The sequence below is a fragment of the Centruroides vittatus genome, unplaced genomic scaffold, assembly GCF_030686945.1.
Source record: "Centruroides vittatus isolate TY-2023 unplaced genomic scaffold, ASM3068694v2 contig_357, whole genome shotgun sequence".
In the NCBI taxonomy this organism is placed as follows: domain Eukaryota; kingdom Metazoa; phylum Arthropoda; class Arachnida; order Scorpiones; family Buthidae; genus Centruroides; species Centruroides vittatus.
Window position 1 is genome coordinate 202,746 of NW_027122180.1, and position 144,179 is coordinate 346,924.

General features: G+C 28.1%; 2 protein-coding genes across 7 annotated transcripts in view; both read right to left on the reverse strand.

Moving 5' to 3' along the window:
- Positions 1-527: 527 nt before the first annotated feature.
- On the reverse strand, positions 528-83,444 carry Cul5 (cullin 5). Its single transcript, XM_067269746.1, has 18 exons — positions 83,318-83,444; positions 73,951-74,060; positions 62,596-62,695; positions 46,568-46,747; positions 41,921-42,062; positions 37,725-37,945; positions 32,869-32,962; positions 32,384-32,514; positions 26,827-26,934; positions 25,467-25,531; positions 24,073-24,205; positions 23,245-23,376; positions 19,863-19,986; positions 13,585-13,757; positions 8,418-8,579; positions 8,131-8,249; positions 3,338-3,461; positions 528-1,194 (listed from the first exon to the last, which is right to left on the reverse strand). The coding sequence occupies exons 1-18, from the start codon at positions 83,333-83,335 to the stop codon at positions 1,000-1,002; spliced, it is 2,331 nt and encodes a 776-aa protein (XP_067125847.1). The 5' UTR covers positions 83,336-83,444; the 3' UTR covers positions 528-999.
- Positions 83,445-90,976: 7,532 nt separating this feature from the next.
- Positions 90,977-144,179, reverse strand: part of LOC136974805 (sodium-dependent transporter bedraggled-like) — a 69,120-nt gene continuing 15,917 nt past the window's right edge. For 3 of the 6 annotated variants that reach the window (XM_067269750.1, XM_067269747.1, XM_067269748.1), the window contains exons 2-15: positions 130,362-130,809; positions 128,892-129,023; positions 119,805-119,957; positions 119,559-119,625; positions 112,939-113,071; positions 110,425-110,556; positions 107,118-107,221; positions 104,264-104,382; positions 101,493-101,752; positions 98,465-98,596; positions 97,042-97,144; positions 94,329-94,447; positions 94,042-94,248; positions 90,977-91,848 (exon numbers count right to left, since the gene is read on the reverse strand). In XM_067269750.1, coding sequence (XP_067125851.1) covers positions 91,576-91,848; positions 94,042-94,248; positions 94,329-94,447; positions 97,042-97,144; positions 98,465-98,596; positions 101,493-101,752; positions 104,264-104,382; positions 107,118-107,221; positions 110,425-110,556; positions 112,939-113,071; positions 119,559-119,625; positions 119,805-119,957; positions 128,892-129,023; positions 130,362-130,743 — 2,316 coding nt within the window. In that variant the 5' untranslated portion in view covers positions 130,744-130,809 and the 3' untranslated portion in view covers positions 90,977-91,575. Of the gene's footprint in view, positions 91,849-94,041; positions 94,249-94,328; positions 94,448-97,041; positions 97,145-98,464; positions 98,597-101,492; positions 101,753-104,263; positions 104,383-107,117; positions 107,222-110,424; positions 110,557-112,938; positions 113,072-119,558; positions 119,626-119,804; positions 119,958-128,891; positions 129,024-130,361; positions 130,810-135,054; positions 135,075-135,885; positions 136,167-137,121; positions 137,143-144,179 lie in introns of those variants that run through there. The other 3 variants (XM_067269751.1, XM_067269749.1, XM_067269752.1) reach the window with 3 other exon arrangements.

A 144,179-nucleotide genomic window follows, 5' to 3' on the forward strand; every position in this document is an offset into this window, starting at 1 on the left:
AAAAAAATAATAACAAAAGACAGTAGTAATTATAGGGAATTTAGTAAAAGTAAGACAATAAATAGTGGCATATTTAATTATCTGTGCATTTTCAATTTTACAAACAATAATTTTGTTATTTATTTTTTAAATGAAAGCTGCCTAATACTTTTGTCTTTTTTACATGAATTAGCAAATCTAAATGTAATTATTTCATAGAAAATTAATATTTATCTTTTTCAATATTACATAAATTTAGACAATTTCTTGAAAATAATAAAAGGAAGTAACTATTATGAATTTCAAAAGATAAAGCTAATTTCTTATCTTTACCAACATATTTAACATTGTAAAAAAATTGAAATATGTAAGGATGATAAACATATCATTTATATTCAAAATGATTGATAAAATATTTTCATATTGTATATACATATTTAATAATTTATTGCCTATGTCCATTCAATTAAATGAAAATAACGAAATTATGTATATATATTTTTGAGAATATGTTGTTTTGTTTTCTATAGCACATATAATAAGAAAAATTAATTTTAAAATGTTATATTTTCATTTTTATCTACAGATGAAGGCATAATATGGTGATGATAAAAGTAAAGTTTTGGACAGATGACGATGATGATGTACAATTCTCCAATAACTTCGTCTACCGTGGCATTTATGCGATCTTTCGGCCGATAACGTTTTTGTTGCGTCCGCAACTAAACAGTCAATCCATTTTATTTTGGCATTTTAAACAAACTGAAGATTTTTGATTTCTGTATTATCTCTTGCAAATTAATCTTATATTGATGACTGCATAAATCAGGAACAATATGTCATCATTAAATAAAAAGTACATATATTTTTAAGTGTACATATTATATCATATTTATACTTCTAAATGAAATAATTCTTGTTGAAAATTACATAGTCTGAATGTAGGAAACTGCCAATTTGAGTCCAGCATTTTGAAATTGATTGGAGAATAATTTTCAACAAATCACCAATATATTTAAATCATGCCATATAAATAAAAACATTAATATTATCTTCTGCACGTTTCATATATTTATGTTCTATTAGCCATTCTATTTGTTCTTTTATCATCTTTTTGGATGGTAAAAACATATTTTTAAGTATTTCTACTAATTCTGTTTGTAGCTGAGCATTTGTAATTCTTTTCCTCATTTTCATTATTTTAACTATTGCCTCCTAGAATTAAAAATTATTTGTATTATCTTTATGATTTTAAAATATATAAATATAAATTATTTATTGTAATAATTAATTAAATATTAGACTATAATTATTGTAATTTGTACAGTAACTATATAGACCACAAAACTTATTGAAGAAAAAGATGATTGAAGCTAAACTTGCTATATATTCATATCTATTCATCCTATGTAACGAAGAATATTCCCTAACAGAATTTTATATTCTTGAATTTCCGTCAGAAGACGGAAATACAAGAATATAAAATTTAAATCTATTTTTTAAAATACCAAGTGACTGTAATTAAAGTACCTCTATTCAATACTGTCTAGAAAGAGACTTAACAGTCCAAATTCAAACGAACTTGGTATGGTAATATTTAAGGGCATGTAGAAGACATCTGTAAAAACAAATTAGTACCAAAAACTCACTATTACAGTAGTTTTGATGCTGAAAATAATGAAAACTTTGCATGAACAGATATTGCAGTGAGTTCTTGATGTAAAGGTGATCATATCTGTTAAATATCATTTTTGTTAGCTGCAATGGCCATCATCTTTCTGGAACATGTGTATCTTGTTTAGTTGTTTTACAAAAACAATGTCAATGCTATGAATGTACTTTGGATATTCCATCATTGTAACAATTTACACTAAGGCCATTGACTTTACAAGTTTTCAGGAAATGATCATTTGATTCAAGAAAACTGGATGTGTGGGAGGACAACCTGGTTGAGGGCACAAACTTATAACTTCACAAATTGCTGAAGATCTTACCACAGCCATTGTTGAAAAATCAAAAGCTGATGTTACAGATTCCCATAGTGCACATGCAGTGTCATGGCAGTTAAGTGTATCCAATGGTCATAGTGTGGAAACTACTGAGGAAGTTGTTGTTGTTATCAGTCACACCAGCAACTGTTTGTTGTCAACAGGGAACTAGACTGATCTTTTTCTGCATTAAACTTTCTTGCCAGAATAAAATGTATGTGTCATGGCCAAGAAGAAGATTCTGTGGAGCAGCAATGCACATTTTCACCTCAGTGGAACAGTGAACACATACAACTGTTGCATCTGACTCATGAAAATCCATGTGTCTTCCAGCTAGATACCACTGCACTTGCTTAAAGTTACTCTCTAGTGAAGATTCACAATCACATTTATCCCTTAAATGATTTTTCTTCAAAGAAGATAGTCCCAGTGAGCTTGTAGCAGGCTCTGTGATGGCCCAGATATACTAAGAGATGCTTACCACCCAAAGGTAAAAGACTGTATCTTTGAAAAATTGATAATCAAATTGTGCAGTTGTCATCACACCACATTAATATCCTTTATTGATATGTCCAATATTCTTCATGAAAAACATTTTGTAATTATCACAGAACATTTTTCACACAGCAACATATCATGAATCAATCACTTTCCTGCAAAAATTGAGCACCTCCAAATGCATCAGATGCTGCATACAGCTATTTCTGAGACAACATTACACCAATATCAAGTAATCAGTTGTATATTTCCTACTATCTGGCACCACCTGGATCTTAATCCATGCAATTTTTAGTTATGAGGACACTGATTTATTGAGGACATGTTGCAAATTTTGCAGCCTTGAAAGGCAGTATCACAGTGCATATGAGAAGCATCATAAAGGATCAATTACAGTAAACAATTGAACACACCATTTATCACTTTCAGGTTTTTATACTTTCAGAATAGCAGATCTATGTATCTTGTCTATCAGTCAGGTTTCTCTATAACAAGAGTGTTTTGTAAAAATAAAATGCTTTTGCTTGTAGTGCCAAAAAATGTTATATGATGAGCTTTGGTACTAATTTTTGTTTTCAAGAACATGCAGAAGCCAGAAGTTTCTGCTTGTCCTGATTAGTCATCATATAAGATTTGGTTGCATTTGAACTGTTAAATCTTTCTCTAACCAGTATTGAAAATAGGTACTTTAATTATGATCACTCAATATTCTCAATTTCTGAATGTGGCTAAAAAATACTAATCTTTTTCTTTTCTTTTATTATCTTTCTCACTGAAATTACTGACTCCATCATCATAAGACAAACTATAGATTATTACTGAAAAGATATATGATAAATATGATAAATTAATAAGTATCATTGATATTTTACCTGTGTACGCAATATCCGCAACTGAACAATACTCTCATTGTCTTCTTCTTTACTCTTTTCTGTTGATAATTGTAAACGACCAATTAAATTGACTTTACCACGCTTCTGCAATTTGCCATTTTTTCTAGCAATTAAAAAAACAATTATTTTAAAAAATTCTTCATCCTATAAAAATTTTAAATAAACATACAATTTAAATTACTAGCTATATATGTTTAATTTTAATGATTGATATTTTGATAATTTTTTTAATTTTAAAAAACCCAAGTTTTACAGCAAAAAATGTAAGTTTAAAGCTAATAAAGTTAAATATAAAATGTGATAAGTTGATAAGTAGTTAAAAACTTATATATCTGTTGACCTCTCTATTCATAATTTACCGTATTTTACGGACTATAAGACGCTAGGGACTATAAGACGCACCTTAATTTTTAAGCAATTTTTTAAAAAAATAATATTTTTACCATTTTTATTATTAGATTGCAAGGCCAGACTAAAAAAAATTCTTAGTTTATAAAACCGAACTGACCTTTAAAATCCCTGATAATCGTTATCTGAACTTTCTTCTTCTTCCTCTTCGTCGTCATCGTTGTCCTCTTCATATATAAGATGGTCCTCACTGCCATCGAGAGCGTTACTTATGCCACACTTCTTAAAAGATTTAACAATAATGTCTTCTCTCACTCTAGACCACGACTGTTTTATCCACTGACACACTTGTTTGATTGTAGGTCGTTTTAAAGCTCCCTTCAGCGTGAATTCATGTTGAGTTTTATCCATCATCCATTTGTTCCATTCTTCTCTCATATACACTTTAAATGATTTATTTATCGAGACATCAAAAGGTTGCAATTGTGAAGTAAGTCCTCCAGGAATAACAGCAAGCTCTGTATTTCCCTGTCTGAATTTCTCTTTCACAGAATTTTTCAAATGACTACTAAACTGATCTAGTACAAGAAGAGAACTCTTCTTCAATAAAGCACCTTTCCTTCTCTCCCACACACTGTTAATCCATAATTTCATACCAGCCTCATCCATCCAACCCTTGTCATGTACGTGAACAACACCTGGCGGTATTTCAGAAGGTTTTGGCATTGTTTTGCACTTGAAAACGATCATTGGATTAAGTTTAGTACCGTCAGCACAACATGAAAGGACAACAGTGTAGTGCATTTTTTCATGTCCACTTGTTTTTATATTTACAGTTTTAGCACCTTTCATGGCAACAGTTCTGTTACTCGGCACATCAAATGTCAGAGGAGTTTCGTCCATATTCGCTATTTGGCTTAGTTCCACACTGGTTTTCTTTCAATGTTGAATAATAAAGCGATGGAATGATAATATTTTCTCTTCATACTCTTGTGGCATCTTCTGAGATATTTTGGTTTTGGTTCGCATGCTAAGTCAATGACGCTTCATAAACCTGTAGCACCAACCAATTCCACCCTTAAAGTCTGTTAAGTCCCACTGTAGTGCTAGCTTACGAGCGTATATTTGAATCATTTTTGTATTAATTCCAATGCCATTTTGACGGTGTCTTTGAATCCAGTTCAATACGTCATCTTCTAGTTTTGACCATTTTGCATTCAATCCTCTATTTGCATATTTAGTCTTCCTCATTTTTTTCAGTTCTTCTTTACTAGCCTGCCAATTGCGAATGGTTTTTTCTGTTGGTGGAGGGCCAAAATGCCATTCAGCTGCTCTGTTTCCATGTTCTTCTGCATATGCTATTACTTTCAATTTATAGCCCGCATTATATGAACACCAGTACCTTTTATTTTTTTCCATTACGAAACTAGCTACTAACAAAAATATTGTACTGTTACCGATAACACAAATCACTTTCAATTCAAGTTCACTGGCGGGAGCCTCACATTTTCCAGGCTTTTCAAAAGGGAATCTTTCTCCCGCCGAAACTTGCTCCTTTTATACTGGTTGGAGTCCACGACCGTCCTCCAATCAGCGCTACGAAGTCTCCGGCCCAACGTACGCTTTCGTCGACCAATCGCCGCTCTTTGATTTAAACCCAATGGCCGTTATCCTAACCGTCGTTCTATCGGTCGCTCTCCAACGGCTATCGATTTGAATTTACAGAAATACGTTACAAATAAAAAGGCAGGAATCGCCCAGTCTTACGATTCCGGACCACGACACTGCTACTGCCAGTTGAATTCAATGTTACCAGATAAAGATAGGTTTCCCAAGCATCAAATATATGGCCATTTTTAAGACTGGCAGGAATTTTAAATCAAACACTGGACATTTTTATATTAATTTCGAGTATAAGACACACATGAATTTTAGAGGCAATTTTTTGAAGAAAAAAATGCATCTTATAGTCCGTAAAATACGGTATTAGATAATGATAATGATGTTAATTTTTTATTTCAAATTTCAATATATATAATCAATTTTAATTTTTGGAATTTCTAATATTTCATTTTTCTCTAATTTTTCTAAAGTGTAAATTTAAAAAAAAAGGAAATCTATTTTTTTAACATTCTTTTCTATCTTCATTTTTGACATCAACTGTTTAGTGATTAGAAAGTAATGTATAAAGCAATTTATATCCTAATATGATATATAGTAACTCATATAGATGCTATATTACATTTTCTTAATTTGATGGAAAAAGTACACCTATCCCTCGATTCAGGAAGATAGGTTCCTGAGAAAAACGTGTAAATCGAATTTGTATCTTTTTGAATGTAAAACCGTGTAAATCGAAAAGTATGCAAAAAACGCATAATTTCGTTGTTTATTAATTATGAATTTTTTTTTCAATTTTTAAAGATACATAAATTAAACAGAAATATTGAAAGGCAAAAAAAAATATATTCTTTTATTAATTAAATTACAAAGTACAAAGGAACAAAAAATAAAATCTGAAAGATTCATAAAAATGTAATGTAATTGTGTAATGTAATGTTTAATGTAAAAAATGTAATTAAAAATAATGTAATCGTTTTTACTTATGAATATGAAAAATTAAAATTTTCTGGTTTAAAACTATGTGCAATGAATGCAACTTCGTGCATATGGGGGAGTACCCTATATCGGTTTATCGGTTACTATTTGACGGATTGAAATAAAACTGTCACCTAGTATCAACTATAACAGTATAATTAAGGTGGATTGGAATATAGATGTAGATTAGAGTTAAAAATTGTTCCTTTTGATCATAGCCAGTTTATTTTCTACATTTATTTTTTAAACCGTGTAAAAGCAAAAACGTGTAAAAGAAGTACCGTGTAAAACGAGGGATAGGTGTACATCAACAGGAGAAGATATTGGATGAGTAGAAGTACTATAGTAATCTCAATCTTCAAAGGAAAAATATGCAAAACAGCAAAAACTATAGAAGCATAAAACTTCTATCATACATAATAAAAATTGGAAAAAATCCTAGACAGAAATATAGCTATACAGAAAAGACAGTTTGATTTCATACTAGGAATATCAACTGTAGCTGTTATTTTTGACCTAAACAGACAATGCAAAAGTTTAGGATAAAGCAACAGAAACTGTATTTGACTTCCATCAATATAGTGAAGACTTATAACGATGTCCAGAAATGTAATCTGGTACAGCATGAAAAACAAGAATGTGTCCAAGAAATTTGTAAAATTAAGATAATATGCAATGATATGTCTGCAAGAGTAGAGTTGTTTTATGCTTTGAAATGAAGATAGCACTCCACCAACATTTGGCTTTAAAAGTTCCTTTCTTTTTAACATTGTGCTGGATGTAGCAACAGAAAAGATGAAGATAGAAACATCATGGAGTATTATCATCTTTGCTCATAAACAAGAAATAGAGCACAAGAGAAACTGGAAAATTGGAACAAAGCACTGAAAGAAAAAGATCTGACAGTTAACAAGAACAAGAAAGAATAAATATGCTGTACTAGGAGAGAAGAAAATGATAAGAACCTAACTCTAGAAAGAAAGAGTTAAGTGTATTCCAACATTTTTTACTAAGGTGAAAAGAGTTTCATGATAAAAGTAAGTTGAGAACCACCTAGTTTGGAGTATTGTATGATAGGAAAATACCAAGTAAGTTGAAGGAGAAGTACAATTACATGTGCAACCATCCATAACCTAAGATACAGAGAACTTAATCCTGAAAAAGCTAACATAAAAAAAAACAAATGACAGTAATCATGATATTTAGAAGAATGTGGGAGTAACAAAAGCTGATTAAATAAAAAATGAATATATCTGAGGTGAGGTTATTAGTATGTGATATTGCTAACAAAATACAAGATGAAAAACTATGATATGTCATGAGAAGAAATGAAGGCTAATAAACATGGGGATTGGAAGAAATCAAAATAGAGGGAGACCAAGGATGCAGTGAATACACATAACTGAAGTACACAGGAAAGAAAAGAAATTGAGGAAAGATGTCATTATAAATTAGATAAAGTAGAGAAAACTCATCAAAAACAGCAAAGTTCTTGATTGAATTTTGCGTTAAATGTTGTAATGAAACAAGACTATTAAGCTGGCTGAAAACATTTGTATATCAAATAAAGTGTTGCTGCAATTTATCTTATGGTTTCTTATCATCATATATTTAACATTGCAATGCATTATAATTTATCTCCTGTAAAATATTGAGAAATAGGCTCCCAATTAATGTTTCCCCCATCAAATATCTGCATTTTGGGAATGGATTACTGATATTAAATGAAGAATGTTGTATTTAAATTGTTTTTTTTTTAACTACTTTTATATATTTCATTATGTATTCTTAAATTTAATTTATTATTATAAATAAAATATACATACATGACAGCAAATTCTTGATTTACCCAAAACTGAGTACTATCATCAAAATCCTTTGGTGTTTTAGCATCTGGAGAACATATAAGTACCTGCCGCTTTAATTTAGGAAATGCTACTAAAGACTGAAAGTAAACAAAATATTGATTTTATTATAAAGATAAAAATGTTTTCTTAGAATTTCATCAGTTAACATTTTTCTATAAAATTCTTTATTTTTTTTCTGTAATATTTCAGCAAAATTTAAAATAATTTAAGTTTTAAACTGTTAATATTTAGTTATGTAAACTTACCCATAGAGTTCTTCTAAGTTCTGCATCTGGCAATTCAGTTGCTAATCTTAAATTTTCAAATGATATTCTATCATTTGGTCTTTGATTCCAAGCAAATAATACAGCCATTTGGAATGTAGTAACATCCAAGTCAAATTTTCCAGCTATATTACTAAATGCAATCTATTAAAATAAAAAATAATATTAAATGATAAAAATTTATAAATAAAAAAAATAAAACAATCCTAATTATTACATATTTTTACTATTAAATATGCAATATTCAATTAAATAAAATATAGTTTAGTCTTTGTAATCTTTTTTATTTATATTAGATATCAAACTACCATAACTATCTTATAGGAAACAATAGTTTGTCGTTTCTTTTTAGACATTTAGAATATATTTAAAAAGGGATATAAATTTGTGACAATTAAAACAAACAAAACTTGGTATTTCTCCTACTTGCAAAAAAAAGAAAAAATTAAATTTAGATATAAATTATATATAAGATAATCTATTTAATGAATGTTCAATTTTTCATCTAAAGAATTATATATAGAAAAATAAGCTACTGTATGAAAAATGGATATTATGTCTATTTCAATAAGCAGGCTATTTTAGTTTAAATCCTTTTTTGAAAATTTAAGTAACATATTCATGATATATTTAAAATATGAACAAGTTGAGAAAATTATAAATGTAGACAAGGTACAAATATTCCATTCCATTTTGCAATTCAAACTAATGTAATATATCAAATCTATTGTAAAATATGAAATTTAAAGATGGTAAGTTGTCCAGTTGCTTTTCAATCTAACTTAAACCAAATATTGAAATATCAAACTGAATACATTCTTTCCATTTCCTAAGATATCTATCTATCTAATGAGGCATTTTTATGGAAGTGGCTACGACATTCTACTTTTACAGAGTATTTGTATATTTTTGTGTTTGCAGCCCTAGATGAAAAATTAATTGTAATAAACAGGGTATAATAGAAATTCACAAATTCAAAATCTTGTATAAATTTAATTTCATTGTTTCTGTGAATGTTTTATTTTTAAAGTTGTTATTAAGTCAACTCTAGCAGCTTAATATCAATTGATTTTAATTTTAATATTGTTTAAATGACTTATTTTTGTAATTAGTAGATGATTAGTCCTCTATATTTATAATCTATTTATGTTTATCAGAATCAAAAACTTTTAAAAAAAATATACCAAAGTAATGCTCATCATCAGGATCTAAGTTCTTTCAAAAAAAGGCTGACAAATTTACACATTAAAAAATATGTAGAAAAGACTAAATCTCTATTTTTTAGTCTCTTTATGTTGTTTACTTTATAAATTTTTGTGAACAAATTGAAAATAACTTTAAAATCCTTGCATTACAATCTATCTATCATCTGTCATCATCAAATATATATAACAAGCAGATGAGCCTGACATTGCTTGGGCAAAAAAATAACAACAGCAAAGATTAAGATTGATTATTTCATACTTCTAACCCTTCTATTATATTATATTATTTGATTTATATAACTACAACAGTTTATCTTAAGCAAGAATTTATCACACCAATCTAACACATTTTAAAAATTCTTTAAGTTGTGTACAGAAGAGAAATAAAGAATTTTTAAAATGTGTCAGATTGGCCACTTGGTATGATAAACCCTTACATAAAATAGCTTTTGTAGTTATATAAATCAAATACTATAATATAACAAACATTGAAACAATAACCATATAAAGAGTTTGGTTAATTCAGCCTACCATTATCATGTTTATTGCAATACACAGATGGTACGAAATTGGTTTTCAGTTTTATTGGTGAAGTAGACATCAATTGAAAATATGATATCTTAAAAATTTAAGATATACTTTTTCTTAATGTTAGCTCTAAGAAACTGTACCATCCACAGCTAAATATTAAATGGTAATATGTCAATGAATCAAATTTCACAAAAAATGAGCCAAATATTTAAACTTGACACCCTCAAAACTACTTAAAACATATTTTGTGCAGGCTGGTAATCTCTTATTAAGTAATTTTCCTATTCAAATGATACCATACCGCTGGTCCAATAAAAAGAAAAGGCTGTTGCAGAAGGGGGTTGAAGTAATTCAACCAAAAGTAGTTGTTGATCTCCTGGAAGAGAGGATAATCAACGACTACTAATTAATACTGGTCTACTATTAATTAATATTTGAAAAGTGATCCATGTTAAATAGGTTGGAATGGCCCTGCATATGATCAAAGTTGCTAACCTTAACATCCAAAAGACTTTATATGATTTGTTTAAATAAAAAAAAAATCTTGTAAAAATGTGAGGATAATTGCTTTTGTATGATGATAAAGTTTTTATATTTTTTCAACAGGTTGTAAAAACTATGTGAGAAGTATGTTCTCATAAATTTCACATTTATAGAAAAATTATTGGGCTACAATTTTTAAAAATTGTAGACCTATAAATTCCAACTGTTGCCCATCTTCCTGTCTCTCCTTCCTCAATCTCAAGAAAGGAGTTAGATAGATGAAAGTCAAGACCAGATATGTAAAGTATAGGGGCAGGAGAATGCCCAGATTAACTATATACAAATTTCTGGTTTGGACTGGAAGTCATGTTACTTCAATTCAAAATTTTCTCCTGAACAAAGTTAAATAGATAACTGGCATGATCTATTGCTAACATGAAAAGTATGATGTACAGGAACAAGACATCACTAAAAGAATTGAGAACCTTGTGATGAAAAATTGCAGCCCAGCATTGTGACAATGTCACTATAAATAATCACTCATTAGAATTAATTTGATTTATTTGGTTATGGCAATGTGACAGGTGAGTGATCTGCCAAGGGGGATACATCTCAGGAAGACTTTTATGGGAAGCTGGACCCTATTTAGGTGTTACTAATGTAAAGAAAATCTGAAAAACCGAGTTGGAGTTTTCTGCATTGGAACAAATCACCAACATAAAGTTTTCCATGTTAGTGATGCCTGAACCCACAACTAACTAACTACCAGTGTTTGGTGATTTTATCCACTTGGCTACTGGAAAGCTCTTATTAGAATTAAAAAAGTACCAATCAGAAATGAAAAAAATCTGAGTTGTTAGATGTGGAAAATTAAATACTTATAGACTTTTCATAGGAAAACACTTTCAATTCCATGCAAGCAAGTGCTATACGATAACTGTTGCAGTAATTAAGTGAATATAATATACCGTATTTACTCACATATAAGATGAGGTTTTTATTCATTTTTCACTGCTTCAAAAGCCTAGGTCATCCTATACACGAGTGAAGGATTCTTTGCATTTTTGCAATAATTTTTGTGAACCATGTATTCAAATTTTTTACCGAATGCTAATCCTATAGTGTTTAAAAACAAAAGTTCTTTATCTGGGTCGTTTGAATCGTTCTTGTGTATTGTCAAGATTAAAGATGAATAGCAATAGGAAAAGCAAAGCTTTTGAATTGAATTCCAAAATCAAATGGGAGCCCGATATAAGTTTAAATTTATTCCCAGGTGAAAACAGATGTTTATTTGGAAATCAGAATTTGGAGAAGCTCGTAAGTGTAATTGACAGAGAGTGGATTTGACTATTAAGAATAGGCAAAAAAGATTCCAGATTGTTCAGCTTTACATGAACAAATTATGTTGTCGATTTTATGAGATGTCCTTAAAGTTTAAAATGCCAATAATTTTTGTGGGACAATGTGTGCATTTACATGCATTTCATATAAAAGTAGAATTGTATTAATAAATCTAATTTTCTTTATTTTGATCTTTAAAGTCACACCTCGTCCTGTATGCAAGATTGTCTTATATGCAAGTAAATACAGTATATTTTTAAAAATTATATCCTTTTTGTAAGAATTATATTTAGTTTATTATTTTCTTAAATTTTTTGCCAATAGATGGCACTGTGTGTAAAGGCAGCAAGTTGAATGTAGATAGAAATTTATTGATTTATAGAAATTGAATCAATATTTTGAGTGGGATATATGACATTATTTAAATTAGAAATATGTGAACATAACTGCCAAGTTTCATAGCAATTGGTTGAATGGCCTAGGACTATATAGCATACACACAAAAATCCTCATTTATATAGATGATGTTTATAGAAAAATTATTCCGACTGCTGTCCATCTGTCTGTCTGTCCTTCCTTAATCTCAAGAAAGGAGTTAGATAGATGAAAGTCAAGACCAGATATGATGACGAACAATAACAGTGATGAAGAAATTACTTTAATTGTGGTATGTTTTTTCTGCATTTGTTCTCTTTAATTTTTTGCATTGCTACTTTTAATTTTCAGTCAATATAATGTTTGTCAGTCATTTTCACTTTATATATAAATATATTATTCATATTAATTACCATATATTTCCGCACATAAGACGATAGTCGAATCATAAAAAAAGGCCCCCAAAATCCGGGGTCATCTTATAGAACAGATACAAAAAAATTAGATTGAAATTTATATAAATTAAAACCATTATAAAAAAACAGACACACCATAATTATTTACTAGTAGAGAGTAGGGCATGCCCACAAAATAGAATAGCCCATACAATGTTTTTGTGAATACTCAAGGTCATTACCCAAATGCCCGAATCAGTGCGAACATTTGCAACAATAGCAAGGCAGAAAATAAAATTTGTTCATTCGAAAAATTACGAATAGGACATAATTCCGTGTATGCTATATAGTATTATTATCCAGATGATGATTGCTGATCTAAACTAAATTCATAGGCCATTGATAGTTTGAGGGTCATCTTATAGGACAGATATATGCTAAAACTATAAAACTTTGACAAAAATTTATACCTTGTCTTATCTGAAGGTCGTCTTATCCGTGGAAATATACAGTATATGCTAAATACTGAACCTGTTACCGGTGTAATTTGTGTGAAAAAAACGTGAAAAAAGCGTGAATATTTGGAAAGCTCGAAAACGTTTGTGGAAAGAGGATTTTTTCACGCAAATTACACCGGTAACAGGTTCAGTATTTAGTATTTCATCCCCGGTGTCAGAGTGAAGTGTAATTTTACTTATACAGTATATGTTTTTTTGAAAATATAATAATTATTAAAGATAAAAAGGTTTACAAATACTTTCAAATTTCTAATCTAAGCTAACAATTACATAATTACATATAGTTATAAATATCTCTTACTGTTCCATTTGACATGTGATGATACCACTGTAGTTTTCGACCATTGTGCTTATGTCTATAAAATTCCTCTACTTCAGGAATAAAATCCTCTAGTTCTAATGGTAAAGATACCTGTACACGCTCACTACCTCTTGCCCAAGCACCAGCATTTAAAATCTTAATATTTATAGAATCTAATAAAAGAAATAGAAAAATTATATTTTAACAAATAATTAAACACAAAATTGATTAATAATCAGAGATTTAAAAAAAATTCTTTAACTATTTTTTTTCTATCACTCAATTATATAAATAAATTTTAAAAATAAATAAATTTAGTAAAATAAATTTTGTAAACATTTTTATTTTGAATATAGTATACAAATTAATCTAAAATTATAAATTTTAAAAATTAATTGTTAAAGCCTAAACAATCTAAAATTTGGGAAAGATCCATTAACCTAATGCAAATTATACAGGCAAACTGTCATAAATATAAGAAATGGAAATTGTTAAATATCACACAAACTGTCAAACTTCATGATATTGATTCAGTATTCTGTCAATTAATCTGATCAATCATTTCTCACAAGTTTGAATATTTAGGGAAGGCTGGGGAATCCTGGACAAGCAGACAAAATAATCTAAAACATAAAAGATTGGCAGCACATTGTATCCTGATTCCTCTCATCCATGTAGTAGTGACATTGTTACGTTTGTGTATTTTCATCCATATTCTGTGCAGCTGAAAATCTGCTGTTTTTGAAAGATTTTACTCTTCACTTAAGTATTTATGTTAATAATATTATGTTAATTTTTTAGATATCTCTCTGAATTTGAATAATAATGTGCTTTGTGCTATTTATTTACCATATATCAAACTGTAGATAGGGTAATGTCTCTCTTTCCAAAACTGATTAGAGTTAAGCATGATGATTTAGGGCAACTGCAGACAGCTTTATAATGCATGGATTTGGCTCAGGGTTCAAATTCACTTTATATTTACTTGGTATTTTTTAAATACTTTACAATTTTAGGTTCAGGATCTGCTCCTGCACATGGCATCTAAGATTACAGTAATTTAATATTTGAGATGTTAATTTCCCTTTTTTATAAACTGACAAACTTATTGTATTTCAATTTCTGATGAATATGTATAAATAAGTTATATTTCATTTCTTTATTTCCTTTGTCTGAAAAATTTTGGGCACTTTATAGCTGTCTGTTATTGCCCCACATATCAAATTACCAGTTCAGAGATTTTAATTACTGTTTTTTCGTATATATAACTGTTTCATGTATAATCACCATCAGTATCTATGCTAAAGGACAATTTGAAAGGGTTGTGGGTTATATATCAATTTTAAATTGCATTTTCAAACTCACACTTATGAAACCATTGCTACTTGTCAATATGGAGAAAACTATACTGACAAATACTCCAAATTTATTGACATTTGTTGAATTAAATTAACTCAAATAATAAGATACTGGTTTGATTTCCAAGATCCTGTACTCATATTTATATTTTTATCATATTTTTCATTTATTTATTCTTCTTTATAAAAATCAATAATTGCTAAAAGATGACCACCATTTAAATAAACAAATACTTAACAAAACAAAACAGAAAAAAAATTGTAAAGTTATTATGTATTTTATTTAACCTTCTGATACATTGAATATTTTTAAATGTTACTATTTCAGAATTCCCAAAGTAGAAAATGTTTTAAAATGAGGAATATATTAGATATCACTGAAAGTTATAAAGAAATTATACAAGCACAAAGTTATATTTCAAGTTAAATTATTAAAAATGAGTCAAAATAAATACATTATTATTATTATTATTATTATCTGTTAATAAAATATTTTATTGCCACAACATTTCACATAATAAGAAAAATATGAGTTTAAAACATCAAAAAATTTGTAGGAAGAATGTTTAACAAAACATAATGATAAGATAGTGTTAAAAATGAGCAAAAAAAACTATGATAATTCTATTCATTATGATTTAGAATTTGCTTTTTAAAACTTAAAAACTTTAATTCAAACATTTTATAAATAAATTTTAAATTACAAAAATATTTTATGATTGAAATAACTAAATAAAAGTAACAATCATCAACATGAAATGCTGATGATAGGAAAATTCTATAATTGGAATATAATAGGATTTTTAACAAAGATGATTGATCTTTAGAGTATCTTCTAATGCATTTCTAGTCATGTTACTAGTAGCAAATATAAATTATTTTAATTCCAATTTTTTTCTGCATACATATAAATGAATAAGCATTGAAAAACATCACACTTAGCTAATCAGAATCAAAGTTTTATCTATGGCACCATTATCTGCTTCTGCCATACATACACATCTAACTTCACACTCCAGAAAACTGGAAGAGGACCATTATTTCTCTCTTGCTTTGAATTTAATTGATGATTCTAAATACTTATAAATCATTTTGATTTAAAAGTTTGTTAAAGTCTGTTTATATTTTGATAGTAGTTATAGATTTATTAAATATTAAACATATATCAGTTTCATGTTTATAGTTGTTTCAGATGAAAATGATTCGTATTCCAGACAGTAATGGCAACAGGGCATCCAGTTCTGTTAAAATGAATTCCTATTTTACCTTTTAAAATTTACTTTAATTTTTTAAAGTAATTTCTTAATTGAAATTTCTTCTTAAATATATGTCTCATGAATAGCCAATCAACACTAATAATGTAAAATAATTATGTTTTATTAACAAATATACATTTATAAGAAACTAGGTAGCCAATAGTTCAATCAATATTAACTCGTTTATAATTAAAATTTTAAAAAAACATGCAAATTTATAAAACAAAAATTAATGAAATTACTAAAAAATTAAAATAAATTTAAATTTGATTATCTTTTCTGTAAAAGGGATCAAAACAGGCAAAATTTAAATAAATAATAATAAATTAATAACTATTTAAAATAATTATAAAACTAAAGACTAAATTAATACTAAAAATAATAATTAAATTTAAAAATAAAACATAATTAAAACTCTGGCTTTTACACCAAAACCAAAACAGGATTAAAAACTATTATTATATTGATTCAATTTCAATCGTACAAAAAGGGGAAAACAGATAACAAGTTAATGAATTTGGATGTTACACAAATAAATAGCATAAAAAAAAATAAATAAATATATTACATAAATAGATAACATTAATTACAAATATGTCAATGATTGTAAAAAAAAGGGGGGGAGTATACATTATAAAGGGTCATTTTTGATAAATTATCGCTTTTAACGTGAACTGATTTAAATTCTTTACCTAGAATCCTATTTTTTAACTGAAATAACAGTGCATGAAGCAAAGATATAAGTTCTTACTGAATCAACAGTACTTTTACAATAAGGACAAAATCTATTATTAGAAATTTCCAAACGATGGCCCTTTATCATAATACAAAATTTATTCAGACACAACAGCATAATTAAACTTTTAACAAGATGGCTTAAATCATAATTTAGATAATACCTGTTTGTCACTGAATGCTCAATCATAAACATAGCCTTGATACATTGATAAATAAGACAGGTCTTGGTTCCACAGTTGATCAAATTTAACTCGTTCAGTGGGTTCTCAATAAGGAATGAGATTGGTTCAAAAAAATAATGGAATAACCCAAGTCATTAAATATTTTATGAATTGAAACAGCCCAATTTCTTCTAGCAGATTTCTTTATCTTTAATAATAGATTATAAACATTGTAACACAAATCTTGAAGAGACAAAGTAATTATTTTTGCCCAAAATATCAAAGTAATTCATGTGATCTTAATTTCCATTCGAGGTCTGCCCAATTCAGACTTAAGAATCTGTCCAGGGTCTGATCATTCTAATTTAAAAAGGCATTTAAAATACTGAAGCTGAATTTTCTCCAATTCCATCAAAAGATTGAGACTCCAAATTGTGATCAAATATGTTAATTTTGATTTCAAAAAGCATCAAAAAGTTTAAAATTATTTTTTCTTTCAATTCAGTTTTATTTTCTTTTGTGGTGTCAGCAATTGGTTAGATTGTAAACACAAATTTTGGGCTAAGTATTTTAAATAAAAGTTAAAAATTCCTGAAGACCAATAATAAAAACCTAAATATTTTGGGTGAGAAACAAACTCTATTTATTTATTTTTAAGAAAGAATTAAAAATAAAATCAAAACTGATTAAAATCAAATTAATTTTTAAATTTACATTATTTGTGTGTGTGGTGTCAGAACATTTTGCTTTTAATATATATTGTATACAGATAAAAATTATTAAAAAAATAATATAAAAACTAAAAATAAATCTGTATTCTATATATAACCAAAGGTTATTATTCAAAAATCAAACTTACGGAAGAAAACAAGAAGACTTACAGAAGCCTTGTTACGGAAGAAAACAAATAGATGTCTCTGCAACTCCAAATCTGAGTCAAAAGTGAAGAATTTTTTTGTCTCTTAACCCTACACAAATATCTTCCTTCCCCTTTCTTAACCCTTTCCACAAATTCATGCAGAGTTCACATTAACAGATGGTCCTTTTGAGTGAAGAATTGTAGACCCACCTGCAACCGGGTGTGAACTAACGAGGGCTGTTCGAAAAGTTAGTGGCCTCAAATAGAACAACAAACAAAATAATGTTAAAACGTTTTTTATTTTTCAATGTAGTTTCCTTTGTTAGCAATGCACTTATTCCAGTGATGTTCTAGCTTTTTTATGCTATCACTTCAGGTCAATTTGTCAAGGTGTGCAAAATACTTGTTCACTTCAGAAATGACTTCATCATTTGAGTGGAAACTCTTTCCAGCCAAGAACTTTTTTAGGTTCAGAAAAAGGTGGAAGTCACTGGGGGCAAATCAGGTGAGTACAGTGGATGTGGAACTAATTGGAAGCGAATTTCGTTTACCTTTTGTTCAGTGATTCTGGCGGAATGTGCAGGTGCATTATCGTGGTGGAACAGAACCTTTCTCTTCTTCAAGTGTGGCCTCTTTTCTTCGATTTCTTTCTTCAGTTTTTCCAAAAGTTCATAAGTAATAGACAGCATTGATGGTCTTTCCTCTTTCTAGGTAGTCAATATAGATGATTCTTTTAGCATCCCAAAAAACCAAGGCCATCACTTTCCCCGCTGATGGAACAGTCTTTGCCTTCTTTAGTGGTGACGAACTGTGATGTTTCCATTGTTTTGACTGTCCTTTTGTTTCAGGAGTGTATAGTCGATCCACGTTTCATCAGTAGTCACAAACCGACGCAAGAAATCCTGTGGGTTTTTCTGACAGAAGTCCAAACACTCCTTTGACATCAAAGTGCGAACACGTTTTTGCTCGGTGGTCAGCGGATGCGGCACCCACCTTGCCGAGACCTTCTTCATACCCAAATTTTTGGTTAGGATGTGGTGCACCCGGTCAACAGAGATGCGTGTTGTCTCAGCTATCCCACGCGTTTTCAAATGGCGATCTGCTAACACCAAATCGTGAACTTTTCCGATATTTTCTTCAGTGATAGCAGTTGACGGTCGCCCGCTGTGAGGTTCATCTTCCACACTCTCTTTGCCAGACTTAAAAAAGGCTGTCCATTTTTTCACAGTGGTGAACGAAGGAGCAGACTCTCCCAAAACTTCATCCATGTCAGCTTTGATTTGAGATGAGGTCAACCTTTTTTTCATCAGGTATTTTATGACCGCACGAGTCTCTGTCTTCTCCATTTTTGACAAAGCATGTGCACACTGACTATCTGCTAAGCTGTTGTGGCAAAACTTAACAACAAATCAAGCGGAAATTGGTATCACATCTTTAGCAAAGCTGGCTGAATTATTCCCACCAAAAATTAAATTGATTGCAGTGCCACATATAGGCAAGGCCGCAAACTTTCCGAACAGCCCTCGTACTTACACACTGTTTCTTTGTAGTGTTGGTTTCAGTTTCAGTGGAGACAGAACATTTTGTTTTTAATATATATACAGATTCAGGAATCAGAAGCAATAACGAAAATAAGTACAATTCATATTTCAATATAAAAGGAATTTAATACAGAATATATTTATCATGTATACATACACACACACACCTACTAGTTTGAATATATATCCTTAAAAATTTCAGTTTAATAATGTTTAATTAGATAAAAAGTTTCTATTAACATTTGTAATTTATTGGAAAAATAGATAATTAGATAATTTAAAGATTTTAATATTTTATTAAATTAATATACTAAAAATGTTTTAATAGTCTATTTGAAACTGTAAATTAATTCACATTTACTTACCAGCAATACTTCCTTTATTATTTCTATGAACATCTTTAAATTGCTGATTCAAATCTTCACTGACTTTAATATCTTGAAACATTCTTGCTAATTTATTGACATAATCTGCAGGCATGCCAACATCCTATTTATTAAATGATTAAATTATATTTAAGAAAATGTAAAATAGATAATAAAATAACAATGATTTTTCAATATAATTAAAATATATCTAATTCTTGATGATTAAGATATTAATAACTAAATAGCTGGATAATAAGTGTTATATTTTTAAGATAAATTTCATGTAATGTGTTAATAGTTTCAAAATTTCATTAAAACTATTTACTTCGTGATATATTTCATTACTATATATTCACTGGACAGATATAATTAAGTTTTTCTATTCAACGTTATTTAGAGTGGAATTTAATGAACAGATTACAGTAAAATTTGGAAAATGCATGGGCATCCACAGCCAGAAAAAATTCTTTAATGATTTGACTAATTAGTTATGAAAATGAGACATCAAATTTAGAAAATTTTAGCACTGCTCTATATTCTCAAAATATGATAAATACAAAAAGAAATCTCAATATTTTACTGTGACATAAAAGTCCTGTTAAACTATGCTGCTTTAAAAAGCAGCACAACTACAAAAATTTATCATTTTTAATTATGCAATTTTAATGTTTTGTTAATAATTATTTTTTATTATAAATTAAATGAAAAGTTTTGCTATTTCTTAAAATTATAAAATTCTTCAAAGTATCACTAACAATTATGAGAAAAATGTCATCACTTATCAATGAAACATATTACATTATTATTATTTCAAATTACATTAGGATATTTTAAATTCAGTATGTTAGAGTGGGCTTAATTTTATAATCTCAATGAATCACATGAGATTAAGTGATGCAATTAAAGAAAATTAATTCCATGATGGGATTGCACATGCATTCCATAGCCATATTGCTTTGTTTAGTTGAAATAGAAAATTTTTTCTTTAATATTTAGTTTTATTAAGTAAGCTGAAATATTTTTTTACTTTAAAATATGCATCTGTTACAATAAATATTTCAGAACTGAAGGAAAATCTTTATTATTAAAAAAAAATGACGACTAAATTATTTACAGATATATATAATTCATTAGAACTTTTCTGAATATTGAATATTAAGATCAAAATTAGTTTTGTAATAAAAATTGCAAAAAATAATAATTTATCAAAACAACTTTTTACAGTTTAAGTGATAACAGATCCAAAACTTAACAAAAGGAATGGAGAATAACTGAGGGAGATCAGAAATAGTTTTTGAAAAAATGATGTGAATTCAAAAGTTTCAGATCATAAAATTGTAATTTCTTAAATAATTATTCTCTTTTGAATGCAAATTAATTTGACTAAATTATGAGAATGTTTGAATAAGTGAAAGTTTAATTATTTTTTGTAGTTATAATTGTAAGAAAAGCCTTCTTTTTTTTAAATTTTTGCCAAAGCAGAAAACTTTAAAATCAGAAATTTTCAGTGTTAAGCCTGGACTCCACATCACCTAAATCCACAATGGAATTATAAAATTGACAAAATTTCAGTTTTGGAATGTTCAGTTTGACAGAAACAAGACTGAAAGCAGAGTTTAAAATAATTTAACTTTTCCATTTTCATTCCGCTTTTCTGTTGTACTGCAACCAATAAAAATACATAGATTTGTGACGCACAGTCACATGTAATTTGATTGTCATAATGGTGGAAAGTATAGCAAAGAGAATGAGAATCAATTTAGAACTATTTATCAAAGAAGTTAGAAAATATATAGGTCTACATTACAAAAAATGTAAAGAATTTAAAGATACATCATTAAATGGACAGCAATTAGCATTAAATTTGGAATGAATGATAGGAAAGTTTTGATATACTGTACTAAGATCCTAAAGTGGAATCGTTTAGTTATTAAATATTTTATGTAGGAAACAAAGCAGAGCAGAAATGGAAAGTGCAGGGGATTTCAGAATTGATCAATAAGTAGCACATTTCCACATAATGTTCATTTCAGGCAAGTTAAAACATAAACATAACTGAAATAAAAACTTTGTATGTTTCAGTTCTGTTTCTGAGTTTCTGTTTTCAGGTATAGTGGAATCCAGGCTTTACAATCTTTAACTGATATCATTTAAGACCACTTTAAATGCATTAAGTCAGATTTAAGTTCTTGCATGTAGCATCTAGCACTTGTTGTGTCAAAATGATATCATTATGCCACATTCTCATATGTTGGAGTTATGTGAACAGAAGCTACTAAATATATTAGTTTTCACAATACAATATTATATTTATTGTTGTGTTCTTTTTGGTTAGTTGGTAGAAACAACAAGTGTTAAACCTTTTCTTTTTTGCTTGAATAGTTACAAATCTAAACTGCTTCAACATTAGCAGGTCTAAAACTTAACAACAAATACTGTAGATAACCATCTACATCATTTACTAACAAAGCACTGATCATATGAAATGATATATTGGTAAGACACAAATTATAGTTTATGCCTTACCAATGAGGAAAAAATGCCAAGCTTACAGAAAACAAGAATGGATGGTCATTAGCACAGAGATAGTGTGTTTGAATTACTACCAGAAAATTGTGATTCGAACCTAATGAAAAACTATAGTAGGTCCTTTTAAAATTTGACACATGTATGCAAGATTTTGTTAGTCAGACAGATAGATTTATTCACAAAAACAATTTGACAATGGCAAGTGGGAGTCAATCCTGAAATATGTGCTCCAAGAATATGTTGAAGATAATCTTATGTAAAACTATGTTCAATTTTGGTCATCAGTAAAAAAGTGATTGAATACAACAAAAGATATTGATTTTAGTTGAATACATTAGTATTCTTAGACAGCTGTGTCTCCTATTATTTTTATTCTTAATTAAAAGTCTACTAATAGGGAAAACTGAAATTTAAGTACACTTTCAGTATATTTTAGGTATTTATCAAAAAATTTTGAGTATCATTAGAGCCAATTCACAAATCCTTATAGTAAAAATTTTGTTTAAACTTTGTAGATTAGCAATATATAAAATGTTATATGTTGGTTGTAATATTTTAATCCAAATAACTGGTTCAAAAAAAAATTAAACAACTATATTTTGTGAATAAGATTCATAATCCTTTCTTTAAACAAATAGTTATGATTAAATTATTCAAACATATAATATATAAGTTAAGGTATTAACCATAAGTTTCCAGCCATTCATAATAAATATTCTATTTATTTATTCAAAAATATTGATAGTGTTAAAAATTTTCTGAATTTTTTGAACTGGAACTTTCAGTAGATAAGAAAATTATAGAAAATTTTAGATTAAATTTTCACAAATTTATATTTAGAAGAACTTACTCTTAACCATTCTACCATATTTTCTTCTTTTTCACTATCAGCTGATGAATCTAGAATCAGACGTCTTGTTAAGTGTGCTTTATGATACCTCATAAAAACATCTTTATTCTGTACATATTTGAGTACAAGCAACTAGAAAAAAACACATGATTTACTTCAAAATCATAACATATATATATTTATTTATTTATTTATTAAATAAATGTATTAGTAGTAGTATCAAATCAATGAATGGTATCTATCATCTTTTTAACAACAGAATTACAGTATACATTGAAAATCGAATATTTTCAGCAACAAAACTTTCTTTCTTCAGAAACAAATTAAGAGAATTCAAAGCTTAAAATTATCATAAAAACATTTATAATAACTACATAAATTAACTAGTATCAGTTTCGTATACAATTAAATAAAAAATAACTTGTATTTATTGTGTACTTGTTCAGTTCCTCCTCAATCTACTTACTGTGTTATTCTATACACTTACATTGTAAAAATGAATAAACTGCATTATGAAAACTAAGTATTTTTAAACCCCACACTTTTAAAAATCCTGCACTGTACATGTAATGACAACCATAAATTAAACACACATTTTTAAAAACTTTGTCATAATAAGTATTCAATAATCACTTTTTTTTGACAATTTTTGATAATCAGTTTACAGTTTAAAGTAATTTCATTGTTCAGGGTGTCCTTCAGAGAAAAATAAATTATTTATACTTTATTATGTGAAACATATTAAAATTTAACAATAACTAAAAAATTACTTTAAATTAATTAATAAAAATAAACTTATTATAAGATTACTTTCACTTTTAAACTTACAACTTCTTTTAATTTTCCTTCGATTTCATCTGATGTAAGTTTTCTACTTAAAGGTGTCTTCCTGAGTAACATATCACAATAATTTGCCAATAATTCTGGACATCGAGATTCTGGTTGAGTTTTGTTTCCAACTCTGTGAAATAAAATATAATTGCAAATATAAAATACTAATATTAGAAAATGTATTTCATAGATTTATTTACAAAAACTATTCAGTTATTTAATGAAGTTATTCTATTTTAACCTAATGTACAGTATATGCTTTAAATAATAGAAAATTTATATACAGTCAAACACCAATTTAGTACCACCACTATTCATCATTAAATATGACACTAAATCAAGTGTGGCACTAAATTGAGGCATATCATCCCATCTTCAGATCACAATAAAAATGTTACATTATTCACATAAGTAAAATGTTCAATGTTATTTTTAGTTTATGTAATATTCAATATTAACAAGTAACGATTGTTAATCTTCTGTTAATGTTTTAAACTGTTTTGATTTTTCACCCAATTTTCATAATATGAATTTTAAATCCATTTGAATGATTTATTCTAGTTTGAACATGAATCTAAAAATGCTTTAAATACTAAAAGAAAACCCTTTTATACTTTATATAGCAATTTGATGTAAAATAACTAGTGAGTTGTACTTTTGAGAAAAAAACAATGATAAAGTGGCTACTACAAATATAACTGTGGCAGAGTCTATCACAACATAATACTCACAAGGCATTGTAAATGACAAAGTAGATAATAGATTTGATGATTTGTAAAAGAACACTCTTAAAATATAAATTTTTAATGCTAATATTTTTAAAATTACTAATGTTATATTTAAATTAAAAGAAAAATGGTGGTGAATTCATCCAGCTTAATATTATTCAAAAAATTAATAATTTTGCTACTTATTTTGCTTCTTATGACTTATTTGATGAGTGATACATAAATACATAAAATGATTAATTCCAATTAATATTTTAATAAGAGAAATAATCAGTTTCCTATCCCATTTCATTATTCTTGTTTCCATTCATAATATTTATTCCAATAATGTATCTTTATATCTGGAATAAATTTTTGTCAAAGAGGATACCATTGAAATACTTTACTTAACTTGTTCTTGTTTTTGGCTGATTTATATTTAATAACTAAATTTGCATAATAATTTGAACAGCCAATTGAATGCTATCAAGATCAATTCTTCTCTCTAAATGTAGACAATGTTATACTTTAAGTACTTGTCACTGCAATTATATCCAGTATTGATACAAGCAAAATTGAGTTAGTAGGACAATTTTTTGTTTTTTCACCAATGTCACCAAAAGTTGCAAAAGTTTTTAATAGAGAATACAATTAAATTAATAAAATTTATTTGAGAAACAGTACCCTTTTTGTTTGGATGGTAATTCTAATCTAAATACTGAAGTATCATTTACAACTTTCTTGAAAGCCTAAATAGAATAAATAAAAAATAAATTTTCATATAAATAGTCATTTAAACAGCCACATTCAATAATATATATATATATTAAACAATGTGTAATATAACATTAAAAATATAATTGACAAAAATTTTAAATCATGTAAAAAAAAAAACAAAAGTGATTTCTGTAATAGTAACTATATTTTTTTAAAATTTTTTTAAAGTTAGAAAGAAAAATATAAAATACAAAAGTTTTTAATTAATTCATGTTAATATAACAATAATAAATATTTGTGGTAACTAATATTTTTAATAAAAATAATCAATTAAAGGATAGGATAAATTTTTAATTTTCATCTTAGAATGTAGACTTTGATAAATGATAAAATGCAAAATTGTAAACATGGATCTTTACACTCTTTCTAATATAAATTTTTTCATTTTTGTATGTACAAATCATGAAAACTGATACATATCTTATCAATTTTATCAATCAGATTTTAAAAAAAAGGCAAAATAAAACTGAAAGAACTAAAAAAAATGTTACTTTTTGGGAGAAAATATTCTAAAATATAAATTTTAAATTATAATGGTTAAAATATCTATCTTTTAAAATTGGGACTTTTACAAGAAACAGTAAATAATATCAAATATACTGTATTAAGCCAAAACAAATATCATGATAAAATTAATATTCTAATATATGATAATAAGCTATCAAATTTTACATTAAAAAATTGTTTCTATAATTATTTATTAACTCTTTGTTAATGAAAAACATGAAAAGTGCTGAAGAAAATTAGTGATAATAAGATTATAAAAAAGAATATTCTAATATTGGTCAATGAATAGATTATTGGTTAATGAATAGACAATTGCTTATCTATTATTTGAATACCACTATTAACAAGCTTAATTTTAGTAAAATTTACTGTTATATTAATTTCACATTTATTGTATCATAAATATGCTTCAAAATAATGTTTAAATTTTAGTGAATTTCTTCTAAATATTACAATCTTTCAACTGTACCATTTTTTGGTAAAAAGTCTACTTACACTCTAAAATTTTGTGTCAGTTAATCAATGAATGAGTCAGTGAATCAGCAAATAAGCCAATGTAGCTTTATTATATTAGATAAAACTGGTTAAATTATTCAAAAGTAATATATATTTTTGTATAATTAATTCTTTGTTAACAGAAAAAAATTTTTTTGGACTCAACAGTCTTTTTTATATTAAGTTCTATTAAGAATCTTCTAATCTTTTGATTAAAGTACCAATAAGTTAAGCAGCAGAAATTTTATATAAAATAAAATCAAACCTTATCTCGTGCTGTTAAAAACCTTGGATCATCATTAAATGCTTCTTTGACTAGCTTGCTAAATCGTATAAAAAGTTCTAATAGTTGCTCAACATATTTTTCAGAGTCCTAGATAAAAAAAAATATATGTATATAATATACATATATAGCATTTGTTCAACAAAGATTAAAATTAATAATACAAAATACCTATATTATATTGTAAAAGTACTTATTGTGCAAAAGTTACAATAATAAAAAAAATATTTAAAGAAAAATATAATTATTTAGAAATTTATTGTAACACACAATAATTTAATATTATGGTAATTGTTATGAGTAAAAGTTATTTTTAATATAAAGAATGATTTTAACTGGTGTAAAAGACACTAAATTATTTATAATTTAGTGTGTAAATTATTTATAAAGAATGATTTTAACTGGTGTCTTTCACACCAGTTAAAATCATTCTTTATATTATTCAGTTAAAATCTTATTGTCAGTCAGCACTATGTGACAGCTTTAATGAATGAAAACTGTAACTTTGTATATTACAAGTTTCTTTGAAATTATTTTAATAAAGTTTAATAAAAACTTTTAAAATACTTAATTAAAAATTGCTTATGGTGTTTATTGTTCAAGGTTTAAAAGACAATGGCTCCAATGCACTTTGAAGTGCTCATTGAAGATATATCTTAATTCATAAAATACTTTAAACAGAATAATAAATGCTTTTCAGAGATTTAAGAAAAAAAGCAAGTAAAAAACATTACAAATCAATAAAAAAAATTAAGAAAGATAACCCAAAATATTTTTTTTGTATTTTATGTCAAGTTCTAAATTAATTTTTATTCAAATTTTAAATCTTTTCATTATCATCTTTATATATTCATTTTAATAATGAATGTATAAAAGTGTCAAATATTTGTTTTATCAGTGTCCTCAATTACTAATGTAAAAAATTTTGGTATACAGTAAAAACTGCTAGGGCAGACAGCCATATTTGATGGGCACTTGTCAAAATGGGCAAAAATTTCTGGCACAGAATACTTTATACATATAGTCTTCGTATAAGTTACCTGTATTAAACGATCACCTGTGTAACGCAACTGCAGGCATCGATTTTTTGGTTGGAAACAACATACAATGACAGTAATAAATGACCACTTCCACTAATATATCTAGTCTAAACTATTGTTTGAACCGATCTCAATGTTTCTCCCTCCTAATATAATGAATTTGTCTAAACTTTTGTTTGAACCCACCTTGGGCACTTCTCCCATTCTTAAAATTAGGTGTGGGTATTAATGAATTAGTCTAGCTACAAAAGAAATTCATTTCAGTTTGTTCAAAAATGTCCAAAAATGAAAGAAACACAAAGTGCTGTCATTAGAAGATCATGTTAAAGTTGTCAGAGAAAATGAAAATGGTTTATCACAATGGCAATTAGTGGCAAAGTTTAACTGTGGGAAAACACAAATTCTCAAAATTTTGCAACAGATGAAGTCGATACTGGAGGAATGGGAAACCAATGGAAACAAGGATAGCAAATGAAAAAGAAAGCAGCCAAACAGATAAACAAATTGGTATGGGAGTGGTTTCAAAAGGCAAGTGCTAAGTAGATTCCTTTGAGTGGACCAATCATTCAGGCAAAAGGACATGAATTTGCAGAAAAATTCAGCATTTCATCGTTTTGCACCAGCAATGGATGGCTGGAAAGTTTCTGGAAGCATCATAAAATTGTTTATCGTACCTTGTGTGGTGAAAGTGGTGACATAGATTGAGTTAATGTGAAAGATTGGAAACAGCGTATTCTTTTGATATAAAATAGATGGATATGATTTTTGTGATGTCTATAACACAGACAAAACCAGACTTTTTTCCCATGCCATTCCAGATAAAACTTTAATAAAAAAGGGAAAAAAGTGTTCAGGAGGCAAGATGGCAAAACAATGCCTGACTTGTTATGTTTCGCTGTAATGCATTAGGAGAGAAAGAACCAGCATTGGTTATTTCAGTCATTTCAACCTAGATGCTTTAAAGGTATTGACATCACAACTTTGGGCGATGTCAATAGGTTTAAAGACTGACCTGAAAAGCCAACTCCAGAGCTTGGATGACAGTAAACATTTTTGTTTCTAACATTGTGTGTTAGAAACAATAGAAATACAACACAGTTTCAAGTTATCAAAGTAAACATTTTTCAAGAATGGTTAGAAAAATTAAATGAAAAAATGAGAAACCAAAACAGGAAAATTTTACTTTTCCTGGACAATGCCATCTGCCATCCCCCAAGATTTCACATTCAAATGTTGACTGAAATTTCTTCCTCCTAACACTACAAGCCACCCTCAATCATCAGATCAGGGCATAATCCAGAAGTTTAAGATACTATACAGAAAAAACTTGTAAAATTTTTGCTTGTTCAAATGGAAAGTGCTGAAATTGTAACAACTTGCTAAACAACTGACTGTTTTGGATGCAGTTAAATAAATTAAAAATGCCTGGAAGGAAATAAATTCTGAAACAATCAGCAAATGTTTTAGAACATGTGGCTTTTTTCATGATGCTGCAGATGCTCCCAATGCTGAAAATATTTTAGAAGCGGAACTTCAAGAGCTTTGTACTGCTGCACAAATTAACGACATTGTAGCTACTGAAAATGTTCAATGCTTTGAAGATCTGGATGATGACTATGAGGATCAACTTATGGTTAGGGAAAAGACTAATCAATGACTATCACAAACAACAAAAGACAATGACAACAATAATGACAATGGAAAGCCAAATGATGTTCGAACTTTTTCCACTATCAGAGACGCTTTCCACAATTTCAAGATTGAAAGCAACATTAAGACCACAACTTTTGGAAAGCATAGATTTAATTGAAAACAAGCTTGAGGAAGTCATCATAAAGCAAAAGTTAAAACAGGTTAGACAGACTAAGGTAATGGAATTTTTTAATAAGCACATGTAGATATTGTCTAGCCTGTACATGTAAATTTAGTTTATTAAATTCTATGTTCTAAATTGCTTTAAAACTATGTTGTATTTTACACAATTTTAAATACAGGTACAGTACAGCACCTACATACAAGTGTACTGTACATACTGTATCCTTACTGTCAATTTATTGTACTATAGACCCATGGTTCTCAATCTTTTTGAAGTCAGGAAACACTAAACTTTGACATTTTCTTCCATGGAACACTTAAAATACATCAGCTTTAAAGCAAAGGTGGCAAACCTTTTTGAAATCAAGAGTGCACTTGGTCTACTATTTTATGTCATTGGCATTTGCTGATTACATTTCCATACAAAAATTATTTTACATTGTATTGATTTTTCTTTCGCAACAATTTTTAATTGTATATTTGGTTTATTCACAGAACAGTTAAAGTGGCTCCGCAAACCACAAATTGAGAACCACGGGAGCTACAGTATTTTCCTTAGGGGAATAAAATATTGTACACGATACAATTAATTGGCTGATCTCATAGGTTGATAAAATTTATTTTATTTATTTATTTTTATTTTTTGAAGCTCATATACAGTGTATGTGTGATAAATAGTTTCTGTATCAACCTACCTTATTTCTGCAATATTTTTAGAAAAATAATATCCAAGTAATTTTCACACACAAAATATTCAAAAAACAATAAATGCATTAATGCAAAAATCAGTTTTACAGTCAACCTTCCTTTTTCGATTCTGAAATGTCATTGATGTAATGAAATCATATTATGAGAAAAAATAATAAAATTGTTTTATTATTAATTAATAATTTTTCTTATTGTACTTAAGAAAATATTAAATATTTAATTGACAAGACTATGTCTTGTTCATAAAATCGTACTGCCTGCTGTGTTACCAGCTTAGAGGTATGAAGGAGTACATGTCAGGAATTGAAATTTGGCACAGAATATTAGGTGCCCAAATCATGCACACACAAAAAACCCAGACTTGTAGGTAGTCAGGGGACCAAGAACAAAAACAAAATAAAATACAAAATGGCGACACTTTCTACAAACAGGCAGTAGTGCAAGATTTGTGCATGCGTTGCTCATTGGTAAGTTGTAAATACGAATATTGTGAAATCAAATTTTGACAAACACGTGCATTGGGAAGTTTGAAAAGCAAATGTTGCTAAATTGAATTTTGACAAATGAGTCTTTGAAATAAACCCATTTACCTGTCCCATGTTATTCTCCACATATTTCTAGTTGCCACATGCTAACTTTGACCGATTGACCAGAGATATCTCGTTTCATCATCAGAACTTTTTGAAACTAGATGGCATGTTGTTATAATTTTATATTAAAACTAACTTCTGAAATATAATTATTTTTTCTTTTTACATTTACTAATATATATATTTCGTTTGTGCAAAATAAAAAATAATTTCAAATAATACAATAACCACCACTATTTTTTCAAAAATGGGAAATTTTCACATTGACAAAATTCAACCTGGGGTGTCATGCAACGGAGAGAAATTTCAACATTTGGTAAGTTAATTTCACTGAAAATGCATCGTGGATGACCTTGTGGTCGGTGAAGTTTGAATGATTGCGCTCAAAACCAGTGATACCAAAGATAATTGGAGAATGAGAATGAGACCCGCTGTGAGTGTCGAAGTGATCCCGCTTAGTAGTGAGTCTCCGAGACATAGTCTTGTCCCAAATATGACCTTGCCGTTTTACTTGTTTTATTTTAACTTTAAAAATACTGTATTTTTTTTTTAAACTAACAAAAACCAGAGTGGTAGAGAGAGACAATGCACTTCTATATCGATGACATAATACATGTAACTGAGGAGCAAACGAAGATAATCAAGTTGAATTAATTAAGTCGGAAAGAAGAAAGTGTGCATTATAATCAAGAAAATGCAAATACTGTATTAATCTTTAAAATATTGATATTAAATTTGTCTTAAAAATCATGACAAATCCTGTTAATGAAGTTATCTGATAAGAATAAAATATCAATATAGCTCTATCGTTGAAAAATTCACTTATTTTTGTTCACTTGAGTTTTGCTTAGTAGAAATGGCTAAAAAGTGTGCAAAATATGTGCAGAAATATATTACAGCACCACCTGTTTTGGACAAACACTTGTCTAAAAGACCACTTTTTGAAAGGAACTGTGTGTGGTCACCATAGATAGGTTTTACTGTATATGAAAAGGTAGATATTCTTTAAAGCCAAAGTTAGCAATTGCTTAAGTGCTTATGAAAGTCATAGTTCTGAATCAGACAACACTGATGATCTATTCATTTTTTTTTAGACAGAAACTTAATGTTTATGAGACTGATAATGTAAAATTCTTTCCAGAAAAATCTTGGAACTTTTAGAGAAGTTGATTTCCCAGTTTGAAAGGTCAATCGGCTTATCAAGCAATTGACCTTTTAAGAAAGAATATCCTTTCAATTTTCAAAATAAAGCAAAATATTCTGAAAACTTAATTATATTAATTTCTCAATTTTATTCTTTACAATCAATTTTATTCTCTTTTACAATCTTAGTATATCATTAATAAAAAAAAAATATTTTAAAAGAAACTGAATTTATTAACTTACCTGAGTAATAATATCAGCAGAAGCAAACATATCTGCTAATCCTTGGTCAACAATATGTAGTTCTAAATCACGAAGCATAGGAGTTATTCCATCAGGAACACGATCCATCAGTTTGAACATCAGTTGTAACCCTAAATATTTGTTACTGTTATTAATAGTTACATTAATAACAATAAGTGTATAAACTAAATTTAAATTTTTTTTATTTAATGACAGAAAAATTTTTCTTAAACATTTTAAAATATTTGTAGATTTTAAATACACATTTGTGACACTTTTCATTAAATACATCCAATATTGAAGTGTGGTTTATGTATGATATTTTCATGTCAACATTATATTTGCATTAATATGTTACAATTTTTAAAAATTAATAAAAAGTTTAACACATTTAAAATAACCATAAGCAATTTCTAAAATCATTTTAATGCAGCATTTATACAAATTGAATTTGCTATTTAAATATTAAAGACATTTAAACTTACTTTCAGTTTCATTATATTTAATCATATTAGGACATTCAGCAAGTGTAATCTCTTTAAAGGCTGTTACCAAAACATTTACACAACATTCTGTTAGCTATAAAAAAAATTTAAAATATTTTACTCAAAAGAAAATAATTATGAAAAATAAATAGAATTTACTAAAACTTAATCAGGTAAATAAATTAATAATATAAATTACTTAAACTTGATTAAGATGATTTCCCAAATATTTAATTTTCACTATTAAATGAAAATTAAATATTTAGTAAATTATTTTAACCAAATAATAAAATGATTGGTAAAAACTCCCACAACAGATTCTGTTAAAAGCTGAAATTATTTTTGTATGTTTTCAATCCTGTCCATCTTCAAACAAAAAATTAATATGCTTTTTCCCTAAATTTCTTCTTTTCCTAAAGATTTAGTTCATATTTTCTTCAAAATAAAATTTTAAGAAGTGAATATTTTGTTCTGCATTCTATTTTAGTAAGTTGAACTGTTTGAACTTGTACGACAACCATCTCATAAATTGGCAAACTAAACAATACTTTAAACTCCATCTAAAGTTTTTGACCCTTTCTAAATGCTACCATCAATCTGTTACATTTGGAATAATCTTTCAAATGTATTGGAAAATAAAAAATTTAAGTTTAATTAAAGTAACATTTGGTTTTCTGATTTATGAGAAAATTCAAGTTGGTATTTTAATCAGTTTCAATTATTTATTGTCTTTCCTAGAAAGAGATAAAACTGTTATGAAACAATAAAAAGTATTAATGATGTTTATTCTTCAAAGAATTTTTTATTTCTTTGATCCTGAGATAATTCATAATTAAAAATAAAATTATACTAAGATTAATATTTTTGTATAGTGCTGAATGTTAAGTACCTGACTTAACTGAGCAGATATTAACTGGATAATCAAGTACTCACACTCATGAATACCAATTTAAAAAATTACATATGTATACAAAAACAGTCATGAGTAAAATAATTTTTAAAAATAATTAAATTATAGTAAACGTGTAATAATCTATTTAGCTGTTTTAACTTAATGTCTTTCTAATAAATTTTATTTTTTTTTAATCTTTAAATTGATTAAAATTATCAACTGGTAAACAATATTTCTTTTTAAATCAGTGAACTATTAAAAGTTTAAAATAAAATGTTTTATTACAGAAAATTATTTATTCCATTCTTAATCCACAAACATATAATTATATGACTTTAAAACAGAAAAATTAAGTTTTTAAAATTTATTATTCATTAATAAATCCTAAAAATCAATCAAAACTATAAATTTATTAAATGTCTCTCTTAATAAATTTGTGAAGTTCCAAATTTACCAAGAAAAATTTTATAAAATACATGAACAAAATTTAACTTGATTCTGACCAAAAATCAAGTCAACTTAGGCCTAACACCCAGTGTGGAAGCTCTTCTACAAATTAAAACACTTGTCCCTGGTGATAGCTGACTGTGTCATCCATTTTCTTTTTTCCTAAAAATGGTAAAACTACTAAATTATCTAATTGGTTCAGCAAGACCAACTGACCAAAACTCCAACCTTGATTGCTCAGTCCTTAGAAAAGAATCACAAGGTTGGAGAATAATAAAAAAAAGCAGATAGTCTCACCCAGAGAGAGTTGATGTAGAATAGGTATTCAGAAAGTTGAGAGCAACTTAAATCAAGAATCATTAAGTCAATGAAAAAAGTCAAAAAGGGTGAAAAAAGACCTTTGGAAAAAATCTTTAAAAACGTTGCCTAATTACAAAAAACGGGCTCCAGTTTCTTCCAACATGCCATAACTGCAGAGATGAATAGTGTAACAAATGAGGCCAAGGCTACATATTTTAGAAACCAAGTTCTAGGATAAATTTAATCTTTCAGGTGAGATTGAGGTGATGCTCTTTCTCATAAATATTAAAAAGAATTCTTTTGTAAATTCGGTTAATGTGAGCCTAGGTATACAAAATGGCGGCACTTCCGACAATCTCGAACGTAACGACCAAATAACGTAAGAAGTAGAGGGCACTGTTAAAGATTGTGTTGTGTTATGCAAATTAATTATTGCAATGCCCCTTGTGAAGTGACATGGTATAGTAAATTTTGTGTTAATACTAGATTTGAGTTATTTAAAAACCATAACGTTACATTATAGTTATTTATTAATATTATTTTGTTAAAAATGGAATCTTTTAATATTAATTCCGAAGCTTTTTGGGCTGAATGCACTTCTCAATCATTTTTTCTAATTGTTTGAATCAGACTTTTCCGAATTAGGTATTGATACCAGAATTGATAAAGGTTTTAAATTAGCAGTAACGTTAGGAATACAGCATGTACAGGATGTGTGTAAAAAGTGTTCTAATTTATGTAAAATAATCTATCGAATTGACCGAGAATCTTGTGCGATGCAATGCCAAACATGTAGAAGCAATTCTTCAGCTTTTGAAGAAACATTCAAAGGAAAATGGAGTAAAATTTCATGGAATCAAATTCTCTCATTTATGTGGCATTATATTGGATTAGACTGCTCTACTACCACAGCTGCTTTAGCTTCAGGAATATCTAATAGAGCTGGAATAGACTGGTCGAACCACATCCGTTTTGTAATGATGGTGGCTATGCATAATCTAACTACATTTAAAATTGGCGGACCAAACAAAACTGTAGAAATAGACAAAACAGTCATATGCAAATGCAAATATGAAAAAGGACAGAAATTGAAAAGTACCAAATGGGTTGTCGGCAGAATATGCAGAGAAGACAAGAACCGCTTTATTTGTCAAGTGAATGACCGATCAGAAGTCACTTTAAACTGGATTATATCTAAATTTGTTAACTCAGGGACTACAGTGCTGACCGATGAGTGGAAAGGTTATACGAACATAGACAATCTGCATGGAATCGATATTGAACATAGGACTGTTAATCATTCAGAAAACTTTGTCAATCCAATAACTGGCAATCACACACAAAATATTGAAAGACTCTGGGGTTATTTAAAAAATAAAAAAAAACCTACCAAAACATTATACTGATGATCTTTCCAACTCCTACATGTATGCATTTATGTACAAGAAGTTTTTAAATTGGCCATCCAAAAAACCTGGCGAAAGATTTTATATATTCTTAAAACATTTAAGAAAGATATTTCCTGGATCTGGAAGAAATCCCGAATGGAAAGAACCTGAGACTGTTCCTGCCGCTCCTGTTTCTACTAATAAGAAAAAGTGAAAAAAGAAACATGCAAGAAATGCGATGTTGCAGAGAAGAGCGATAAAAACAGTAAGAAAAAACAAAAACAGACAGATCAAACAGAATCAACTATTGTAGAAAACAAGCGTCAGAAAAAGGGAAAAGAAGCATGTTAATGTAAGTAAATGTGTTTTTTCAAAATAATTTTTATTTATTTACATATCAAAAATTTAGAATAGGGATTTAGTAACTAATAATCCGCGAGGCCAAATTTGCATAAATATTTGCCACCGAGAGTCGTAATCAAGATGGCGACCGGAAGTGCCGCCATTTTGTATATCTAGGCTCACATTAACTGTAAATTCTTCTTCTTTTTTCTTAACTTAATATTTGTTTTCATATATATATATATATATATATATATATATATATATATATAAGCATTTGTTATTCTTCATCACTAACCCATGCAACACTCATCTTTCACAAAATAATATTGATAAAATCTGTATGTTGAAGTTTACCCAGACCATCTGTTCAGGCCTGATGTAATATATTATATACAAGGACAATTCAACTTCAGTCAAGAATTTCAGCAATGCCAATGGATATGTTGCATAGTGCCAATTTAGGTTTCTTTCTCTAGGTTCTCCCCTTCACATGCTGACACTTCTCCCATCATTTTGGCAACAACACTATGTTTGCAGTATAGAAGTCTTTTTTTAGTGTCAGACCCACTACATGACAAACTCAAAGATTCACTCAGAGTTCTGAGTGAAACATTTGTGTCTAAAGATTCCTTCAAAGACCCAAACAGGTTATAATCACACAGTGACAAATCCAAAAAATTTCAATCCTTCTTGCAGCTACATCTAGACCAAAACTACCACCACATAAATCACAAATCACACTTACATAATAGTAAACAATTAAAAATGTAAACTTGGCAGTCATCATAATTTATGTAAAAAATGTGGAGTAAATTATGGCATATGCCATATTTATAATTTTTAATTGTTTACTATAGATATTATATAAAATTTTAAATAATACAATCTTAATGTAAAAGAACAATAAACATGTAAAAATTAAAATATCTATGTAGTACATTCACTGTGTAAAAGCCTTATGTGAGTTTAAAAAAGTACATACAAAGTTAATCTAACTACAGCAATAAATAAATATAAAAATCAGTGAATGTGTGGCACTTGTTTGTTATTTACCTATCTACTCTACAAATAACTTTCAGTTGACTGATATTTTATTTAACTTTACCTTGTTCAATAATTCAGTTTTCCTTTTTACTTAATATAAATCAAAAACTTGTTTGAAATGACAATTATTAGGCATTTAAAGAATGAATCTCTTCATCTAAATTTGAATGTATTTTTATGTTTCATGAATTCTTATTTATGTACACACTCCCAAAATTAAATCCCATGTAAATCACATCCCCTTATAAAAATTAGTGAAATGTGGATTTAATATGGCATAATGACTAATACTATAATATATAAATTAAACTTTATAATCTTAAAAAAGTTTAAAAAATATTAAGAATTTAATTTCAAGAAATAACTTCAATGGTAATTTTCTTCTTAAATAAATAAATAAAGGATAAATGCTATTTACAAAAGTTATCTATATTACATACTGCTTGAACAGATCCAAAATATGATTCTAAATATTTTGATGCTCGTTGTTCCTCTTCTTTTAATTTTTGATCTGCATATCTCATATAATTTTGTACACCATTAGCCTCTAAAATTTGTGGTGCTTTTGCTCGATAAAATGATTCTGTAGCCTCAATATAAGCTCTCTCAAAATTCTCTCGATAAATCTGAAGTTTATCTTCAGTATTTGAACAGAGATTTACTGTAATATTCATAAAAAAGTTACTTTGAATTATTTCAATCTTTTTAACCAACATTATAGTTATATATTTATTAATATTTTATAATTTAAAAATAAAATAATATTAAATTCAGTACCTACAAAATAATTTTTTTTAAAGACTCAGTTTTACTATTTTGGAATTTATTTATTTTTTTAAAAAAATAATTTTTGTTAATATGCCAAAAACATCTTATCTGACATTGAAATAAAATAGATAATATGTACATTAAAAAATAAAATAAATTTTAAAAAATATAAGAATATATTTCAATTAATTTTATTCCATAAAAATGTATAATCTAGTATATAATAGTAATTTATGTAAATAGTTTCTCTTTTAATGGACTAACTGAAAAAAGCATTTTGTTTTATCTTTCTGTAACTACAAAGATATAAAGCATAAATGACTTAAAAAACTTATTAAATATATAATCCACAGAATAATAATTTGGAGAAGAGTTAATTCTTTTGTGTGCAACAATGTATATTTATAATCAAGCTGATATAACTCAAAAATTAACTGAAGTAAAATGATAATATTGTAAGCTGCCTCAATTTGTATTTAATATATATATATTAAATTCAAGCTGCACTGTTTTAATCAAATACAGGAAAACCTTCCTAAATAATTTCAACATGCTTGATTATCAATTAGCACAACTGAATAAAATGATACTATCTCTCACTTTAAGCAGGTAACTATGGAATTGTTTTCCTTGCAGTCTGAGGAAAGAAAAACTTAAACCATGGAAGCTGCAAGTGCCACTGTGAGTGACTCATGCATTATATGAGTGTAGACAAAAGAGAATGTCACAACTAAGGGATTAACTTCAGTCTATGATGGGATAAAGAGCCAGTTCAAGAGAACTTAAACTGGCTTTGATCACATGATGGACGGCAAAAACATTTTGTTTGACAGAGCCTAATATGAAAAGTGCAGAATTAGAGAAATTTTGATAAGGGATCAGCACCTATTACAAATTGTATGTGAAAATGAAATTAACAATACTGATCAAATAACTTTAATTAGTTTGCAAAATAATAGCTAAATAAAGTATATTTATGCAATTATTAAAATTCATAAAAAATAATTGCATAAATATACTTTATTTAGCTATTATTTTTTATGAATTTTAATGTAAAAAGAACTCAAAGTTCTTTAAAAAATAAAAAACAAATTGCTTTGCTAGTCCATCTTTATTTACAAATTACACTCTAGCACTTTCAGCAACCAAGTTCATCATCCTTGACTTTTAATGACTATTCTCTATATATGTATATATTTATTTAAGCTATATTAGAGAATAGTCATTTAAAAATCATTATTATTATATATACATATATACACAACCGTAACAAGAAGTATTTGAACATGATATAAAAAAATAAAACTGTTCAGTTTAATCTCATTCTACAAGAAAATAAAAATGTAATGTTCAAAACAAAAATAGTATGTTTTATTCAATGGGCTATTAAGTGTTTCTCACTTTAATCTGAAATGAATAAATCAAACCATTTTCCCAAAAAAATATTTTACATAAAGCAGTATTGGAAAAAGTTTTTGAACATACAGGAAGTTGGGTATTTGAACATTGTTCAAAATTTACAGATTTGAGCATTCTAATTTGAATGGAAGAAACCATTAGTTTTAAGAGATGTGTTTGTGTCATTTTCTAATTTAGCGATATTTTACTTGACTTTGCTTAATTATTGGCCCTAATCAAACAATTTAGTAATGATGTGAGAAATCAAATTATAAAGCTGCTATAAAATGGAAGAAAAAATCAGAGAAGTTGCAATGTGTTAACTTAGTGTGTCATTAGGAACTGTAAACTACACTTGAAAAAGTTTAAAGACACAGGAGACATAAAAAAAGCATGTCAGTAGTGTCATCTTAAAAACACCAGCAAGGCTCAAAATTGCCTAGTAAAAAAAAAAATGTTTAAAAAATCAAAAAATGTCTTTCAAACAATTAAATGCAAAATGGAAGAAAAATGAAGCAAATGTTTGTGACAGAACAGTAACAAATAGGAATAATATGAAATTTTCATTATGTAAAGCCAAAAACACTGACCAAAAAACAAAACCAATTATTTAAAATGAGCAAGGTAGTATAAACAGAAGACTGCCTTGCCCATTTTAAATAATTGTTTTTTGTTTCTTGGTTATTTTTTTTCAGATGAGAGTCATATGTGTTGGGTGTTGTGATGATGCAGGAAAATTCATTTGGAGACATGCAGAGGAGAAAAAAACATGAATTTTATAATCAGTTTATTCATATTTCTGAATTAAATAAAATATACATGTTTTTCTTTTTTTGATTAAGCTACATTAATAGTAATATTTACATATAACATTTACAATAGATAATATATATATATACACCATAATTTTGTGTGGATAATCAACAGGTTATCAGATTATTCTTTTTGATGATCAATTCCATGTTATAAACTGAAGTTCTTTTTAATGTTATCTACATAAGTTATCTATGTTTAAAAAGTAAATTCAAAAGCAGATATGAAGTATACAAAATTTTTCATTATCTGTTGATTTAACTTGCAGTTAAGAATGCATGCAACAGCTTTTCCTTGTGTAAACCTATTAAAAGACTCATTAAAAATATAAAGGAGGTGTGCATGCCATGCCAGGATAAGATGCCAAAGAATCTCCATCTGCAAAAATGTACTGTAAGTTCTTCTGAACTAAAAAGGGAAAAAACAGAGAGATGAAAGAGCAAGTGCACAAGTTATGCAATATTACCTAAGTAATTTAAGTAAACGAATTCCTACAAGTCATCCAAATCAGATGATTAAGTTAGTCAGTAACAGTCCTGATCGAAACACTATTGTGTACTACTAGCACATCATAGACACACACAAAAGAAGCAGTAGGAAAAGAAACAGCAACTGCAGGAATTTATTAGAAGAATTTGGTATCACCAATTTGGTACAGAATACTTGAAGAAATTCATCCATTCTACATCATAACACTGCAAAACCATTATTAAGACTCAAGATGGCCCTATAAAGTTATGCGATCTCATTCAATAAGAAATAACTGCTCTTGTTACATTTTTTAGGACTACTTACACTGTGGACTACTTTTTTTTGCTTTCATAACTGAGTGGTATGACAGCAAGGAGGTTAGGCATTATACTATTATCTTAAGGACTTGGAATCAAATCCAAGTGAGCAATCGCAGAAAATTTTTCATATGATGGTCTGTCTCAGATTTGTCAGGCCCTGTTCTTCACCATCCAGTCACCCCTTGTGGCCTGCTGAACCACATTGAATATAATCAGAAAGACCCTCTTAATGACTTTTAAACAGAAAGGAAAAAAAACTAAATGTAAGTGCTCATTAACAGTATTCGTATTAACAATATTTTGCTGTAATTTGAAATAACATTTACTTAAGTTCAATACAACGTAACATTATAGTAATAAATTTCATTTTGTTTTTGGTTTATTCTTGGTTTTTTCTCTGAACTACCCCATTTCACTTATTTTTAATTATATACACCGTACAATGAACTGCTAATATAAATAAATGAAAGAAATAAGAAAAGTGAAATATTTGAGACAATAATTTCTAAATTGTATACTTGCAAGTACTCAGAGGGGGTAAGCTGTACGATGGTATGAGTTATGCAGAGGTTTTGTTTCCATTCTAGTAACTTCTATGGAATACATGCCAATGCAAATTATACATTACTGTGAGTTATCTGCCCAAAATTATGGTAATATACTTTAAGCTATATTAATAGAGATATAACTTTCTGAATTAACTACAAGTTATATATTTAATTAATTAAAATTAATATAGCTTTCTAAATTATCTAACAAAATGAATAAAAAAAAGTTTATTAAAATTCTCTACATGTTGGATTTTGAAAATTACAAATAATCGTAACAATTATAAAACATTAAATATTTTTATAAAAAAATTTTACCATATGATTCTCTTACTCCAATTACCAATTGAGAGTCAAATGCTTCACCATTGCGTTCCGCATGGACGAGTTTCATGGCACTATTTTGAAGTCGATGTTTAATATTACAAAATATACTCTGATTCCAACTATCCAACATAAGCTGAAACATTTAAATTAATTTTAATATAAAAAAATTAATTATATATTAAATTTAATTAATATAATATAAACAAAAGAATTATATAGAATTATAATAACAACACATCATATTAACCCAATAAATATAAATTAATACACAACCAACCATCAACAATAATAATCAGGCAGATTACAAGCAACAAATATTAAATTTGGAAATTATATGATAAGGCATTATGCACCATCTATTGACAAAAGTAGTAACTATAATTTTAGATTTTTAAATTTAAATTTAGTGTAGTCTGGAAGAAAAGAATCAGCCCAGAGTGGTAATCGTAATGTTAAATCAATGGAAATGTATTAAGTGGTTTAATTATCACTGATAACATTAGTTGGCAAAAAATGTTTTTTACTCCCTGTAAAATTTAGAATAATTTAGGGTTTTGATATTGATGACTCCAAATATAACAACCAAATTGCTTTATCACTGATCAATGATATGAGAGAAAGATTAACTCAAGAATTACATTTGTAATAAAAAAGATATAGTGAATTCTGCTTAACTAAGGCACATCAAGGTTACAACATTTTGTCCCAATTAAGCAGTTGCCTAATTATGAATGTAAACTTTTCATAATTAGGCAACAATAATTAGGCAAAAAAAAATAGCAAACTATAATTTATTGGGAAAATAAACTTAAATTTTGGAACAAGTGGTACAGATTAGAGAAATTTATGCTAAAGGCAGCTTCAATTTAATATATTGAAGAAACATTAATTGCTTCATTTACTTCAATAATATAGTTTATACCAGTTTTCCATAATAGTGTCTTTACATGATTCATTACTTCTCTAAATATAGGAGACAGATCTCTTTGAAGATTTGATTAAGCGCTAGAAAATTTACTAATACAGAGAACAATAATATCATCTGTATAGCCTTGAGTATAAAACCAAGAACTACTGAAATCTCAGATGGTCATTCACAAGATACCACAGATGTGAGAGAGTATCACTCTGCAAGTGACCATGTACAACAGATGTTCTCAAGGAAATTCCAAAAAGAGAAATTACCATACTTTATCAGTGAAACAGTGTCAATCAAACAAACAAAACTGAACCATGCTCATAATTTCAGCCTATTTAATATTCTTAAAAGTGGCCTTAAAAAACTATCTTCAATGCTCAGAAAAGCAGAAAGTGCAATTTCCTTAACATTCAAGGCTTTTTCAATATGAAAAACAAAACTGTATAAAGCAAAGTAATGACAAGTAAAACAAGTAATAAAGCAAGGAATGAACGCAAGTAAAACTGTAAATTGTACACTTATACTATAATATATACAATTTACACTCGCCAGGTTGATAAGCAAACTGGAATAAATGGAAAAGAATGCTTCAAACAAACATTCCTCAGATACCTATCAAGTATGGTTACCATTACTGAAAACAAATTAAAACAAATGCTTAAAACTGTTTAAATTCCAGCAAAGAAAACAAAGAAAATGATCTAATTTTTTTTCAATGCAGATAGCATAACATGTTACATGGCTCTATTGAACATTATAAATCTAAGCCTACATTCAGCAGAAGACTTTCCTTTTTTTATTATACTAATTAGGATTTTTCAAATGGGATCTTGGGATCCTGACTGTTTTTTAACCCAGGAAATTCTTCTCATCCCAAGAAATCCCACAAATTTCTTAAAAGTTCACTTTTTTCTTTTTTTGTGTTAAGGTTGAGAAAATTTTGCAAATAGAAAGTATAATTAACTCAAACTGTCAGAATACATTTATATTTATTAATTTTAAGTCTGCTTATTAGTTTTTAAAGTTTTTACTTGATATGTCACAGATTGTCAATAATCAATATGTAACCTATTTGTGGGAGGACTGAAAATTCTTTACTTGTCAAAACCTGTAATATCTTGAATAATTGTGGCAATGCTGTCTTAATTTTAACCATGCCCAGTAGTTTCAATAACTGCATTATGCCAGGTTGTGCAAATTGGACAAGGATAGAAATGAGTATGAAGTCTGCAAGTATGAAGTTTTTATTCATAAACCTGATTATTAAAGCCAAATGAACTGCCAATTATTGGGCTATAAGCTTGATACAGCTATTAAAGCAGCCAAGGTAGACAAATCAAGAATACTTGAGAGCAAAAGTACTGCAACGCATCTTGAAAACAAAATAGAAATCTTCGACGCTATAGGTGAAAGAACACATACCATTTGTCTTTTCTTACATGCATTAAAGACGATTCCACCCACATCCATTGAATTGGAAAGGGCATTTCCAGTAGAAGGACTTTTCATTATTAAAATAATAACCAGATTGAGTGATCAGAGTATTGACCATGTGTGGTTTTCAAAATCTTCTAAAAATTTACAATAATCTATATATATAAAAAAGAATGTATGTCTGTCTGTTTGTCCTTCATGCATTACTACACCATTTTGCCATGAAACTTTGGGAAGTTGTTTAATATTCTCCCACGAAGGTTTGTGGCACTCCCGCGTATTTTTATATAATATACATGTCGAAATTCCCACCCCTGGGGGAGATGGACAGGATTAAGGCTTACCGTGAAGAACTCAGCTTCTATTATACTATTTTAGATGCGTTTTTGATTGCATTTTAATAGGGTATGTCAAGAGAATGTACACTAAGAAGGGATTTTTTGAAATTCCCCCCACGGGGGAAGTGTTATACATTTATAATAGATACATTTCGAGCCACAACAACGCGTGGCCATGTCAGCTAGTATTTTATATTATGTTTTATATAAAAAATGAAAATTACATCCTAAGTTAGAAGTTTGATCTAAGTTCACTTTTCTCTTTAAATTTTTAACTCAATTCAAAGGCATTTTTTTTGTAAGCAGTTTCCAACAAACTTTAGTAAATTTTTTCTATTTATGAAAATTTCTATGTAATTCAAAGGTAATTTTAATATATATTTTACACAGCATTATTAATATTATAATTTTGGAGGTTGCAGAATGTATTAAATTATTTTTAAAAATGAAAAATAATTACTGTATATCTCGGCAGATAAGACGATAGTTGAATCATAAAAAAAGGGTCCCCAAAGTTCGGGGTCGTCTTATAGGATAGATACAAAAAAAAATTAAGATTGAAATTTATATAAATTAAAACCATTATAAAAAACAGACAAACAGTAATTATTTACTAGTAGAGAGTAGGGTATGTGCACAAAATAGAAGAGCCCATATGATGTTTTTCAGCACTACCCAAATGCCGAATCAGTGTGAATGTTTGCAACAATCGCAAAGTAGTGCTGCCAGATGCAAGAAAATAAAATTTGTTCACTCGAAAAGTTACAAATAGGACATAATTCCATATACGTTACACAGTATTATTATTCAGATGATGATTGCTGATCAAAACTAAATTCATAGGCTGTTGATAGCTTGGGGGTTGTCTTATAGGACAGACATAAGCTAAAACTATAAAACTTTGACGGAAATTTATACCTTGTCTTATCTGAAGGTTGTCTTATCTGCCGAGATATATGGTATATCATTCGATTTCAAGATATTTTTTTATATTTTAAAAATAATTAATTATATCACGGGATTTCCCGAGATCCTGGGAAACGGTTCACTTTTTTCCAAAAATCCCAGGACAAGCAAAAGACCGGGAAATGAGAAACCCTAATAGTAATAGATGACATATTCTACATTGACAGCTTTTACTGAAATAGCTGAAAGGTAAGAGATAATTTCACCTAGTGCCACCAAACTTAATCAAGTCACAAAACTTAAATAATTAAATAGAGATAAAGAAATAATAATTATAAATAATTCAGGAAAATTTGTAATAAAGTTTAATTTTTAATTTTCTTGTGCATCTCTAATTTGTTAATAAATCTTGATGCTTAGTTCTTTGTTATTCAGTATGAAAATTATCTATAACCTAAAATTTGAGATTAAAAATAAGATTAACTTAAGACAAATTTTTTAATTACAGAATTAATTGCAATTAAATTTTTAATCATTTAACAGTTATAAAAAATATTTCATGACTTTTTCCCCTCTTTTATGAACTTTATTTCTTTTGTGCAAAAAAAAAATGTTTAATTTATAATAGAAAGTTTAAATCTGGTACTTAGTTAAATCCTGGAATAATCATACCATTAATTAAATGCTGTCTATCATTAGAAAACACTTATCGATATGTTTACAGTATTTTAAAAATTCAGAGATAAAATTTAAATATTTTTAAATAATAAATATTTCATCAGTTATTATAAAAAAAAAAATAAACTAATCAAATAATACTAAATTTAAATTGTATATCAAGTAATATCTTAGATACAAAATACAGTAGCCCCTCATTACTTTGCACTTATTGGGAAACAAAGAAAAAGCACAATGTATCCGAATCCACAATATAACGAGACACAATAACGAGGGCTATTGTATAAACATTTACTTATCAGTTTAAAAAGTAAAATGTTTACACTTCTTTTAATAATAATAATAATAATAATAATTTCAAACCTTTCTAACTATACTTTCTTCATTTTGTCCTTTCTTTTGGACCGAAGCAGATTTACCAGCTAATGTAGCTTCTAATTGACCAAATGGCATAGGTAAGTAATTACACTGAGTAAAAAATTTTCTCCATTCAGCAATATAAGCTTTAAGAAGGGCCTGATCTTCTTGATGAGCCAAAACCCTCTAAATATCATATTTAAATAAAGTTTATTTTAAATTAAAATTTTTCATTACTACAAAACTGATTAAAATAAATTATCTTTATAATGACTTAATATTATAAATAATTTAAATAAAATGTATTTGCTATATAACACTTCAATAACAAACTATAAAAATGTATGCTAGTTTGAATTACTTCAAAAATACATTTTCACATTAAATTTAATTAAAATTAACTAAATATAGTGATACCTTATACAAAAAACTTAAACAAACACCTTAATGTTCGCTGAGAAATTTATTAATTTAACTAACGTTTTCGGCTTATTCAATAAGCCATCTTCAGGTTTTAACTTTCGAACAAGAAACGTTAGTTAAATTAATAAATTTCTCAGCGAACATTAAGGTGTTTGTTTAAGTTTTTTGTATATTGAATTCTGCTGGGTACGAGTGTGGTTGATACCTTATACTTCAAATAAATCTAACTTCAAATATTCCAGAGTTCAAACACTAAATTCAAGAAAAAGTCAACCCAGAGTTCAAATGATGCTACTATGTTTGAATTGCATGTGCAGTGAAAGCATCTTTTGCCTTATGCTTTATTTTTGGTGTGTTTGGATATATATATATCCCTACCTATTCATAGCATCCAAGAAGAGTATAAAAGCAACAAAGCCTAAGTTGAAGGTTGCAGTATCAACAAATGAGATGAAAAAGAAACTTATTGCAAAGCATGAAAGCAATAAGTTCCTTTTTCACTTGTAGATCTGATGGCCATGTTTAAGATACCAAACTTGACAATATGCGCCATTATTAAGAATAGCAAAGCAATAAAAGCAGCAAATATGGCTAAAGGTATGAAAATGTTGACCTCTGAAAGAGCACATATTAGTGAGGAGATGGAAAAACTCTTCCTAGTGTGGCTAAATGAGTAATTGGCTGGTAATATCATCTCTGGGAGGATTACTTGTGAGAAATCAAAGCAACCTGCATAGTGACCTTAAGAAATGGAACATCACCACTCCTCACTAAAGTAAAGTAAATGCAATTTTTATTTTATACAGTACTTATGTATTTTATTTATTCTTTTCATGTTTTAATTTGTTACTTAAGGTAAAAATAATACAATTAAATGACCTAAGTTAACCAAAATGGATATTTTTTGAAATCAGGAAAAGGATAAATTTACTTCTAATGGGAAAAATTGATTCAGACTTCAAACAGCCTACTGGAAGAATTGAATTTGAAGTACAAAGTACCACTGTAGATCACTTTATTTGTAATCTTGTTACTTCCTATTTACCTTTTCTAACATTTTAACTTTAAAGTTTAGAAGTTATCTTAATCATAACAAGAAACATTTAAATGATTTCTCCATGATTTAAATGTAGAAATTAATGCACTTTACTACCAAAAATAGCAAGTGATCAAACAAAAATATAACTTGAAAATAATAATACAGGTATACCTCGCCTTATGTCACTAATTGGTTCCAGGAGAGGCAACGTAAGTCGAATTTACTTGTGTAGTTACGACGTAAGTTGAAACTATGGTGGAAAACGCCAATAATGAGCACTTAAAGACCGCTAAATAAGATGACAACACAGAAACACAGATGTTTTCATGTTTCATTCTCTAGGATTTATGATGATTATATTAACATTTACTGTAAATGTACATATTTTAATATGATTTTATGTGCTTTTAACACTTTTCTAGTGATATTATGACTTCAATATTTGTAGCAGACAGATGTAAAGTCAAATAAAATGACTTAAACTTGATTTTTATCTTTCCATATACTTTTTTGACAAACGACGCATAATCAAGAACGATGTAACTCGAGGTATACCTGTATAAGAAATTTGGCAATGCTGTAAGTCATACAGTAGAGCGTCGAAAATTGGAATCAATTGGGGACTGGGGTTGTTCCGATTAGTCATTTGTTCCGATTACCGACTTTGTACGAAAAAATATATTAACCTGTCCGATGTTCAAATTTTTCTCCGTTGCGTGTCACTTCGTGTGGAATTTTTCTCCGTTGCGTGTCGCTTCGTGTTGAATTTTCGTCGATTTTAAGCCTAACAAAAATTTTTATAATAATAATCGAGGCTATCGTATCGTTAAAAATTATTTCTGCATTTTGTACAAACAAAATAAATATATTGAAGAATATAAAAAACATGAAAATTATACTTTAGAAGTAAATCTAGTATCAAAAGCGTTCGATTCAGCACGACACAGTCCGACTGAAAATCGTTTCGATTACCGGCGTTCCGATTAACGACGCTCTACTGTACTTCTACATCATGAGCTGACCATATTTGCTGCACTGTCAGCTAGAATATTATTTTTCAGGTCCAAGTACCCAGACTCAGATTCAGTGAGTCTAATTTTTACTTGACTCTATACTTAATCTAAAACTCGATGAATTTGAATCCAAATTTTAAATACGTTAATTAATAACCATAAAAGAATTGAATTTTGTCAATTTTTTTCTATTTGTACTTTTGTACTTGTTCAACATTAGTAATAATGCTCAGTTTATTGTCATACAGTATCTACATTTCTACCATTACCTACAATAATGAATTTGGTTTAGTTCATTACTATGTTAAAATATTAAAAAAAAGTGTTATATTCCCAATGTAAAACATTTATTACCCAAGATTAAAATTCAATGAATAAAAATTATTATTCATTTTCTTGTATTTAAAATGAAAATTAACAAATAAGTAAATACTAATTGTCTATGCTGAAAGAGATGTAAAACATACACTAAATGATTCAGCTTATTTAAGAAACAGGCTTCTTAAATAAGCTAAATCATTCATATTTTTCAATAAATTGTTTGTGGAAAAATATTTATGGTATTTAGTTTCTGTAAGCTAATATATGTGTGAGAGTGATGTGTGTTGTGCACATCACATGTATGATAATAATTTGCAGCTACTATTTTTATTCTTCCATCAAAACATCAAAATGGCTTACAACAAGCCAGAAGCAACAATCAGGATTGCAAATGAAAGGTGAAAAGCCAATGCTACAAGAAAGAGAAAAAAATCAGAAGCTAAACACCGAGTTTCAACATGGAAGATAAAGAAATTTATTGGACAGAACAATATAAAGAACTGGAAGAAGCAAATGCCAAAGGACTCACCATAAGTCTTTTTAACTACATAAAGTAGGTCTGAATGCCTTTTGTCTCTTGAAAGCTACAATCAAAGTAAATATGGAAAATTTACAGAATCAAGAAACAGTCAAAAACTATATTCTGAACTATACAGAACTATATTCTGGCAACAACCATCTTCAACCAAATGTTAAGAATACAGCTAAGCAAGAGCCTAACAACATAGAAGGACAAACTGAATGGGCACTGAACCAACTACAAAATGGTAAAGTGTCAGGAACTGATAGATTGCCAATGGAAATATTCCAGACCATCCTTAAAATAATACTACTCACCCTATATTAGAATATCTGGAAAACTAAAACATGACCAAAATAATGGACAAGATCCATTTTCATACCAATCTCCAAAAAAAGGGAATGTAAATGACTGCTTCAACTATAAAACAATTGCATTGATGCCACATGTAAGCAAAGTTCTACTGAAGATTATAGGAAGGCAATTAGCAGAAATAGTTGATCAAGAAATGCCTGATGTGCAAGCTAGATTCAGAAAAGATAGAGGCATCTGTGACATATCTCAAACTTCAGATTTATCATAGAAAAGACAAGAGAATATCAAAAAGACCTCTATCTCTGTTTTATCAACTATACCAAGGTCTTTGATTGCATAGACTATGAGCCGTGGATTAGCCTCAAGCAAATGGGCACACCAACACATTGAGCTTATAGATCACACTATACCAACCAAGAAGTGGTAGTCAGAACATAAGGAGTGGTTCAAGATCAAAAGAAGTATGTTAGGAGTACATCCTGTTGCCAATTCTGTTCAACATTTATGCTAAGGCAATCATGAGAAAAATCAAATTGGATGAATCAGACATTGGCATGAAAATATGGGGTAGAAACAACAACAACTTCCAATATGCAGATGACCACCCTTCTTGCAGAAAACAGAGTAGATCTAGAAAAGATAATCCTAAAAGTCAAAGAAAGAAGTGAGGCAGAAGTTGTTTTTAAACATCAAAAAGACAAAGATCATGAGGATTGCACAATTGCTGATGAGGATATAGTCACTATCAGAATAGATAATGACCAAATTAAAACCATGCAAGTTATTCCTGAGGTCCAAGATTGACCAAAGTGGAAGACACAGCTCAGACATAAAATGAAGGCTAGTACTGGGTCACATTACAATGTTAGAGTTTGATAAAATCTAGAAAAGTAAGAATATCAAGTATAGCTACCAAGTGCCAACTTGTAAATGCAATCATCTTCCCTGTCACAATGTATGGCTGTGAGAACTGGACACTAAAAAAGGAAGACATAGATACATTTAAACTATGATGCTGGAGAAAAATGCTTAGGATCCCATGGACAGCAGGAATCATTAACAAAGATGTACTAGATCAGGTCAAGCCAAAAATATCTTAAAAGGCAAAAATCACAAAGCAAAATCTATCTTAATTTGGGCACATCATGCAGGCAAATGTACTAGAGAAAGGCATCATGCTAAGACTGGCTGTTGGCTCAAATGCCAGAGAACTCCCTAATTAAATACAATCAAAGAAGACAGTGGCCTGTCTCTGTGCCAGCTGAGAGACAGACCTGAATAGCAGTGGCATGCCGTTATTGGAAGTGGTGGAAGCGCCGCATCCACCTTCCAATGACCTTCTCTTCTATTTTCTAAAATATAAATTTTCATATTTTAACGTACTTTGAATTAATTAAAATTAATATTTTATTATACTCTGCATTATGTATCTTATTACAAAAATTCTATACTGCATGTGAAAAAACGATAAGATTGCTCAATTTTAGAATTTCACCGAATGAAAAAATTTTTTTAAAAAATAAAGACTTAGTCACTTCCAAAAAATTTTTGATGGATCACCATTTATTTCCTTAAAATGTTTGAGAATAAAATCTTCGAGACGACCCGACCTTCCTTTTTAGGCTTCACAGCTGCCCAGGAAACAATTCTTTAAAACATAGGAAAAACTCCAATTAAAATTATAAAAATTTCACAAAAATTGGAATTGGTGATCTTATGACGTCTTGAGTTGCATCCATGACTTCCATTGGAAGTTTCGAACCTTATATCCACTTGGAAATTTGCGCTGTAAAATGTAGATTGTCTTGTCCTCCCTCTGGCGGCGAATTATTATTAAATTTTTCAATTTTAGAATTTCGCTGAATGAAAAAATTTTTTTAAAAAAAACTTAGTCGATTGCTATTGTATATTCGAATATCAGTGGTGGAATGGAAGCGCTTCTGAGACAGCTTTCACGGCGAGAATAACTGAATGGTGTAATGCAGCCAGAGGGCATTGGCGCATGTGCTTTACAGAGCACTAACCTCAGCTGGTTTAGCTGGTGGAAACCACACACATGTAACACTTCCAATGACTCTATCCCTTAGCCACTGGGTAGGGAGCAATCTGACTAAGTGAATTGTTTAAGATTTAAAAAGTAAAGAGTATTCAATGTTATTTTTATGTACGTTTTTTTGCAAAGTTATATTTAATTACAGTATAATTAAACAAAAATTATAATTATATTGACAGATTTTCAGACAAAATCTTTAGAATTTTTATCACTTTTAGATGTTTTTCATAATATTAAAATTATTAACAATTTTTCCAAGCATGTTTTAATTCTTTAAATTAAGTAAATTTTATGGGAAATTTTTTGATTTATCTAAATTACGTAGTGAATCGCAATATTTATATCCGTGTCCAGACTATATTGACAAGTAACTTAAACATAAAACATATTATAATTAATGTTGATCCAAACAAAGATGTACTAAAAGAATTATATGATTTAATATCATTATTTTTTACGGTACCATCTACCAAGTGGGTCTGTTGAGCGCAGTTTTTCAACCACGGAGCAAATTCATACATTGGTCAGGAACACTCGGTCAGAGGAAAAATTGTTGTCACTAGCGTTGCTTCCGATAGAAAAAGTGCTTTTAAATACGTCAATGGAGTCAATGACCAGCAACTTTTATGATAAAGTAATTAATGACTGTGTGGAAAGAATCGCCGAATAGAGTTAATTTATAAAAAATTAAAAAAACAAATTTTTCTATCATTGTTTGTATCATATCAATTTGTATTATGTATGTATTATTTGTATTTTAGAATTAAAATACATAAATTGTCTATTTTTGTCATTTCCAGTATTTGTTTAAAACTTTTATGGAAATATGATGTACCGGACAGGTCTGACCTGTCATGAAAGACGTGAAAAAACGGTTAATTTAGGGAAAAATTTATTAGTTTAAAAAAACATAGGTAAAAGTCGTTTGTAGTCGGACACCCATTGTTTATATCAAACTGCCAGGCAGAAACCATAAATCGCGGAAGGAAGTCGTCCTATGATCGGTGGAAGATCGAATTCATCTTTGATTTTGACTTTCTCGCACTCCAGGTAAGAGTCTCATTACATTTAGTAACCAGGGATCAACCACTCGGGAAGTGTAATTGAGGGAGAACAACCAATCAAAATGGATGAAAGAAAGAACGGAGATTGATATAATCTCTGACAATCGAGGACACCTGGCACTCGATTAACGTTCCAAATAACCAAAACACCATGTGTCAACGTGCAAAAAGAAAATAAAAATAAAAACAATTTCTTGTCTATTGTGCCAACCTGTAACCTGTGCCACTTCGGACTTAGACCGTGTCCCCGACTCCAATGGACGAAGTCTCCCTGTGCCTTACAGACTGGTCAACGCCATTGTCCTGGGGCCACCTTCAATCGACCATCGAAGAACCACATCAACGCTCAGGACGTCCGAATGGCTGATTGTCCTAAAGCAAACTATTTTGTACATAGTATATGTTTATTTTATGTTAAAATAAACAGTTTTTGTCAGATACTTGTCGTCTTTGTCTCTACAGCCACCACCCATGTACGAATGAACCCTAGACCATTACTGACACGCAATTAACTGATTGCCTCTGGAAGTCGGCTTCTTACAGAAACCCAGCTTCCCTATCATCAAATGTCACAGCACGCCACTGCTGAATAGGAACTAGAAATATTTGATCCATAGTGTGATCCAGGGTCAGCAGCAACAATGATTAGCAACAACAACAACACAATATTAATGAATATAAGTTATAAGACAAATATCTAAAATTTTCTGGTATTTTTATTTTAGTATTAAACTCTGCCTTGTGGATACTAAAAGAATATTTTCTTCAGGAACAAAAAAGAGTAATCAGTAAATGAGACAGGGCTAGACATATTTGTCCACAATGATCCTTAAAATATTCCTGAGGTTTCCAATCTAAACTCAAATCTTGATCTCCAGAGCAGCAGCTAATACCTCAGCCATGTAGCCTTCAATTTTTCAAATGCATTGAGTTACTTACAGTCCATTTCAATCAATCAATATATCTTGTGTTGTGTCTGCATTTTAACCACTCAGCAGTGAGCGACAAATATATTCGTCAAGGGCAATCGTGTGGCAGTGGTGAACGATGAATATATTCACAAAAAAATTCATATAAAATACCTGGACCATTTCATGAAGTCATAGAATTTTCACGAGTAGTTGGATTCTCCAACTTTGTTTTGGAATATCTTTTAGTTCATGAGAAATTACAATAAAAGAGTGAAAATTAAAATAAATATGAAATTTTAGAGGGCCATCTATCGACATAAATCAAATTTAAACCTCCTGCCATCATCTGATTGGTTAAAAAAAATTAATATTTCTCATTGGCTCGAGTCAGAAAGAAGTAGGTGTGACTTATGTAAATCACGCTATCGCGAGAGCTTCGATGCAACGTGGAAAAGTGACAACCTACATCGTCAGTCTAACAGTCCTTGTCTGACCTACTTTTTCTGAAATCAACATTAGAGTAAAACATAGTAAGACGTAGTAATTTATAGTAAAACGGTCTTTTATAATATTCATAGTAGTTTATAAAGTTTGAATTTCAATTAAATAAATATTATTTAGTTCGGAGCTTAAAAATACATCATTAAGTAGGAGAATTACATAAAACTTTATTTTTTAGTATAATACAATTTACAAAATCAAAAGTTCGTATATCGTAATATTACGAAAAAACTAGATCGAAAACATACAAAGTCAACTAATTTACTTAAATTCAGTTCATTATACAACTGTCTATAAGCTTGCCTTCATCAGTTTCCTCAAACAAAATTCGAAAACTTCAATTAATCCTGTAAATATTTTAAGCACCATTACTAATCAAATGATATATTATTATTCAAGCCTGAATTTTACATAATTTGTAACTGTGATTACAAATATAACTGAAAAATATTTTCGATATAAAAACTAGGCCATAATAATCTAAACAAAATTGTTAAGTATAAAATTTCTCTAACATTTTCTGATCGAGTAATACATATTAATACTTTTATGTATTAGTCTTGCCATATTCTACTTTCTATATTCACATCCATTTAGTTTCATCTAATTATACTTAAAATGTAAAAAAATCTACCAACAAATTAATTTGCTAATAAAGGGACTACTTGCTAATTGAAGTTTGTTTTCTTCTTTGACTAATAGTCACTATAATAGAACTAAATCAGTAGAGATGCTAATTAACAATCTTCTAAACACTAAAAACCACAAATGTTTCGAAATTAGGACTAGATAATTATATGCACAAATAAATTAGTAGTCCAATAATACATACCTTCACTTACATCCAAGTATTATGTCCAAAGATCAATTCTTGCTAATTGTCAAAAATAAATTATTTTCAACTTTTCTTTCTGTAAAGTAGCATATTCTGAAAAACAAGTTCTAAATTCACAGTAAACTTTCCAATTTGTATCCATTAAAAACAAAGCAAAAGATATCGATCCACATAATAAAAATTTATCGCAGTGAACTTCGAAAGATAACAAGAAGACACAAACAACAAAACCACCCTGTATGAAATCTGGCGCAAACTGATGCATATGGGTAATCTGCAAAGGCTCTCCTGTCCAATGTCACCTGATAAAAAGTTTGAGTGTTTTTCCAAAAAAAAATTCAAGTTTCAAAAAATTCTTCCATGAAACCTGATGAATTTAATTAATACACAATAACTAAATCTGTTTAATAAAGATGAGTAATTTACCATTATAATTATGCAAATTAGATATAAAAAAGATCATTGCGCAAAATCTCCCGCGAACCATGGGATGAGTTTTAAATCACGTGTCATTGAAGCTTTCCTGCTAAACACTAAAAATTTGGGAATACTATAGATTACCACCTATGGAATTTCGGGACTTTGAATATATATCTGAACTGAGAGGACCAAGACAAGTTCAACAATACCCTACTTTTGAACCGGAGATGAAAAATAAGAAAGTTATCATACTTTTTTAATGCCTTCATGCAATGGCACCGTAGTTGCTAGTGCTGCCATCTCACAGTAAAGTCTGCAAACAAATTTTAAAAAAAGCACTCTGAAAGACAAGAAATTGCACGAACAGTCGAACACCACTTCCTTTTTTTTCTTTTATTCAAGAACTACTGTGAATCAATAACTAGTGACGTTAAACAATCGGCAGCCTGCTGGCAGCTCCCCTCCCGGGGGGAGTCTGTCAGGAGCACAAACAGTCGAACACCAGTTCCTTTTTTCCCATTTTGTTCAAGCATCACGACTCCCGATCGCAATAGCGTGGTCGGCTCGTAGTACTAACCAATTACGAGCAATAGCAAGACTGAGGGGCCATAGCCCCGAAGTCGACGAGTGCAACGGTGTGCGAAAAGGACTTAACTCGAACTGCAGACGATTAGTGTGCTCATGGATCAACATCTGCCTCTGTTGAAGGTATATATGGCCGACTTGCCGGACTGCCTGTTAAACACGCGATAGGCTTAGTGGAGAGAGCGACGCAACTCCTGATCATCGCGTGATCGCCAAAAGAAGTATGATAATTTTCTTATCTTTTGCCTCCGGCCCAAAAGTAGGGTGCCGTTGAACTCGTCTCTATCCCAAGTTCAAATATATACTCAAAGTCCCAAAATTCCATAGGTGGTAATCTATAGTACACCCAAAAATTTTATAAAATTATTTTAATAATCCAGTCAAATTTAAATAATATAAAATGTCAAGATCTGTTTAATAAAGATTAGTAATGTACTATCATAAATATGCAAATCAGATATGAGAAAGATCACTGTGGGAAATTTGCCGCCAAGTTGATAAATATAGAACAATCACGTGACCAAAAGCTAACACCAAGAAATATGAAGAAATAAGTTTAAAATTTAATGTTTGTGTACAAATTAAAACATTTGTACAGAAACATTAAATTTTAAACGATGACATTTATTAAAATTTCATCAAAGACAACAGAATAATTTTCAGCTTACATAAACTGTACAGTAAATGATTATTTCTTCAAAAGAAGTCAATATACACAAATAAATAATAATTATTTAATTATGCTTTTATCCATTTTAAGTTGATATTGTAAAAATTAAGCTATTTAATTTGTGTGGCTTTTATTATTTAGAGTTTCCAAGTATTTTACTGTGAAATTCAATTTAGTAAACAAAAAAGCTATTAAATAGAAACAGGAAATACATTAATTTTTATGTAAATTAAGGGTAAATACAGAAAAAACAAATTATATCAAAGATGGAATGAATAAACTGACATCCCTCAAACAGAGCTCGTATAATCATTGTCATATTTTGCTTGGTTGCTATTTAGACCGTTTTATTTTGTAAAAACGTTAATGTTTTAAGATAAAAGTACATGTTCTTAGTGAAGAAAGATAAAAGTATCGAAATATAATATTCACACATACAAAAATATTCATGTATGTCGATATTAGAAATTTGAAAAGAATTATAGAATGCCCTCAATAGTCATATTGTGTGATCGTCTGTTTCTTCTGGCTTATTTCATTTTTATCTAATTCGCCAATACACTCAAACGACTATTTCTACGTGAAAATAAGATATCTTTTATAACTATTGATAATAAAAACATTTTGTTTCCTTATATATTACCTTCAATTACAGCTACAAACTTTAACACACAGAGCATGTGACAAAGTATTATTATATTGATTTTTTATGAATTTTATTTTTTTATGAATACACCTGAGACCCATGACAATATATATTAACCTATTTTATGTATTATTATTTAATGAAGTCATTTTAAACATTATTATTACATCAAATTATGAAATGGAATGTTCCAAGTGTAAGAGTAAGAGGGGGGAAGAAGCCATGCATGGGGAAAAAAATGTGTTTTTCTCTAAATTATAATAAAATTTAATTTTATTTACGTGAAATATCAACAATTTTCTTCTGGAGAGATGTTCTTGCTAAAATTAATTATCTATATAAACAAAACTTTCAATAATACATTAGTTACAATGACTGACTTTCCTTTTATTATCCTTTCTGTAGTATATTCCTTTATGTAAGAAACTATGTATTAAACATAGTTTCCTAGATTATAGCATAATAATGTGTATAAAAACTAAAAATTCTGTTAATTTGTAAATGCAGATACTCTCACATAAAAAGCATACTGTACCCTCTGTATATTTAACATCAGTTATTCGCAATTGAATTTTTCTAAATAAATCTGATTAACCCATAATTTATTTGACAGAAAGAAATTATTTATGGCTTGTATTTCATATATCTAATGTTTTTCTCACGATATTATTTCAAATATTGAAAAAAATATACATTTCTAATATCAACATACATAAATATTTTTGTGTGTGAATGTTATATTTCGATACTTTTATCTTTCTTCACTAAGAACATGTACTTTTATCTTAAAACATTAACTTTTTACCAACATAAAACAGTCAAAGTAGGAACCAGGCTGAAAATGACAATAAATTATAAGCTCTGTTCTAGGGATGTAAACTTGTTCGTCCCATCTTTGATATAATTCGTTTTTTCTGTACTTACCCTCAGTTTACGTAAAAATTATTGTATTGTCCTGTTTCTATTTAATAGCTTTTCTGTTTACTAAATTGAATTTCACAGTAAAATACTTGGAAATTCTAAATAATAAAAGCCATACAAATTAAATAGCTTAGTTTTTACAATATCAACTTAAAATGGATAAGGCATTATTAATTAGATTGCGGGTACGAAGGGGTTAAATAATTATTATTTATTCATGTGTATCGACTTCTTTTGAAGAAATAATCATTTATTGTACAGTTTATGTAAGCTGAAAATTATTCTGTCGTCTTTGATGAAATTTGTTACAATTCACTAATTTGTACACAAACATTAAATTTTAAACATATTTCTTCATATTTCTTGGTGTTAGCTTTCGGTCATGTGATCGTTCTATACTTATCAACTTGGCGGAAGATTTCCCACATTTGATCTTTGTCATATCTAATTTGCATATTTGTGATAGTACATTACTAATCTTTATTAAACAGATCTTGACATTTTATATTATTTAAATTTGACTAGATTAGTAAAATAATTATATAAAATTTTTAGCATTTTGTAGGAAAGCTTCAATGCCATGTGAAGTAAGTCATCCCATGATTTGTGGGATATTTTGTGCAATGATCTTTTTTATATCTAATTTGCATAATTATAATGGTAAATTATTAATCTTTATTAAACAGATTTAGTTATTGTGTATTAATTAAATTCAGGTTTCATAGAAGAATTTCTTAAAACTTTTAGCATTTATTCGGTAACTTTTCATCACGTGATGGCATTGGACAGGAGCATTTTCATTTTGTCTATTGTATATGCATCAGTTTGCACCAGATTTCGTAGAGTGCAGTTTGGTGTTTCTATGTTTTTCTCATTTTTTTTCGAAGTCCACTGCAATAAATTTTTATTACGTGGATTGATACATTTTGCATTGTTTTTAATCGATATTTTAAGATGTAAAGTTTACTGTGAATTTAGAACTTGTTTACAGAAAGAAAAGTTGAAAATAATTTATTATCGACAATTAGCGAGAACTGATCTTTGGATATAATACTTGGATATAAGTGAAAGTATGTATTATTGGAATACTAATTTATTTGTGCATATAATTATCTAGTCCTAATTTCAAAACATTTATGTGTTTTAGTGTTTATAAGCGTGTTACTTAGACATGTCTACCGATTTAGTGTTATAACAAAGAACTACGTCAAAGACCAATTGGAGGATTTTAGAACTTATACTTTAACAATTTGTTTTGATTATTATGGTTAGTGTTTATGTGCATCGTTGTACTGTAAATTTCTTCAGTTTACTATGTTAGAGAAAGTAGGTCACACATTGAATTGCCGACGTAGACTGTTCACTTTTTCAGAGTGCAGCGGACCCTCTCAGTGAAGTGTGTTTTAGGGAAGTTATGCTTTTTTTTCTGATGCATGCCAATGATGAATATTATTTTTAAAATTAAATATAGGTCAATGACGATAACATATGTAATAAATCTGAAAATTAATATAAAAATATATCTACACTTTTTTTATTGTTATGTTGTTTCTCAAAGTTTAATTTATTTAAATTTATTACACGTAAAGTAAGTTTGTTTACCAAATGCTAATATTTTAAACCACTTTAATATTTTGGTGTAAATTTGAACAATGAATTTTAAAATTAAATAAAAGATATACTGAAATTTTCTTTTATTTACAATGATTACGTCACTTCTACAGAAAGTAGAACGTGAGACGACCTTCACCCACATTTCAGTCTGGGGGAAAGGCCACCAGGCATCGAAGTTGTAAACATAACAACCGTTACGTCATCTACCATTGTGGATGAAATTCGTTAACTGTCAATTACATTTTCTTGAATTTGATTCCCAGTTTGAAAAAAATCATCATGATTTAAATGCCTGAAATTTTAAAAAATTGTATAAAATTGAAAATAAATTCAAAACTTTTGAAAAAATCTTAACAGATGGAAAACCATAAAAGGATTTAATATAAATTTGAAGAAAAAAAAATTTAGAAAAAAATTACCGTGAAAAAAATTCACATATAAAGGAATTATGTGACAATAAAAAAAGATTTTTTCTTTACTAGACGTAACTGTTTAAAATTTTTTTTCCAAAATGGAAACGAGAAAAACACGTGGGAAAATTCTTAAAAAATTTTCCACGTTTCTTCTCCACAACTAAGTGGTAGCACCGCATCTGACTGTTTCACTGTTAAGAGGTTAATCTGGTAATACATTATCAAATAGAAAGTGAGATGGTTTAGAAACCCAAGTTGGAAATGGCTATGATATTGCGACATCCAACCCTTCTCATTTTCTATTGGTTATTGACTTTCATGAATTCAACAATAGAAAAGAAATATTTCTCAATTGGATTTTCTTTAGTATGTTTTGCAGTAGGGAACAAACTTTTCACTTTAAAAAACTTAATTCAAAAAGTGCTTAAAATCAATGAGAATTTAAACAAAAATGTTTCTGCTCATCAAACAACACTATTGTACAGATTGTAAGGAACTGAGTCCGAGCGTTATTTTTTATTTTATTATTATTTTTCGTTTTATTATATTTTGTTTGGGGCTTATGTTTATTTAGGATGAAGGTTCCCCACCACTCTCTTATTAGTAACGAAAAAAAAAAAAAAAAACCAACTCACGAAAAAACAAGCGCCGTAGGAAAAATCTCACGCACTTGCGCTGTCCAGCAAAAGTAAACGGTCCGCAGAAAAAAAAATGGAGGGGGGAATCCCCACACTCACTAGCAAAGAAATACTTACTAAACTGTCATAACATCCCAGAAAATTTGTGCTAAATACTTTGTAAACGGTTTATAAGCTTTTGTCGAAAAATTAAAGCTGCCAGAAAGAAACTTAATATTAGAAAACTAAGTATGTAAATAAGGGGAGTAATCCAGCTGAGTTGTGACGTCACCTCACAGCATAAAACCAGCACGCTAAACGAAGAAGAACGAGGTGATTTCCAAAGCAAGGTGAATTCCAGAGCGAGGTGATTCCTGGTCAAAGTCCAGATTGAGAATTAGGCGATCCAAGGTGTTAAAGAGGAATTTGATTGACGATTTGACGATAGCGAAAAGATTGAGGAAACAAGTTCCTAGTATAGTGAGGTGACGGATAGACATTTAGTTCGTAAGAGATTCTGTTCATAGTTCCTAAGTATTTGATTTGTCGAATTTTCAAAAGAGAATTAATATTAAGTTAAGTTAAGTAGCTGAGTTTATTGTCGGGTTGACTTGTTGATTTTCGTTAATAAATTTTGTTTTGGATTATAGACAATTGTACATAGTAAATTCTATTTACTAATTAAATATATTTGAAACTTTTTTGCTTTGACTTGATATTTGTTGTTATTCTTACTAATATTTTCGGTGCACGCGTAAAAGCCCAGGCCTGGCAAACTAATCTCGAATCCGCGTAAAGTACCCATTAGGTTAACGGAAGTTTTACCGGCCACAGTTAGTGTTGGTTTCCTAAGATACTAAAAATAGTACTTTACAAGATGACCTGTGGAATGAATAAATGTAGTAGTGCTACTAGCAGCAACAATGGCAAACTTAACTCACTGAGCTTAAAACTATAATTGTATAAAGTTATTATAAAAAAACTGAAGAAAGATTCAACTTTATAAAATCAAATATATCATAATAAGGATAATCATTTATAAACAGTCTGTATTATACATAATTTTTATACTAAAAATAAAAACATGTATTACTAATGATAATTATTTTAATTGATACCATTTAAAATGTTATAAAATATATAATATACTTACAGTTTGTGCTTGTCTAATAAATTCTAAAATATCTTCTTGTAAATTAGTATAAACTTTTGGTGGACCTTTATCATCCCAAAGACAAACAGAATGAACTAACCTGCAAATTAATAAAATGCTTATTACTATTATAAGAAAGATATTCACTTTCTGCACAAATTAACAATACTTTCAATTTCCGTTGATTTTATATGAAGTATTTTTCATATCTAACTTATTTACAGTTTGTGTCACCTAGAAATAATCCTGCTCAAATGAATAAGTACAGTAGACCCCCTATAACACAGGTTCATATAACACGGATTCGTATAACATGGCGAAAAAATTGTGATCGTGTTCATATAACATGCTAAAAGAGACTCGTATAACATGGTAAAACATCACCGCCAAGTCGTATCGCGACAGGATTGGTCAAATCTGGACCAATAGCAGACATTGTACAAACTGTTGAGTTTAAACGAGCAGCGGACCTACTAAAAATCATTTATTATTTAACGGCCATAAAAATTATATTTTTATTAATGATGTCTCCAAAGTTCAGCAAATTTTTCGCAGAAAAATAAATTATCAAGAAACACGCACCCGCTATTTGATGAGCTGCTCCGTAACAAAAACAAGCTTAAGCAATGGCATTGTCAAATGTTGCACACTCGGTAAGTAATCCTACAAATTTTTGTTTATAGCACAGTTTATATGGATTATTCCCAAAAAATTATACATGATTTGGAAATGTTGAGTCAAATTAGTCTAGAATTGATTAATTTTTTGGAAAACCTTTCAAACAGCCATAGCCCCTAAACTGCACAAGTGCCGGGCTGTGATTGACTCATGTATTTAAGTGACTCACAACACAGATTCATATAACACGGAACGTATCTACCTTGTTATAGGGGGGGTCTACTGTAACACAATTTGTATATCACAGCAGATTATATGCTTTGTATATTATATTAGGCTGATACAAAAGTTCTTGGAATTTTCTAAACTTTTATAGTACAACACTTATTTCAAAAACAAAAATAGTTTATTCAAGAAAATAATTGCCAGTATTTTCAAGCGCCTTCTCCCAACAATTTGGCAGATCACAGATTCCTTCAGAACAGAACTCTGACTATTTTGACTCAAATAACTCTGAAAGTGCAATTTTCATCTCTTCATCAGCAGGAAACTGCTTTCCATCTAAAAAGTGTTTCATGGAAAAGAAGAGAGGATAGTCAATTGGTACAATGTTTGGGCTATAAGGGAATGAGGAATAACCTCCAAGCCAAGATCAAGAAGCTTCCGCCAGGTCAACCTTAGCACATGTGGTCTTGCATCTAGATTGTGAGGAACCCAAACGTTGATCCTTTGGACCAGTGGTCCCCAACCCTATGCCCGTGGGCACCATGGCGCCCGCCAATCGTTTTACGTGTGCCCGCCACTGTGCGACCACGATAAAAATTAAAATATTTTGGTTTTCGATAAAATGCTATGTAAAAGTTTTTTCACTTTGAATGATTAACCATTCAAAAGTAGAAATGGCGTCCAACACAGATGAAAGCACAAAGCAAAATGTGACCAATCTCTTTTTCCCCTCCGCAAAATCTGCACCAATTCAATTTCCCATACCTGAAATGAAGTAAATCGGTCCGTTCTGAATATCATAAAATCAAAGTAGGGAAACGTGTAGGGCCCATAACTTGGAGTGACCTAGAAATTTCAGCAGTCGTTAACAAAAAAAAAAAAAGTCAACAGCCATCCATGTGTCAGAAGTAATCTCCATCACGATATCTCTCGCACCATCTAGAAATATTCCTGGGTGACACCTCGATATCCGCACCGGGTGTCGCCCATGCTAATGTCACATTATATAAGATTTGTTTAGAAGCAACTTATTTAAATGGGGCCCCAATTTAAATTTTGTCTAGGGCCCGCTAGAGGCTTAATCCGGCGCTGTTAACTATGTCCAAATATAAATTCACCTTGAAAAAAATAAATGGTGCCCGTCGTCCAGCCGGTATTCTAGAATGTGCTCTTAGGTACAAAAAGGTTGGGGACCCCTGCTTTGGACCTTTCTAATGGCAGGTAAGTGATGAACTATGGTGGACTAGTCACAATCAAGTGTGTTACTTATTTCTTGCATGGTCAGGCATGGGTTGGCTTCTACCAGCTACCACAGTTCATCATCTGGTCCTTCCCAAGCATGGCTTATCTTTGATTTCATAGTGGCCAGCTTCAAATTAATTAAACCAACTGTAGATTGTATACTTGGAGACTTTCCAAATGATTGTACCATATGGCAATAAGATTCAGCTATTTTTTACCAAATTGATAATTGTTAATTTAAGTGCATATGTGTGAATATGATCACAGAAAGCATCGACAAACTTGACATATTTAAAATGTTGGTATTGCCACATAGAATATCTCTTCATTTATGACTGTGCACCTCAAACTCATTTACATACCCACAATAAACTTCTAGATGCTATCTGCCAGAGAACAATTTCAAATATTCTAGAAATCTAGAAAATTCAGAAATGTTCGCATCAATCCCAATAGCTTTTCCAAATACAGTCAGACCTCAGATTTCAAATGCCTCTTTTAGAACAATTTGGTTCATGAACAAAATTTTGAACTTATATTTGCCCTGGTTGCCATATGATAACTCAATTACTGAACAAGCTACTCAGCAATAGATGGTAAACTCCCTATACTTCCTATGTTAAAGAAAGTTGACAGCACAACCAATCAATGATAGGCCTACCAATTCAGAAGTTAGTGTCTGTGCCACTAACTTCTGAATTGAGATTGATCATTATAATATAAAAGTTTGAGAATTTTCTTTGCATTAATTTTATAATAATTTAAAAGTGTTCTGCAGCTAAATAAAAAAGCAAAATTTTCATCTTTCAATCAACTTTCAATTTCCATTGATTTTATGAAGTATTTTTCATATCTAACTTATTTACAGTTGATTTCTACAGTTGATATCAATTGATATCTAACTTATTTACATTAGATGTGAGGCATCACATCATTAGATGTCATGACATGAATCATCAATAATGTTGCTATTTAAATTAGATTTAATTTCAATGTGCATGTGGGAAAGATACTATTTCTGGTTGTTGGTATGCTCGATAGACAAATCTAAATCAAATTAATAAAAACCGAGTTAACTGACATTCATGCAATATAAATGGCATCCAAGAATTTGTGTTTAAATATGCTTAAGTTAAATTAAATAACAAAAATAATATTAATATTTAATATTTATTAATACTAGGTAGCAAGTTAATTGAAACTAAAAATAATAATATAATAATTAAAGCTTTGGCTTTTAGACCAAAACTAAAAATAAAATTAAAAATAAAAATCAATTATTTAAAATTAAAATCAAAATCAAATCAATTGAAACAATATTTCAGAAAGGGTGGATAAAGTACTTGTCGTCTGTCTTGATTGGTTTGGTTATATTTCATCCAGGTAGAGTTCAGTCTCTATTTACAGCATTACTTTGTAAAGTGTTAATTTCAGTTTCAGTTGGCAGTGACAGAACATTTTGCTTTTAATATATATACAGAATAGATACATATTATATTGCATTTGTAAACATTTTTTATGCATGAAATACAGATAAAGGTTTTAAAAAAAAATTTTGTTTTGAAAGTCAGCAATGGAATTTACCACCTCCCAAAACAAACTTCCATTTTATATTGTTTCTTATGATAAAATTTGTTTCAGTTTTATAACAAATCAGTTTCCAAACAACTTTTAAGAACAAATTAAGTTTGAAAATCAAGGTTTGACTATATATACTTAAAATGAATAATCATTTTCACTGATATAAAATCAAACATTTATTTAAAAAAGATTTGTTTCAAAAAATTATTAAACATTTAGCAAATTTTGTAAAATTTTGGATTAGAGTTTTCATACTGAAGTAAGTTATTAAAATAATGTGGGCTAAAAAGAAAAAAATTTGCATAATTTTGATTTGCATTTAGAATATAATTCAGTGATTTAATTTATATTAAAAATATCTGTATATTAAACAAATAATAACATTATTTGTGCAAATAGTTTTTGATATTTATTTTTAAATACAGTAGAGCATCGATTATCCGACTCAATTGGGGACTGAGGTTGGTTGAATAACTGAAAAAACGGATAACTGAAACATATGAAAAAATACATTATTAGTATAGTATATTAGTATATCCCATGTAATTAGTATACAGTATTAGTATATCACTATTAACCTACTTCGTGTTGAATTTTCATCGATGTTAAGCCTAACAAAATTTTTTTTAAACTAATAATTATCGTTAAATTATTTCTTTAGGTTTTTCACAAAATAAATACAAAAATAAAGATAAAATAGAAATTTAAACCTCGTTTAAATACTGGTCTCTCTTTCATGGTCAAGCCAGGGTTGCCAGCTAAAACACGCAAAAATTTAACAAGAATAATATTAAAGTAGCCAAGACAGCCAAATATTGTAGCGCCACATCACTAGTGGACATTTGAATTTGCCGACTAGAACGTGGTCAGTTAAAAGATGTGACAGTTGATCGGGAGTCAGATAATCGATGCTCTACTGTATATTATTGTAAATTATTGTTTTGAGGGCATTAATTATATAAATAATTATAGAATAATACTAACATTTCAATATTTATCAAATTATTTAGGAAACTTGTTTTAAAATTAAAATTAGACATTTAGTCATAAAATTATAATCTATATTTAAAAATTTTTATTATAATAAATCCTACTTTACAATATTTAAGAAACGTTTTATTACTACTTTAATATGTGGTTTATGAATTAAAGCATTTCAAAACTATAAAAAAGATCAAGTCAAATAATTGGTTTTAATGTTCCACACATAATGCAAAACTTAACACATTGAATTTAGATTTAATTTTTTTTTATACACAATATAAAATTGTATAGTCTATTTCAAATTTGTACATAAAATTTTGAAGGATTATATATAAAAATCAATCAAAAACATGATAATAAAATAATCCAAAACACAAAAACACTCAAAATGATATTGCCAGATTCTCACTGAACTTCAATATGGCTAATTAACTAATAAGATATCAAGCAATCTAGATTAGAGGAAGACAGTTAAGCTGCCATCTCAGTTTATTTCTAATTATTAAATTTAAGATAATTTAAGTCTAGAATATTTTGGAAGAAAATATTGGCCTGGAGAATGAAATCCACAACTTTTGTTTACCATACAGATGCATACCAGTTATACATAGGCTGTTTTTTTTCAAGCTCCGATAGTCCATAAAACAAAGACAAGTGTAAATAACAAAATGAATTTATTACCAAAGTTAGATGCTGTTTGCATCTAACTTTGGTAATAAATTCATTTTGTTATTTACACTTGTCAGGGTTACTTTTCAACACAATCACTGTGAAGATAGAGACATTTGTCATATCTGTGAATGAACTTTTGCATCCCCTTGTCATAGAATGTTGCCACCAATGACTTGAGATGGGTCCTAACGTTGTTTTGAAGATCATCATTAGTCTCAAACCTCTGTCCTTCTAGCCACTTTTACTGTTCAGGAAACAGGTGGCAGTTCACTCAGCATTAAATCGGGGCTATACGCTGGGTGTTTAAAGGAGATGAAGACTTCCACCTTTCAGACTTCCACCCAGCTTGAAACTTTTTAATGTGTGAAGACTGCCACCTCTTTCCTGAACTGAAAACGTAGCTAGCAGAGCAGAGGTTTGAGACTAATGACAATCTTCAAAACAATGTTGTTAAGGCCATCTCAATTCACTGGTGGCAACATTCTATGACAAGGGAATAGAAAAGCTCATCCACAATATGACAATTGCCTCAATCTTCACAGTAATTATGTCAAAAAGTAACCATGTTTGTACCTAACTTTTGGTAATAAATTTATTTTGTTATTTACACTTGTCTTTGTTTTATGGACCATCGGAACTTGACAAAACATTGCCCTCGTACTATATGGACTTATATCCAATCTTTGCTTCCAGACCAACCAATTAATTTAGATGTAACCATACTGGTCACTCACCATACTAACTAAGAACAACTATGCACGCAGGACTCTCTATGATATATATATATCACATCCACATAATTATTTTCTATTTAATTTTTTCCAAGTTTACTTTAATATTTATCATTACTTTATTAATATAATTTGATAAATAAAACAAAAAATGAAGAAATGCAATAAAGATCATTTTGTCTCAATATTCCATTTTTCTGTTTCATTTCTTTTATAATTACTCAGGTATACCTTGAGTTACGTCATTCTCGATTATATGTCGTTTGTCAAAAAAGTATATAGAAAAATAAAAATCAAGTTTAAGTCATTTTATTCGACTTTACATCCGTCCGTCACAAATATTGAAGTCATAATATCACTAGAAAAGCATTAAAAGCACATAAAATCATATTAAAATATGTATATTTACAGTAAATGTTAATATAATCATCATAAATCCTAGAGAATAAAACATGAAAACATCTGTGTTTCTGTGTTGTCATCTTATTTAGCGGTCTTTAAGTGCTCATTATTGGCGTTTTCCACCATAGTTTCAACTTACGTCGTAACTACACAAGTAAATTCGACTTACGTCGCCTCTCCTGGAACCAATTAGTGACGTAAGGTGAGGTATACCAGTATTTACAATAAATTGCTAAAAGAAGTGAAAGAGAAAGAACGTTTAAATGCTAGCAATGGTAGCTTCTAAACACCTTGTACAAATGTGATAAATGAGAAATGAAATTTGCCATAGTATGCAGAAATTACAAATCAATTTGACTAAACACAAAGGCTGTTTATTCTGACATTTATATTTTTTTTACAAATTGTTACAGTGATTATATATCTTTTTTCATATTAACAGCAATACTTCCAAAAAAATAAACAAATTTTTGTTTTATGCCATATTATTTTATTTTTAATAGTGATAAAAAAGGGGATTAATAAAAACTATTAACATTAATTACTTTAGTTTCAAAAGAAACATTCATCCTTTGTTCTTAATATTTCTAACAAAATTTGGTTGACAACAAAACTTACTGCATATTTAGTATACTTCTCAATTTATATCAACTATTTGAGATCTGTAATTTGACTTGATCATTTTCATTGTTTAAAATGTCAATTCACAAAATCATGTTGAGCCAAATGTAGATAATACTTTTGAAACCCCTAATTTTATTGTTCTTATCAGCTAAAATTTATTTCCACATTTAGGTAGCTGTAGTATTCTGTTAAAAGTACAGAATTCTGTACTTTTCCAAAGAAACAAGATCAATTTTCTCATTTAAATGTCTCCAATGACAGAATAATTTTAATAATCTCCATGGCTGAATCTGAAATGTCAAAGTTGAATGAATCATAAAAAATTTAAAAGTCCCCTTTAAATCTATCAAAATCAAGAAAATGAATAGCAAATTTTTCTGATAAATTTTTCAGTCACTTCATGCCAAGTTTTTTGGTTCTTGTTAAAAATATTAATCTCCATTTTTTATTCAGAAAATTTCTTGATTTGTCAAAATGAATAAAATTTTATTTTTAATTTGTGAAAAAAGATTAACATCTCTCCCTCTTGATCATATATGATTTTATTCTTTTCCTGAATTTTTAAATTATTTTCAGCTAATTAAAATCATTAGATCTGCCAAAAAATTAAACACTTTGCCATAATGGATTCTTAATGCAAAATAACAATAACATACACCATTATTATTTGGTTTGTAATCTCTAAACATTTCACTTTGATTCAAAATTTTCTACAGGAAAATTTTATAATTTTAATTTGTCATACTTTTATATCTAATTTGCTACATGTGACAAATCATGATGGAAGCAGCATCCATATTCTAGAAAGCATATTGGTAGATGATATACTTTCAATAGCTGCTTCTAAGATGTGAGATAGTTAGTGTGCAAGTTATATGATTGTTTTATTTCTATTCTAGCAATTTTCTATAGGATATATGCAAGTGTGGATTATTCACCATAGTGAATCATCAGCATGAAATTCACTTAACAATATCTAATTTAACATTTGGATAGAGAACACATACAAACAAATATGCTAAATAAAACTGTAAAAAGAAAAAACAAATATTATGCTCATAAATATACTTACTTCAGCAAAAAATTTGCTGGAGTAAGTATAAGTGGTGTGAAGTGTTCATAAATAACTGATTGAAAGCAAAATTATAAAACTATCTTAAAATATTTTCAAAGTATCTTTTAATGCATTTCCTTTTGCAAATTATCACCACAGTATATATTTCCACAGAATTTTTTATTTTTAACAACAATGGTGTATATGAATGCTTTTTCTTAAAAATATCTCTCATAAAATGATTCATCTTAATTTTTTTTACTAAAGAGTTCTGCTTCTGACTAAATTCCACATATTAAACTAAATTAGAACAAGCAATTATTTATTGTGACATCATTACAAAGCCGGGCTGCAATTTTTAATCATATTTTAAATTTATTTAAAATATATGCTCTCCACCTCAAATAAGTAGTAGTGTCTAGCCTATGTACAGTACATTATACTTTTTCTTTAACGATAGAATAGTGCTGGTCATCTATCAATATTAACTAACTGCTTTCAGAGGAAAAGTTTTGAATTGAAATAACATGACTTCCAGTTTGCATCAAAAGTTTGTATATAGTAAATCTGATCCTCCTGCCCCAAGGTTTCCATATCTGGTCTCAAATTTCATCTATTTAACTCCATTTTCAAGATTAAGGAAAAATAAATGGACAGACATCAGTGGAAATTTATAAGTCTACAATTTTTTCAAATTGCAGTCCAAAAAATCATCATGAAAGCCAAAACTACTTAATTCAAAAATCATCATCTAATTGGATTTAATGATAATGGTTCAATTAATATAAACTAATTAGAAGTAAAAGTATGCTTAAAATGTAATTCTGTAAAACTTAAAATTGATTCCAGTATTTAAATGATTCCTTTTCACATAATTTTTTTCTCAAATCCTTAAAACAAAACAAGATAAATCTAACAAATCATTTTATCTTGTGCTAGATTCTTTTCTTGTTCAAGACAAGGACATCTTGAGAACACTTTCTAAGAATGGGCAGCAAATTGTAATTTTTTGTGTTAACTAGTTCTGCTATGTTGCTAGTTCTAGCGATGTTGTTTGTCAATAGATCCTCCTTTATTCTTTACTTATTCTATAATTCAATCGTCTAATTAAATTTTTAAACTATAGCTTAATATCTTCTCTAATATCAAACCATTTCTCTTTTGTTATACTTTATATATATATTATTTTTAGAAGTTTATATTTGTACATATATACAAATATATCTATAAACCCATTTTTTGATAATAGTGGGAGTTACAGGCCATGGACATTGAGTCATCCCCAATCAGCATCCTGAGTAACCAGTATGGTTATATCTAAATTAATAGTTCTGGAAGTGAAGATTGGACTGAGGTCCAGATAGGGTAAATGGCAATGTGATTGTATGGTAAGTGAAAGTTGCAAGTTTGAGTCCCATTTCAGGCCACTTCTTTTCTTCCAGAACTTCTAAATTAATTATTAAATATTAATTTAATTATAATTATTAAATTTATCAAGAGATGGCACCTAATGCATACTTCTAGACCAAATCATTTGAAATTTAATTAGTAGTTAATAGAATCAATAAGTTTATAGCCCAATGTACCACGTAATATAAATATTTTATATAAAACTTATATGACTTCTTTCTTTTTATTTCTCAACATCTGATATATTTTATGTTCTTTCTATTTCACCTTTTATCATCAAAAAGTAGCTAATATTCTAAAGTCTTCTGAAAAATTAATATTCTGTTATTTGCTTCAAGTTATACAAAACAAGAACAGAATAACAGAAACTAATAGCTGTTAGCTTTTTATTTTTCTAGTTTCATTACACTAAGCACTGAATGATACTTGCAAAAACAAATATTCTAATCATGAGTGCAATATGACTGAAATTCCCACATGTTCTGATTAGATGGCTTGTAGGGTTTCCGTTTCCATTTTCTTTGTTTCTTTCATATTATGTATTTGTTCATTAGGAATAGTGCCATTCATTATAACAAGATTGTTTCATTATAATGAATGGTACTATTCCTAATGAATCTTCACCTGTACATTAGAAACTCTTCAAGTCTATTTGATTACAATTTTATTTTATTCTGACTTGCTTTCTGCTTACTTATTGTCTTCAGTAACATTTATTTTTTTATCATTAAATAAAAAAAGCCTGATAACTTACATATACAAACTTATTTGCTTACGTTATATTTGCTTTTCTCACTTTGTATTCGTTCATTTTATAATCAGTGAATAGCATAATCAACAATTTTATTTTATTTTTGTTCATTTAGAATCATTACTTTATTGATAGGAATAGTTGTTTTGTATCATTCAAATGTCATTTGGAGAACATGTATCGGATGACTGAGTTATGCAGAAAGATATAAATTTTGACTAAGAAATAATAGGAAAAAATCATCCCTATTTGAGATTTCAATTTATGAGAATAAGATATACAGTATAACTGTATAGGTAATAGAAAAATTTTTTTTAAAAATGAGTTATTTTGTAAGTTTACAGAATATAAAATTTTAATTTCATTCCTTAACCATAAATGAAATCTTTCAATTATGAAATACTTTTTTTGAAAATGACAGTATTTTAATTCTAAAAATATTAAAACTGTTTTATGTCCAGGTAATTTGGAATTATTACTATATATAGCTTACAATTTTTATACTTGAATCTTCTTCTTCAGAAAATGATCCGTAATTAAATGAGTTTTATCCAATCAAGTAGTTGTTTTCATGTTTTCTACTCCTCTATTATTCAATATCAATACTTTATATAATCTATCCAATTGTAATCAAATTTCTTCTTCTTTATATTTTTAACAATTCATTTTGTTAATTTTTTATTACTAATTTTATACTAATTCTACAGTCATTACATGCCCAAACTGGTTATCTTAGATTAGGTTATATTTCATATCTTAAAAACACAACAATTCAAATAAGAACTGATCCATTAAGCCATTAAGTAATGTATAAATATATCAATATATTACAATTGTTTCTCACTAAGGTCAACAAATACTTTGATATATTATTAATTTTAAATAAAATCACAGAAAAATCTATAAATTACTTTGAATGATTTTTATGAAATTACTGGTATAGTTGGATAATTTTACAAACTTAAATGTTTAAACATATTTTTATTTTAAAAAACATTTATAATTATCATCATCATCATCAACACAATTATTATTAAAGTAACTAAAAATTACTTATTTACCAGAATAAATCTTGCCATTCACTTCTGCTGACAGGTTCCTGACGTAAAAGTTTCAAAATAGTTGGCCTCATTTGAGGCCAGTTATCCTCAAACTGTAATTGATTTTTATCCTAAAATAATAATATAATTAATTAAATATTTAATTTAAAAGTGTTAAGTAAACATCAATATATAATACATATTAAATTTTTAATTTAAAATGCAGCCATATCTGAATTTCCTGTATATGAATTAATTTCTGCTACAATCAATGATGTTCTTTATTACGCATTGCAATATTCAAATCAGTAATCCCAGAATTACAAATTTATTCAAAGTGCATTTATGAAAAATTTAAAGTCATGCTAGTAAGAATGTAGGGAGTGACTATTCCCAGCATGACATCTCTTTTCTATCAGTTTCAATGATGATGTGTGAGTATTCTATTCTATGACAATTGTGAAGGTTAGTGATTTTTATCAAAAATTTCATTGCAATCTTATAAGTTTATTCTCAATAATTCATTACAACAGTAAGTTCACTGTCTCGTTAATTAATAATAGTTATTATTTATTATTATATTATTATGTTGCAAATGTCTTGCTCAGCAGATATCAGTGCCAAGTGCTATGCAAGACTAAAGTCAAGACATAGCTTACCCTGAACAATTAACATTAAGCTTCTGTGTTATTGGTATGTATCTACATCTAGAAACTTCCTAACAATGAGAAATGTGTTCAATATCACAACTTGGTTGAAACTTAAGGTTTAATATTTCTAGATTTTTGTATAGTGTATGTGATATGACACCAGTAGAAGAGAAGACAATAGGCACAATAAGCACTCTATCCATTCTCCACAGTTGTCTTATTTCTTGAGCAAGTGGAGTGTATTTGCTTTTTTCAGTGTCTTCATTTTTCATGTTATGAGTATTTGGAATTATTATCACCATTTTGATCATTGTATGTTTAAAAACTACAATTCATATACAGTTCATAACAGAGATATTACTCAAGCTTATTTGTTGAATTACTATTTACAAAACATATCCTTTAATTATCTCATTAAGCAATGTTTAATATCATGCTAAAATCACAATACTAAAAATTAGCATTGCAAAAAATCTGTCTTCTAGAACAATATTCATTGAGTTCAGCATTAATAAATCAATTCTATTTATGTACTGATGGGTAAATAGGTTTTTTTTGTAGTGGTTTGTTTAGTGTCATTTCAGGAAATTGAATGGTATTATTTAGATGGAACAGAAATGAGTAAACATTTTTCCATGAGATATAGCAGAAAATACTTTCCAATATCCAAACTCCCAATATTCAAATTATTTTGAGGAAATCATCAGATGTGAATAATAAGATATAGCTGTATGTATACATATTTTAAAAATTCATGTAAATTCATACATTTATATATAAAACAAAAGTATAAAATCTTTCAAAAATATAATATAATGTAAAAATATATAGCATTAAAACTTCTTTTGTATTTAATCTATATCTATGAAGTAAAAACATTTTAAATTGAAGCTTAGGTTTAAATTTATTGATGAAATTATGATCTATTTATAAATGACAAAAATGCATGAAAAAAAATAATTTAAACTAAAATCCAAATAATTTCATCATTTCAAAGTACATCATTATGAAAAGTAAACTTTTATCTTATAATTTACATTATAGAAATTTAAATTTAAGAATCAATATATTCATAATATAAAATTTCAATATTAAATTTTTAAGAAGATATTTATTTTATAAATAATGTTTATAATATATACCATATATACATAGAGTGCAAACAAAAACAGCAGAATCAAAGTATAGCCTGGTACAATGTATTACCTAAATACAAGTGTACAAGCATATAGGTAATCAGTATTGTGCTATTTAATGATGTAATATTTTGTCCAGTTAAAATACTAAAAGAGAAAACAGCTGAGCATTGTCATAAAATGGATGATGTAACTGCATGAGGCTTCTTTGAATGGTTTCACATAATCAAGGCAACCAACTGTATAAAAGCAATTAAATACAAACAAAATCTTTTATCCAGTAACAGAACTTCAATGAAAATTCCGAACGTTTTTCGTTGAAGTTCTGTTACTGGATAAAAGATTTTGTTTGTATTTAATTTAATTACTCCAGTAATTTGTGAAGAACATAGTTACAATGTATAAAAGCAGCAGACTCTGGGATTATTATTATTTTAATGGGAAAAATTTTGGTTTTTGAAACATTTAATGCTTCAGAAGAATAAACTGTGCATGCAGTTGGCTACTTTAAATGCATGAGGCCATGCAGAGAAGCTTCTCACAGTTTCCCACCAATTTTTTGTTACTGTCCAGCTGATTTCCCTTTGAGATTTTAACTACACAAAAACATGCTTAGTAATAATTTTGAGATGGGGAGGCATTGCTGTTGCCACGGCTGTTGGCGTGTTTTGATGTGGAGTTGCTCTTATCATGGCTAAGCCCTGAAAATTGGCCTTTATTATGGATAAGTTTGTCAAATCAAAAAAGTTTGTAAATTGGGATAGTGCCAAAGAAAAAGAAAAAGTTTTTAAGAAGAGTGTTATGTTATCAAGAACACCTCCAGGTAAATGTTTGCATTCTTGCTCCACCAGAAGAGCTGTTAAAGTGAGAGACACTAGGAAGAATTTGGATCAAGAATTATTTTTAGAAGAGATAGGAGGTATGTTGAGCAAAATGAAGGATGCTATAGAATTAAAAATAGAGATGGAATTGTGTTTAATAAAAGACAATTTCATGGAAATGAATGATAAGATTAATATATTGACAGAGAGAATTAATAAATTAGAGTCTGTTCACGACTGCTGAATTGACTGTAACAATATGCAGGTTATTACTGGCCTATCTAAAAGAGTCAATACACTTGAAAGTAATCTAAGGTAAAGAAATTTGGTATTATTTATGGAGACGAATGATAGAGAAAATTTATTCGATACAGTATCAAAGCTAATTAGGGAAGTTGTCAGTTTATCGAATGTCCTTCTTGATTGTGTTAGACTTGCAAAAAATACCAGTAACAATTTGATGGTTTTGGTTACCTGCATTTCTTTGGCAGCAAAAAGAGAAATATTGAAAAGTTGGAAGAGTAATTGTAATAAATTGGATGTCTCTGGCTGGAGAAAGGCAGTGCATATAAGGGAGGATCTTTCCGTTGAATGTAGAGAAAAGAGGAAAAAACAGATGAATAATTTAAGACAGGTCAGAAAAGAGGGAAAAATTGCATATTTCAAAGGTGATAAATTGGTGATAACTTAAAATTTTCGTAAGGTTGCCAGGGATAAAGATGAGGATGGTTGTGTTATAGTGATTCTTTTTTAGGAATAAGCATGATACATTAAAAGTTCATAGCTGGAACATAAACAGATGGAAACAGGAATATGAAATGGAGTATTGGAATATAGTGAGAAAGTTCCATATTTGATGTTGGATGGAAACCTGGTTAGGTGAATTGGATTCAAGAAAGCCATCAACAAATGTAAGTAATGCATACGATTTTTACAAGATTAATGCTACTAGAATATTTGATAAAGAGCAAAAAAGAAGTGGGATGGTATTGATGATTAATAAAGAACTGAAATATGTGGTGGTTCATCCCTTTAAAGATTGGTTATTTGAAATTCATTGGAAAAACATTAAGTTTATTTTTGTTTATATTAGAATAGAAATTTACATTAAATGTTTTAAGTTACTTCAGACATTGTTTGATTCTTTTCAAAATGAGGAAATATATTTATTGGGACTTTAATGGTAGAATTGAAACTTTGAATGAGATGGAGTGGGGAGGTAGTGTTTTCCCCTTGTTGGATTATAGTGTTTACCGGAGTTCGGAAGACAAATGTTTCAACAACATTGGATTGAAGTTAGTGGAATTATGCCAAGCAAAAGGTCTGATGATTGTGAATAGTCGAGTTAAGGGTGATGTACAGGGAAAATATACTTTTATCTCACATTTGGGTAAAAGTGTAATTGATTATTTGTGTATGAACAGTTTGGCAGCTGAGAATTTAAAGCATTTTAGTATAGATGACTATTGAATCTGATCATATAATGCTACATCTAGAAATTTCTGCCAAAGGGCTGAAAAAATGGGTTATGCTAAACAATCAGTCCAGTTTAATAGTCATTGGAAGAATGAATGGCAAGAGGCGTTTGTAAGCGAAATACAAGGTATTTGTTGAAACAGGCAATTTGATGATAGACCAAGTAAATTAAATGAACTTACTGTCATCGTGTCCAGTATAGTGGAGAAATTTAGACACAGTGAAAAAATAATTAAGCACTTCTCCAGGTATAATTCAGGGTGGTTTGACAAGTGTTTGGAACAAAAGATTAATTTGAAAAATAAATTGAGGAAATAAAAGAGACTTGGAAAGAACTGGAGATCAGAAGAATATCTGTTATTGAAGCAAAATTTCAGAGCGCTTTGTAAAAGTAAAAAACAGGAATATCTGACTAGTTTTAATCAACTCCTTACAAACTGTAAGTCTAGCCAAACATTCTGGGAGTGTGTCCGTAAAGTGGAAGGTAGGAGTAAATTCTGCATCTCAGAGGAGATTAAAACTAATTTGTTTATGCACTTCAAAAGTTTATTGTTCAGTGATAATCTAGTTAATGAAGTTGTTTGTTTAGAGATGTTATCTGTAAGTTATCTAGATATGGATATTTCTCATGAAGAACTAGATTCTATTTTGAGAGAGGCAAGATCAGGTAAAGCAGCTAGCCCAGACAGTATACCGATGGAAGTTGGCAGATGAGCGACTATGGCAGAAACTGTTGAACACTTTTAACAAAGTTTTGGTAACTGGAATTTACCCTGACAACTGGAAAATGGCAAGAATTTTTCCCATTTTCAAATCAGGAGATGTAAACAATAAAAGTAATTATAGAGGAATAGCACTGCTGAACACTGTTAGTAAAATCTTCTCAATGATCCTATGTAAAAGGCTGTTGTTATGGGTAGAGAGTGAGCAAATCTTGTCAGATATAAAAGCAGGTTTCCACAAAGAGTATTCTACAGTGGACCGTATATTTGTTTTGTGAAATTTGTTAAAAGAAAAGCTTGCAAAAAATGACAAAAAGTGTATACTTGTTTTGTGGATTTTAGGGCTGCATTCAACTCAGTGAATCATCTCAAATTATGGAGACTTTCTGATTTGAGGTTAAGTTACAAAATAGTAAATCTACTAAGATCAATGTACATGAATACATCAGCATTTATGTTGGTTAATGAAACTTCTTCAGAATCCTTCTACTGTAACAAAGGAGTTCAGCAAGGATATCCATTGAGTCCATTACTGTTTTCTTTATATATTGATAGTGTGGCAAATAGATTGAATGAAATTTCAAAATTTAATGGTTTATGGTTAGGAAATAATACTTACATTAAGGTTCTGTTGTATGCAGATGATGTGGTGATTGTGGCTGACAGCCTGCTAGAATTGGAGTTGGCAACTGTTGGTCTGCTGAGATTTTCAATTGATATGGACTTGCAAATTAATATTAAAAAAACTAAGGTAATGGTCTTTCAAAATGGTATTAAAAGATCAAGCAAACTTAAATGGTTTTTGGATAAAGAAGTAATTGGAATAGCCGAAAATACAAGTATCTGGGTATTTGGTTTAAATATAATCTTAATATGAAAGACCACTTTGAGATTACTGTGAGGAAAGCTAAAGGTGCTTTGGCAAAATTATGTAAAATTTTTAAAATCTCAGGGTTAACTTCGTATTCTCTTATAACTGTTCGCATAACTGTTGAATCAAATAACATTTCAGGTTATTTGATTCAACAGTTAAATCCATTATGTCTTATGGTGCTCAGGTCTGGGGTTTGGCCAATGTTAATAACTTTGAATTAGTCCATAGAAATTTTTTAAAGAAAATGTTGGGCCTCAGATTTCACGCATCGAATGTTGCTGTTTTATGGGAAACTGAATGGGTACCATTGAAAATCTTTTTTATAAAAGCAGTTCTAAAGTACTGTAAAGTACTTATCTATTTCTATTGAAAACAAGTGAAAAAAAATGGACCGTTACCATTGGTGAAACTATCGGTTGAAACTTACGACCGTTAACCTAACGGGTACTTTATGCAGGTTTGCAGTTAGAAAGCCAGGTCTGGACTTGTGGGCTCCGAAAAAAATTAAATTATAAGTCAAGATCAATAAAGAACAAAACAAGTTTTAACATAAACTATTAAATAGCACTATATACAAGCAGTAAAATTCAAAACAACAATTTATTCGATAAAGACAAACAATTCTCAAAGACCGACAAAATTTGAGATAACTTATCTCCTAAATTCTACTATCTTAAAACTATTCCCCTTTGAAATCCGACAAGGTCAATCAACTTATAACTATGTACAAAGAATCTTAACTAACTAGAACCTAATCTGTCACCTCTTATACTAGGAACCTTTTCTAGCCAAAACTCCTTCAAATCCAACTCTTTCAATCTCCAAGAATTCTCTTTCAATCTATCGCTCAGGAACTACTTCGATTCACCTCAATTATCGCCTTGGAATCTGGAAGCTCACCTCATCCTCCGGCTCGAACATGGCTTGTTTTATGCTGTGAGGTGACATCACAATGAGTCTCTGGAACCATCCCCTCATTTACATACTTAAGTTCGTCTAACATTTACATTGTTAGACGAACAATCTTTTTTCTTTCCTCTGGTCAGCATTTTTCCCGACAATTTTGCTAAATCCTTTTACATAACTTTCTATTAAGATTTCTTACATGTTTGAGATGTCTTTGCTTAAGGTTTAGCAAGTCCTCAACATTAGTGCGTGTGGGGTCTCCCCCCACTCTGCGGAACTTCCTTTGAACTTCCGAGTCGGAAAAGCACAATTGCACGTTAGTTTTTTCCTACAGTGCTTTGTCGGGTTGGTTCTTCCTTTTTTTTTTGTTCATTATATTACTTTGGGTGAGTAAGGGAACCTTCACCCTAACTAAACATAATCCCCAAAATAAAATAGAATTAAAGAAAATAAAAATAAAAATACAGCTCGGACTCAGTTCCTTACAGTACTATGTAAGAATACTGGAATTACCTAGGGACAGGTTACCCAGAATCAGTAAAGAAAGAATGTGGATGAAAATAGAGAGTAATTCATGGTGATTAGATTTCAAGTACTGGATGGAGCAACTGGGATTTGGTGATATGGTTATTGAAAAACAAATTGATAGATGGAAAGAACGAATACCGTCCATAGTTTTGAGATGTATAGAATTGGAACAAGAGATGAGGAACGTGTTGAATAATTCTGGGTTGTTATGCTATTATAGTAAGGTAAAGCTTGATTTTGGCATGGCAGACTAAGAGATGGCGGACACTATTGTGGCAAAAAAACAAATAGCAAGGTTGAGGCTGAATTGTGTTATGTCAAGAAATGGTTCTTTGGTGTGTATAATTTGTAATCAATTATGTAGCTATAATGACTGGTATTATCATATGTTCTATAAATGTGGAAATAACTTGTACGGTGAGTAGGTGAGTACATAAGAATGTTGTCTGATAATTCTTATTCAAACTTTTTGGATTTGTTAAAATTTAACAAGTTGTTAAAGAAATTAGATGTTTTGAGCTAAAAGAATTTTTGTTTTATCTTTCCCCCTTTGATCATGTATTCATTCATGTATTCATTTATATGTCAAATAAATTTATTATCATCATTAATTTTGAGATGCTTTATGACTTTGTAATTTAAACTGAATACCCCATTACTGATTATGTATGCTCCTAAACACTTATACTTAGCTAATACAAAATTAGAAGCAAGTTTTTAATACAATCTTTTTGTCTACATCTGTATATACATACATACATACACATATATATTAGCTTAAAATAAAAACTATTGGCTCAAACAAAAATCTTTCAAGAATAAATTATTTTATGAATTTTGCTTTTAATTAAATTTGTACTTTAAACCATTGCTTTAAAACTGTTATTGTTTTGATTAAATTCAATATATTATAATGTAGATATGTTCTATATTGTAACAAAATAAGATAAATAATTAGAACTGAATTAATAACCCATTATTATATCTGATATTAATTATTTACTTTGATGGCCAGATGGCCAAGCGGTCAAGGTGGCAGCCTACCAATCCAGAGGACTCTGGATCGAATCCGAAAGGGTCAAAAAATCCCCAGGAATTTTTTGTCCCATCCGGATATGTCGGGCCCCGACCCCCACCACCCGGCCACCCCATCATGGGCCTGGTCAAACCCAAAATGGGTTTGCTAAAAGAAGCTCTCCTAGTACCCACAGGGCAGAGAGAGTTAAAAATAATAATAATAATAATTTACTTGCATTTTCAATATAATTTATCAAAAAATTAGGTATACATTATAAATTAAATTTTTATATAATAAAAACTAGTTTACAATGTAATGAATACAAATAAAAAGATTAAATAATTATTTTGTGCTGTAACAATTTCTTTAATTATTTTTATGTACCCTGTACTTTACATTCCAATGTACTAAGAATAAATAATATATATATATATATATATAATCAATGTTAAACAAATATATTAATATTTAAGTTTATTAAGTATAATTACTTTTTTATAGATTAAATGTAGTTTAATCTATTACTGCAACATACTTTACATTCACTTTATCCAAGAATTGATAATCTTCAAAACAAATTCAACTGTCAAAAACTATTAGTATAGAACAATGGACTTAAATATCATAGAAAAAATCAAAATACTGGTAAAAATATAAAAGAAATCTTCAGTCATTGCTCTAAAATAATATTTCGCAATATTAATAAATAAAATAAAATCAAAAAAGAGAGTAAATGTCCTAAACTCTTGATTAGGTGAATAATCATAAAATATCTGAAAATCCTGACAATCTTTTGTCTGTAAAAAAATTTAGATAACAACACACATCTCAGTTTAAAATCCTGTAGCTGTAAACACAATTTATTTTTAAAATGTAAAACAAAATAGAAATATAAATAAGAGGTTTATTTTTGATTTTTATGATCAATTCTGATATTAGGACACATTCCTTCACAACAGTTAACAAAGTTCAATTTTCTGAAGTATGTGTTATTTGTACAAGTGTGCGTATTAAGTAAAAGTTATAAAAAGAAACATCACAATAAAGAAAAGACGAAGTTTTTTGATTCTTTGTATAGTAAATATATATATTACGAATAAACAAACATTTTTGACAATATTGAATAAACACTTTATCCACATGTATTTTTGAACTTCTTCCTTAATTATTAAAGTCACGCAGAGTAAAAAATATATATAATAAGGTTAAGAGATGGTAAAATATTTTTATGTAAGCACGAAATAAACTCCCGTTTACCTTTAACATCGCCGCCATTTTACCGGTGATAACCTCTCGTTCTCAATGTTTTTATTCGTTCGTTGCAGGGGGAAAAATAATCATTTCTCATATTTCTTGTAGATTAATATTTTATGCGAAGAAAGATTATAAGATCTTATGAAAATAAATTCCTATCATTTAAATATATATATTTTTTCGTTTTAGAATATTTCGTCGGATATATTTAAAGTACGACGCGTATCATTTGCCGAAAATAATAAATCGAACAAAAATAAATTACCCTATATAAAACATTTCGTATGAATTTTCAAGAGAAAGTTAATATTGCGGATTTTTATATAACAAATTTTTTATTTCTTTCTCTTTTCGAAAGAAGTAAAGATGATTGTTGTATTAAGTTATGGTAACGTAACACTTGGGTCGTCTGTATTTCGGGAGGTCTTTTTAAGCGTAACAGCCCCTATTCAGGCGTTACAGACGTGGAAAAACCCATAAAACTACACGTGGCTAGCCCGTCCTGTCCAGACGCGAACCCACGACCGAAGTCCCAGTGTTTAGGGAACGGAACTGCTTGGCCACTAGTGCTACGCGATGGAATCGATGGTTTCATACTTTTATCGTGTTTACGATTGTTTAAAAACATCGATGATCGATGGTTAAAATTCACGATTTAAGAAAATCGACTTTAAAAGTAATGCATGTTGTGCTAGGGCTGTAAATTTTATCAACGCCCAACTCACAACCAATCTTTTTGTAGATTTTCGTCCGATGGCAATAATTATAATTAAATATTGAAGACAAAGTCCTCCTAAAGTCGTCACAACCAATCATTAACTATGAACGTTAAGTGATGTGAGAACAATGATGCAGCTAACACCAAGTGACTTGTGGGCTCACAGAAACGTAAAAATCACAAGTAGTGACAGGGATTAGAAAATTTTTTAACCATAAATTCTTCATTAAATTAAAACATTACCTAAACGCGGCTATTTCAGCGCACACCTCTGACCACTTAGCATTTTGGAAAGACATGCAAGATACTGATCGAAATCTCAGGTTTTTAGCATTACCATCATTATGTACTGTACAGTACAGCCGCAACTTCAGTGCCGTCGGAGAGTTTTTTTTTTTTTTTTTTTTTTAACTCTTTCCGCCCTGTGGGCACTAAGAGGGCCTCTTTTAGTAGGCCCATTATGGGTTCGGCCAGGCCCACAATGGTGCGACCGGGTGGTGAGGGACGGGGCCCGACATATCCGAACGGACCACCCCCGAAAAATTCCTGGGGATTATTCGACCCGTTCGGATTCGATCCCGGGTCCCCAGAGCGGTAGGCTGCCACCTTTACCGCTCGGCCATCCGGCCGTCCCGTCGGAGAGGTTGTTTTCTAAGTCCGGGTTTATTATTAATAAAAACAACGAGCAAGTCTGAGCCAAAGCACGTTCAAAAACTATTAATATTAAGTTCTATGAATTTTGGAGATCTTTATGAATTAGCAGTTTAATTTGTTCCTATTGTAAGAGCTGCTTATACTCATGTACCGTACTTATTGCAATAACAAATGTCAATAAAACTTTTAAGTTAAGAGTTAACTTTTGTTTTTTTTATTTCTGATCTAATCGGAAAAAACTGAAAATTTAATTAAACTGTTATCTGGCATTTAAGATCATCTGACTGTCATTAGACAGCCATCTGCCATTCAAGGTCCATCTGGTCAAAGACCAAGATAGTTAAGGCGTTAGCCTACTACCCTTAGCGACTTGGGATCGCATCCGGGCAAGCGGATTCCCAGGAATTTTTCTTAGGTTGTCTGTCTAAGATGTGTTGTTCCTCACCATCTGGCCGTTCACATTATAGGCTTGGCTGAACCCAGAATAAGTATGATTTAAAAGACCTTCTTAGTGCATACAATGTAGAAAGAATTAAAAAATAAAAAAAATTGAAAGTTTGTAATAGTTGATCAATTGATGCAGAAAATGCACTCCGACAACTGTTCAACTTCCTACATGAAATGATATCAACTGAGAAAAGCTGATACTCAAAGCAAAAAATAGGCTACCGAATATTTTTCTATAACCTGATTTTTCTCTATGCTTGTAATTATACAACGTAGCAGAAGTGTAGAATATTTCGGAGAAATATTCTACTTTTGCTACGTTGTATAATCACGCAAACGAGATTCGGAGAAAATTAAATCAGTACAAACCTATGTCGCACGTTTTCGATGTCATCTGACACTGTACTTGTATATTCAATCTGTCAGTTTGTGGTCTTACGTTTTTGCTCGTTAAAATCAGAACAATTAATTAGTTAGTGTTCTAGTTAGTGATCATTTTCGACAAAAGGTACAGTAGTTACTTAAGCTTCAAAGTGAGTAAAAAAAATCATGCCTTTACACAAACCCAACATTCGAAAAACACCAACTTTTTTTTTTATTTTTGAATAATTTCTCGATGTTTCACCATGTCCTTGAGTCTAAAAATGTAAAAATCTTCAAGGGTAATTAATTTTTTTGACCGATTGCCATACTTTTCCTCTGTGTATATTTGTATGTATTAATATTTTCCATCTACATATTGATATATATATAACAGCCGGAAAAGTAATAAACTGTATATATAATTTTAAATATAATAAAATACAATTGAAATATATCTTTTTAATAATAAAGAAAATCTTAGTAATCTGCCGTAATTTTACAAAAACAATAAAGTATTTTTATAAAATGAATTTTATTGATATTTAGTTTTGTTTTTATGCAATATTTTTATGCTGTTACTTGTGTTATAAAAGGAAATGTCATTTATTTATTAAAAATTGCTAATTATTTAAGGGAAAGCCCTCTTCTTGAGTTAATTTTCAATAAACAAATAAATACTAACTCTTGTATTTTATTTAGATCAACCGAACTAAATCTTTGTCTCAGTAAATCCGAACACCTGATCAGTTGTTTTTAAAATTAAACCTTTTATTTTACAAGTAGACATTATTTTTATCATTCAAAATATAAATAATTTTAATTTTTTTCATAAAAAAATTTAATAATTGTTTACCAAAAATTTATTCTCAATAAGTTTAAATAAAAAAAAATTACTTAATTATTACAATTATTAGAATTGTTATAAGAATACAGTAGAGCGTCGTTTATCCGAATCAATTGTGGACTGGGGTTGTTCGGATAACTGATTATGTGCGAAAAAATTAATAACCTCTCCGATGTTGAAATTTTTCTCCCTTCTGCGTGTCGCGTCGTGTTGAATTTTCGTTGATTTTAAGCCTAACGAAAATTTTTATAATAATAATCGAGGCTATTGTATCGTTAAAAATTATTTCTTTATTTTGTACAAACAAAATAAATATATTGAAGAATATAAAAACATAAAAATTATACTTTAGAAGTAAATCTAGTATCAAAAACGTTCGATTCAGCACGATACAGTCCGACTGGAAAGCTTTCGGATAAACGACGCTCTACTGTATTCATCATTAAAAGTTCAAATCTTTAGAAAGTTGTTGCAATATATTTTGTTTTCGTTTATCAGAGTATAGGAAAAAAAATCAAAAATTTTCGTTCCTCAGAATTTGCAGGGGATTGTTTCCAAAACCTCCACAGATACCTAAACCTATGGATGTTCGTCTGTGGAAAACTCCGGAAAAACTCATATGGGCTGGCCACATGGAGTTTTCCGGGTTTTCTTTACGTTTCTAACACCTTAATGATTGGCCTTTTTGTGCTCTCAGAGCGGTAAAGGGCATAAAACCACAAAAAAAAAACCTTAATGATATCACACGGTATAGTATTTGCATATAACAGTGTTTTCAATCTTTTTCCAATAGTGACACCTCCAACTTGGTAATTTTTTCCTGTGGCTGTCTTCTTTATCGATGTAGAGTTATTGCACTTTTAGTCAGTACCGGACCTACACTTTTGGTAGCCTGAAACCTCAACTATTATGGGGTTCTTTTGCACTTGTTCTAGAGGCTTTTGCCTAAGGGCCAGCTTAAATAACTATCAAGCTGTGCACTAATGAAAGAATTGAGAATCCGGCTACCAAAATGTAGGCTATGAATAAATTCTTGCAAGCCTCAGTGAGCACGAAATATCAGAGTTCGAACATTAAAAGCCCTAAGAATTACAGGAACACTTTGAGGCCATATGAAATGACATTAGAGTATATTCTAAGGTTGATATTAAAAACTTTAACCCATTGTCTTGTGATTTTATTATAAGCCAATGGATTGTACTGTACGTACCGGTACGTGTCAGTAACAAATACTTTTTTTCAATCTTACAGATTGCTTCTATATAATAAAAAAAAATATGTATAATAAAACACTATATTTAAAATACAAGAAAATTCTTCTTTTGTTTTTTGGAACTTACTGAGTTTTAAAGGAAATACTCTTTGTTATTTTCGACCTGCAGTCGGTTGAATCTGTATGTGAGGTTGCCGAACAGCGCATGACGTCAGAATGTCCTAGTCGCTCCGAAGTGTGAGTTGGCACAGAGACAAACTCCACAGTTACAAATAGTTACCTGGTTTATTATAACCAAAAGAATAAGCTTACAGCTACAACAATCGACAGTAGGCGAAGTCGAGTCATCTAATTTGTTTCGTCCTTCGAAGGGTGAATCTCACTGGAACTATTCTTTCAGATCCCTTTCGGAAAGTCACTGGTCCCGGGGCGTTGTAAAGAGAAAGACCGTCACGATGCTGAGGTGCAATCCAGTTCGATACCGAGATGCAGAAGCGATTTCTTTTTCAGCGTATGGGGCCACATAATAGGAAGACGGGGAGAAGCTTTCTGCGTCCTTAAAAATGCCCATTTATAAGTTTTTTCGGGTCCCAGACCGAACATTCCAATAGGTCGATTCCGACTCACCTCCGCTTTTCAATTGGTCTTCACTCGTTACGAAATGTAACAAGATGAGAACCCAGATTGCGAGATGAGTCAACACCGACTGACAATTCGATCCCTATCGAAGTTGTTCGATCTTAGGACTCACATGATTCTTTTGTTTTAATTTGAGAAGTACGTCTTTCTCAGAATTTTCTACAAACGTATCCTTTTATGGACATGAAATTTTCTATTTTCCTCTTTCTTTTTTTGTCGGTTTTTACAATATATAATTATTATAATTTTTTTCTTTTACACAAGAAAACAAAATTTAATTTTTTTGTATATGTGATCCTGGCCACTTCGGGAGCCTTGCATGTAGATGCAGAAATTGCAAACAAAGAGGGCTGTATTGTATTGAGGAACTGTATTTCATTTGATTTGCTTTATCTAAAAATCCATCAACGAGCTGCGTAACTTTTCCGGTTGATATGAGATTTTATTAAAAATATAACACTTGTGTTATTAATCATAATAAATAAAATTGTGTGTGGCGCCATCTGTTATGAGATTTTGTTATAAAAAAAACTTTTATACAATAATTATTAATTGTTATGAAATAGTAAAAATAAATTAATTTTGAGAGCAGGGACGAGTTAAAAAAAAAAAAAAAAAAAGCTAAACGTTAATAACGAGGAAAATCTTCATTAAGTCCGATTCCTCTGGAGATTTAATAAAACTTATTAAATTTCATATTAACTGTTTAAAGACGATTAATATGAAACGGTTATTTATTTATTTTACTCTATGCCCAGTCAGCACTAAAATGGCCTTACTTCGTGCCCGTTATGAGTTCCGAAAGGCCCACAACGGAAAAAACAGATGGTGAGGACAAACAACCCATGAGTTGCTCGTCCGAATTCAATCTAGTTCCCAGTTTTAATCCCTCTAACAAGTGTTTAGTCCCGTTACCATAAAAACGATAGTCTGGCGATCGTCCAAGCATTTAGCGCTTGACGTATTTAATGCATTCAAACTGTGACTACTGTGGAAAAGTCAATATTCCTGAAAATCTGAGCATTTTGGACGGGACTATACATCACGCTTTAAAATCTAAAATTAGAATTATCACGAGGGCCATTACTAGAATTGCGATAAATGTTAGATCAAATCCTTTAAAGCCGCGTAAAGAGCAATTTCGTGAGACGTTCTAGTACAGTGCGCGAACAGCTCACGAAACCTGGTGTAGACGGGTGTTCGCCAACAATTATAGAACTGTTCTCGAACTTGTATCAAGTTCGTTCTCAAGGCAGTATATCAAAAAGTTCGCTCTCAAACACGTGACTATCAGTGGAACCAGCAAAACAGTTCGGTAAAAATTCCTGTGTAGTGTAGGCTACATGGTTAATTTACGAAAATGAAATGTTAGAGGAGGGAAGGTGGATTTAATAGAAACGAGTGTACACATCTTCGAAAATAAGAAACAGCATAAGTGATTAAAATATTATTTCTTGGACATTTTAAAGATGCGAAAACCGATACCGAGAACCGTTCTCAAATATGCAAATTTTTGGTGTAAACGTTATACAGGTGAGAACTCTGTTATCGCACTATTTGAACCTCTAATTTCAGTCTGTACGCAGCTTAAAACATTATGATGCTTAATCAAGCAGTATATTTATATGTTTTGAGATATTTGTGGTATCGATTAATGAAGTTTGGAGATCATAACATTTAAAAAAAAAAACAAAAAACAAAAATTACGAGTGATGCCGTTCATTAATTACGTCTAGTTTTAAGCCACTTTTGACTCCATCCGTTTTTTTACAATGATGTACTTTTGGCAAATTTCTCATCTTTAATTACATGAACAATAATTTACGGACCTCATGACATTAAAGAAATAACTTGTGTAGTATGCTGTTTGCACGTCATTGTAAAGTGTAAAGAGAACGAAAATAGAAAATAATAAAGATCCATTAACAGTGAACTTCGCCTCAGATACCTGCTGTCCTCTCTATGGCTGGCTGTTTTGTTGGCGAAAAAAATCCTGGCACTTAGACATTGAACGTTCCAATTTCACTTTTAAAACACGATCTTCATGAGTTTTGGCGAATTTTCCCAATTAATGTCTACAAGCTTAGCCGAGACACTATATTTTATTGTAACGTTTTTGCGGCCATTACCGTAATATTATTTTCCTACAGTAAATTTTCCCGGGACTGATTTAATTTTCTCCGAATCTCGTTTGCCTGTTCAGACATATGCTATGTTACACTGTACTATACAATTACAAGCATGGACAGAAATAAGGGTACAGAAAAATATTCGATGTATTTTACTGAGTATCAGCTTTTCCACTTGATATCAGTGTTTTTGTTTATTGGTATAAGCTCTTTTTCATATAGAAATTTGAACAGCTGTGGAAGTGCATTTTCTGTATCAACTATTACTTTCATTTTTTGTTTTCACTTTTAATTTCTTTCCACTTTGTAGCCACTAAGCGAGCCTTTTAAAATTAACTAACGGATTACATTGAGAATATCTGAAAATTAATAGTTGCATTGTTGTAGATAAATACAATAAAAATCACGATTACTTTGTTAACTACGTGATTTCGTTATCGTATTAATAAATTTATTTTTTGCAAATACAACAATCTTATTTCTGTGGAATTAAATTATAATAATTTCAATTAGTAATTGTTATTTTTAATTTTAAGCTTGTTATACAATTTCAGAGTGATCAAGACTTCATTATTTAAAAAATAAAAATATCGTTTGTTACATATTAAGCTTTTAGAGTTAAAAAAAATCAGTGATTAAATTAATAAACTAAATAAAACTTTCGAATCTAAAGTTTTATTAATTGCAATAGAAACACATCAAACTTGATCAAAACTTATAAAATATACCGTCTAATTTGGTGAGACTAGGATGAATGTTTTAATTGTTTTTATTAAATATAAAAAACAAATAATCTATCAACATTAAATTACAAACAGAAAAAATTAAATTTGGTGACTAATAAAATATGAATTTATAAGATGCTTCTTCAAAAGCAACACATGTGCTTTATATTAAAAAAATAATAAAATACAAAGTAAAATAAACAAATATAAACACACAAAAACAAAACAATTTGAAAACTGTCTAAAGACAAGAAAAAAAAGAAAAATTCCAATGACCAGATTATCTTTTGGACTGAAGATTTGGTTTCCTGAGATGATATTATCCAGACCTGCTGGATTACGATTGTCGGAAAATCACATAACGTTGAAATCACTTAATTTTTCATTATTAATCAGTTCCCCATTAATCATATAAAAATTTCTGCTGGCACTTTTTAAAACAAAATAATTACAGTTTATTTCAACATTTTTTAGAAAAATTAAAATTTTTTCTGCTGCACTATCAGCAAATTTCATTAGTAAAAGGTATTTACATTGAACCGTCTAACGTTCTCTGTAGACTGACATTAGCCGTTCTCAGGGTGTTTTCTATTTCAACCGAACTTCTCGGATTAAGCTGTTTTATCATCATTCTTGCAGTGGCTGTCGAATAGGAAGGAGGCGGTGTGTATTTCGGTGGAGGATCATCCACATAACAAGTATTAACGATTCCTCCTTGAGAATTGGTACTTGATTCACTCTGTGATTCGCTTTCAATAGGCATATCCATTTCGATGACTGGACAACACCAAGCTTGAATTCTCTGCAAGATATTTGTTTTTTGTTTTAATATTACTTTAAAAACACATAAATTTTCGGTATAATTAACATGCTTAACCTTATAACTATAGTAAATAAAATAAATACTCAGGCAAAGAAAATCTTATTATAATTTAAAAATTATATATATTAATTGTATTAAATTACTCCGTTTATATACGGTAGTTCTTCGATGTAAAACGCACTTTTTTTGGTTATATAGGTCAAGTGAGATTTGCTGGTAATAGCGAGGTTGAGGCCAAAGTTTTAAACAGGGCCGGCCATCGGGGGGGTGCGGCGGATGCTACGCACCGGGGCCCCGCGATTGAGGGGGCCCCAACATTATCAAGAATGCAGTATTTTTAGTAATTTTTCTGAAGTAATTAATGTATTAGCAAGAACAAAATCACGCTTTAAATAAACATGCATTAATATATGTTCGTGTTTGTAATTTTTTTTATTTTAGAAAAACATTTGGGCCCAAATAGTTTCTTGCACCCGGGCCCCTTTATCGAGAAGGCCGGCCCTGGTTTTAAACGCGAAAACGTGTACGTCGGACGTTCAGCGCCGCTTTCCTGTAAGCCTAGAAGTTTGACAATGGCATTTGGAATATCGAGCATGATTCCACTAACTATCCAAACGCTATTGTCAAACTTATAGGCTTACAGGAAAGCGGCGCTGAACGTCCGACGTACACGTTTTCGCGTTTAAAACTTCGGCCTCAACCTCGCTAATAAGTGTTTCAGTTAAATTTCTTTTCCCACTAGTGTCCGTTTGTCTGTCTTTCCTTAATCTTGAGAATAGAGTGAGATAAATAAAAGACGATACCAGACATGGAAAGATTAGCGACAGGAGACCCGATTAACAATGTACGAACTTCCGATCCACGTTATTTCAATTCAAAAATTTTCTTCTGTATGGAGTTAGATGACCTGCATGACTGTTGTTAAGAGGAAAAGTATGTCGTATAGGGGCAAGACACTACCAAGATTGAGAGCACTGACGAAAAATTGCAGCCAGGCATTGTGACGATGTCACAATAAATACTAGCTCGTTGACATTTAAAACGATTTTTTCAAGATGACATTATGATACAACATTAAAAAAAAAGTTATTGTATATGCATATGAGCTTGGAAATAGAACTGCATGACATTATTTGTTTCATGGCATTTCTATACGTTTACTAATTTGTTGTTTCCTAAAAACTTAATAAAATTGATTATTAAAAATTGTTTCTTCCATTAAAAAATCTTGAAATTCGATTCCAAATTCATGGCAAGTCTTAGAATCGAGAAAATGTAGTATTATAATTTAATATATTTAATTCATCTATTTCTACAAACATAAATGCAATATATTATTATTCAAATTATAAATATGTTTTGAATACTGGATGATTGTAATTAAAATAACTGTATTCATGGCTTTCAAGCGATTTTTAGCAGTTTAAATGCAACCAAATCTGATTTGGCAATATTTTAGAATATGCAGAAGACATTTCCATAAAAAAAAGTAACAAATCCATCACCTTGGCACTTTTGGCTCTGTAAGCAACAGTGTCCTTGTACAAAAACTCATGCTATACAAAGTGTTAGCAATGCAGGAGTTAATGCTCAATGTGGTCTCAATTTTGAAAGCGATATATCCAATAATCATAAAGCCCAAAATTTAAAATTAATTTCAGACAATGAGAGTTTCTCAATTCAAAAATTAAATCTATAGTTAAACCATTTCAGATCTTTAAAGTTCTTTTTTGTATCAAAAAATTAAATAATTTATTTTGTAGAATCATAGTCTGGCTTAATTCTTAATTTTAATTAATATCTTATATTTTCCATTTTTGCAAATAAAGTATAATTTAAATAGCAATATTGAGAGTAAACAAAATGCATATATTTCCTCAATTAGATAATAATTACTTCAACAGACAAATGCTAGTATTCATTTTAAATCACCTTTCATATTTGTCATATTTTCTCTTATTGATTTTTTTAACACTCTCCATAGTAAATTATATAAATTTTCCATTTGTATTATCATTAACATAATTTGTTAACAGAAATATTTTAACTCCAAAATGAAAAAAATAAACAGAAAAACGTTTTTCTGGAGTAATAAGTTTAAAAAACATTTATCTATTTATAATTTGTTAAATCAAATTATAGCATAATGAAATAAATATTTTCAGAATTCACCTGAGAAAATGTTAGATCCGATTTTGGAACTAAGTATAGGAATCCTTGGTAAACACAATATACACAGAGGAGAAGTAAGGGTGTTACTTGAAACCAGACAGCCAATCTTCTGATAAATAAAGACCATGATGCATAATTTTCCACAGGTTCTGACCAAGGAAATTTTGCTTCAAATTCACTAGAACGTAGGAATGTAATGAACAATACCTGTAATGATATTTTCAAACTGTAAATATTTTCTAATGAGATATAATATATATATAATATATGTTATAAAGTAAACTTACCAGAAAGGAAACTGGTAAGATTACATTCCATTGGAAAGTAAGGGCTGGTAAAATCCAACCTTTAATTGGTGTTTGTTGAGAAAGCATTAAAATAATTTTATCTGTTCCATATTTTTGTCCTGTAACATAAATAATTTAAAAATAAATTATGAAAAATAATAGAATATTCATTTTTATAATAATAAATTAAATATAAAATTTATAATATAAAAATTGAGATATAGTATAAAGAAATTTATAAAAATACTTAAAAATAAATATATCAAATATTTAAAACACTATTTTTAATATAATGATAGTGTTTAACAATATGAATAATTAAGACAAATTTAGATTTAATGATTAAAATTTGATTTAATAACAATAATGAATATTCATTGCTTTATGTCAATACCATGGATCCTTAAGTCTTAGTTTAAAGATTGAGACAAAGCTTTGGGCACTGTTTCTACAAAACAGTATAAATATGAAAACTTTTTAATCACAAAAAAAAAAATGTATTAAAGTAAGTCAGAGGAAGAAGCCATAGCTAAGGGATGTCATATTATTTGGAAAACTACTTGTCATTAACATTTGAAAATTTTACAGAATAATTGTGAAACAAACGTTTCACTGTACTTTATTAGAAAAATATCAGATCTTTACTGGCAAGTAGCAAGCAAATGAAATTTCCAATTTTTTGTAAGTGGCATTTTTCCCAGACAAATAAGAACTATATTGGATTAAAGTCAAGGCATTTATTATTATTATTATTATTATTATTATTATGTTGGGTTAAGTGAGATATACTCGGTTAACACCGGTGGCTGTGTACTATGCCAGACCAAAGTCAAGGCATAGTAACCAAAACAGAAATTAAAGAAGTGTATCAGTGTGTGTGTCTGTATTCAGGAATTTTCTCACAATATGACATGTATTCAATATAGTGGCCTTCTGTAGTGTGATGTATGTGTTTCTATTCAATTGTAACGTGCCCAGGCTTTTGTGTAGTGTGTGTGGTATGACACCTGTAGAGGAGAGAACAACAGGTACAATAAGCACCCTATCCATCCTCCACAGATGCCTTATTTCCTGGGCGAGTTCTGTGTACTTGCTAATTTTTTCAGTGCATGCGTTTTGTATATTGTGAGTGTTTGGAATGGATATGTCTATAATGTATGTGATTTTATTGTGTTTGTCAATGAGTGTGATGTCTGGTCTGTTGTGGTAAATTGTTTTATCTGTGATTATGGCTCTGTCGTAGTACATTTTGTGCGTGTTGTTTTCCAATACTGTTTGTGGAATGTATTTGTAATATGGTTCGTGGATGTCTACTAATTTGTGTTTCCTTGCAAGCTCTTGGTGTATTATATTTGCTACTTGATTATGTCTGTGTAAATAATCTGTTTGTGCCAAGAGCTTGCAACCAGAGGTGATGTGTTGTATAGTTTCTGGCATGACGTGACATTTTCTGCATGTGTCATTTGTGAGTGTTGCATCTTTGAGTATGTGTTTTCTGTAGTTTTTAGTATTTATGACCTGATCCTGTATGGCGATCATGAATCCTTCCGTCTCCCCAAAGAGGCATCCCCGAGCTAACCAGCTGTTTGACGCAGTTTTGTCAACAAAATCATGGGCCAGATCATAAGGATGCCTGCCATGGAGTGCCTTTCGAGCCCACAATTGCTTAATGGTGTCTATGCTTTTTATATGTTGTGTTGTGTCCATATGATGTGAGTGTAAGTTTAATGGTGTGTTATTCGAGTCTGCTAGAGTTACTGCTTTATGTAATTGTGATGTTTCTTGTTTTTTGTAGAAAAACTCTCGCAGTGACTGTATTTGTTTGTAGTGAAGGTTAACTATGTCAATCAGGCCATTATTATTATTATTATTATTATTATGTTACTACTTAACTATAATATTTATTTAATTAATCAGAATAATTAATATTTGTAATGAATTATATACCAGTAATTAGGTTTAAATCATTAATTTTTATAAATTTTGGCTACATGATTTTTCAAATCATAGAATAAAAATAAAATGTAAAATTTAATTTGAACAAGAATAATTCACCATAATAACTTTTATAAGAATGAACTAAAATTTTACTGATATTGAAATCACAATTAATTGCAAAGTATGAAAACATTATACTGTATATACCTATATACATATATTATCAACAAAATTCTAAATATTAATTCTAAATCCTATAAATTAAATATTTCAATTTATAGAATAAAATTACATTATTTATTAATTATGTATAATATTCTGCACACTATTTACGTGTCATCTTATTTTAAACAAAACGTTCTCTTCTAAATTATGTATACAGATTTGATAAAATTTATAAATTATAGATGTTTGAAAATGTTAGCTTTAACTAATTCATAACTGGAATCATTTATTCTTTATCGCTATATAGGAACTGAGCATGCAAAATTTTATCTCTGCTTTAAATTTGAAGAAAAAACTTAGTGTATCCTATTTCATAAAATCCAATTATACAAATATTAATAAAAATTTACACTAAATAAACAATAAGTTGATAATATTTCTTGAGAATTTCTAAGCTATTTAATTAATAATATTGGTACTGATATTAAAATTTCTCTAAAATTATTTTTAAATAAAAACAAGCAATCTATTTATTAAATAATTTTGTATTTTAATCAATTAGGAATATTAAAGCCAACATGTCTTTAAATTTAAGAAATTCATAATTTACCTCTAACAAATAAGACTGCTACCATCATTGACATATATAATGCTATAATCCACCATAAAGCTCCCATGCAAAAGTCCATGAAAAATACTATATAAATACCAATCTGAAATAAGAAAATTTTATTAATATTTATGTAATTATTGAATTATTAAAACTATGCTATAATAATTTTAATATTAAATTTTCTATAATTCAAATTATTTCCAGTTATGGATAATTTCACCTAAAAACAAAACATTTTCCTTATTTATATCCAGAAATATGCTTTACATTCATATCTTAAATATAAAGATTAAAATATATGTTATTGGAAATTTTATTAATTTTATATATTTGTATCACAGTTATATATTTTTTTTATCTAATCCACAATCTCTAAATCATCAATACATATTTTTAATTTAAATTCATCAATATTACCTTATTTAACAACCTGAATGGTTGATAATTTATTTACATATTGTTTATTTCTAATAGTATATAATCAAAATTTAAAAAAAAAACCCAAAACCTATAAACCAGCATTTTTAAAACAAGTGAGAATGTTTTTGCCCCTTTTACAGTAGAATATACAGGAGAAAAGTCTCCATAAACAGCACCAAAGAGCTCTTTAATCTCCAATGGACTTTTTCCTTCTTTTATTAAAAATTTAATCACATCTTGATACTCTATTTTAAGCATTTTCATAATTCTTTCTACTATGCATGTTAAATCAACAATATCTCAGTAACAATTTAATGGATTTCAATAAAATTTTTATTTGAATTTATTAACAGATCAATTGATCATCCAATGACAAAATAAGATTCCACCTATTGTTTAATAGTGTCAGGCTGAAAATTTTTGGTCTTACTACATAATTGTCACAAGTATCAATGTTTATATAATTCTTCTAACTGGTTCAAACTATATTGTCACTGTTATGTTTACTCAATAATTTATTTAAAAAATTCTAATTTTATTTTTAATGTCATTTACTGTTTCATATCTGTCATATTATAGCATAATTAGTTGAAAATTAGAATAGATTTTCAATCTGTAATGTTATTTATGTTATATGTCTACAGAGCTAAATAAGAAAATATTAAATTTATTACAGGTATATGTAGAAAATAATTCAAAAATCTTTAGACAGCATTTTATTAAACAAACAATATTTTGTTTTATATTTATGATTTAGTCATTATGTTCTAAATTGGTTTTTGTAATCTGAAAATGGTTAATATTATAGTTGAAAATGTTTATTTCTTCTTATTTTTTATAATAAAATGCCAGATGCCTACATTTTTGAATCTCTTATTTACAAAATTCATAGTGTTATGTATTTATAAAATTATTTATCATTTTTGGATAATATAACTGAACAACCATTAAATTTTGTAAAATATTATAATAATTATTATTATGAAAAACATATACTCACATTAGAAGTGATTGGTAAACCTAATAAAAATGCAATATTGCACATGATGAATGTTATTGTAGACTGCCATGATTTTAATAATTTATATTTCATAGAAATAAATGATTCAACAACACAGCTCCACAACACAATCTAGAAAATAAAAAATTAGAATAGAAATAATCTTAAGAATTATATTTAATATTTTGTAAATGGTCAAACTTTTAATTTTAATATTTTTAAAAAAGAAAAAAGCCAACATTTTGGAATTATTCCTTAACAGTGAAAGTTCATTAATACAGCACTTACAGGACCATAATGATGTCAAATTACCAGACATTTTTGTATTTTTGCAAAATTTGATAAGTTATATTCAATTTAAATGTTGCAGACATTGCTGTACATTTTGTACTAGTGATTGCTGCTGCAAGCTTCGTATTTGTTTACACATGCTCTTTAAGTCATGAAAATGATATGGTCATGACTTAGTCATGACTAAATTTCTTGAAATTAATAAACTTAAAATCTTTTTAAGTTCACTAACCTGTCTTGAGAATAAGTTTCTCAATGTAAGTTAGTGAATATCAATAAAACAAATTTTAAGTTTATTAATTCTGTAATAAATTATTTAAAAGCCAAGATTGATTGAAAAACCAGCAAAAATGTTAACAACACATTATTGCTGGGATATTTAGTGCACTATGTCCAAACAAATTCCAATTCAAGGAATACTACCATGCTGAATTATTATTAGATTAGTTGGAATTGGTTACTTTTCAGAGGGTTCCATACTACTAATGTAAGTTCTCAAAAAAAGCATGAATTTTATTTCCCAATAATGACAACAGAGAGGACACAAAGAATTTTTAATAAGTTGAATAAATTATAAAGTCAGTTCCAGGCTGGTGTCCTCTGAAATTATAATTCAAGAAGAAACCCAAAAGCATCTTATAGAAAAGGATAGTACCATAATTATCTTGATCAGATAACTATGAAATCTGATAACATATATAATCTTAACCAAATTGGTGAATAAAAAAAAAACTAGTACAAGAAGAATCCATTATATGATATATTTACTGCAATTCATGTGGGGCTGGCAAGTATAATGTTTTCACACTATACATATGAATGAGACCTGAACAATAAATTCAAAGCTAATTAGTTAGTAAAAAAAGAAAAAATATATAGTACAAAACATCCAAAGAAGTCAGGTAGGAAGCACCATACAATGACCAATACTCAATAATATCCATGGAAAGTTAATAAGAAAGTTTAGAAAAATTTGACTTACACACCATTCCTCAGTTGGGTCCAGTAGGATTTTTGTTCTGAAACTGTTTGGGATTTAGTAACCCTTAATATGCATACAGATCTTCTTGAAAAAAATTCCATTCTATATAAAAAAAGTTCATTCACAAATATAGGGCTCTCAACAGAAAAACACTTCCATAAAAGTTAATTTCCACACATTGACTCTCCATAATATAAGCTCATCATGAAATATTAAGAACAAAAACAGGGTAAGTACCTCCTGGAAAGGATATTGTTTAGAATTCTTAAACAGGAAGTAAAAATAAATGATAGTGAAGAGAAAAATTAAATGCTATGGTTAAATTTGAGAAAAATTATAATTACAATCAATAAAATATATTAAAAGAATATGACAGATAGCCACACCAACATTCTGGATTATCAGGTGCCAGATTAATGAACTTCCACTATAATAAGAAAAAATTATGTTTATATGTTGTTGTAGGAATTAGACTTAAAAAACTTATAATAATTTTAATCTCTTACCAATACAGTACTACTTGATAAATACATATATTTTTAATATATGACATTGTTTAATTTCTATATAAAAATTTGATAATCAACTAAAGTAAAAATATCTAATAAATTTTTTAATATAATATGTTAATAAAATATGTTGTTTTACATATGAACAATTGATATCTGGAAAGCAAAGATAATTGGAGTGGTGGAATATCAGTGAAAATAAGAGCAATCTCTGATATGCTGATGATATGACATTATTGATATCATGACAGACAGAAATGGCAGTCCTTTTACAGTGTATTGAGACAAAGTGCTCGCATTGGTCTCAAGCTCAACCATTCTAAATGCCATATGATGATTTTTTTCAAAAAGATATTTGTTTATCAAAATCAGTTGTATTCCTTTAGAAAAAATGAATATACCTAAAATCATTAATTTATAATGATGAAAGTTGTGCAAGAGAAATAAAGAGGAAAATAACAATTGTCAAAACTTCAATAAGAAAATTAGAAAAAAAATTTGGAAAAAGACATATTACAAATATACAAAACTGAAATTAGTAAAAAACTTTAGTCATTCCAATAGCAAAATATGGATCAGAGACATGAAAAATAAATGCTTCATGTAAGAAATGTATTAAAGCTTTTAAAATGATATGCTAGAGAAGAATGCTTCAAATTCCAAGGACAGTATGACATACTAATCTGTCCATTTTAAAAGATCTTGATCACAGAATCAGACAACAGGACACTTAGGTTTCATAAAAATAACTGAAAGGAATGCTACTGCAGTGTATGGTCAATGGCCAACAAGGATGAAGATATCCTCATTTGAAATATATTGACCAAATTGCACGGGCTAGGAAGAGAGCAGAGGATTGTGAGAAATAGCAGAGGTCAGCCTGTGTCATGACATTTGGAAACAAACAACGTGATGAGTTACTAAAAATATATACCAATAAATACAATAAGTAAATAATGAATAAAACTCCAATTTCTTGAAATACACAAACTTAAAATCTTTTTAAGTTCACTAACCTACCTTGAGAATCAGTTTTTCAATGTAAGTTAGTGAATGCCAATAAAACAAATTTTAAGTTTATTAATTCTGTAATAAATTATTTAAAAACGCTAATTTTTAAATTTTATAGACTTAAATCTACAAATTTATTATAAATTATCATATTGTACAGAATTAAAAAACCGAGAGTTATCAATATTAAATATGTAGTTTAATTATAAATTTTTCAATTTGTAATTAAGTTTACCTGTTGACCAAGCCCAAAAAGAATCATCATTGCATAAAAACAAATAGCCCAAAATGAAGATATTCTTTGTATTCCTTCAACTGCCAATGATGCTGGAAAAACTTCGGTAGCAAATCGAATTACTTGATAACCACTTGTAAATCTGCTTTGTTTAGGAACAATAAATCCATTTCCAACAATATAATTTATTACTGAGACATTTTGCATCTGATGTCTTATAGTTGGAAACTTTTTAAGAACTTTAACATAATCTTCACTTTCTATTTAAAAAAAACAAATTTAAACAGTTACAAAAAACTATAACAATTTCTTAACTGTATATATAATTAGTATTAATAAAATTAAGAAAATAAGCATGCATAATTAAAATATATCTATCTTACATATTTATTTTTATATTAACAGCATGTTTAATAATACTCCACAACTACTTTTTCCACCAATGTATTTGATAATTCTCCACTAGATACACTGACTTGTTTGATAATGTTGATAGATGACATATTCCTGGAAGAAGTGAATCTACTTCTTCCATGAATGTCATTTACTAGCTTTATCAAACAAGTTAGTAGAAACAGTGGAAAGGTAGAGAGCTTTGAAGCCTCAATACACATAGGTTATACTTATTTTATTAATTAAAAAGGAAAACACTTATACAGTGGAACCTTGCTTAACGAGCATAATTCGTTCCAGAGTCTTACTCATAATGCGAAACACTCATCAAGCGAAACAATTTTTCCCATAGAAATTAATGTAAAATACAATAAAGAGTTCCACACCGAAAAATATACTCAAATATTTTATGTATAATGTTTATTCAAAAAAAAATTATACAATAAACATTGTTAAAAAGCGTGAATCAGCATCTTTTCTTATAGTGCGGAATGAACCAACCTGAAATGCGAATTTAATTTGCAGAAAACAAACAAAAAAAAAAGAAAACACAGATATGTTTGATAAACACACCAAATGATATGCCAAATTCTTGGGCTATGTAAAGGCTTTAATTAAATATTAGAAATTAATTAATCTGACTAGAGGTAGGCAGCTATGCTTCCATCTCATATTAAATTTAATAATTATAAATAGTTAATTTTTAATTCAGACGTTTCTAAAATTTAATTTGGAATTGGTCATTAAATTTAATATGAGATGGCAGCATAACTGCCTACTTCTAGTCAAATTAATTAATTTCTAATATTTAATTATAGCTTTACATAACCCAAGAATTTGGCATATCGTTTGGCGTGTTTATTATATAACAGGCTATGGTTGTTGATGTTTATACATAATATGTGTTGGAAAAAGTTTGGAAAAATGTGTGATCACAAGTGACACTAAGATGCTAGCTGAACAAGTGCTAGATGGAGCATGCGCACAATCTCGACTTCCCCTCTCCTAGCCACTCGTTATGCGAAAATTCGCTTGTTAAGCGAGTCATTTTTTCACAATTTATTTTGCTCGTTATGCAAAACACTCATTATACGAGGTGCTTGTTAAGCGAGGTTCCACTGTATATTCATATAAATATAAATATGACTATATTAATGACTATAAATATGACTATAAATATGAGTCATTAATATTTTTCTCAATATTTTAAATATAAGGTATCAAAAATATATTTCTACCAGCAATAAAGATATCAACAACAATATAACATCACAAATACTTTTACTATTAGTAATGGAAAAAGTGAAAGCATTATTGAACATTCCCTAAAATAGAATATAATAATGGCTTCCAACAAATTTTAAAATGTGACCATCATAAACTAAGTAGTGAAAAAATCCATTTTCCATCTTCTATTTAATAATTTTAAAAAGCTAATGAAAAAATAATGATGTAAAAAATTAGGTAACATTCTCCAAAAATATCAGAAGGCACAAGCCTTGGAGACTGCCATCAAAAGAGAATAAGCCAGAGAAAACTTAGACACCTGTAAATTATTACCCCACCCCTACCCCTGTAAATTATTATTATTTTAACTATAAAAAATAAAATCTTTGAGACTGCTTTTTATTAATAAAAAAAACATTCTATGCATTTCATTTGTTCAAAAAAAAAAAAAAAAAAAAAAAAAAAAAAAAAAAAAAAAAAAAAAAAAAAATAGCAAAAGCAGCCCACCAAGGAGAAGAAGGGGCTTGATCTACTCCTGGGCACTTACAAGTTCTTGATAGCCCTGCTTGGAGGTTGATCATAAATTACATAACACAGATGTTTGAGTATGCAAGTAATCATTACAATGTGTTACAAGGAGATAGAAGTGTTTTACAAAAACATTATGTAAAGCTAAGGTCTCAACCCTTGGGCAACAATGATTTTTGTTTCTGATGTATTGAATAACAAATCACACTGTTTATGTCATATTTTGTATATTATATATCCGTATTTTGTTTTTATCTGATTACTTTTAATTATATACAGTTTATAAATTTTTATACGTTTCGTAATTTTTTATCTTGTGTCTTAGATTTTAATTTACATATATTATATTTATTTATTGTTATCAATTGTTTATGTTTTTATGGGGCATATTAATTTGAAAATAATACCAAATATTTATTAACTGCTTTTTGGACTTTGTCACATAATATTCCAAAAGCAGTTAATAAATATTTACCAATAGTTTGATAGTAGAGTTAGTTTTTATTACAGTAATAAAATAAAATTAATTTTAAAAATTAGGAGTTAGATCTTTACATAATACATTGTATATGAATAAATCATAATAAAAAGATAATATTAAAACATCTAAAAATTATACTTACCATAAGAAGTAGGCAGAAAATTAAGTCCATTAGCAGGAAAAATATTCATAATACTTGCAAATAGCAACGATGATATTAAAAGTATTGAAATTGAAGCAACACTTAAAATAGCTACGTTTCTGTCAAAATATATTAACGCTGTTAATATTTGAGCAAGCAAAGGATCATCAAGAAATTTGTATAATTTATTTATATTAAATGCAGAAAATTAAAAACGAATATTTAACTTATTTTAATATTCTTAATTAATAAAAAATAACTTTCATTAGTACATCATCTTTAGTATTCCTTACAATAAATTTAAGTAAAAGCAAAATAAAAAATATTCTTTAAAAATAAAAGTTTCTTAAAATAAAGAAGTCCACTGAAAACAATATGCATTTTCAAACATTTTTGAGATCAAATCTTATCTTCAGATCACTTGTCAAAAATCAGATTCTTTTCTCTTTATAAACCATTCTCTTCAACAAATGATCTGAAAATGAAAGTTGATCTTCAGTTCTTAACTCCTGATATCAGATGCCTGTATATCTAATATCAGCAATCAAGAGAAATTTATTTCTCTAATTGACTTCTAACAAAGAGCATACAAGCTGAAAGCATTTCCATTTTCTAAACAGTTAAACACATTCAATAAAACCTTTAACACCCAGTAATGAAAATTTTAATGTAAAAATTTTGACAAACGTTTTCGATCTTAAACGTGATCTTAGAATATCATTGTTGACCTGATGCAAATCAGGTCAACAATGATATTCCAAAATTTGTCCATCAAAGATTTTAGATTAAAATTTTTGTTACTGGATGTTAAAGGTTTTGTTGAACGTATTTAGTAATTCATTCCAGTTATTGAAAAGAAAGTAATTTTATTCTAAAAAGTTTTTGCTTCAGGAAAGGCAAGTTGAATAGGATTTAGATTTACACTTTTATAAATATGTTATATTTAAAAGCATACATTTTAATGCATATGATGTAAGTAAATGCATAAAAAATAATTTAATCTCTCATTTTTCACTATCTGTAGTCTATAATAGCTTGGAAAAGTCTGATAGTTTCTTATTTACTTATTACTGTTATTACTTATTACTTCTTATTTACTTATTACTTAATAAGTATTAAGTTACTTACTACTTATTTACTTATTACTTATTTACTTATTACTGTTATATTTACTTATTTACTTATTATTACTTTTGTATTAGTTCCTTTTGTATTGGTGAATAATAATCAACATTTTCATTTATTTTATTTTACTTAGAATCATTGGTTGATAAATAAATGGTATGTTTTTTAATGTTATTTAGGAAAGATATTATGGTGACTAAGCTATGCCAGAACAAGATACAAATTTTGACATTACAAAACAACAAAAAATCTCTCTGTACAAGATTTTGTCAAAGAGGCATCACCATATATATAAATAAATAAAATTTTGATTTATAAGAGATATTCTTGTGTGTGCTTTTCAGAAATTATGTATGCTCATAAATCAGGATCATACTGCATTTAAAAATACATATTAAATTCTACTAGTTTTATTATAAAAAGAATCTACCAAACATTTTTCAATTTACAGAAAACTATATTTTCTTATTTACAGATTCCCAAATTCAATCAAACTTCTCATTTTAGTTTTATACTAATAAGTACAATGGTAATTTATACTTCAAATAAAAAATTTAACAAAAATTCATCTTGGAGTTCAAATGATGCTTCAAAGTTCAAACTCTGCATGCAGTGAAAAAATATGTTCAAAGCATAAATGCAATCTGTTATGTGTCCAACTCTTCTCTCACTTTTGCATTATGCTTGTATGTTTTCAGTTGGCTTTATTTTTAGTGTGTTTGGTTATATATACTGTGTAGTGTGTTATTTATTGATTTTTAACAATTTCTTCCTGCAAGTTTTCTTTGTCAACAGATTTAGGGCAACCCTTGTTTTGTATCCTTTAGCTCAAAATTTCCCTAACAGAACTTTTTAAACCACATTTGACATGTTCAAAGTTTAGGAGCATCTTTCCCATACACATTACAATTGTTTTTACTGTTTGTACTGCATTATATCCTTTTCAAAAGTTATAAAGCATAATACAGTATGCTTGATATGCTTTTATCTTAAGACATTCTGTTTGGATGAAATCAAGTCATAATGTGAAGTAAAGAATAAAATAAGATTCTAAACAAGTGATAAAATCTCACTTGTTTATAATTCAATCACATATTTATGTTAAGATGCAGGAGTCCATCATGTGCATCCAATAAATGTAGTTTTTATTTTATTACACAGTATTTATCTAATGTGTAACTTGTAAATTTATTATGGTAATTATAGTTATTGTTTTAATTTATTATTAAGGCATTTAATTGTGTTATTTTTACCTTAGTTATGTGTATTTGGTGTTTTAAGTTTATTGAAATGGATAGTACTCAGGGTCTAGGAATGGATTAATTCACTTTCCATTATTCTAATGGGAAAAATTGATTCAGACTTTGAATAATTTGAAGTTCAAACACCTCCTGGAATGAATTAAATTTGAAGTACAAGACACCACTGTACTTATATTTTTAAAATACATTTTTTTTATTTCATACATTTTTTTTTAAAGTGAAATATCTACTGGTGCTGTAACTTCAGTAACTTTTAAAAGTATGATAAATTAGAAAGTAGATGCTGGTTATACACCACAGCTAGTTATCCACACGAAATTATAGCAATTTAAATTTTATATGAAAAAATATTCTGAATAAATTTTGGTAGCATTTAAGAATCTCCAATTTGATATTAACAATTAAAACATATCAAACTTTATGAAGAGATGTAACATAAATGAATATAAAAATTAACAGTTTCTTACTTGTTAATTTTGGCAGTAAATTTATTATGACTACACAACTGTAATGCAACAGCACCAAACAATCCCCATGTTAAAAAAACTTCTCTTGCAGCAATTAACCATGACTGAAAATTTAAAATATTTATTATTTATTTTTATAAATACAAAAAAAATTGTAAAAGATATAATATATTTATAAGTATTTATAATAACTTCAAATAAATCTAATTTTTAACTATAACTTTAACTTTGCCAATAACAAATTTCAATAATATTGGTACAATTACATTAATTAATATTATTCAGTAGTGAATCCAAAAGGGCAGCAATAAGAATGTCAATATTTTAGCATTATCATCTTTTAACTTTGTTACATTTTTATGTTGTAAGTTTGTATAGTTTAGTTTATTTTAAATAATCATTAAAGCAATAAAGCTTCTAATGTATCTGTATTAAATGAATGAAAAGTAGGTCCTTAAGATTTACCCCAGGATCCACTACTGATATATTACTAAATCATCTTACTATTCTTGTAGTAATTTTGAACAATCTTTAACTGCTGGAATGTTTCAATTATATTAAAAGTACTTATTATTCTTACTGCTAATTAATTTATTTGAAGAAAACAAAATTTTATACAAATGACAAAAGTATTTAAAGTATAGTACAGTATATCACAATCTAATTATTGTAATCACTTTTAGACATGCCTATATTGATAACAATAACTGACTGGTAACATTAAACAGAAAAAATAATTAAGATTACAATTAATTGAAATTCTGGTTTTATTGACTTTGATATTAAAAGGACATAGCTTAAAACAGTTATACAATGTGTAACTTGAAAATTTATTATGGTAATTATAGTTATTGTTATTAATTAATATATAATTCATTCAATATTGTTACTGCCTGTAACCAAATCTAGAATGTAATTGACATAACAAATGCCACAATTTATAATAGTATATTGTGAGCAAATAATAATAAATGTTTAACATTTAAAGCAATGGTTAACTCTGATAACAATAACTGATAATTGATAGCAATTGCACATTATCAGTCGTATGTTGGGGCTGATGGCATAAAATGTAGGGTAACCAGATATCTGATTTTGGTGCTGTTTTCAGTTTTGCCTGTCTTTAATATTTGGTTGTAGAATCAACCTTTGAATAGATCAATCTTATTAACACATTAATATAAATAAATATCATCCAATTTATACAACAATAAATAAAGAAATTTTTAAATATAACAAAAGTTCAATCAGTTTTAGATCCCATTATCACTGATTCTGAAATGTGTCTCTGGTTAGATTGTAAATATGATTCATCTACTATAAAGTAAACTTAACATCGTATATTTACCTAAAGATAATTATAACAATAGTCAAATCACGATTACAATAAGAAGTGTTTTATAACTGTATTTTAATTTAGAAGTTTTAGGACATAAGGTCAGATGGGGTAAATGCACCTCAATTCTAAAATTTGAAAGTTTCAGCCAGTAAGACAGAGTAAACATTATCTGATTTCAAAAACCAATTACAGAAATAACTTACCTGGTTCTATAGCAATAGGTCATGAATGTCACAGGTCCCAGTTGAATGTCATTTGTTAAGGCAGAATATGTTTTTCAAAAATAATGCTGAAGGGTGCACTTATCCTTACTAGTGGAGGTAAGTGCCTCCTCCATTGTAATAGCTAGGAAAATCCAAATAAAATCAAATGCCAGGACAAGTGTGTCAAAGCTGTGACAGCAAGCTTTTGCTCATATACAGACCTCAGTGCACTTCACTGCAAGTGTATGCATAGCAAATGAACTAATGATAGCACACTAAAAGGCAACAGTAAAATCAGCATTATTGATTGTAATTTACACCTAGTTAAAACAAAAATGTGAAGTGATTTACAAAATAAGATAAAATCGCTTGAGAGTAATTTTCTCTTGAAAAGACAGTCTTGAACCACCTTACTCCAGGTTATAGTAAGATCTGAAGTTTGATAAATACTGAGGATGTTTATCAAAGTTGAAAATGATAACTTGTTGAACATAATGTTGGACACACAAACTCTGTTGGAAACTTCACAATGATAGAATAATTAACTGCTAGTGTGGTGCTTTCTTCTACCACATACAGACTTAGTTTGAGAGTCTATGTGTAAAACACAAATTGAAGTGCATTTACTCCACTGACATGGGTGCACTTAACCCAATGGTCAAAATTTTATGTGGTGAAGGCACCCTAGCCTGTTGTAACAAAACACATGGATGTGAAATGCTTCACAGCTTGGTGTATTTGCACCTATCATTCTATAATATTCATTTAAATATTGTATCTTAAACTCATAAATACTGGATTTTAAATACAAAAATTACTGTATTTGCACCCTGTCAGAAAAAAGACCAAACTTATCCAGACTTTCAAACCATTGTTGCAACCATAGAAGCAAGCATGTTGAAACAAACTTTAATACTATCAATACCTGTACAGTATTTATGAGCTACAAATCAATGTATTGGTATCAATTTTGATTAGCTGATGAGATATTTTGAAAAGGTCTAGTAACCTAATGGGTACACTTATTCCACTTGACTATACTAATTTTGATAACATTAAATACGTGATAATAATAACTATAATAAGAATAATCTGCCGTATCTATCGTTATTTTAAATGAAGATGAAATATACATATATAAGAAACTTTAAAGCATACATATTTGATTATATACAAGTATTAGCAATATTTTAACAAACTTTCGATTCCTTACATTTTTCAATATATCCTTTTAATTTAAAAAGATCAAGTCAGCTAAGTCAAATTTCCCAAATGGATAATTAGAAAACTCTTCATTTGAACAGGACAGTAATAAAAACTGCTATTGGGTTTAATGGTTTCTATTTTTTGTTTTTTTAACGTACAATTTAAGTAAATAAATTTTATTTTTTCAAATATTTTCATTCCACTTATTATGGTATTTCTTCAAAAACCAAAATAATTATTAGAAAAACTTGAAACATAACTGTGCAATTATTAAGTTAATTATTTAAGGCATTAATTATTCTATTATACTTCCTTTAATAGAGTGTAAGTGAAGTATAAAGTAAATTGAAAATATTCATAATGTAAATTTAAAAATTTTTCACAAATGCTGATATATTAATGATATATTAATAACAGTGACCCTAGTTATATTTTTTTTCTGTGTGTGTCTGTATATTAATTACATATTATAACTAGATTTTCATTATTCTAATCATTAAATTATTTAAAATAAAATGATGTAAATAAATAATTTATATACATATTTTAAAATTCTTACTTGAGAATCAGTCATGGAAACTTTCCAAGAAGATGGAAGGATTTCCATAATCCCTTCACCCCATTGTTCTATTATTCTCATAGTGACAAGAAGTAACAGTATAGAAGGCATAATACCCAAAATTAAAACAACCTGTAAATGGAAAAAACCCGTTATAAATAAATTATTATTACATAAACTGAATAATCCAAAAATAAATATAACAGTAATGATTTTCTAATAGAAAATGTAAATTACTTCATTAAAACATTTTTATAATTACAATGTAACTTTATACTTTGAAATGTTTAATTTTCTTTAGAAAGAAAATTATAGTAACATAACATAAATTTTTGGGTTTTGGTTAATACCATTATTCAGAATATTACATTAATTTGAAGTTTAAACTAACACTTAACTATTGCTGTTCAGTATAACAACAGAGCAATGCTGTAAAAGGTAACAGAACATGAGAAGGAAAAATATGAGGCCAATGATGTTTCTAGATGACAGTGATGTGATAGAGAAGGAAGATTAAGTTTAGAAACAGTTTAATATGTGAAAATGTTATTCAAACTTGGCAGACTGAGTATGTAATACTCAGCTTTTCAAAATCATTTCTAATGAATGGTTAATCAGTTCCAATAACTATAAAGACATGTGACTTGATAGTACTCATAACGCATTAATTCTAGTAAGATATAAACTTTTGCTCTTTTCATCATTATAATCTGAATTTTATTACTAAAAGAATTATATACATTTAAAATGATAACTCTAGTTTAAATGTAGAATGTTTTGTCTTATTTACATACAGGTTTTATTTCATCTATTATGCTAACAAAATCTGAACTAAACATGTATCATTTTACTGGATTTTACTTCATTATTTAAATTCTACATTATAAAAATTCTTATATTAATTAAGGTAATGATTTCATAAAATTTAAATCATCATAGACAAACTTCTCTGATCCAACATCCTCTTTATTCTGAAACAACTTTGAACACTTAATATCTGTAGAATTAATGTATCTATGTAATTCAATTCAATAATCCAACACCGCTCTACTTCAAATTATGATGTAATTTTGTCAAACAGTAGTATAATGTAACATTATCTGCTCTTTAATTTGACAATCATCTGAGAACTATAAGAAAATGTCCCTGAAAGGCTAGAGAGGTAGGTTTATTTATAGTATAAATCCATTTGTCTAATGAGCTTGTTTACTCTATTGTCAAAAACCCGAGGATTGTTTCTATCAATCAAGGTTGATGCAATTGCCAACAGATTACCAAATGTCACAAAGTTAATTTAAGAATAATTTAATTAAGAAGATAATTTAATTATATGATTCTTGAAGTAATGGATGACAACAATGAAAAAAAAGTAAAAGAAAAAAAATGACATAATTGCCTATAATGAAGTATTAAAATTAATAAATAAACTTTTTCATTTTCTGAAGGAAAAGAACCATCTTTTGTTAAATCACACATTAGCTTTAAAAACAGACATTGAAAAAACATTTGAAATTTGTATATTAAATTTTAAATCAGGATTTTCCAAAATTCAGACTGTGGTTCACAGCATTGTGTCAGTGTGTGGAAAAATTATCAATCATTGAAATATTTAAATCTTAAAAATAAATTTGGTGTTTTTAAATTTTCCATAAAAACAGAATTTAAATCATATTATTCAAATAAACTGTTTTATTACATAACATTGTTCAACAATCATGGAATTAATAAGATGCTAGTTATTATGAAATATTCACACTTGAATGATTGAATCCTTGTAAATATTCTTGCTTCTTGTCTGGGTTAATGCTTTATAAAGTAGCCCAAATTTGGCAGATTTGCATAGACTTATCACACCTTGTAGATTAAGTGATGAAATGGAGTCAGAGATCACGTTCAAAAATATATGGAAATGTATTTCAGACTTATAGTCCCTCATCAGACCAAACAGCAAGTGCAGACATAATGATAAGCAGAATTTCTGGTATATATACATAACATAATCTTGCTCTCAACCGAATTATTAACCAAAGACTATACATTTACCTTCTGAATAACAATTTTAAATCTTCAATAACACACAAGTAAAAAATTAATTGTATACAACAGTAGTTAAAAACACAGTTGATTAAAAAGTTGAGTAAAATATTTCCTCATGACTATAAGTCTGAAATACATTTCCATATATTTTTGAACATGATCTCTGACTCCATTTCATCACTTAATCTACAAGGTGTGATAATTCTATGCAAATCTGCCAAATTTGGGGTACATCAGGAAACACTTGATGTTTTCATATATTTAAGGTTGGTGTTGAAACAAATTATTATCAGTTTCTAATTGGAAAAGTTTGAAAAAGGCTGCTGTTCTAAATTAATCAATAAATTATTATAAAAATTAAAATCAATATTCTATTTTTCAATTTAATAATTAATAATAATGCTTGTTTATTTTAATTTATTTTTATTCAATTCTTATTCTAACATATATTTTTCTTTTTTAATTGAAGAAAATTACCTTTCCCAATGATTTTGGGCCTCGACATAATGATAAAAACACAATCAGCCACACTATACAGAGATCAAATGCAACTTCAAATTTTAGTTGACCAAATCCATAATCATTAGGTTTTCTGTCTAATACATGGCCACTATAAAAATAATATATTTATTTAAAGTTTAAGAGTGAAATATTTTCAAGATTATTATATTGTAACTCCAAAAATTTAATGTATTTTTAATGAAATTGCTACAGCAATTCGATTAAAAGATTTACAATAATCTAGATAAACTTTTGTAACTATTATAATACTAATAATATATAACTGCTCATGAAATATTAAAATCTTAAAATTATTAAAATATATAAAACTGGATTTTGCTAAATTATTTGGAAGAGCAATAAAATGGTAATTTTATGCATAATTTTTGTTAACCCAAATAAAATTATTAATGAACATTTGTAGGGATTATTAATTTCTGATAGTAATTATTTTTATAAAATTCATCACTATCTGAAATCTAAATCTAAGGTATTTGAGAAAAAACTGTACAAATCTATATGTATTCTTAGATTCATGGTCATGCACAAGAGTTGAATGAATCTGTAAATTAGAACACAGAAGTTGTCTGCTTTCAACTGATATTAAATGCTGAAAATTACTCTGGACAGACAGAATATAACAACTGGAAAAAAACAGAAAGATGGGGGTAAACAATATAAATTTCTTGTGAGCTTCATCCAGACAAGAAAAAAGCCAGACATCATTAGACATTTTCTGACTGAAGGTTTCAAGTAAAGGTGGATTTGCAAAATCCTGGACAGACCAGAAAAAAATTCTGACAGCAGCATAAAGCCAGGTTTAGATAAATCAAAGGTGCAATAGACAAAGACACATGCAGTCTGAAGCATACTCTCAATACCAAATTTGGTCTCAGTTCCAACTTGTTGGCCAGCAATGTATGAAGAGTTTAACATGGGATATGTGATGAGAAAGAAAAAGTCCACACCAGAAACAAACACAAGTCAAATAAAAAAATATATAAAAAAATATTTTAAAGTAACACTTTTTATTTAGATCAGGATGCTTTTATTTTTGGTCATAGAATATTTCTAAACAGAAGCATCCAACACTTTTTCTTTTTTGGTTGCATAATACCAAAAATACCATGAAAGCGGAAGAAAATGTATTTTTACTTTTTAGTACATTTATCTAAATAAAAAGCATTACTTTAAAATTTGTTTTAATATATTTTTTATTTTGTACTTTTTAGTTATATATATGTATGTAACACTGAACTATCAAAATTCTTCTTAGTTTAGCATTTCATTTTATGTATATTGTTCTCTGTGAAATTGGTTTTGATTCAAAAAAGCTTTAAGTTGTTTGAATTTGATGTAGTGAGTGATTAGTCTTCTCAATTACTTTGGTGACAGAATGCTACCTTGAACACGACAGCTTCTATGGCCTGCAAAATTGCTGATACAGTGGTTAATAAAAGTAGTGAAGACTAATATCTTATGTAAAATTTTTATATTTTTTTAAAGAGTAAAGGTGTACTTTAACTATTTGGCACAATAACCAAATTTTTTGTCTTCAGGTTTGTTCCCACATGTAGGACTGCAAACAATAGTCAATTGTTGTAGTGCCATCAGTTATCAGATTTTATTTACAAATTTTAATTATTTGCTAAATTTTTGCTAATTGTTAAAAATGTTTGCAAACTATTAAGAAATGTACTATTGTTGGCAATACATGTGTGTGCAAAGTTTCAACTAGGTCAGAAATTGGGAAGTAGATGAATTGAAACTTTTTACCTGGACAGAAAGTAAGTTAATAAAAAGCTTTAAAAAGAGGCAACAGCAGTAACTATCCACTCTGTTCGAAAGGTACTGTACCAGAGATGCTCCTTTCACAATTGATGTAATCATGGCTGACAAGAGTTACTATCCCTTCCTAATTCTTCATCCTACAACTTTGCAAAGAAAGAAGAATTAAGATTATACCAATGACAAGAGAAGATTGAATGACAAGACAAAATTTGGACAAAAGTTGCCAGCCTAGCTTATAGTCAGACTAAACAATCATGACCATCAGAGCCATTATTCATGAAATGAAAAGAAAGAAGCTGTAAACCAGGACATAGTTGAATACATTAAAAAAAGATCAGTTCTTTATATCCAAAAGCACTACACAAACAATAAAGGATGCATTTTTTCCCATCTGGCTATTGCTCACTATGCATGTTAAACTCAAGTAAAGCTGATTGAGTTAGGCATCAATTTTTATGTCCAAAAAAAACAACCTTCCAAACATATTCAAACTTTGATAAATTGAACAATTTTTGGCTTATTATACAGAACTGGTCTATGCTAATGCTAATAGATGGCATGCAAAATTAAACCAAACGGATTAATTAACAAATGAAGAAAAGGTTGGATAAAGTTCCAAACAGCTATTGATCAAACCTCAGGAGTTCATATTAGGATTTGTTGAGCTGCTAAGATCTGTCTTCAGCATAAATGACACTGAGGACTCTGTTTAGCAACAAATTATTACTAATTTGCCAATATATTATGCTATTCACACAAGTAGTCTTACCATTTTGCATTAAGTTTTGAATAAATTATACTTCATAATGAATGTGTACATTTTTTTCTGAATACCTTATTTTGAAATTTTTATATGCTTACACTACAGTAAATATGAACTTTGAAATATTAGTTAATCAATCATTATTTAAATATTAAATATTAGCTTACTATTATAAAATTTAAAATAATTTTTTAATAAATTTGTGTGTTCTAAACAGTGAAAAAGTTTAACATAATTTATTTTGCCTTCAATATTAGATTAATTGATTTAATTTATAAATTCTAAGAAATTCAAATAAAAAATTGTTTTTGAAAAACATTATTGCCAGATATATCATTACCTTATATTATTATTGTATTGGTTGAATATGTACTGTACAATTTGGCTTATATACCAATAGCAAATATTAATACTATGCCAGACCAAGATCAAGGCATAACTGCAGGTCAAACTATTACAGTATTTTGTTTACATAGTTTATGTATGTATCTATATTTAAGAATTTTCTATTTGGCATGTGTTTAGAATGGCAGCATTATGTAGTGTGATTTGAAACTCTAAGCTCTAATGTCTCTAGACTTTTGAGAAAGAATTAGTCTTTCTATAGATGACATAGAATGGTGTTTGTTATGTTTTATTAAAGTTGTTTGTTTTTTTCTTTGGAGTTGTTTAAGTTCTATACGTGCCAATGTATAACTCTATATGAGTACTGGGAAGACGTGCTGATTTATTATTATTACAATAAATTGTAGGTACATGAAAAATTTTGATATATTAATATATGATAAACATATTTATTAGAATATATTAAATTTAATAATTTATTTATAAATTATTATGCAAAATCACCTATATATATCTATGTAGTTAAAATCACCTATATATAGATATATCATTATGTATGGTACAAGAGATGATTGGAAAAAGGTTACATGTCCAGAATATAACAGGTAGATTGTATTAGCCTAATATGGTGCATGTTTGGTCAGGAGAGAGCACTAGTGCTCACAATCACATGATGTCATGTTTGTGTGTGTAAAAAGATTGCACTGACAAAGCAATTGGCAACTCATCTGGAAACATGGTCTCAAGTAGAAGTGTTGTGATCAGTTGTGAAGTTTTTGTGGAATAAGGTGCCAGAAGCCAAAATTTATCAACAGTTTATTGAAGTTTCTAGTGAGAAGGTAATGTCAGGACAATATATTGTGGCGCCTGATACGTGAACCACTATCACCATCACGTGGAGCTAAACAAAAATTATAAATGAGCAGTTCGAACATGAGTCCATACCTTTTTTGTTCTATGCTTCATCAGTTAAGAACCATGCAACCTCAACCAAACAACATTGGTAATTGACCACTGAGGGATTTTGTGTTTGCATCTGGCAGACAGAATGTGATTAACTAGAATTCAGAAAAGTAGCCATCCATATTCCTTGATGCCTGTGGTCAATGCTGCATGTGTTAAACAGGTAGATGGGACAGACAGATAATGTTTCAGGTATCATTATTCAAAGTTGTATGCAGATGGGTATTATGTGTGTATTAACAGATTATCACAAATAGAAACAAATAATGGAATCGTTGAGTTTATTGCAATGGTATGCAGAACAAAGCTAGAGCTTCCTTGACCAGATTGTGACTGGGAGTGAGATGTGGCTCCATCACTTCTTCCCTTCTGTAAGAAAGCATCCATGGAATAGAAACATGTTCACCATGGAAAAGAAAGTTTAAAGTTATATCATCTGCTTGCAAGGTCATAATATTTCTGAGATTCTTCAGATGTGTTATTGGTGGACTCATTAAAACATGAATGCAGAATAAATGCTGATTGGTACTATGAGACCATGGCTATTTTTATGGATGTTTCTGAGTATTTTTAGCAGTTGTGGCACAGTAGTTTTCAAAACTTCTTTTGTGTGTTCATCATTCTTATAATCACAACACAAATGTTTTAATTTCACCACTTTATCTACAATATTATTAGTAAATATTTTTGTGATCTTTGAAATAGTCATATTTTACAAGGAGCTGAACTATATTAAATAAAAGTAATAACAAATATGATCATTTTTCTGGAAGGATAAGCAAGAATACTCCAATCTCGACCAGAATTTAAAGAGAAAATTGGTGCAAAAGGTTGTATCTAGATTAGATCTTCCATGGGATGCTTGCATTTGTGTCAGATTTTGACAATTGTTGCTAAATACCCAGCAATGCAGGCTGCAGCACCATTTCTTGCAGTGTTCAGTACTACATAATGTCAAAATGAATTATATCATCAGCTTTTGTGAACAACAATGCCCTTTTTCACACACTTCTGTTAATTTTATTTTGAACATTTTATTCTACTCTCTTAAAAAGATATATTTCAATTAATTCTCATCAAATAAGACATAAATAAATCAAAACAAAATATTCATTAATTTAATAACGACAATTTGAAAAAAAATCAAATTTATTGCCATGATACAATAACACTAATAAATTAATTAAATTGTTTTTTCTAATTTACCACATTGTAGTTTGGCATATAAAATTTAAACAGAAGATTTGCCAGCAATTTCTTCATGATTGACAGTTAAACACAATTGACCTACACTACAAAAATAAATAATTACCATTTCTTTGATTAAAATTGTAATTGTAATTAATCAGATAAATTGATTAAATCAATAGCTTTGGCAGGATACATCAATAAATTGAACATCAATTTCTATGTTAATTGATTATTTGGAATTATGGAAATTAATTCCTTTCCAATGTATATCAGTACACAGTACATTAAATAGCTTTGGTACTGAAACACATTTTCTTTATAAATGACCTTGAATGCCTCTAATGATGAAATGGTGGCAGTTAGCCATAAGATCCAGTCTCATATATATTTGATAGCAGGGCCGCCCCTACAGCCAGGCGACTGTGGCAACTGCCTCGGGGCCCCGCGCGTAAGAGGATGCAGCATAATAATGTCTTATAATTAAAATGCAACAACTTGTATTTCAACATAAAACTTAATTTTAAAGTAAAATTGTAAGGTATACTGAAAAAATCTCATGAATCTTGATTTCTTGATACAACTTTGCTACTAATTGATTTTATGATCTACAAAAAGAATGTATAAATTCAAATATATTTGTTTTTATTAGTGTTCTATTAGTAGTTTTTTTTATAAAAGATTAATTATCTTAAAATTAATCAAAATAATAATAAAGAAAAAAATAGTTTTTATAATATAAACTGTAAGTTGGCAGTATGTAACCTACCAACAAACCTTCATTATTGAATGAAGATGGAGCTATAAATGATGAAGGTCAAGAAGTTTTTCTTAGCGCAAATGAGGTAACTAAAGAATTATCAACCATATTGAAAGAGGATCCTGGAACATGGCCATCACACCCTTGTGAGAAAACCAGATTATTATTAACTAATAAAAACATTGTTCAAGTAACAAATTACAATTTTCCCATATATGAACTAGGTAGAAAATTTAACGTATCTTATTATACAAAAGTACATTTAAATGGAGAAAAATATTGAAGAATCTGGCTTCTCTATTCAAAACTAAAAGATAAGGTATTTTGTTTTTACTGCTATTTATGACCTAACCAATTGTCAAGATCATCTTTAGCATTAGTAAATTTTTTAAAATCTAAAATGGAGGCAAATAATATTTGTGAAAAAAACTAATATTTCAAACAAATTAAAAACCGTAAGATTAAGAAAACGGAAACATTAATTTGATTATGAAGGAGCAAGAACAGATGAATGTGTAAATGATCCAGAAAGAAATTTCTACAGAAATTATTTCTTAACATAATAGATCAAGCCATACCTTCATTACAAGAAAGATTTGAACAAATTGAAAATCATATTAATATTTTCCGAAAAGAACTGCTTTGCAGCTTTTGGCACTTCCATGTAATAGAAGTAATAAACATGCTCATTTCATCATATGGTTTGTAACCTTTTTTCTAATCACTCCTTGTATTATCAGAAACAGAATGCATAATATTTATCAAAATAAAAGCAAAAATTCTTACTGAAAATATGATGCCACACTCCAGCCATAATAATCTGGAGAAGATACATTTAGGGAGTAAAGACAAGCTGTAAAAAAGTTTTATACTGTATAACATTTGAAATTTTTATATGATTAAATAAATACTTAAAATTAATATATAACTATAGTCAGATTTAATAATCATTATTATATATTTTAAAAATTTAATAATTACACCACAAAAATTTTAAAACCATTATGAAAAAAATTTAAATATGGTAATTACATGTTGAGCCAAAAGAAGCTTGACATTTGGTCCAACGATAATTATCTTTTGTATTTACAAAGGAATCCTTGAAATATACAAAAAGCCAGGAAATAGGAATAGCACCATATACTCCAATGAAAAAGAACATGAAAACAAATGCTACACCTAAACCTGAAATAAAAAAATTGCTTTTAATAATAATTTCAGAACAACATATATTTTCAAAAGTTATAAAGTTTAATTATAACTCATATATAAATATATAATAATAATATAAAACTAACTTCAAAAGGTTCAAACCTACACCATGTAACTAGTGCTTAGCATCTTATCCACTTTGTTATTGCCATTACAATATAGTATAACATATATGTATAATAATGTACTAGGCCTATATGCACATAAATAATAATATCCTAGAATAAAATAGTAACTTTTGAAGTTTAGAATAAAAAAAACAACTGCAAAATATTGTCTAATAAAATTTGCATGACACTTATTTCATGATGTTTACATCATAAATGCTATGTTGCAAAAACCTAACTTATATGAAAATGAATATGAAAATTTTTGCTTATAAGATAGATATAGATAATCAAATGTTTGACTGTTTTTGGATGCTTATTTAATGTTTAAAGTCATTTTATTTTTGTTGTTTTTTTAACTTAACAATTATTAATTTTTGAAAATGATAAGTAAGATTTTAAGTAAGAATACTTTCAACTCTTGCATAGTTGAAAGAATTGTTCTTACTTCAAATTTAAATTTTCAACTAAAGTAAAATCTGTTTAAAAATATAACAGTCTATAATGATAGTGAAAGATTTAGATTGATCTTTCTTTTCATCTTGACAAAAATTATTGGTTTTAATACTTAAATAATATAAAATATAAAATTAAAATAAAATAAAACATTAAAAATTATTAGACACTATTTTAATGACTATTTAATAATTTAAGTAATTTATTAAATATTTATTTGGAACTAGAATTCTGAAAGATGTTTTTGCTATTTCATCTTAATTTTTTAAATTCTTATTTTATAAATTCCATCACCACTATCACCTTGAGAGGCGTGCCATATTGTGTTTGCTTATTTTATAATTTAAAAGTTACAAAAACAACTTAAATGTCATAAAACTTATATCGGTAATTATTACATTTTATAGTTTTTTTTTAACATTACTGTATTACAAATTTAGTGTCATAACATGACATTTTTAATAATAAATTTTTTATGAAAAAAACTATCATCATAAAACATTATTCCTTTCATTTTGTTTATAATATTAAAAATGAAAATTCTTTTATTAATTTAAACTTTAAAATGTAAAAAAAAATAATTGAATTATTTGAAAATTATTTGTATGAAAAACTAAATACACCTTTAAATATTCAAAACATATTTGCAAATTATATATTATTATTTTTTAATTATATACATTTAATACAGTAACTCTACAATACAGCAAAATAAAATTGACATTAACAATATAATAATAATAATAATTTTTTTTAAACTGCTGGAATAACATTTAATTTATGGAACAGCATATTAACTTGATGAACTCTGAAAGAGATCAAAAACTTTAGTTTGGTTGTTTTTTACATTAAATCTATCTGCTGGAACTAATACATGAGATGTCTGAGTATTTATATCCTTTTCCAGCTTCTGAAGTGTTTTTTAGTAAGTATATAATTATATCAAAAATTATTATATCAAAAAGAAATTATGTTGATTTTGATTGAAAAGGAACAAAGTATAGGGCAATTTAAAGTATTGCCTAATTTGAGAATTTGTTTGGAAATTATAATAATGTTTCTACATACATCTTACCTACATCTGTTTTTAAAAACATCATTCTGTACGTTTAATAAATCTTAAATTAAATAAGGAAAATTAACAAATAAAAAATCCAAGAAAAACATTCACTATTCTAACACCATTGAAGTAACATTTTTACTTTATCTCGCAGAAAATTGTCGAATCATGGGAAATAACTTCACGTTATCCACAATAGAAGGGATGGATTCTTTAATTAAAATACTTTCGCTTTTGGTAACTGAAATGGATCCCTTTCTACTTATAAATGTTGCTGCCATCCTTACATAGATTATGTTGCAATGATAGGGATAGACGGAAAAACAAGAAGAAAGCAGAAATATACATACCATACCACTAGAAAAAACAGGAAGCAGACCCTTACTTTAGTAACAGATAAATCTACTCAAACGCATTACAGAACACGAAAGGATGTGAAATACGAGAAAATAACAATAGCACTAACCATGTTATCCTCAAAAGATAAGTATGAACCAAAATGTGAAAAGACAGTTGTTATTCAAGCCAAGAAATCAGAAAATCTTATCCTTGGCAGAAACCATCTATACTAAGATTAAACAGTGCATGCAACATTTCTACAATAAAATTTGCAGCTGTATGAAATTACATCATTTCCCGTCTGATTCTTTCCAACATATTGTAAAAAAACAATGCTAATATGTACGGTACAGTTCAAAAATATTAACTTAGTAACTATCCTAAGTCTGTACGACGAGATGTTACATCAAAGATCTACGACATTGTCACCCACTCCCGACCACCCACCCCCTACCAAGAAAACTACTTCACACCACCCACACAGTCACACGTGCAATATCAGTTACCCACCACACGACAACTGAGTTTATTGCGTCAGCGAAAATAACGATTTAAACTAACAATAAAAATATCGGACACGAATTGTTTCGGAAACTGAAGTAGCTTTTCTTGCCAAAAGCGAAAGTACTTAATTAAATAATTTCTTAGTATCGTGGATAATGTGAAGCTATTTCTTTTGATTTAACTATTCTAACCGTACAAACCATAGAAAAAATTACTAATACAAAACGTTTCCCATTTGAAGCTTTTTATATCTGTGATGGAAACACCTAAAATCTCTACCAGACTGTTATTTGTTCCAAATAAAATATTTTGGACAAATTTCACATTTTATAAAATTCAAAATTGTTTCTTTCACATAATAAGAATTAAGAAAAATATTTTAATTATTATTAATTGTTATATTTTAATAAAATTATTAAATTTATTATAATTTAGTGAATATATATACCATACCACTAGATTTTATATAATAATAATTTTCTAGTATTTTTTATAATAGTATAATTTAATGTTTTCTCCTATAGTATTTAATAATATATAATAGAGAGAAAAGTATAACACAATTGACAACTATAATTTAGAACTTCCAGTTTCTTAACGATACATTGTTTACAAACTCGCAATTTAAAAACACAGTACGTATAGTGAAAAAAAGAAGTGTCAAAACCCTATTATTTTATTAAAGACAATTACAGTTCTTTCGTTATTTAGGTAATATAAAAATTACTCTATGTCTTTCGACATCCTTTTGTTGATGTTACTTAAAGATAATCACAAACTTAATTCACGTGCTTTTTTTAAATTTATTCGAAGAGATGCCTTTACCACCGTTCTCACGTCTGGTAATAAAGGTACTAGCATGCATTCTAGGGACCTAGATTGAAATCAGAGTTGACTCAAATTATCGTGGGTGGGTTTATCCGCTTCGGCCCTCTCTCTCACCACTAGGCCTTCTCATTGTGCACCTGACAGAACGCATGATGAGTATGGAAAAGGCCCTTTTGATACTGAGAATGAATTTAAAATGAAAAGAAACAAAATATTCTTTAGATTTTGTTTTTACAAACTTTTTTACCATTAAAAAAATTGTTGAAAAACAATTTATGTTTTGAATAGGAAAAACCTATATAATTTTCAGTAATTAAATTCAGAATTACTACGTATTAAGTTACATGTAACGCAATATCTACAAAACTTGCATTTTAAAAAAAATGTGCCAAATATTGATATTACTACTCTATCTAAAATCTCACTAATAAAAACAAATAATCTTATTTAATATTATCTACGTAAAACTCCCACTTGAAACTGATTAATTACAAGAACATCGTACCAAGTACCAATGTGAAAAATGTCTGTCGACCTTCGTAAAACTGTTAAGATATACGAGCTAGTTTCGATTGTGATGAGGAATTTATGAACTACTACTTAAATAGTTCGGAAATTTTTTACATCTTAGAAGAATAAATCGCTCAGATCATGATAAGAAAAAAGTATCGAGGTTAACCCATCAGTTTAATGTCCCTTCAAAGTTCGAAAACGATCGGAGGAACTGGGTGTTCCTTTCACCATATTAAGACAGAATATGATTGAATATCTGTGCCTGACAGTCTTGCTTAATCCTCTTATGGCACATTTAAGTGATGACAGGACTTCATCTATGTTCATGTTGGTTAATGTAGAATTGTCCAGTTCAAAAATTCTGAAGTAGGACATTATTTGAATAAATTTTTTAAAATTTTACTTTTATTTTAGTCGTTATTAATGTATTTTATCCACATTACAGAACATATGTGCAATATATAGATCACTGTGTAATTGTTAAATTCTTAGTGTTTAAATTTTGATATTTTTGGCATTTTTAGCAACTGAATAAGTTTTTATTTCCGTTTATGCTTTCAAAACAGTGAACAATTTTCTTGTGAGTTAACAGATCAATTCCACTTTAAAAATTCTCAGTACTTCTCACAAAATTTCCGTCTTTCATCAGTCCATTTATTGCTCATTATGGAAAACAGGACTTCAATTATTATCAAAAATTAGCATTCTTATCATCTAATGCTCAACATGAAATAAAATTATATATGCTCGTGCTTTCATAACCACAATTTCATAGCGGAAAATTTAAATGATTAAGCTTATATAGATTACACATCTGTGGTTTTAAAGTACCAAGTCTCAACGTAGCACATTTAGACATAATTGCAAGATATAAATATAGATACACACTATTATAAGGCTGCTCCGCCAAAAATACGAAAGTATTTTACATAAAGTATTACAAATCATGAATACAATTAATTAATCGTAGATTGCATTCACTGTTTTCTTTTTGTTAAAGTAATTTTCCATGAGGTAAAGAAAGTGAACAATTTTAATTAAATATTTCCTGGGTTCATCTGTATATAAAAATAATTTTACTATATTTTTAAAAATTTAAAAAAAAAACGCTCTTATCAATCACGTTTTTCAAGATTGGTGAGAGTGGCTTCAACCCATCTCCCATACAGGTTACATCACCACAGCACTGTACAGTACATTATCTCACACACACACACACACAATGATTAAGTTCTAAGTTTGGTTATGTTCATCAGATTTCAGGGTAGAGAGGATGGTGGGAATAGGGCCACCTCTAAACATCATTAATCGTACTGTACATACTAATATCGTACTAATACTAATTTTAAAACTTTTAGTTGCAAAAACGCAACGCCCTGCCTCAATTCTATCGCGATATGACAAAGTCGCGTGATGCCCTAGTATAACGAAAGAATTTTTCCTGTTTTCACATTTAAAGTAAGAATATGAAGTTAAATAAATAATTTATACTTAAATAATAAACGACAATAACATGCAAAATTTCTAATACAAAAATAACAATTTCACAATACACATTGTTAGATGTATTGATTAATACAGAGTTCACGTACGAGCAGTGCTGTGCAAATGCATTGATAACATTCGCAGAAGTACAAATAAAACATTCAGTTCATAAGCTGAACGTGTAAATCGTTAATAATAAATTGCGTTTCGATAAATTTCGTATAGTGTCGACTAATAAAAGCGTTTGTATAATGAACCCAACACTATTTGGAGTTTCTGGAAGCCCTATTCCCGAAACTCGAAGAGTGAAAATATCAGTGTGTTGGACAAATGCCACAGGACTAGAGATTCGTACTTTTATCCGATCCATGGCCATAAGATGGAGTTTTTGCCATCATATACTCCCAAATCAATTGGATTGAAAAGACGTTTCCAAATATAATGTAAATCTCTTTTGCGCGGCAGAAATTGTAGCAACCAGATAGATATTTGAATGAATTAAGATTGGATTTAATATATAGTTCAGAGATAATATGCATTGAGTGCAACCATTTTTAATTTATGAAAATCTTTATCATCAAATCCCTAAATAGGATGTAATTTTAAAGTTCATCTCACATTGATTTTTTTGTAAATGAGTCTGTCCATACTGATAAATATTACTTTATTTACATACTATCTTTTGTTTTGCATACATTTTATAAACTTTGCGAATTTCTAATATGATTTAGAATTTGGATTTATGGCTAGAAACTTCTACTCAGTTACACGAAATTTTTTAATGTACTAAGCATATTAGTATTTGTTTGCGCACATATTTTCTTACTTTAATAAGTATGACCGACTGTAATAATTTAACAGAAACTAAAATTCAAGAGATAAAAGAAAAATAAAACACATTAATATCAGAATCTATAGCTAATGACTGAAACGTTTGAAAAATTTATTTCAAAAATGTTCAACATAATCTTTCGGTTAATTTCAGATTCTTCTCAATGATATTTAAGTTTACAGTTTTATTTATTATACAATAATATTTTGCTTAACTAAATTGTTTTATGTAGTATTGGCATCAATCTGCATATATATTGGGGGATCGGGCTAATGACATTGACAAATCCGACAATAACAAGAAAAATGTCTCACTGTCGGATTTTCAGTTGATATAAAAAATAAGGTATATAACTTTTATGTGCAATTTATTTGTTTCTACTCCTATGCTTCTTTTATGTATGTATTTTTAATTTATAACATATCTTGGGAGGAGGACAATTTGCTGGTAGAAAAATATTAGTGTAATATGTCCTTCCGTCTCTTATAGATCGACGCCCGCGCCCGGGAGGTATTCTTCTTTGACAGATTGCCCATTTGTTGTGTTGTCCATATCATTCCATCAAAACAAATCAAGGACAACCATTTTATATAATGCATTATAACCAATAATATACACTGTAGCAATGTAGATAAATATCTGCTTAAACAAAAATGTACTATATTAATAATAATTTTAAAGCTTTCACAATTAATGTGTAAGGGATTATTACTGATTACTGTGGATTTCAAGTCCCTCAGAGTTCAAACAGTTTCATGCAATGAAACACATAGATACAAATCTGTGTGTGTTTCATTTTATTAACAAAAGCTTCGATATCGCTATGTTGTTTGTCTAGCTCGTTTTACAATCAGCGACTTACTGAAACCAATAATAGAAATACGATTTTAATAAAATATTAAATTAAATAATCTCTCATAAAATATAAATTCCTGTTAAGTCATTTATAAATAAATGCTTCTCTTCACATAAAATATATAATCTCGTTGTCGATAAATTATTAAGAGGAAAAGTAGATTAAAACTGTAACCGAAAAGAGGAGTCAGTTCATTACGATATTGGATTAATCTTCTTAAATTAATGATAAATTGGAAGTTATGTCAAACATCAGTAGTCATTCGAAAATTTAATAAATGTTATATTTATCTGTATTGTATAATACTGTATTCATAATTTCTCAACTGAAAGAAAAAATAAAAAAATATCACAAGTTTAAATACTGTACTTATTATATAATTTCTTTTTGATAATTTTGTCTGAGGTGAACAACAAAGACACTGCTTTTTGTTTGTTTGTGTGTTTAATCTGATTTTCAAACTATTAATTTCTATCTTCGTTGACAACTACGTTCAAATTAATGTAATCATTATTTAATTTAAACTTAAATGAATCTATTTATAACTTTTTCGAACACTCTATTTAAAAAATATCTAAATCACTGTATTTGAATTTTAAAATGTATATATATATATATATATATATACATTTTAAAATTCAAATACAGTGATATATATATATATATATACAGTTATATTATATATATATATATATATATATATATATATATATATTTATACAGTATGTTCACTTTTTTATTAATTTTATTTGTGGTGATTATCTAAATCATCGTAAAATTTGCCAAAAGTTTCCATTTAAGCAAGTGGGTATTATTTAAATAATGACATTTCAGTACATTTCATGTTAGATTCTAATTAGTGGTAAAGTCATTGACTGCATAAAGCTAACTGGATATTCGGTCATAACCTCCGAAAAGAAAAGACAAAACGAAAAAGTCATCCAAATAGGTGTAACATGTATCTATACCTATTTGGGTAAACAACTCTGGTGTCTACAACCCACATGTATCTTGACACTGCTTCCAAGTTCATGCTTTGCAACTTTTGTCGCCCTTGAAAGTACTTTTCTCTCCTTGCCTTGTTAATGTTGCCTAAAACTTTTTCTCCTTGCTTAATAACCTTGTTAATCTTGGTAACCTTGAACAACTGAATTAATTATAGTTGATGAATAGACTACAGTTATCAATATACAGTACTAATTATTGATATCTTGATCATTTTTTACCAATTTGATTATAATCATATATAACAATTTTAATTCAAATATTTAGTTATTGTTTCCAGTATTCTTCACAAGCTTGTAACTTTTTTAAGTATGTACTTGGAAATTAGGTCAAATAATTTAAACTTGATCTGTTGACTTTAAAACAACTGTGATACAAAGTCTACATAGTGTAACGACGACAAGTGATCCTGAACCGAAAGAATTCGGTTAACAAATGCTTGAAAAAATAGCAGAGCCTACTATAGATAGCATGCAAATCATTAGACCTTTTTGACTTTGAATCAATATAACGATGTAATATATAATTATAAAGCTCTTTATACATTAGAAATATTTTATTTAATTAAATTTTCTTTTAAAAAGAAAATGAATTGTTTAAAGATTATTCACACAATAACTAATGTGCATTTTGGATACTCTGTTCAAGGTCCTTTTTATCTGTTGATTTTTTTTAGCCTTGGAACTTTAATAAATAAATAACATCCGTTTATTGTGAAAATGTTATTTGTTGATTAAGATACATTAAGAATTTTTATTGTTGTGAAAATTTATTTTGTATTTAAATAACTTCAAAGTAAATGTAAAATTATTTTTAAAATACAAACAAATATATATTTTATTTTTGAAATCTACAGTATAAAATAATTATTTTGATTATTAATTAGTTTTAAAAATGAATTTGTTAAACTTTAATAACCTACCTTTAAATGCTGGAGATATATACCACATGTCTATGATTCCTGTTCCCATATATTGTCCCAAAGCCATTTGTAGGTATAGAAACGGTATTCCAAAAATAAATGATAGGATAATATATTGGAATATGAAAGTTACTATAAAAAAAAAGAGGATGTTATTTATAATCTATGATAAATGAGTAACCTACTTGTTCATTTATCTTTATTAAATCTACTTAACATAAAAGACTTACTTGATAAATCATATAAAGATTTTATTCACAATTTTTTGTTAATGAACTTCAAAAAAGATTTAACCAAACACATAATATTACATTTAACATATTTATTTTTTATTATTATGCTGAATCATTATTACTCAAGACCATGAGTGAGAATATTAGAAATAAAACTCAATTATTATATGGAATAATTTTATGCATCATCACAACATATTTGAATTTAAAAGTAGATTTAATTATAAGATAATGCCTTAAAATAGGCCTTGTATTGTAACATACATATTTCATGAATAGGATGTTAACATTTATTAGATATTGCATTTATCAAAAGTAAACTATTGGGAAATGAGGAAGTACTATACTTTATTACTACTAAATCACGACCTATTGCATCTCGAATTTTTCAAGAAATTAATAATGAAAGTAAATATAGTTAAATGGAATAAGAAAGTTCACTAAATGTTCATCATTTTTAAGAAAATTATGCTCATCGAATACTCCACAAGTTTCAAATTATGTCACGAATTTAACATGTCACCAATTACAATTAAATTATAACGGATCTAGTAATAACAGCCTCAATTAAATTGTCATAATTATTGGAGTATATTCTTCAAATAAGTTTAGTGCAAAACAAAATTTCCAGTTGAAACAAATTCTGAAAATCTTGACAATTCTATTCACTAACCTTGATTCAAGTTAAAATAAGTAATGGAGTATTTATGTTTGAGTGTTTCCAGTATATGAAGGTCAAATCTTGAAATTTTATCTTATCTCATGCCTTACTTGTGACAGCATAGATTTTTATTAGAATTTTAATGTAGATTCTCAGTGAAGCATCACTGTGATGCATTCGTTATAGGACTATTATTCAGTAATTATAATTATTAGATATTTCATATTTTGCACTGAAGTTTGGACTGAATTAAAATTAAAATATTCTGTTGCAATAGTAAATAGTATTTTTAATGTTTTAGTATTTATCTCAAAAACTGTTATTATAAAACTTTGTTTCACGAATTTTAGTATTTAAAAACTTGTGAAAAAAATTCTTTAATGTTAAACCCTAAATTCAGAATTTTTTAAATTGATCAAAATGATTTGGAAACTCGTGAATTTGACCAACTATTTTGCTTATGTCTCGGTTAAGTTCTTTTAGAAAAGAAAAAATAAGAGTAGTATTTTCTTTTAAGTGTGCATTATGAGAAATCTCAATGTTTGTTCAGATGGAATAAAAATTTAAATATGATACCTTTATATACGTAGACTAAGATCGAAAACCTGTTGATATTGTACATTCCCACTGTACAGCATAAACAAGCTAGCAAAGAGGACATCTGATGAGGCCACGTCCCAAGACGAAGCCTCCTGTTTTCTGTATTTGTTCTTGTCCTTTCATCTGTAACACTTTCATTATTATTTCTAACATTGTTTTCAGTCACAGTTTCTGCTTCATTTCCACTGTCTTCATTAATTTGCAAAGTCTGTTGAGAATCTATAGTCGAGATTTCGCTTTCGGTTCTTGTCTCTGTAACCGTAGTAGTTAAATTTAACACTACTTCACTTCCGTCGATGGTAGGAAGATTTGAAGAATTCTCAGGATTTGTGGTTTCTGCTTCACTTGGATTTCCCATGTTTATCGGAGATTGTTATCTCACTATAATAGTTACTTCATTTACGTCATGGTAGACACGGTTGATCTGGGAAAAAAGTTTATTTTATTTTAAATGCTTAAATCTTAAAATATATGACACGGATTAAAACTACAGAGAAAATTCTATATTAATACGCTTATTACTATATTTAGGAAATAATTTATAATGAGTAATACTCAATGAATATATATACAGGTATTCCTGGTATAACACGGTAGTTGCGTTCCGAAAAAGTGCCGTGTTATGCGAATTCGTACTTTACGAAACAAAGGATTAATGAAAAACATGGGGTTATGTTCCAGATGTTAGCAAAAGTACACAATTATTTTTCGTTACTAAGAGAAATATGTTTATTAAAGTAATCAATAAGAGAGTAATCAACAAGATCAATCAATTAATTATCGATTAGAAATAAATTATTAACAATCACAATTAAAAATACTGTATTACGCGTTAATATTAATTTTAGTTAAACGAGGGTGTTTTCTTTTTAAAAAATATCGTCGTCATCTCAGCTTTTTTGTTGATCTGGTCAGAAGTATCAGCAACATTTTCATATTTTTTACTTTTATCAAAAAATTTTTATGGATGACAAAATTAAAATATGTTATTAATAAGAAAAAAGAATTTTAATTAAATTAACTTTTGTAAACTTTACGAATGAGATGTGTTTTGCTTTTGGAACTCGTTACAATTTCACAAATTTGCTAAAGTATATTAGCCATTAAATATATATTTTAATCGATTGTTTTAATCGATACTTTGTTTAGCAGACGAAAAAAGAAAGGTTGCATTCAATGATTTTACAAAACTCGGTAAATAAATTTAGTATTTAATCATTGTTTTTATTCATTATTTTTCAATTTATTAAATTACAATCCTCTACAATCGTTGCCTAATGAATTCTAAATAGTGCTCTCTTAATATTAGTAAATTATTCGAAATAGATTTTACATTTATTATAATTTTCTTATATAAAGTTGATATTAAAAGATAAAAAATATTTTTTAATGTCAAAAAAACATAGCACCGCCATTACTACTGTTAAATATTTTTGGATAAGATTCAGCTGCATTATCGTATTATACACCTATATTTTTATTGTGTGTCCTAATTTCGATATATCTTACGCTATTTCTAGTTTTATTAGAGCAAAATATTTCTGTCCTAAAATAGCATTTAATGGGTTAAAAACTACGTACTCACTCACTAGTACAATTGTAAAAATAAAAGTATTGTCAAGAAAACTAATTTTATACGGTGTTTATTTTTTAAAATTTAGGTAGATTATTCTATAGAAATTTTGAGAATTGCTCGAAAAATTCCCTTATTCTCAGTAGACGCAACAAATTTAAAAATAAAAGTTGCTAAAATTTCAATTTTTGTTACTCTAATTTTATAGCGAAATAGTGTAAAGATAATACACGATTTCACAATTCAAAGTTTATATACCTTTAATTGATATTTATTATAGTTTAGCATTAAAGATTCGTGTAAATAAAAATATTTTTACTTCAATGAAAAATGTTTATGGATTTGATAAAACTAGATAAACTAATATTTGAAGTTATTTTATAGATAAGAAAAAAAAATATTAATAATATCGTTGTGTGCAAGTGTTTTCTAATTTATGAATTCGGCAGAACTAAAAATCTAAATATAAATATAAAAATCCCCTTACATGTGTACAGCCTATAATTACAGGCGATAAGAGAAAAGGGAATTTCGAATTTCCTTTATATTCGTTTAAATCGATAAATTCAAAGATATGTTATTTCCTTCTTATTGTAAATAAGATTGAATTTTTTTCAATTTCTTGAAAATTTACGTAAGCATTTATTACTTATATAAGTTATAGTTAAAGAAATGTAAATAATCATTAACACATATTACAATTAATAGTATTCATTAAAATACATAGCCTAATTTTCGTATTTCGACATATAATTATATATTTTAAAGGATCTGCAGTATTTATCCATCTGCAAAATTTCTCTAAATATCTGCATTACGTACAATTTACCAAGCTGTTAATACTTATATTATATCGCGTGACTTGTAAGTGTAAAAACAAAAAAATAAGAAAAAGAAAATTAAATACAACGTGACCATTACCATACTGCAGCTCATGTAATATTTATGCGATAGATATGCAAGATATGAAGCCATATTTTGCCATTTTTAATCTTACAGTCTAAACTATTGAATATCAAATGAAGATTGATTTAGTTTCAATAATTACTATGTTTATTCAAATTTATATTTAAAAATATATAGGTATGATTAAATCTATGAACAAATTTTATTGTAGGTCGTATATCCCAGTCACGCGTTGATGTATCCTATCATCTTATTTTGAAAGTTTTAATGGATGTGGAAAACATTCATAAATCATAATTACATTAAAAATTGTCGATAAAATTTGCTCTTTACTTTTCTTTCCTTGATTAAAATCGTTTAAGCGTGCATTTACAGGGAATTATGAAATCATAGATTTCAATTTACCGTATAATTATATTTCTCAATAACTGGTAAGGGTTGTTTAATACAAACAGACACTAAATTGATTCGTTTTCATTAAAGCCGACAACAATATAAAATTTGAAACCGTAATTTTATTACATAAATTAAATATATTCTTAGTTGGTTTTAGTTAAAGAAATTTCAATTTCGAGTAAAAATTCCGATAAAAATAATTTTTTTATGAAAAGAAAAAAATTCTTATTATTTAAGTTAAAAAGTTAAATCAAAAGTGCTGCTAAAAATACATAAATAAAATTTGAAATTTGAGGTTAATATAAATCCAAATACTATAGATAATTATTCTTTCTTATATAAATCCTATTATAACATATATATAATTAATTTAAAAAATTCATTTTATGTTTAGGGTGTAAAACCTGTTAAACTTCATTTAAATCGAACCTAAATTTTATAACGAAGAAATGCATCATCACATACTTATATAATGAAAAGGAATCATTGTTTTCTATAGCGCTTGCATAACAGCTATTTTCTAAAGTCAAATCGATATCATTCAGAATCGATTTCTAATAATTTGTTGAATATAAGATTAGTATAATACAATTCTTATAAAAGAAAATCATATTTTTTTTTTATGTTATGCGTTGGATTTATAAGATATTTTTAACTTAAATATTACAGAGTACATGTTAGGATATATTCTACAATAATAAGTATACATTAATTAAGAATTCTAATTTTGATTTTTGTATATCATTACTATTATTAAAAAATGATATACGTTGATTTGCATAGTTTTTTTTTGTTTTTTTATTAATGAAGAATGTTACTGTAATTTAATAACATCCTAAGTTTTAACCATGAAAGCATTAAAGTAATTTCTAACAGTAAGCTCTATTTTAAGCTAAGTGTATAAATTTATTGCAAAAATTTTAAATATTTAAAATATTATATTTACATCACTTCTTATTTTAACGAAATATTTTTGTAATCAAATTTCTCTTACTTGCAAATATGCAAATAGCAATTAACAATATATATTAAGCATTATAAATTAAATAAGAGTAGGCCCTATTAACTTCTTATTTGATTTATTTGTAAATGATAAATATAAAAAAACATTAAATTTTATTATTCAATCCAAAATATAATCTTATATTTAAATATTAATTATACTAACATTAGTAATTATAGCTATTAAAGATATATAATAATAATAATAATAATAATAATAATTGAAGAAAGAATGATAATTATGTTATTACTCGTAGTAATTGTGTACAACTTATGTATAATTTGGGAAAAAATATTTCGAGGAATGATTAATGATGGAAAATACCAAGAAAAAGCATACTTAAGGAAGGTTAAAAAAAATGTTCTAATGAATGAATTCTAAATATGAAAAGGATAAAAAGTAAAATAATATGAATTTAAAGTATTATTTATTTAAGGTAAAGGATTAGTATTTCGATTTTTCCGTATTAATTAATACAAAATATCTTCTATCTTTTATGTTTTAATTTTAATGAATAATTTATAATAAGTAAAAACTAAGATTTAAAATATATTATATGATAGTCATTAAAGATAACTTTTATTTTGAAAAAGCTGTTTTAATTAATCAAATTTATTTTTATTCCTTCTTTTAAAAATAAGTACCGGTAGTTGAATAATATAACATATCAAATAATAAAAATGTTATTTTATTTTTAGTTACCTAACTATTTGTTTTAAAATATAATACAACAAATTTGTTGAAAATATTTATTACATCTTATGATAATTAAAAATAAAAAAGCAGCGTACTTATCTTTGCATAATTCTTAATTAATAAAGGTAAAATGCTATTAAATTACGTCAACGAAGTCTTACAATAGTCACCTATAAGCTATAGAAACACTGGCTTGATTCGTGATATTCGTGGCAATTGATATGTATTGGCAGTAATAGATATTTTTTTGTCAAGTCACCATAGTTACGAAATTATGTGGTAAAGTTCTATAAGTTATTGATTATCAATTTTTCCGTAGTGTTGCTATAGCTTACTAATTATGTGAAGTAAAATTCGGAAATGGATATAATAAATGACAAACTACTATAATTAAGATTTAAAAAACAATCTTGAATAAGCATTAAAACTGACTAATAATATGACTAACAATACAGCTAAATGATTGAACGCTATTATCTAATGATAAAAAAAATAAATATTTAATAAAATTAATTCAAAGAACCAAATCAATCTATTATAGATAATTTAATTTATATAAATATTAAATGTTTATTGATTAAAGTGTTCAAAAGAATTAAATTAGATTTATTTTTATTCCTAAATAAAAATGGTTCAATAACTTTGCAAGAGGATAGGTTAAATTCAATAAGGAAAGACATCGTCAAATAACATTGACACATTTAAATGTATCAAATTTCATATTTTTGTAAAAATGATCAATAACATAGGCCTATTCTTATTTAAATTAAAATAATTAACAAAGAACACGAAATATTATTTTTGAATTTTTAATTGGTATAAACTTTGATTTGGTAATCGATATTTTCTATATCGATCGTTTTAATGCTAATTTAAAGGGGGTTATTTTAATATTAAAAAAAACGACTTGTAATTATCAAACCTACCTTTTTAATAATTCAGCTTGACAACTTTTAAGTTAACAATTACCTTTCTTTCGCGATGATATATTATACACTACCCGCTTCGCGTCTAACCTCGTCATGATAGTGTAGTTATGGAAGTGACGTCATATCACGCAAGAAGTGCATCCTGTAATGTAGGTAAATCTTGTAATATCCGGATTCGCAGAAATTCTGTTAAGATACATACGTTCCAACTTGAATCTCCTTGTACTATTTTGCAAATTATGAAATGTATTCTCCGTAGATTATGTGAATTTTTGCACGTAAACAAAGTAAAAATATTGTATCGTGTTTAAAAAACACAATCATTTAATATCATTTTGTAAATTTACTTTAACATTTATAAATATTTTAATAACTTGCTAACCATCAAGGTTTTAATAGAATTATAACTAATTACTACATAGTTTTCCATTATCAAAACATCTATTAATATATTCCAACTTGATAAGAACCGGTATTGTAATTAAAACTCAACAATAATAAACTGTTAGATATTGACTATGATTTAGATGCGGATTATAGTAATACCTGAATTATATTTAAATCCGCATTATTTCTTTATACGGTTCAAAGTTTCCTATCGACCTAATCATGTTATTATTATGCGTGTAAAATTTGTTTGGTTTAGGCAATTATTATTATTAATTAGTTACGTATTGTTCGAAAGAAAATTATTTGGTTCTATATCGCCTGAGTGAATAACAAAAGTAGATTCTACGTGAAACAATCGAGCCTTTCTATACTGTATCGAAGTTACAATAGGGCGTTGTATAATTTATTTCTCAACTTGTTTAAAGGAGTACTTCCGGTTGAATATAAAAGATAAAATTTCGGGCACGATTAAAAATTCAGAATTAACTCTCATGAAAAATGTGTCGTGTCGTAATTAATTACTAGTTCATTTTTAATGACAAAGGTACAAAAATTAATTAAAAATATGTTTAAAATTCTATTCTCTAAATTAACCGCAATGATATCAATGATATTTTAAATACAGTGTACAGTACAAGATGCAGTTCCGTACGTGACAATTGTCAGGAAAATGGTGATATAAATAATTTATTAGTGAGTGAACCCACTCTTCATTTGATCATACAGAACATCTACAATTGATTATTTGATACTTATATATATAAGTTATAGGCTATACTTATAGCAATATTTTTAAGTGATAAATATATTTATATAGGTTGTATTTAAATTTAAATAACTTACCAAATTATCTGGAATAATAATTTGTAAAAGACGGAATGAGGCGGTAGCCCAACGCAAATGAATGTGAACTTTTCCTACTCTCCTTGACAAGTTGGGTCAGGTAATGTTTGTGCACAAAGAGAGATCACGTGATATAACTCGTCAAGGTACATTTTTTTGGTCACAAATGGAGAGAACGGGATTTGTGGTAAGTATACCATGGCCACATGTTTGATTCATCAAGTTCACTGGCCTCAACCAAATTAAGGTTTTTACTGCATAATCCCTCGCGGAGTCCCCCGGTTACTTCCGGTACTTGTACCGGAAATGGGAAACTACAATAATAATCCTATTTGAATAAGGGTCACATAATGCACGTCTAAAATACATGACGTAATCCCAATTCGTCATTTATATAAACTCTTTTATATGGGAATTTATAGTAACGTTACAAACTGATATAAAAATATTTGTAAACATTTCACCGCGTAATACAAAGAATTTTCGGGTATTTAATCCCATAATAAAACTTTTGAAGGCAATTTAATCATCTAAAAATTAGTACATTACGTGCCATAAATTATAATTTTAACCGTTAATATTACAGTTTTACTTTAGTTATATTGTAGCTCTACTTTAAAATATAAAGAGACCCGTGATATACTTCTTAATATCACGAATATTAATTAAAATCGAAAACAATGCCAAGAAAAACAGCAATTAAATATTAAAGAGAGGGGAAAAAATACAACGCAACGAAAACAATAATACTATTAAGTAATCTCAGAAAATCGAAGAAATTATAATTAGGTCCATTCATAAATTACAATCATTGCAATATGAATAATGAAATTGCGCATTGTTAGTTCTCCATTGTAATTTATTACATTCAGATAATACAAAAGTTCAAATTATAGATGCAGTATAAAACGTATATAAATAGCTTAATTATAATTAAGTTTATTATCACAATTGAAAAATAGTATTTGTAATTTAGAATAGTCAGTTGATTTTTTTCGTTAATTGAAAGCTGAAACTAATTATTATACGCTGAAGAATTTGCAAAAGGCACTCAAATTTTATTGTATTGTTTTTAAAAGACATTTAAACCTGTTGAAATTTGACAGTACGTGATTAAAGACAAGAAAGAAAAAAAAAATTAAACACTTCTAATGAAATTTTTGAAATTTTATCATATTTAAACTTCAAATTTTGTTTTTAAAATAAACATTTATTTTATTAAAAATAATTTACTATTAAGGTATACATAAAAGCAAGCTAAATCAATGCATCAATATATTTTTAATGTTTTTCATGTATTTGTGAATTAATTTCATACATTATCTTTAAAATGTTTATTAATTTAAAAAATAAATACAGTATTTGTATTTAAGGCTAAAAACATATGTATAAACTTGTTTTTAATCCTGTTTAATTTTAATCCTGTTAAACTTTAAATTACATGAAAACTGTTTAATATATCAATATATTTTATATACAATAATTCCAATTTTTAATGAAAATAACTCAGTTAAAAGTCAAACGTTATTAACATTGGGATAATTATATTTAATACTTCATATCACCAAATTCAAATTTAAACAATTATGAAATTGTAGCCTACTTGTACAATATTTTCTCTTTCATTGTTTTGAATTTATACATAATTTTGCATTTATTTAATAATTTATACGATATTTAGATAAATTTTTTGTAAAACTCGAAAATATTTTTGAGATTTAAAATAATTTCGTATTTATATCTGTAAAAAAGTAATTTATAAACTATTATCATTGACGTTTATACTGTATGTTTACAATTTATACTCTGTAATATTAGTAATTTCTATTTTTAGCACGAGAAATTAGAGTGGAAAGTTTTAAAAATTTTTCCATAAGAATAATTGCAGCACAAACTAAAACTATCGTTATTTAATTCTCTAAAACAAATATGCATATACATAAATTGAATGGAAAAGAATAAATATTTTGTGAAAAGTAAATTATCTGAATGAAATTAAGATTAAGAAACATGACTTAAAATGCCAGTGATTATGATAAATATTCATTTATTATCATGGCTCACTCAGGATCTTGGTAGAGGGAGACCGCTTGAACGAATAAAAGAAGTTTTTAATGTAAATTCAATAAAATTTCCACCTTATGTGATCGCTAATTCATAAATAGTATATAAATATAAGATGCGACACAATATAATTAAAAAAGAAAATTTTCTAATTTTTCTCCCCTTCCTTTTTCTTTGAAGGATGCCAGGCCCCTTGTTTCCCCTCTGGGTGCGCCATTATTAATTATTAAATTTGTTATAAAAACTGTAAATGAATCTAATATAATTAAACTGTTACTTTTATTTATCATTTAGTTATTTAGTATTTTTGATGAATAATTTATCATTAAAATATAATAAATAAATAATAAATTTTACCTTTCTTGTCCATTTTACACTGATAATTTGTTCAACAATTACAAGATTAAGAATTAATATTTAAAAACTTATACTTTTTATATAATAATCAAATTAAGATCAAATGTTTCTTCTAATGCTAAGTTTAATTATCGTTTTTAATTAGGTTCATTCTATTTACTTCCATACATTTATATTATATTTTAAAATTCGATTATGAAAATAAAGCAGAATTTTTTATTAATTAATAATAAATTATAAATAACATTTCATATATTTCAACGTAATACAAGTCTACTTAATATTTTTAAATTACTTCAGTTAATCGATCCTGCATTTAGAGAAATAAATACATATGCTATTATTGCTAAGAAAACAAAGCATTGAAATATCGTGCTTAATTAAATATTCATTTAATTCAGTTTCTACGTAATTTAAATATATTCGAACGCTTTCAATAAGAAATCAATATGATTCGTTAATGGATATTTGTCTACATTTATATATCAATATTACAGTGAGACTTGAAAATTAATAATATATTACTATTGACTGAATGAATAAGAGCCTAATAATTTATTAATAACCAAAACAAACGTTTTAATCTATTAACAGTCTTACAGAAACATTTATGGACATTTAATATAAGTATTTAGCGTATTTTATTTAAATTACACTTAAAACTATTATCAGAATTTTTTTATGTAAAGTAATACAAGTTTTAGAAATTTGGAAATTACCTTCGATATAAAATGAGAAAAATAAATTTTAAACTTTAATATTTTACAAAAGAAGTCTCAATAAAACGGCTGAATTTATCGAATTAAAAGCATAAATTTGAAGTAATCATTATATAGGAACTGATAACATATATTTTATGAGTCGTTTAATTGTATGGTCCAGTTTAATTAAAAATGCTTACTAAAAGAATATTACTACAAACGACTCTAAAAATCTGAGTTATAGATTCAATTATATATATACTGTATAAGTTTGTAATAAATTACTTCCGAATATATAAAAAGTTATATATATATGTGTGTGTAAATCTACCAGCCCAAAATCATGGAACTTGTGTTGTCACGCAAGGAACATGATAATATTTTAAATGTATAGAATTAATAATTGTTTCCTAAAACTTCATATTAAAAAAATTGGCAAAAAAATTGTTGTCGTGACAACAAGCTTATATTTTTATAAATCGTGAAAAGAGTTTTATTTTTTACGATTAAAACTTTAAATTAAAATTAAAAAGTTTTAATCACAAAAAAAAATTATATTAATTTAACTAGACACAGTTCGTTTTCTGTCCGAACACGAACTAAAAATTGAGTCGAAGCGCTCGCTAGCAAGTCAATAATACTGTTTCATGGGGGCATCTATGACGACACTTGCTGGTACCGCGGCATTGACGTCGCCGTTGGCATAAAAAAAAGAATTGAAACAAAAAAAATGCTCGCGCTCGTTCTAGCAGCCTTGGATATTGTAACTATGACCCCACCGTACCATGAAAACGAAATCGTGGAACCCCGATTTTTATTACATTTTTTTTAATTTCCTCCTCTCATATTATGTAAAATGAAAAGTTTAATCAAAATCGATCGATCGATCAAATTTTGCAAACGAATTCAATTCTATAAAGCCACGTAGAGGAGGTTTCGCCTCAACAAGTAAATAGATATTTAGCTTTTCTTTATATATTAATGAATTTAGAAGGAAATAAGACATTAAAAATATAAAATAGAAAATTAAAAATTTTCATTTCAAAATTATTATATGTAAAATGTATGCATATATATATATATAATAACAGAATAAGGATAAAGCTTCAAGATTGTTTCTATTAATACCTAAAATGCCCATGAGCTCAATAATTTTTAAATAACCTCAAGTTTTTATTTTTTATCGATGAGAATAAAAATAAATTGTGACATTTTTTAAATAATTTAAAAATAAGCAATTAACTTTTTTTAATCTTCAGTGTTAAATCTGGATTACATCTTATTAAAACTGAAAAATATGTATTGACCTTTATAAATTAAATTAATCGAAACAGGTAAATGAAATTTTACAAGTAAAAATTAAAAGATTGCTCAGTCGTACAGTTAATAATTAATTAATTAATTAATTAATGAACGGCTTAAATTAGTCAAATTAAAAGTTGAACTTAATTGAAAATTTCACAAATTAATGATATGCGTTTTCTGATTTCGAAAAAACTTAAATCTATAAGTTACTTTAAAATTTAATTTTAGGTTATCCTTATAAATATTCGTAAATGACTCATTAAAACATAAAAATCGGATAATTTTAATAATAAGTGTACGGTACATTTATAAAATATATATAAATTATAGAATGTTCACAAAAAATTAATCAGCATAAAACTGAAAGCAGCTTTCTAATATTAAAATATGATTCAAAATAAATATTTCATGAGTTGATTTTATGATACATTCAATATATATATATATATATATATATAATGTGTATGTATGGCTAAGACGGGATTTAAAAAAGGGAGTGGGATGGTTTCTCCTCTTACTCATTAGCTAACTGGCACCCACGCACTTAAACACGCATACGTAACTCATAACGCTTAATTGTAGCCATATATTTTAGTTACCATTAACAATTTCTTGTATATTACTTATTATTAAAAAATTTTCAGATGATTTCATTATTGTAAATACCCAAGATAAGAAAATCATCTGAAAAAACATTTGCTTAACAATCTATTGAAATCTTGATCCAATCGTAGATGTGATATATTTACGAAGATTGGATAAGAATGGTAATCCACGTGTAATCTCAAAATATGTAATTACGAAACAAATTATTTTATCTTTTAAGGAATTTTCATTAAGAAAATTCCATAAAATAATTTATAGAATTTTTTTTTGTATTTGATAAAAATATATCAGAAAATAACTTCCGGGATGATATTGCTGCTAAAAAGTAACAGATGATATCTCGTTTTATCCCGTCCATCTCAATCATGTGCATATACAGTACATATAAATAGGAGAAAATAGTATAACAACTTATTTTTAATTGTTTCAAATTGATTATTTTTTAAATTGTATTCTTCAGTTTATGCATTATCAAATAATTTAGTATTTACTATATTACTGATATCTATTTTTTATTAGCTTATTGGTTTTTAACCTTAAAACAAGTACGACCATTGAAGTTGTTTTAGTTTAGTTATCTACAATAGTTATTTAAAAATTTTCAAGGTAATCAATCATATGAAACGAAGGTTAAGGAAAAATCAACTTAAAATAATATTTCGAGAAAATAATCTTCTATATATGCTTTATATGTGTATACATACAGCATAATTTCCCAGACAAACATTTATTTTTTATATTATTTTATATAAGTGAACATTAAATTTTAAATACCAAACAATAGTACAATATATATCCCGGCACAGTTAGGCCTATAGTTCATGAAAATATCATATGCATAATGCATTTTTAATGATATTATTTTAATTTTCAATACCTATTTAAATTTTAGAGTTTTTTTCTCTTAATTTATATTTATATTAAATATATTGCTTAGGAAAGCTTTAATAATTAGAATGCTATTAAACTTTATATTAATCAGATCTACATACATCAGATATAATTAAACAATCTATTCAAAATGAATGAACAAAGTAAACTTTCTTATCATTTATTAAAAATGTAGCCAATATTATTTGTAGTAAAAACGTCACAAAAAAGAACCGAACATAAGTTTTATTTTACATGTACATTTTCTAAAATCGATTGAAACGATTATAGTTATAATATATTCACGTTTCTACGTAGTATTAAAAGAAATTCTTTCGTGAAACGTATGCTACATAATTTAAGAGTGATTCCTGACTGGCATCGATAACTACTAGCAATATGAATTTTGGATTTATAAGATAGAGAAGGAAGATAGTCAATTATATTTTACTTTTCTTCCTAATTTAATTATTAACATTACAGTCAATTTAATTTCGTTTTAAAATTAATGTCTTAAAATAGAATTATTTTTTTGCTAACCATTTTTAAATAAATATTTCACTTAGATAAGGATTAACAAACGTTATAGTGTATAGTTAACTATGAAAATATTTTTATAAAATATATTTTGTATTTTATATAAACATTTCTAAATGTATTACGTATAAATTAGTTTTGACTTTTTAAACAAGTTTTTTAATAATAAACCTAAAAGTCTTTGTACCATTATTGACGTGTTAGTAGAATTGCTAGGTCATAGGGTGAAATAGAGATCATTTTATACAATAGTAATTTTTATATAACGAATGCATTAAATTACATCAATAATATCACGATTTCCTATTTGAAGACAGTTAACTTTTTATGAAGTATATTTATGAATATGATCCATATAGATATAAAAATCCTATAAAAGAATTAATGATGCTTAACTTCCTCTTTGTCAATTTTAAACTGACAATGAGATCGTTTTATTCATTTATTTATTATTTACATAAAAGAAGTATTGTCGACACATTCCTCACGTGTGGCTCCATCTGGAAGTTATTAAAGAAAGTGGGTTAATTTAGGATGATCAAAATTAATGAATTCAATATATAATACGTGTATATGACAGGAATGAGTTCTAAATGTAAATCGGCTGGATTATGGTTT

Coding starts and splice junctions, on each gene's coding strand:
- Cul5 (XM_067269746.1), bottom strand. Junction 24,206..25,466: donor TTACCATCCAAACAAAAAGG/GTACTGTTTCTC, acceptor TTTATTTCACAG/AGTTGGAAACAAAACTCAAC. Junction 19,987..23,244: donor ATATGGTAGAATGGTTAAGA/GTAAGTTCTTCT, acceptor TTTAATAAATAG/GATGTTGGCATGCCTGCAGA.